This window comes from Sinohyriopsis cumingii, chromosome 5, assembly GCF_028554795.1.
Source record: "Sinohyriopsis cumingii isolate HCF-2022 chromosome 5, ASM2855479v2, whole genome shotgun sequence".
Classification (NCBI taxonomy): domain Eukaryota; kingdom Metazoa; phylum Mollusca; class Bivalvia; order Unionida; family Unionidae; genus Sinohyriopsis; species Sinohyriopsis cumingii.
This window is the reverse complement of record NC_142965.1, coordinates 73,849,615-73,980,306: the sequence shown is the minus strand read 5'-3', so window position 1 is coordinate 73,980,306 and position 130,692 is coordinate 73,849,615. Positions and strand designations below refer to the sequence as shown.

At 34.4% G+C, this 130,692-nt stretch overlaps 4 protein-coding genes across 10 annotated transcripts; 3 read left to right on the top strand and 1 right to left on the bottom strand.

Annotated features, from left to right (window-relative positions):
- The first annotated feature begins 14,995 nt into the window (after positions 1 to 14,995).
- Positions 14,996 to 22,530, top strand: LOC149799448 (uncharacterized). The gene has a single exon (XM_089958791.1). The coding sequence runs from the start codon at positions 17,900 to 17,902 to the stop codon at positions 18,989 to 18,991; it is 1,092 nt and encodes a 363-aa protein (XP_089814917.1). The 5' UTR covers positions 14,996 to 17,899; the 3' UTR covers positions 18,992 to 22,530.
- A 5,743-nt stretch (positions 22,531 to 28,273) lies between these two features.
- Positions 28,274 to 57,689, bottom strand: LOC149799447 (dynein regulatory complex protein 9-like). 2 transcript variants are annotated; one of them, XM_089958789.1, is made up of 10 exons: positions 57,547 to 57,620; positions 55,398 to 55,469; positions 51,233 to 51,353; positions 49,307 to 49,551; positions 47,789 to 47,917; positions 44,366 to 44,609; positions 42,176 to 42,250; positions 38,010 to 38,141; positions 29,876 to 29,977; positions 28,274 to 28,677 (listed from the first exon to the last, which is right to left on the bottom strand). In XM_089958789.1, the coding sequence occupies exons 2-10, from the start codon at positions 55,436 to 55,438 to the stop codon at positions 28,567 to 28,569; spliced, it is 1,200 nt and encodes a 399-aa protein (XP_089814915.1). In that variant the 5' UTR covers positions 55,439 to 55,469; positions 57,547 to 57,620; the 3' UTR covers positions 28,274 to 28,566. The 2 variants fall into 2 exon arrangements, with proteins under 2 accessions (XP_089814915.1, XP_089814916.1); XM_089958790.1 differs by lacking the exon at positions 55,398 to 55,469 and having other exon boundaries at positions 57,547 to 57,689.
- A 182-nt stretch (positions 57,690 to 57,871) lies between these two features.
- On the top strand, positions 57,872 to 71,236 carry LOC149799446 (large ribosomal subunit protein eL33-like). Of its 3 annotated transcripts, none has more exons than XM_089958792.1 (5): positions 57,872 to 57,933; positions 63,124 to 63,189; positions 64,374 to 64,526; positions 66,246 to 66,393; positions 71,181 to 71,236. In XM_089958792.1, exons 2-5 carry the CDS (start codon positions 63,137 to 63,139, stop codon positions 71,202 to 71,204), a joined length of 378 nt encoding a protein of 125 aa, XP_089814918.1. In that variant the 5' UTR covers positions 57,872 to 57,933; positions 63,124 to 63,136; the 3' UTR covers positions 71,205 to 71,236. The 3 variants fall into 3 exon arrangements, with proteins under 3 accessions (XP_089814918.1, XP_089814920.1, XP_089814919.1); XM_089958794.1 differs by lacking the exon at positions 57,872 to 57,933 and adding an exon at positions 58,116 to 58,134; XM_089958793.1 differs by lacking the exon at positions 57,872 to 57,933 and adding an exon at positions 58,159 to 58,177.
- Positions 71,237 to 83,750: 12,514 nt separating this feature from the next.
- Positions 83,751 to 104,071, top strand: LOC149799445 (uncharacterized). 4 transcript variants are annotated; one of them, XR_016421176.1, is made up of 3 exons: positions 85,380 to 85,539; positions 88,125 to 88,206; positions 103,523 to 104,071. XR_016421176.1 is itself a non-coding variant. In XM_089958787.1 (2 exons), exon 2 carries the CDS (start codon positions 88,141 to 88,143, stop codon positions 89,269 to 89,271), a length of 1,131 nt encoding a protein of 376 aa, XP_089814913.1. In that variant the 5' UTR covers positions 83,751 to 83,881; positions 88,125 to 88,140; the 3' UTR covers positions 89,272 to 89,521. The 4 variants fall into 4 exon arrangements, 2 of the variants coding, with proteins under 2 accessions (XP_089814913.1, XP_089814912.1); XR_016421175.1 differs by lacking the exon at positions 103,523 to 104,071 and adding an exon at positions 90,151 to 93,750; XM_089958787.1 differs by lacking the exons at positions 85,380 to 85,539; positions 103,523 to 104,071 and adding an exon at positions 83,751 to 83,881 and having other exon boundaries at positions 88,125 to 89,521.
- Positions 104,072 to 130,692: the final 26,621 nt, after the last annotated feature.

The window sequence follows — 130,692 nt, the reverse complement described above, 5'->3', positions numbered from 1 at the left end:
CTATGACAAAATCGTGCAATATCCAGTCATACAGAAAACACTTTACTTACACCCAAGATGATTTACAATCAGATGCAAACCGAACGCTATCGAGATACAAATAAAAAATGAACACTGAAGCACGCAGTTATAAAGAAGAACATGTAAATACTTAATTATGAAAATTGGATGAACCAAGAAGAAGAAAGTCTCGAGTAATACCTTTTTTTCTTCTTCTGGAGTCAACCATATAGACTGAAAGAACAAAAGATACTATGCAAATGCTGCTGTTTATTATTGTGCTTCTGAGACTGATGATTTGTGTTTGCAAACGGATTCATTTCTTTCAAGACATTGTTAATTAAAAAGGCGACTGGCCAGTATTATGATTTGCTCGTGACAAGCTATTGATGTTTAAAATACAGAATAATTTTCGTTATTGGGTTTCCCCGTAACATCAAACATAAATCCAAAATACCATGAAAGAACGAAAACAGCGACTGGAAAACAAAGCAAAAGATCTTATTACATGTAACTCATAACCTTATATAAGATGACTCCCTTTAATTTATTCGAAAACGATGATTGTCATTTAATGCTTGAAAAATGATGAAAAGCACTGAATTAAGTGAATATTGGCTTCAAGTAGCGAATAATTTGGTAATAATGCATAATAAATGTTTCTAGTTTAGAAACAAGTGATATGTTTTTCACTACGTTGGCTTAACACTACACAACAATCTGGCTAAATAATTTGATTTTCATAATAATATCGCTATTGCAATATTGTTGTCAATTTGTAAACAACAGTATGTATGTATGTATATGTATGTATGTATGTATGTATGCTTATATTATTTTGGATTGCTATGCAAGCATGCATGTATGTATGTATGTATGTATGTATGTATGTATGTATGTATGTATGTATGTAGTTCTGATCTTGGTTAATCTCATAATTCATATGTTGTTTCTTTTCATCATCATGAAAATGTATTAAATTATGCCTAATGTATCTCTCTGGCTCTCTCCGTTTTGATGTTGAAGTCAATGTCGTGTGAAACAAAAATATGAGATGGTGTTGATTTCACAGTTAAGATCCCATTAAAAATGTACGTGAAAGTCGCAAGGTCAAGATTGGTCGTGCGACACCGTCAAATTACGGATACTGTTTTGCCAAAGATTTAATAAATCATTTGGATTACACATCGTAACCATAATATTGGTACGAATAGAAATAACTCATTCGGATTTTAAATGAAATAATATCAATCGTGATGCAGTGAAGTGCATATACCTGATGTGGCTGAGTAATATTGGATTTATTAAATACATTGCGTTACTATAGCAATGAAATTATTTTCTCTAACGGCAACGTGTTGCTTACAAAATCAGCTTTTGCACTGCATTGGTGTATACGCATTTGTCTGTGAAATGCTGGAGAGAACATTTTAATTTGAGCTGTAAGGTCTAATATGGAGTGTCCACGTAGCTAGATTTCTAGGGATCCCCCCAAAACGCCATTTTTATGGTGTCTATTATTGAACAACGTTCCAGATTTAACGACAGTATAGAGTAAGCTGATGCCGTATTACCTTGCGCATGTCTGAATGGGTAAAATTTAAACGTCAATAAAATGGAACTGGAATTACAAGATATATAGAATATTAAATATCTGCGGCAGACAGTCCGATTTACAGCCTGTTTGAGCATTGGTTGACAAGCCTGTGTTTAGCATTCATCGTGTGAGCTAAACATTATACTGTCGTTTTTGGTGCTTATCCGCTATTCATCACAAGAAAATTACCAAAATAAGGTATGTATATAACTTTTGTTTTCATGCAATGTTGCAGTATTCATCATTTAAGTATATTTACTTCAGTAGAAAAAGAGAGACACTTGATTACAAACATCAGGCAGATATTTTCAACTGTCTATACATAATCCATTTTCAGGCGGAAACATGCTCTTTTAATAACATAATATACCAGTTCACATTAACTAATTGAAACTTATTGAAACTAATCAGAGAATCGTTCAGTTTTTATCATGTATTTCGTCTTTTAACTCTAAAATATTTGTTTCACCATAAATAACTTTAAGGTTATCAGGACTGCAGATTTTACTCTTCGTGTTGACATCTGAAGTCGCACAATTCCTTTCCCACATTGCCCTATCCACAGACATAGAGGGAATTGTGGTACATGTAGAAAATATAAACATATGCTTATATTAATATTATAATGTATGAAACAGGTACGAAGCAAATATTTTTTAAAGTTCACTTGTCATGGACATGCGACTTAAAAAACTTGGTATGCATCATAGGGTCAACACAGGAATCTTTTGTTTCATTTGACTTGAAATTTACTTTTATGTGCAGCTTTGCGATTTCCCAAAGTAGTGATATCATGACCTTGATTTCAGCTCCACACCACGTTGCACCATGTTCACTTTTATATAGAATGCAAAGACATTCGACACAACCAAAAATTATTATGTAATATCACTGCTAATACAAAATACCCAACAAATAACTGAGATGTAATCATGAGTCATTGGTGGTCAAGTTTTTGTTTGTCGGTGTTGTGACCAGACCGAACTTTATTCTGACCATTGTTCGGTCGTTTTGTTCATCGTGTTTGTGTTAATTTTTCTTCATTGGTCCGACCTTTTTGTAACTCAGACTTTTTCTCGGTTCACCAGTAATAAGATGGCGGACACTTATCGCCACAGTGTCTAACAGTATTTTTTACGGAAGCAAAATGGGAGACAGGACAACGCCATCTTTTCTTACACGGTTCCCGTTTTCGCATGTGTATAAGGCCATGCTTTTGGTTTACTGAATCTCGGTCGGAACAAACGTTCTGTTAAAGCCTGAGAACAAACAATAGCAGCGGCTAGAAGAGCCGAGGTCCTGTATACATTGAGCAAAACGTAAGCAGCAGTTTTTCGAGTGCAATCACGTTTATTGTGTTCTAGTAAACAACATGGTTGATAATTGCTATTGACAGCACATACACTGAATGCAAGAGGTACGATTTTCATGCCTTCCCCCCACTATCTCTCATTCAGACTGAAAGATAACGACACAAAACACGAGTATTACTGGTTGTACAGGAAAATTGTATTTTCAGATCAATGCCCCACCCCAATACGAAAAACAATTTTATAACCACCACGACCTCAAGGCAAAAAAACCCCCAAACACCCATACACGACAATGAGGAAATGAGGAAATTGTTTGCCCGTGTCTCCGCCAACCAATATATTAACCCAAACACGATGAAAGTAATTTAATAATCATAGTGATCATTACCATAAAACAGGGTCTCGAATAGCTTAACCTAGTCTTGAAATTAAACTAATGTTCATTGATAATTGTCTTACAAATTAATTGGAACTTGGTGAAAGCAAAACTGGAAAAAGTTCATAGGTAGAGAAATTAACAGAGAAGGTAAGCCCACGTAGAACATAACAAACGTCATAATTATGTAGAAAAGATAAAGCAGAAAGACTACATCAAAAGCAATATAAAACTAATTTTATGAAACTGAAAGAAACGATAGCAGCTAACACTTATTGTCTTTGCCCCTCCCCCCCAGCCCCCCCCCCCCAAGAAATCTGACTTAACAGAAATAACTAATAACACAAAGATAAACAGGAAAGACAACGAAGATGCACACATAAAATAAATGTATGTTTTGTATAATACTTAGGTATTAGAACAAAATGTAAAATTAAAACATAATTACAAAGACCCTCTTATCGATTTTGTCAGTTAATTCCCGATGACGATCGACCTAATGTTTGTGGTGCATCTGGCCAATATCAGGAAAAGATTTCGTGAAGTTGATATCTCTGAAGTTACACACTTGACCTTACCAAATTGGAGTTAGTTGGCTCGGGGTTCCGAAGTAAGTCGAGCTGCTGTGACTGCCAGCTGTTCCTTTATATTTTGTGGTGCTGCGGAATTTAGTAATACGTGTAATTTCAGGTCATACCCTGGAATAATTTAGTCTAATCTGGTGTCATCCTTGCGACGTGTTGTTCTGCTACTTCTTGATAGTTTCCTGGACTTTCTTTCTATTTGTAATTGATGCTATGGTTTCACAAAAAATGGAAGTTTCGTGTATATGGTGTTTGTTCGTGCATGGAAATAGGTTTGAAAAGAGTAAATATTAGAACACCGGCTTGCTTGTTCGCTAGATCCAGAGGATTAGGTGAGAAGGTCTGTTTTGCGATAAGTAACACTGATTGTCCATTGGTGAGCTGATCATTGCTCTGACAGTCATCTGTTCAAAATTTAATCCACAGCCCACACTGACAGTATTGTTCCTGCCGAGGATAGTCATCTGTTTAAAGATTTAATCCATAGACCACACTGACGATATTGTTCCTGCCAAGGATTCAATACGCTTTGTAAACTTTGTTTTCTACATTTACCCACAACAATTTGAGGATGTACAACTCCATCTGGACGGAAATCTTGCATGTCAGTTAAAGGCGACTGGAATGCAACAGATGTCACAGAAAATCCAATGGCACCAAGACCATGGTGTCGACGAAACATCACGGACGATTAAGTTTACAGGTTAATATTTGGTCACAGTGTTTAAGATAATGGATCAACCTTTAACCTGCTTCTTCTCAAGCAGTAAATATTTGAATCTCTTTGGCCAGATTAATAAACTACTAGAAAATAAAAAGTCTCAATTTCTTAAACAACTGGAAAAAATGAACGAAAAAAGCCAGAAGAAGCAAGAGAGGGAGGGACATTTAGTATGAGCTTTAACCATAGTGATTCAATTTCAAAACATTGACAAATCCTTGAAATAAAAGTTTAAAGATCAGGTTCTACCAAGTCTGAAAATGAGCAAATTGCTGAGAGACAACAATATAACTAAAATGCAGATTAAATGTTAATCGATGATTAGCTATACAATGTATGGTCGTAATATGTAGTTTTAAAGAACTGATTTGATCGAAACGTTTACAAGAATGAATGAGCCATACATAACTGAATCACATGAGACGATTTTTGTACTGTGTGAAAGAACTGATATTGTTAAGTCAGAAAAAGTGGAAATCATGGAGACATTCAATACTAATTAAACAATGAAATATGAATAAAGAGTAAAACATTTACTGTTATAAACGGTCGATAAAGAGAAAGAGGAGTTGGATGACAAACGAAACAAATGCAAATATATATAGTACTAGATCAATTAGACTTACAACCATGATGCTATTGTGAATATGTGTAGTCATTTACTAATATAAACCTTGATAATAATATAACAAAGACGGTTTTGTTGCATATAATACAATAAACATCAGATGCTAAATAACGTCCTTTGCGCTGTTACGGAATAAATTTGTTTAAACTTGAACAGAGAATCTATTAACAACGACTTAATTCTGTATTGGATAACAGGTAAACGATAATCGCCTTGCTTACTCAATAATGATTAGTTAACTAAAGACTTTAAAAAGATTTTAATTTTTTTATTTTTAAATTTTTTTTAATTTTTTATAATAATACATTATAAACGATCCCTTACCCATATTGTTTGGAACAGAACGATAATATATTATTTTGCACTTTAGCGAGAGTTTTAAAAATGTGCGTGATAAAAACAGGAAGCAGTATCAAAATTCATTACCATTAAGTAGCTTAAATACGAAATGGCAAAAGCAGCTTTAATCATTAGTGTTGCAATAACAGGCGATCTATCATGCACATGAAATAATTAATGGCTCAGATTATTTGATCCTAATGGAGCTGATGGAGACAGATTATGACAAGAATAAATAAGACTATGACACGAATCAGTAACAGTATGACACGAATCAGTAACATTATGACACGAATCAGTAAGATTATGACACGAATAAGTAAGACTATTACACGAATCAGTAAGATTATGGCACGAATCAGTAACATTCTGACACGAATCAGTAAGACTACGACACGAATCAGTAACATTATGACACGAATCAGTAATAGTATAAGTGAAGAGTCAAACCAATGTGTATACAAAAAGTGTAAATGGAACGAATGGGAGCGTCGGCTCGTATAGTTGAAGTTATTATGATGTTTTTATTATTCTTTTTCCTGTTGAATGTCGTATTTTGCTTTGTACTACTTGAAATATTCCTGTTGGTAATCAAATCACAACCTTCGCGGTACATATTCCAAAAGACTTACAAACTCTCTTGAGTCAATTTTTCATTTATTATTTCATGCACTGTTTAAATACATCTTAAATTGCAACGAAACAAAGTTTTGTAAGGCTGTTTGTAATTTGCTGTCAAGAAGAAAGGATTGTTCACCTTTCCCTCTCATTGTGCCACGATGAAAAAATTGTTATATTTTTCAGGTCATAGATTTCACTTAATCATACAAATTTTTTTCTGTCTTCTTTAAATCACATCACCGTCACACAAGAAAGGTAAAAATCTGAATGTAACATTGATCCATGTTGTAATGTTGTATAATTGAAAAATACTCTTGATTCTTTGATTCTACACATCCTGTTGTTATTTTAGAGAAAACCTAAACCACTAAACGTGATTAATTTCAATTCTTATAAGCAATATTTTAATTAGTATGTGTTTATAGTTCTTAGCTTTGCAAACAAATATATACCGCTAGATAATTGCTCATAAAAAGCGAAAAAACCAAATTATGCTAAGTATCTTTAACCACCAAATCCTTGTTTGCCTCACTCCAAATAGCAACAAGCCTAAACTAAAGCTGGTGGTTTTACTGAATAGGTTGGGATCAAATGTTATGACTGTACTTCGTTCACATTTCATATCGTTCGATTTATGTGATAAACGTGATGCTAAAAAGGTAGTGGTATATGGGAAGAATGCTTGTTAAGGACATAAGCATTTCAAATTGCATAGATGATATCTGTATGATGAGTGACCACTACATTTTCATTACGTTTAGAGATTTATATATTACTAACGTCTCATAAAACAAACACGATTTAAAACGATATCATACATAATAATTTTGAGCAAGGCATTATCAGGCACGCATAATGAACGTATTTAGGATACCAACTGACTTTCAGATAATAGCAGGTTATACTTCATTATATCATTTTGTTCTTCATTATGATCTGAGAGTAAATTTACACTGGGAAAAAGTCATGAGAAATAGAAAGTGCGAACCTGGAGTAATTTGCAAATTAGAAAATATACATCCCTAGTATCATACAATTTCTTCGGATTCAATGGTTCAACCCGTTAACAATATGTACAGAAATGAATTTTCTTTAGTTGACGATTGCATCAATATATAGAGAATTACCGATGTCCATCTAGTGCGACTTTAGCAAATGTTGCATGTGATTAACAACGAATGAGCTTCAATGAAGTTTTGATGCTTTATAAGAACGATACAGAGACTGATCTGTAAATGTTTAATCCGACGATAGACAACACAAACAAACAAACAACAACAACAACAAATGACCGAGATGATAAAGTATATGTATAGATAATATTATTTCTTTTGTGTCTACTGCGACGAGAAATATTCAGAATAACAAGGAAATGCCATATAGTTGTCACAAACACTAATTATAATTTTATAATTTTATATTTCAGATAATAACATGTTCGGTTAATGTGGTGTATTTAATCTAAAAGGCATAGTTAATCGGGGTCTAAAACTTGTGTCATATATGATTCTATAATAAGGATGAAACAAAAATGGATGACATCGGATGAAAACCAAAGCATCTCATGTCATCAAGAAATTTACTCATCTAAAATTATACTGATAAATTTCTTACATAACACAGTTAAGTGGCAATGAAATAAATAGATAGGATGTTTCCCTGCCTGTAGGGATATTGAATTATTTGCCGGGTTGGTGAAAATCAGATACGGCGATTAAACCATAAAACTATCTCTTTTCTCAAAACACCATTTTCCATTCATGATTTTGAGACATTTGTAGAATTCATCCAATAGAATATTCCTATATTAAAATACAAATAATTAATCTGCGATGGATTCTACATTACACTGTGGCTACATTCTGAACTTCCTTTACGACAGCGAGATACATCAATGCTTTTTTGTTCACCACATAGACATTTTCTCTGCCATTTAAATAACTAAGTTATTACACGTGTTAATACAAAACTATATCTTTAATTTTTTAAAATAACATGATTATATACGGTGTTGCTAGTTGCGGAAGATCAAAGTTTGCAGTGGACTTGATATCAATAGGATATAAGCAGTTGTTGACTGTGTTGTCATCGACTATCAAACATTAATGTAAAGCAAGACATAAAACTACTTACGCCTGCGTAAGTACATTTATGGGTGGTGTGATGAGGTTGGGTCTACTTTTTACCTTACTCTGTTATGACAATGAACAGAGCCCAGAAGGGCCAATTGAACTGCCCCGTAGTGGTCACATGGGTTTCACTGGCAAAAAAAGTCTTTCAGAGACGACAGTGTAATTACGAACATCCTTACGGCAGATTATGCAAATGAACAACTTAGGATGGTACAAGTAATCACTTTGTGTTTCACCTTTTGATTAACTAGATGTTCTTGTCGAAATTTAACTTTAAATTTTAATCCTAACTGTACAAACAACTTCAAATTGTGATGCTTAATAGCGTATCCTATTAGCATACTAACTAACGTACCTCCGTTTTTTTTACCACCTTTCTTGGCTTGCAACTTCTGTGACTGTGATACATCCCATTCTTGAGGATCGAAACATTTAGGTACATGTGTTAGTATCGCTAAATCAAGCTTCTAATATGTGTCGAAATTGCATCATTATATATATATATATATATATATATATATATATATATATATATATATATATATATATATATATATATATATCTATGGTAATTTTCTGTACATATTTGTCATCATCATCATAATCATCATCATCATTCTTTATTTCCTCTTTTCAGAGATAGTGATAGCAACATAGGATAATGGAAAATGGGTACAAACATAGAAAGAAGTAATGACAAATGCATTAGTGATATATAATATAATAAATGAAGATGACAAAAGCCTCTTCCAAACGCAGCTTCCCTTTGAGGATTCTCATTCGAGAGCATTATATGTTGTAAAATATGGCGTACTGCTGCGAAACCAAATACTTAATTAGCATACATATCATGACTAATTTTGGACAATAAGTAGTATTTTATATGTTATATCATAAATAGCGTCCATGAAGATAGTACTATCATGTTATATACAATCAGATGCTCTTCGAAGAATGATAACTTGAAAATCGATAATAGTATTAAGAAACGAAACCATGTATTACAGATGCAGAGAAAACTGAAGAAGACATCACATAATTTCTTACTTTTTCGGGCTTTTCTAGGCCTCTACCTTTTGGAAATTCCCTATCCACGAAATGTTGAATAAATTCCTCATCTGATGTATTATAAAGAACACACCAATACAAATGTCAAAATTATTTGTGTTTAAAATATTTCTCTGTCGCACAGGTCTTTGTCAGCAAATAAATGAATGTATTATTACATCTGTGTAAGAATGGCTGCAGTGCTCACAAATTTGTGTGCAATTAGTTGAAACAGTGATAAGAACGTTTGCATGGGATGTAATTAACTGCAATTCTCTTCTTGTTGGTGTGAAGTTTGCTATAAAATTTAGAGTTTTATTGAAGGACGAATAGTTTTTAATTTTAGTAGGACACGTCAGAGTGGCACAAGTTTGAAAAGCGCTCCTTGTCATACGTACAATTAGCATGTTACATAATTTATTTTTATTATATTTTTCCTGGAAATATTTTGTGTCCAACAAAAATTTAAATGTTTTCATAAATATTATATTTATGCAAAATGTTACATATATCGGAAAAAATCCTATTCCTACTGTAACATCTTTCTAAAAAATATAGTTATAATCTAAATAAAAATATTCTTTAAGCTGTTCTATTTTTATAGAAGATTGCACATTTTACCATAACGTTTAGTTTCCTTTTACTGATTTCCGATTGTTTGTTCTGTCAAGTTTTGTTCACATATCACGGCGATATCAGTCTGATAGGTCATGTAAATTACTGACACATTAACGCAGAGGACATAATACTTCTGACCTTCCAGGTAAGAATGTTGAGACTACTGTTAATGATCAGTAAGCGAATGGACCTTTACAGCATTAATATTGCGATATTAATTAGTGACATTTACACATAAATATTTTATATAAAGCAAATAATATGTGGACCTGTGCAATAATCACAGCTGGTTACTATTCTCTTTACTTTCTTCATGATTCTTAGGTGTCAGATTTGTTATGCCAATTATCGTAGTCAAAATCATCATGGTCGCATTCTTGGTAGTGATCGTAATAGTCATCATCATCATCGTCTTGATCGATGTATCTGCTCCTTCTACTGCGTTGCTGGGTTCACTATCGAATTATTTTCACTGCATTCATTGTCACCGCCTTTGTGATTTCATCCATATATTTTATATTTTGGTCGTATTTTGCATTCAGCTTGTTTCCACTGAGGCAGCACAGACAGGCTGCACCACTGGGCAAAACAACGATTTTACTTTCTATTAGTTTTGTTTCTTCCGCGAGAATATTTACACTCACTATTAAGTTTCGTCCATCCGTAAGTTTGGAAAATACACATCACACTCGGACGAAGTCCTCTTTTATGTCAAATACGAAGTTATCCCATATCTTTTAGTTCGATTATCGATATTTCCTAGGTAATACCTGTACGTTTTTTGCGCGATAGTCATATAAAGACTTCACCAGTATCATCAGTCCTTTCTTCGTGAAACACTGCTGCTTGTAATAGATGACTGTTCTGCTTGTGGTCATGACTGTACCTTACATGATTGGCTTTGAAATTCCTATTTGCGTATGACTAGTGTTGCTGATCGCGTTTTGGTTTCTATCATATGTATAGTTGAATTTCGATATGTCTCCAGCTGTAGCTTTTTATCTTGGGCGTATTGCTTCGTTGAAGTAAAAAAGACACTCGGTTTGATGCGGTATGTTGGAGTCTCTAGATCCGTCTGGTTCTGGCTGGGGGGCTTAAGTGTCTAGCAGTGGATTCTGCATAAGTAGCGGCAGCAGATACTTTTCCGTCAAATTGTTTATTTTGAAAGTTTATTTGTGAAGTTGTTTCAGTTATGGGCGAGAAGTTAACTAAATTAACTGGGCTTTGGGGAGGAGTATCAGGTTGAATACTTACTTTATCGCTATGTGGTCAATACGTTTGCATTTTAGTTGATATTCGTAGCACTTTGTTTGTCAATTTTGTGACATTGGCTTCAATGGCATCGAGTCGCGCCGTGTAGACCCGTCTAGTCTACGTTGGGGTCTTAAGTGCGAAGCAGTGGAATCTGCATAAGTAGTGGCAGCATGTGGCATTGGCTTCAATGGCATCGAATCGCGTTATACAGCTGGCTTCGTCAAAAAAGTCAATAGTATGAAGATGCTCGATGCACACTTTTTAACAGCTTCAAGCATAGTGCATTCAGCTTCAATATCAGAAATAGGTTTTTTTTTCCAGAGTAGATTGCAAGATAGCGTTTTTCTTTCTCGTTTATCAATTTCCTCCTCCTTCATTCTTTAATTCGCTGACTCTTTTAACTATGTTATGCAGATCAGCTTTACATTGTGCTAATGGAAGTTCGCTTGAAGTGGAATCACTACAATCTTTATTCGTCGAAGTCACTGGTGTTCTTGCGGCTGTTGATTTACCGAAAATGTATTCTATTTCAGAATCATCTCCATTGAAATATAAATATAAGGCATACCAGTCTTTGGAGTACGTTTGGGCAAATGTATCCTGTCTTGTAGATTTCTTTACCACTATTTGTTACTCTCATTTGGATAGGATGATAGATTGCTAAGTCCTGTTGGCTAAGACAGTTCCATACCATGGCACCGTGTCATTCTTTCCATTTGATAGATTAGTGAGTTTCTCGGTGTATAACAGTTTTGCAAGACCGTTAAGTTCACGGTCAACCCATGATATTGTCTATTGGCTTTGGATTTGTGAATACGGGCCTCTGTAATAATCGTCATCGGATTGGCAACACTTGTCTTCCACTTGACTTGTACTTGACCTTGATGGGATTAATATCTACTTATGTCGATGATAGGGTTAATCCATTCATACTGTGGGTTGTTTGGTGTGATTGCCCTGAGTTGTTGATACGTTCTCGTCTTAGGAATATTCATAGATGTACTCTTTGCGATCTCGTAAACAAGGAGATAATCATACAGGGTTGTGTCAGGGCATGTATTTTGAATAAACATTGAACAAACATAGATTCAATAGGTTCATTGTTATTTCATTTGCATATAAACAAATACTTGCCTTTAGAAGAAGTTGAGACTACATTTCGCCACAAAAAATAAAGAATCCTGAATAAATTTCCTATAATTTGTATCATCAACACGGTCTAGTTGAGTTCAGTATTTATATTTTTATTACAGCAAATAAAAACTTGTCCATAAAAAATCACACCGTTGAGCAGCCTGTCAACACACAAGCAATATGTTTTTGTAATATATGATTCTAAAAAAATGACAAAACTAAAAGGATGACAACCGGTAAAACATCCCATCTCATCTGCAAATTCACTCATTTAGAAACTGCAATGTTAAGTTTGTTTTTTAAAACACCTTAATTGGCAACGAAATAAATAGAAAGGATGTTTCTCTGTGTGTAGGGCTATTTAACTTTTTGTCATTTTGTTTCAAATCAGGTACAGTTATAAAATAATAAAGTATCTCTTTTCTCGAAACGCCATTTTCCATTCATGATTTTGGTACATCTATAGACCTTCCACACGAAGAATAGTCATATATTAAACCACAATCAATTAATTTGAGATGGATTTCTGCAATACATTGTGGCTAAATTCTGAACCTCCCTAACGACAGCGAGAGACATCAATACACTTTTTTTCCACCACATATACATTGACCCTGACATTCAAATAACCTAATTTGTTAACAGCGTTAATACAAAATTATGTATTTATAAAAATATAAAAAAAAAACATGATTATATGCGGTGTTACAAGTTGCAGAAAGGGGAAAATTGCACTGGATTTCATACAAACAGAATACAAGCCGTTTGTATCAGCCATCAAACCTTTATTTACAGCAGGAATTATAGCAGGAAATGACCTCTTAGAGACGACAATACAAATACGAAAATATTTATCGCAAATTATGCAAATGAATAACTCATGATGTCAGGTTATAGTACAATTAATCTCGAAGTAATTCACAGTTTGATTAACTGGATAGTCTTGTTGAACTTCAACATTTGTTTGATCACACAATTTATTTCCCTTTACAGAAGTTCTTTTCATGAAGGACATATCCAAAAAGCATAGTACGTAACTTCGAAGTCAAGAACATCCTTCTATTGGCCCATCACAAAAATAAACGTGAAAAGCCCCGGTATCCTCTTATTCATTTACGGAACATCGGTTATAATATACTTCTTGTAATCACTGGAGTCATAAAACAGAGTTATCCGTTATGTCATTGTAAAAGGTATCCGACTCTACACCACTACATATCTAATCTGTGTCTGTCATTAACATCTATCACCATGGAACTTATTAAAGTAAATATCGTAGACCAACCTCCAATAAGTTCTAGCAAAGGAAAATCATCAATTTCTTCTTTAAGCTTACGAACACGAAGTCTTTATTTGTCACTGGTCTCATTAGTAAGTACAAATCTTCCTCTGTTCCACTAAACTGCTTTTCATTTGGGTAGATTTTCCTTATGTTGAGAAATCGCAGAATTGCTCATGAGTTTGAAACAAAAACGTTTTTAACAAGAGTCTGTGTCTTTTGCTTTAATTTTAATCCTAACTGTAAAAACAACTTGAAATTACGATTATTGATAACATATCTTATTTACTGTTCAATGTGCATACTAACTTATCTATGGCTTTGTACCACCCTTCCCTGTCAAAAGTTTCTTCTGCAACGGAGACACATAACATCTTTGACGAATCGGGTTTATTGGCGCTAATGTGTATTCTTCGAAATAATCAGGTTAGTACCTCTAAATCAGCTTATATAGTGCTACTGAACCTTGTATCGACATTCTAACATGTTTACATACATACTGTGCAATTTTCTGTGCAAGGTACTGTATGTACTCGTCAAACTTGATTGCTTCTTCTGTATGCTATATGAATGATATGCTGTTTGTGGACTGATTTACTGTGATGACAAGATCCTAACGGCATATTTTGGACTGCTTCTACTGCCCACGATATATTAGTCTTGCTTGCAGGTATTCATTAGCTCCGTAATACTTTCAATGTCACGATTGAGACCATGATGAACTTTTAATTGCTTATGTTATTTCTTGGATTTCATAACAGAACCATCTTCAGATATTGTATATATTGAGCTAACTGCCTGGTTACGTACTCTTTTCATGTTCTTGTGATTTTATTTCGATTCATACTCATTCTCAGAAATGTTACATTCATATCTGAATTCATTAATGTTTTGAAATTTCATTAGGAATCTATGATATCAATGTATGTATCTATTGGTACGGCATTGTGTTAGCTGAAGTTTTGTTGACCATTCCATTTATGGCTATACTCTTTTCGGCTGATAATATCTCTTGAGAACAATGGCCAGGTCAAACTTAAAACTGTCCTCAGAGGTCGCTGTATTTCACTGGTGAGGTGGACAATCCGAGTTGTAACCATGGGACAAGGGCTGGAAGGTATATGAAAGCTTAAGTTTCAATTAATTTATTAACGATCATGAAAACACTAATGTCAGTTAATATTCCTGCGATTGAAAATTTTGATCTTAGTTGCTTTAATTTTATGTATAATCGCTATTAACTTAGTATTACAGTGACAGTGTGCATTTGTTCAAAACTGCTTCATTTAAATAACTGTTTATTATAATGGAATTTCAACGAAAAATATAAAAGAGTCATGCAAATACTTTGTATTGATTTATTATTTATTGATACACTGCGAACCTTGAACAAAATTGTAATTATATTCATATGGGTTAAAACTGCATAGATCCTTCATAAGGATGCAATGATGGCTAACAATAGTTGACAACTTATATACCAAGCTTTGAAAAACATTATCTCATTGATACAATAAAAAGAATAACCTATCAACAGAGTCTGAAAATAATTCAATAGCTTCTTCTTCTTCTTCTTCTAATAATAATAACAATAATAATAATAATAATAATAATAATAAACTATCATTATTATTATTATTAATTTCCCTTGATTTCCTATTTTTATTTAACTGTAATAATTTATTATTAATTTTACTATTCTAAGGTCGGCAAGAAAAATTTCAATTGTCCTGATAATGTCCGACTGTAATAGAGCTGTAGAGAAAATATTTTACACAAATATTATGATTTTTCAATGTCAAGCCGGGGTATGAAATATGACATTCTAGATTTCAGAACATACTGTTAGCCCTGGTCTAACATTACTATTAAAATAATTTTACTTGCAAAAGTTTGTAAAGTTTTCATACCCAGACTAAAATGGTTGATTCCTGTCAAAACAATGAGCAAGAGAGCTACTTTTCATTTTGTGCGCTGCCTTGTATGGCATTTGTGGAAGCTGGTTGGTCAATCTTTTCCACTGACTGTTTGGCTGCAGCCCTCAGAAACCTAAGTGCTTCTGGCACAAACATTAAAAAATTTATATTCAGAAGAAACATTGTGTGAATCACGTGGAAAACTTTGCGGTTCTCTGGGTAGCAATATAATGGGGAAAATTATGTCAGCCCACGCTCATATAGGCAACCATTCTGTCCCACTGATAACAACAAAACATCTTGCTTAATTTATGCCATTAAACATCTATATTAAAAATAATTAGGAAGTGTATGTGCATTGAATGCAGGCCAATATGATTAAAATCGAGATATATCGATGTTATGTTGTCGCACTTTAGCAGATGCTTTACCACTCCCACGACTTTTTATGGTAAACAATTCAGAGTATTTTTTATCATCAGTTTATATATTTTTATCATCAGCTTATATATTTTTATCATCAGCTTATATATTTGTATCATCAGTTTATATACAGAATGAAGTATAAATGGGAATCATACCATCCATTACTTGGATAATTTTAGGTATTAATGAAGAAATTAGCAAGAATTGTTACATGTTTTCAATACTCACCCATACTTGCTGAAAAGTATGCATCTGATGAACGTCATTTGCTGGAATGTCTAGTGTCTAGATATGCGAAGGAAAGAAACATAATTGTGAGGATGGTGGCAGGGAAAGTTTGCAGAACCTTTGATTCAATTTGCTTTAAGCGATTTTGAGGATAGTGTGGATGCAGGCCAGCAAGTTTTGTGAAATCCATAGAGGTTAGGAATCCGAGGCATGGCTGTTGTTTCTCAAGTTTTATTTTGAAAATGGTGTGGCTAATTCCCTTGAAAACATTTTAGCAGATACTCGGGTGCATTAAACATGTAGGTCAAATCAAGTATTTTTTATTCATACCAGTACAGTGATCTTATTTCTTTTTACTGCCAACATCTGATATCCTGATATATTTCTTGATGAAGATTTTAAAAACAGAAACATTTCTTTACTTGAAAGGTATATTTTGGATCCAATTATTATTAAATGAGAAATGTTTCATTTATGTGGAGATTATACTAAGCCAAAACAAATGAACATAAAGCTCCGAACAATTAATGCTAATTGCTTTATTTAATGTGTAGTAGGCAGTTGGAAAAGGGAATCTTGATTATGGACAGCAAAGAATGCTGCTGCAAGTGTGTGCATGCAAAAAACAGTACGTGATTATTATTTATTCAGGTCAATTAGCAAAGAATATACCAACTAGTTACAAAAGGAAACGTTTTGAAGAAGAAAACACTTGTTTTCAACCAGCACGTGCAATTCCAATGTTTAAGTACAGCCGATGAAGCAAAGTAGAGAATGATTAATGAAATAATTGATTATAAAGAGTTCTAGATGTTGATAAGAAATGTAACAGCGTCATGCACGTGGATTTGAATCTTTCCATGCGCTTCCTTCATGTTTTGAGTCGTAAAAGCCTAAACAAAATGGATCTCTATCAGCTTAGTGATAGAATTAAAAGACATTATTGAATAAAACTAAATTTTGATAATTTTAAGATTAAAAATTTGCATGCTTTTTGCCATACAGGTTGAATTATCTCCCCTGTCAAATAAATTATAACAATGAGGAAACCCAGATAACCCGAAAAGTCATTGATATCACCGACATAATTAGCTGTTTGGTTTTTATTGAAAGTCACACTGTGAACTAGCCCATTTCCCACAAAGAAGACGAAAGTGTTTCCATATTGCCACGCGTGTAAACCGCTTTCCAGGTGGAACTCTTGCTTCCTTTGAAACACCACTGCAATCACATGTCGATGTGTGAGAATCTTGCAAAAATATATATTCTTTTTTTTCTTCCTATTTATTGTTTAACTCTCAAAAAAGTAATTTAAAATATGAAATTTCCTGGCTTGAAACAGAAGATGTAGCAATATAACTTTTGACTCATCAACTTGATCAGTCAGAATCTAACGCAAAAACGACTTCACTGACAACTCCAAACGAGTTGCTTTGATACATTCGTCTGGGGACAGTGTGCCACACATACAATCATCACTATTGCTGATTCACACTTGAATGTTTGAAATCCTCACTAAGTTGTTATTATATGTAACCAGAGAATATCGTAAGACGTTGCATAATAAACGTGCAAAAAAAATATGAAGAAAAATCATAACTGACTTTCAATCTCTTTTCCTTGTACATTGGGTCAAACAGGTGCAAACAGTATTTATATCTCTCTTTATCTTCCTTTACAGTGACCATGGATTTTCAGAATGTCAGCTCAGTCTATGGAAAATCGACTTTTTGGAGTAGCAATAACATAAGTGGTAAAGATGAAGGCTCAGGGAGGGATCAAGAAAGACTCATTCCCACGGTTTGGTATGTGTACGTGGAAGCAGTGATTCTTGCTTTCGTCAGTTTAGTGGGCTTGGTAGGAAACATCATGGTAATGAAGACCTCAGTCCAAATCACCAACCTTGCAAAGCAAAACATTGTTTTATTTGTCAGTCTTGCCACATGTGATGCCGTCGTTTCTGGCGTACGTCTGCCTAGTCTTGCCTATATGCTGCTACGTCCTAGTTGGGATGATGGTCACTTGGTTTGTGGTATTTGGCTAACCTCACTGATCTTCGTTTTTATTGCCATAATCTCCAACATGTCCTTAGGCCTTCAGCGTCTTCTCATTATGCTCTCCTACCCAACGTACAGAAAATATTTCACCTTCAAGATCGTTTCCGTGTACATTGCAATTCTATGGTTTGGGCTTGCCGCTATCTTTTACAGTCTATATGCACTTTTAAGATACAATGTCACAATATCAGAAACGAATAAAATGTGCTATTTAGAGTCTTATCATGAAAATATTGGACCTCGTGAATCTCTGATTATCAGGGTTGTCATCTTCAGTTTAATCGGATTTGTGCCAATAATTACAACCACTGCCAGCTACATTATCATCGTTGTCAGGATTTTACAGGCAGGTTTGATCAAACTTGATAGGTTTGATGACCGCGCGAGCTACAAGCGCGTGACATTAATTGCCTTTTTCAGGGCCACCATTCTCGTTGGCTTTTGGGCGCCGTATTTATTTATTATAATAGTTAGTCCGGAGTTTCCAGATACCATCAATCCTTTCGTACGTTATTTTGATTATGTTTTCTGTTTGCATTCTGTATTCACACCGTACATAACACTACAAGACACCGACTTTAAAACAGCACTTCACAAGCGTCGACAGTGTATCTTCCAGCAAAATGACAGGATTCATCAGAATTCAACGAAGCTGAGCAGACGTCTTGGTTGTAGTAATATTACATCTGCAGAAATGAAATCTTTCAAACAAACAGAATAATTCATGATCTACACACACACACATGCACACACAAAAATCGGGCATTGTTAGCTGCCTCAGTGAAGTGATTTTTTATATATTTATTTAAGTTGGGAGTATGTATATTGGTTGAGGTGTAAACTTTTATTATCATGTATGTTGTTACTGTTGTAGAAATGCTTCATGTAGATGTAAATTGTTATTGTCACGTCTCTTGCTATTGTTGTAGAAATGCTTCATGTAGATGTAAATTGTTGCTGTCACGTCTGTTGTTACTGTTGTAGAAATGCTTCATGTAGATGTAAATTGTTGCTGTCACGTCTCTTGATATTGTTGTAGAAATGCTTCATGTAGATGTAAATTGTTATTGTCACGTCTCTTGCTATTGTTGTAGAAATGCTTCATGTACATGTAAATTGTTACTGTCACGTCTGTTGTTACTGTTGTAGAAATGCTTCATGTAGATGTAAATTGTTGCTGTCACGTCTCTTGATATTGTTGTAGAAATGCTTCATGTAGATGTAAATTGTTACTGTCACGTCTCTTGCTATTGTTGTAGAAATGCTTCATGTAGATGTAAATTGTTACTGTCACGTCTCTTGCTATTGTTGTAGAAATGCTTCATGTACATGTAAATTGTTACTGTCACGTCTCTTGCTATTGTTGTAGAAATGCTTCATGTAGATGTAAATTGTTACTGTCATGTCTGTTGTTACTGTTGTAGAAATGCTACATGTTGGTGTAAATTGTTACGTCAGGTCTGTTGCTATTGTTGTAGAAATGCTTCACATAGATTTTAACCTGAAAAACAATAAGTCTGATGTTTTAATTTCCAATATGACATTATGATCGATTCTTGTTGATTGTTTCTGCAACAAAAAGTGTACACTATAATTTTCAAAGTGAAACAATCTAAATCCTTTTGTTGCTCTCCCTTTCAACTTAAATATCAAAGTCAATAAATTTAAACAATTTGACAGTATATTAATATCATTATGATGACATGAGAAAGGAAGAATAAAAAATGGTTCACTTTGCTACCCGAATTAAGGGCCTAAACATTCTATTTTCAAACGATATGAGCTGAGTTTGTTTCAATGCCAAATGAGACATAATCTATTGGGATGACAAGGGTCAGTATCTTTATACATGCAAGCTGAAATTAATTTCAAGAAAAACAATCTGCTTATTGAATCTACCATTCCAAAATAGCAATAAAACGTGATCATTTCTTCATCTGAGTAAAGATCAAAGCAAAGTGGGAAAAGAACATTTTAAAGCTGAATGAGTCAGGAATATCTAAGTTCTGATTTACAGAAACTCCTCCTGCCAAAACAATGTGATTACAAATATCTAAACTGGAGAAATTTCTTTTCTAAGAAAAGAATGTGGAATATCATTATATTGCACTAAAATAGAGAAACAGTTTAAGGGTGGCAGAAACATGTTTCTTGCAGATTTCTTAGGAAACAGGAAAAGTGGGCAACTGTTGATCGTTTCACGAAGCTTTCACAGATTGCAATAAAGCACATTGATTTGTCAACAATTAGTAAGGTATAAAGTGAGCTATGATGACAGAGGTAGTGAATGCCAGTACTCATATATGTCTCCCTATTCAACAATCTAGGAACAAGTGTTGAAAAAGAATAAAATATTCCAGGCAGGGATATTTGGTTGGGACAGTGTTTTGAATGTTTTCTTGCAATACAGAAAAGCTACTGAAGCATTAATGAAGGTAAAATGCTTTAAGTCATTAGTAGTCTATTTCTTCCAAATCCAATCAATTAGGACAAAGTGTTGAAAAAGAAAAAAACAGAGTCAAAATACAGGTTAGCTAAATGCAAAAACAGCCTGGCCATTTCAATTTTATTTCGCCCGCTTCCAGTTAATGCACGAACAAATATTTATTTTCATTATTTTAAGACATTTATCAAAAGCTGGTGACATATTGTGCAATTGTGCTAAGGCTTTTTATTACTTAGGTGTCATTAGATTCCTATAGATACATTTTTGTGATTGCATATGTATGTATGCTTGTGGGTGGATGCATATATGTACATGTACACATGTACATATATTTATATATATATATATACTACCATACTGGTCTGCATGAATGTTTCTAATTTGTGCATGTACTCTATTAAGTCATGTACAAGCCAGTGTTATGTATAACCGTGTGTCATGTATAACCATGTGTCATGTACAAGCCAGTGTCTTGTATAACCATGTGTCATGTACAACTGTGTGTCATGTACAACCATGTGTCATGACAACCATGCGTCATGTATAACCATGTGTCATGTACAACCATGTGTCATGTACAAGCCAGTGTCTTGTATAACCATGTGTCATGTACAACTGTGTGTCATGTACAACCATGTGTCATGTACAAGCCAGTGCCTTGTATAAACAAGTTTCATGTACAACCATGTGTCATGAACAACCATGTGTCATGAACAACCATGTGCCATGTACAAATTATGTTACTGTTTTCATACAATGCAGGTTTGATCTATCTTGTGTATAAATAATACTGAATATAATCTGTTAGCAGACTACTAGTCATACTTGTTTATGAATGAAACTGAATGTCACTATAGTACTATTCATATTGTGTAAGAATAATACTGAATTTGTTCCTATACTGCTATTTATGCTTGTGTATGAATAATACTGAATGTTATTTGTTATTATACTGCTATTCATACTTGTGTATGAATAATACTGAATGTTATTTGTTATAATACTGCAATTTATACTTGTGTATGAATAATACTGAATGCTATTTGTTATTGTACTGCTATTATACTTGTGTATGAATAATACTGAATGTCATTTGTTACTATACTGCTATTATACTTGTGTATGAATAATACTGAATGTTATTTGTTATTATACTGCAATTTATACTTGTTTATGAATAATACTGAATGCTATTTGTTATTGTACTGCTATTATACTTGTGTATGAATAATACTGAATGTTATTTGATACTATACTACCATTCATACTTGTGTATGAATAATACTGAATGTTATTTGTTATTATACTGCAATGTATACTTGTGCATGAATAATACTGAATGTTATTTGTTACTATAATACTATTCATACTTGTATATGAATAATACTGAATGTTATTTTGTTTCTAGCATGACCTTTCAGGTTTATATAAACAGTACTGATCTACTCTAAAATATGGCCACATTACTAACAATAGAAAACCATTAAATGACTTTTTAAAAACTTTCTTACAAAATGATACTGAGCCACCATCAAATATGGCCAACATTATTAAAATAGAAAAAAACTTTAAAAGATTTCTTTAAAATAGTGCTGAATAGAATTGTATCAAACTCAAATAGAAACTTCCAGGTATAAGACTTTTCATTCAGGCACAAAGAACTTCAATGTTTTACAAAGAATGAGGATTCACCATTAAATATGACTTCCATTACTGAAAATGAAACATTTTTAAGCATCTCCAAAAATTTGCCAAATAGAATTTGACAAATCCTGATGGAATGCACTATAACATGAACACCATTTAAATATATACAAAATGTTATCTCATATACCTTAAAGTATGGCCACTGTTACAAGCAAATTGAACATAAAAAGATTTGAATGACTTTTTAAACAAATTTGATCAAATCTGACAGAAAGCATCACATTATAGTGGGGTGGTGGTTAATGTTTGTACAGCTGATGTTGATTTACCATCAAATATTGCAGCAGTTACTAAATACAGAAAAAACCCTTTAAATGAATTATACACAAACACCGCTCAACAGAATCTTATCAAATTTGGGCAGAAACCATCCCAGCACAGAAGGCTTTTAATTTTATACACATTCTGTCAATCAGCCAGCCACTTTTGCTAAAACTAAATCAGAAAAACATTTAAATGATTTCTTGTAGAAGAAAAAAAAAATGCTGAATGGAATTTATCCAACTTTGACATAAAAAGTCTTGACACTGGTGCCTTTCAATATTGGATAAATGATACTGATGTGTCAACTTACTAAATAATAATAATAATAATAATAATAATAATAATAATGATAATAATAATAATAATAATAATAATAATAATAATGTGGATTTGGTACAGAGCATAATCTTTAGAAGCTCTAAGCAGTTAGCAATATTGAAAAACACAACACAAACACCATGAAATTACAAAACCAAAACATGCTGGTACACAAAGAATGTTGTCCATATTACTTTATTTTAACAGTGGGAACAATGAGAATTACAAGTGTCAGAAGAGAAGCAGAAATTGTACATGGGTGAGGTCAGTTAGATGTGTTGGACTGGAGCCAGTCAACAAAATGTAGCATAGTGAACAGATTTTGTGTTTGATTCTACATCAAACAGGTAGACAGTGAAGGTTACAGTGCAGGGGGTAGGTGTGCTCAGTTTCTTGTACTCTTAGCATGATCCAAGCGGATATGTTTTGAACTTTTTGAAGTTTCTCAAGTAGATACTAAGATGAACCAGACAGAAGTGAATTAAAATAGTCCAGTCTTGAAAGTACTAAGGAACACACAAGTGTTTTAGTGGCATCAACCAACAGAAAATTGCAAATGGAGCTGACAGGTCTCAGTTCCAGATATGCAAGACATATTCATGACATGCTGGTGTAATGGGAGTGTACTGTCAACAGTAACACCTAGGTTTCATACTGACTGTGTGAATTTAGTGTTGGTGTTGCTAATATTTATTGTTTTTGAGGTAAAGAATGTGAATAAAAAAGTCTTTGTGTTGTGATCAGAATGGCCTCAGTTTTATCATCATTCATCTGCAGCTTGTTATATATCATCCATGACTTTACATCAGAAATGCACCTCTCTACGCCATGGATAGCAGCCTCGTCTTCAGTAGGGAAGCTAGATTTGTACATATAAGTGTTATCTGCATACAATTGGTGAGACACTGGATTTCAGTCTATGTCACTTGAGAGTGGTTGAGTGTACAGAATGAAGAGAACAGAGCAAAGAACACAGCTTTGTGGAAAACCAAAACATACATCAGCTTGACTGGATTGTTTTCCATTTACTGTCACAAATGTGTGTCCTTTTGACTAAGTAAGACTTGAACCATAGTAAGGCTGTATTGTGAATACCAAATACATGCTGGCAAAAGTGAAGTAATATATCATTGTCTATTGTGTCCAATGCTGCAGACAAGTCAAGGAGGGTGGCGACTGTAATCTTTTTACTATTCAAATCAGAGAGAGGTCTTTAACTACTCTCAGAAGGGCAGTTTCAGTCCTATGGTGAGGGTGATCTGCAGACCGTACATTGCTAAAAAAACTATTTGAATTCAGATTGGATACAAGTTGGGATAGAACATCTTTTTCTATGATTTTTGAAATGGATGAAAGGTTAGAACCAAGGTGGTGGTTCTTTAAATCAGTATGGTCAAGTGTTGGTTGCTTCAACAGAGGCTTTACAATGGCAGTTTTGTGAAATGATGAGACTTCCCTGGAAAGAGAAGTATTAATACAATAACACTGGTTAGTGAAGGTACTATTGAATCTAAGCACTCAAGCAGCAGTGATGTAGATATCAGATCGAGTTCATACGACTTTGGGGCATTCTTCATCGCAACTGTATGCACCAAATGCATAGGTTCAAATGCTGTTAATGCTGTCACCATGTATATTCTGTATCACAAATGTATGGCGATGATGAGTCAATTGAAATTTGTTGTCAAACTTATCACTAATAGATTGAAATTAGTTGCAGAAGAAATTTGCAAACAGGTCCAGAAGGTCAACTGGACAGAAGGCATTTAATGTGAGAAATGGTGTACAATATGCATTGGGCTGACAGAGAGAACATTTAACAGACACTCTTGCAAAACTGGTGCTGAATCTACAGCAACTGATACATGGATCTAAGACCATTTAACTGACCTAATATTGCTGTGTTTAGTACATTAACACTTATAAGAGAGCAATTCAGCATGCTCATCCAGCAAGGTTCACATTTATTCCATTAAACTACCACATATTTACAAGTGTTCCTTTCTTACAATGTTGCTAAGCATACTAATGGCAGATATATTTAGGAAAAGAATGTCTACTTTTATAAGGATATGTCTTATGCTAAAAATATGTACCAACAAGTTGCTCTCAACCAGTACAACATATTTGAGTACTTGCATGTATATAAGAGTCTTGGGACAGAATGGACTTGGGCTAGTTGATTCTTGATTAATACATGCCTCCTAGGAAAAGATCATCAGACATGACTGGCAGTTGAAATTTTCATAAGTTTTGTTAATTTTGGATACAATTGCTTGCGCAAATGGGTGTAAACTGAGTTTATATGAACTAGTGGAAATATTAATTAACGCTTAAGAAAAATGAACCCTGTTGATATATGGTGGCTTTGTCGGTAATTTTGAAATAAGCTTTTTATATTTGTTCAGTTCCATAACTTTTTATTCCAGTACTTTTGATGTTCAGTGTAGTGATATTACTATCTGCATATTCTACTTTGTCCTATAATTATTTTCATGTTTCATTGCTTGTGTTTCATATATTGTATTATCACCCATCTATGACCTTGTATAAAATTGTTCAAATGAATCCAAGTGTTGTGACCAATTTAGAACTGTAAGCCTTCTAATTTGGGTATTTACTTAAAAACTCTGTCGTTCACCATTATAATACTCCTGGCTTCAATGTCCTTACATATAAAATATATACATATGTAAAGCCTCATTGCATCTCAACCATTTTTGTCTTGCAAGGTTGTCAGTAACATTATGGAGTGGGATTCAACTTGGTTTTATTTGCACCCGGTATAAATAATTTACCGCCTGGAATCATCAAATTTGGTGATGTGATGTCTCTTGATGGCTACTTCAGTCTCATAATAAAAAGTCACTTTGAGTCACTTTGAGTCATATTTCCTGATTCACAGATTTGGATCTAAAATTTGTTATATATATATCTTTCAAGCTCTTTTCATACAAGGATCAACAACCTACATTATTTTATGTTTAACTCATGACCACACAAGTTCTTAGTACCCTATATATATATCACAAAAGTTGGACACTGTAACCCATATTTTATGCTGCATTTACATCAATTAGATTTTGTGTTTTAACTGTTGATCATTAATTCATCAGACTAGATGATTGTAAATGTCTCTATTGTAACCACACCAGTAATGAAGATCAGCATAATCTATATTTCATTGGCTTAGGTTAAGATAATGCATTTAACCCATGACCACACACATTTCTTGCAATCTGCAGAGGATATGCACACTATTATACCTATATTGCCATCACAAATCTATTTCATTATGCTCCATATTTCATGCTCCACTGACATTAATTATATTTTTTATTTTAACTGCTTATGGCTAATTTATTAAACTAGCTGATTTGTACCGCATTTGTAAAAATGATCACTGTGACCTACATTTTGCATTTGCCTTTTGCTTAGGTAAAGTTTTTTGTATATAGCACATGACCAATAACTTTCTTCATGCTTTGTACATAGTATCATGTCTATAATGATCAAAATTGGTGAGGGGATGCATATTAATGACCACTACATCCTCATTTCACTAGTAGGTCATTATGTCTCACATTTTATGTTTCAATGACTTGGGGTAAACTTTGTGATGTTTATTTCTTAGGCATTACTGATGCTGGAACATGAAATTGATGATGATATGCTTCCATTAGAACCACACCCTTACAACAAATGAAGCTCATCATGACCTATATTCATCTTTTACTGGCTATGATCAAGTATTTGCATTTAGCTCATAAATACATATTTGGTATGCTATATATACTACACATTGAAGTCGCTGTAACCTATATTTCATGTTTTATTGACTTTGAATATTTTGTGTTTAAAGGTCATTTCTTAGGTGTTTTTCTATGTTATAATAATGAAACTCAATAAATGGATGCAACTCTGTTAGTGCTATATCCTTAAAAAAAATGTCCCTGTGACCTACATTTTATGCTATACTGGCATAGGTTAAGTATTTGTGATTAGTTCGTTAACACATGGATTCTTCCATGCAATGCTCATCTCAGCTTACATAGAAGGCCATTTCTGACCAGTGCAGATGGAAGTAGGAATAAATGTGTATTCAGTGATAACGTTTCCATTGTTAACGACTATACTCTATACTATGGTAGGTCATCATCAACATGATAATGGTATGTATCAATGAGTATATTATTACATGAGTGGACTGCACACATTGATGTTGCTATATTGGCTGATCAAGATAATTTCTGATATAAGAACAATATTCCTAAAAGTGGTCACATACTGTCATTGAAAGATTACAAAGAAACCATGACTTTCACCTTGTAAAATCTGGCTTCGAAGAGTGGACAATGATAAAAGTTTCTGAAGATTATTTTAAGAGAACAATTTATATAAAACAGAAAATATTAATTTTGAGTTTTATCAACTCCCTATATTACAAGAACATTTGTACCATTGAAAGAATATTCTCTTTATATTGTTGATAGTCTATCATGACCTGCAAAAAAAGGCAGACATTTTGTTGTCAAGTTCATTTAAGTCCAACATTCATCTGCATGATTAAGTTTACATTAGCCACTGGAGACTACTAAGAACTTTGTAGAAGTAAGCTATGTAATCAGTGAATACTCTCTGGATAACTGTGTTGAACATATCTGACCAAGGCATCATGGAAATTATTTATAACATGGTTGATTGATAATCTTCTATTTGCCTTACTGCTTCACATGCTAAAAAGGTTGTATAACCTTCTTTGGAAAAATGTTCTCTATTTATCACTTGCTAATCATGTTATAAAACATTTTAATATTCATAGTACATTGACAATTTGGAATCTTACCTGTTTCAAGCCTTAAGTGAACAACAAATAACCACCGTCACAGTCTACAAAGTTCCCACTGCTCCAGGAGGACCATCAAAATAATGAATTATACCAGTGGCCTGTACTTCCACAGGAAAAGGGTAAATTAAATATTGGGACATTGAGCAGCAGTTACATCTACATTTATCGACTGAAATGTAATTTCGTTAACAAACTAATGTTATTTTTGTAAAATATGAGCACTTACGGTCATGTATTTCAAATGTAAATATTTTATGTTTGTGTGTGTTATTAACATGTGATATAATTTTGGACCTAAGACTATAACAAGCCCTGAAATATGACAGAAACAGAAGTGACAAGTGGTTCACACTTTGCATACAAATAGGGTCTTCTGTACCATTCTTTTAAGTTCAGAAATAAAGAACATTTCCAATGTGTGACTGAAAAAATAATTCTAAATAATTTATTTGAATATTTTAACCATAGTATTCATTTTGAACAATATTTTCTCATAATGGAATTTTTACAGGGTTCAGTTTTGCTGGTTTTTCTGCAATGTAAAACAAATGTTTGATTCAAAGCACTGCATACATCATATGAAACAAACTGACCAAACACATTTATTAAATTGCCAGAATCATTTTATATTTTGGATAATTCTCCATCATAGTCAAATCTATAAATAATGCATACACAAATGAAAATAAAAAAGCATAACTGTGATTTGTCTCTACTTCTTTTTCTTCTTTCCCTTTCCCTTCTTGCCTTTTTTGCCCTTTTTTTTCTTACTGTAAGGTCCAAATCCTTTTCTGACCATAACACCACGCCACCAAGATTGCAGCTGTAAAGAAAATTAAAATGTTTATTTCAATTTGGTGATAAGTTAATAATGATGATATAAAAAAAATCAAAACACCAAATTGCCCTTTGTTGAACCACCATTTTTCTTCAAATACATTGTTTGAAAAGTAAAAACAATCTATGCAAAATAACTTCTAGAGTATTGTTTGTAACATAAATGGCCAAAACTACACATAAAACGTTTTTTGATTATTTGAAGTAAAGAATAAGTAAATAAAAAGGATGAAAATTTTAAAATATTTAAAGTCCAAGCAGATTATCTTTGCAAACATTTTAAGAAGAAAATTGCAATACCAAAACACTGAAGCAAAACACACCAATTCACTTATTGCTCTGGCACATAATTCTTCAAATATGTTGTTTGAAAAGTAAACAAGAGCTATGTAAAATAACTCGACAATTATCCTTTGTAACACATATGGCCAAATTGCAGCCAAGTATTATCTGAGTCTAAGAATGAGAAGAAACAAATATAAAAAAATAAAGCTTGAGAATTTTAAATCTTGGCAGATTATCTTCATGTACTTTCCGAAAAGAAAACTACAATAACAAAACCAAAGCAAATAAGCGATACATTCAAATACTTTTTATACTTTTCTATTTTATAGGATGCAGGTAATCACTCACATTTCAAGCTTACTAGTACATAAATTTGGATAATCACACATAGAAAAATTTGTTTTGGTGCTTTATGGCAAAGTATCACAAGCAGTTAATTTAGTGCTCAGCCAATTGGAACAAAGTGCCTTGCTGAAAGATACATCAAGCTAGTTCACCCAGTATGTAAAAATTATTAATCATTGTAAGAAAATTATTCATAATATAAACTGATCACTTTTTTCTTCTGAACAACCTGAGCATGATTTTTAAAAATTTTTAAAAAATATTTTCTTTATTTTGGAGAAAATATCACCATTGGCAATTTAAAATCTGTCTTTTATGTATTGACCTAGATTGGATAGTGAAACACATTTGCTTTGCACCTAAGCAGTTTTAGGTTAGATCCTCAGTCCTGCATGTTTGGAGATAATTGGTTTGTCTACATTAGTTGGTGGTTTTCGTTAGGTTCTCTGGTATCCTCCACAACATCTGAGTCATCTTGAGTATTCAAGTTGAAAGGTTGGCATACAGTAATTACAATAATATACAATACATGGCATTTGACACAATTTACTAACCCTGATAGAAGCTTTGAGTTCAATAGCTTCTAGTTCTGCCTTTCTCCTGGCCTTCTCTTTCTCAATCCTGTCTTCAACAACTACCTGCTCATATTCCTTGTACTGAAATAAATAAAGAGGAACCACTAATTTTTTGAAATAATATTAGATAAGCAACAACCATGGAATGATACAGGAATGGCTTGAATGGAATGGTTAAGTGCTAAATGGAAGGGCTGACAGGTAGCATGCATAAAGAATACATTCATCACATTGGGTGGCTACAGCCCCCTTAGCAACCTTGGTAAATCTTAAACAGCAACGAGCATCAAATGCTGAACTGTCGGCCCTGTCTCTTAGCAAGCAGTAAGAGTTGTCTCCACTTATCTTTGAGCATGGTCATTTGGATTTTGAAGGTTGTTATTGTTTAATGCCATTTTTAAGCACTTGATGGGCTTTTTATGGCAGCCAGTATAACTGGTGGATAATAACCCGGAAAATCACTGATAAGAACCACCAACCCATGGGAAGCTACTGGCAAGCTTTCTCACATATACACATTAAATGGAGTAGCACAAAATATACATGAATCATGTCTAAGCTTTGAGATCATTTTATCTGCATATCTTTTTTAATTTTTTTATATTTAAAGTCACCTGCTTTGCAAAGACTACAGTTCACTGACTGGATCCCAAAGGTTAGAGTAGTTTACTTTGCAATATACATGTCAAGCCTACTAAGAAACATGTCCATGTAAAAAGCTACTCAGAAACCTGTCCATGTAAAAAGCTACTCAGAAACCTGTCCATGTAAAAGCCTACTCAGAAACCAGTCCATGTAAAATCCTCCTCAGAAACCAGTCCATGTAAAAGCCGACTCAGAAACCTGTCTATATAAAAGCCTACTCAGAGACCAGTCCAAGTAAAAGCCTACTTAGAAACCAGTCCATATAAAATCTGACTCAGAAATCAGTCCATTTAAAAGCATACTCAGAAACCAATTTATGTAAAAGCCTACTCAGAAATCTGTCTATATAAAAGCCTACTCAGAAACCAGTCCAAGTAAAAGCCTACTTAGAAACCAATCCATGTAAAAGCCTACTCAGAAACCAGTCCATGTAAAAGCCAACTAAGAAACTTGTCCATGTAAAAGCTACTCAGAAACCTATCCATGTAAAATTCTACTTAGAAATCAGTTTATGTAAAAGCCTACTCAGAAACCAGTCCATGTAAAAGCCGACTCAGAAACCTGTCCATGTAAAAGCCTACCCAGAAATCAGTTTATGTAAAAGCTTACTCAGAAACTTGACTATATAAAAGTCTACTCAGAAACCAGCCCATTTAAAAGCCTTCTCAGAAACCAGTTTATGTAAAAGCCAACTCAGAAACTTGTCCATATAAAAGCTAACTTAGAAACCAGTCCATGTAAAAGCTTACTCAGAAACCTGTCCATATAAAAGCTGACTCAGAAATCAGTTTATGTAAAAGTCTACTCAGAAACCAGTCCATGTAAAAGCCTACTCAGAAACCAGTCCATATAAAACCTACTCAGAAACCAGTCCATTTAAAAGCCTACTCAGAAACCAGTTTATGTAAAACCAACTCAGAAACTTGTCTATACAAAATCCTACTTAGAAACTAGTCCATGTAAAAGCCTACTCAGAAACCAGTCCATGTAAAAGCCTACTCAGAAACCATTCTATGTAAAAGCCTACTCAGAAACCTGTCCATATTAAAACCTACTCAGAAATCAGTTTATGTAAAAGCCTACTCAGAAACCTGTCTCTATAAAAGCCTACTCAGAAACCAGTCCACGTGAAATCCTACTTAGAAACCAGTCCACATAAAAGCCTACTCAGAAATCAGTTTATGTAAAAGCCTACTCAGAAACCTGTCTCTATAAAAGCCTACTCAGAAACCAGTCCATGTGAAATCCTACTTAGAAACTAGTCCACATAAAAGCCTACTCAGAAACCAGTCCATATAAAAGCCTACTCAGAAACTTATCCATGTAAAAGCCCACTAAGAAATCTGTCAATGTAAAAGTCTACTCAGAAATCAGTTTATGTAAAAGCCTATTCAGAAACCTATCTATATAAAAGTATACTCAGAAACCAGCCTAACTAAAACATCAATAGCTTTACTCAGGATGTGAAGTTTTAAGAATTATCAAGCATAAATCAAGGCAAAATTGTAAACAAACTTTAAACATTCACCAAAATTTAATTGCAAAGACTGAAATTGGAAAGTCAATTGCAATCAGTATGCAGATATCTATGATGAAACCAGCTGTAAAACTATGAATGCAAAAGCCAAATTTAATTAGAGAAAATTTTATAATAAGCTGTTTTTTGTGTAAACATGAAACTGTATTCATACAGAAATATTTTGTTTACTTGAACTGAGTTATATTCATATTACATTTAAAATGTAGGCAACAGAGTATCTGAAAGTATTGAGCTACACTGAGTTATACTGAGCTATATTGAGCTATATATCAGGCTATGCAATACTCATGGCTGCTTCCTTTCTTTAGCTTTTCACAACACTCTCAGTACTCTACTGACACATCATGCCAAGGATATAGGGTCTATGTGACATACATTCCAAAGGACACAACAAGGATATAGGGACTATGTGACATACATTCCAAAGGACACAACAAGAACATAGGGCCTAGGTGACATACATTGCAAAGGACACAAGAAGGTCATAGGGCCTATGTGACATTCCAAAGAACACACCAAGGACATAGTGCCTATGTAACATTCCAAAGAACACAACAAGGGCATATGGCCTGTGTGAAATTCCAAAGGACACAACAAGTACATAGGGCCTATGTGACATACATTCCAAAGGACACAACCAGGACATAGGGTCTATGTGACATACATTCCAAAGGACACAACAAGGACATAGGGTCTATGTGATATACATTCCAAAGGACACAAGAAGGTCATAGGGCCTATGTGACGTTCCAAAGAACACACCAAGGACATAGCACCTGTGTAACATTCTAAAGGACACAACAAGGACAGATGGCCTGTGTGATATTCCGAAGGACACAACAAGGGCATAAGACCTACATGACATTCCAAAGGACACAACAAGGGCATAGGGCCTATGTGACATTCCAAAGGACACAACAAGGGAATAGCGCCTATGTGACATTCCAAAAGACAGAAAAAGAGCATAGGGCCTATGTGACATTCCAAAGAACACACCAATGACATATGCTTTAATGTAATAAAGCCTTAATGAATTTGGACTGCTATGGTGGTCTAAGTGCTTAGAGTGTCCAGCTTGGATGCATGAGCTTTTAGGTTTGAACCTTGGCTGAGTCATACCAAAAACTTATAAAAATGGTACCTGCAGAGGCCTTGCATGGCACTCAGCATTAAGAGGTTAGCGATAGGACTGGTTGGTCTGGTGTCAGGATAATGTGACTGGGTGGAACATGATGCTGTGTGCCTGTGGCATGAGGCCCCAGTGCTAGACATCACTATAAACTGCCACACTACAGGCATTGTAGCGATATTACTTGAAAATTGTTAAAGCTATGTTAAAAATCCAAATCACACACATGCACATACACTAACTCACACCCACCCACCTGCCCACCCACACAAACATGCACACACACACACACACACACTTAATTTGGAATTAGCTGGTGAAGAATGATTTTATAGGGTACTCTGATGCTATCCCAAGGAAAAGTATGCCCTGATTCTTTGCAATGTTCAACAATATACTGCCAAGGATTCTCTGTTGGTGGATAAATGTTTTTTGACTCTTGTTTCAAGGCTTCTAAAATAATACTTTCAGGAGCAAAATATGGGAAACTATTGAAATCAATGAGGGGGAACCAGTGCTGAAGTATAATTCAAGGTTTGAACTTCCACCCTTGTACAGAAGGATTTTGTCATGTGATCAACATTTAGTTGACCATGTGATGCCAGTCCAAATATCATTCCTCTGAAAGCTCAGGAGTCAAAAACTTCTTTTGGTATAGAAAAGTATCTATGTTTGGTCTCATTAACTGCAAATGACTGTAACAGGTAATAATATTCATTCTAGAAAGACACTTCATAACCTTGGCTACTCCAGTCACCAAAGTCATTGGGTTTTTAGAAGAAGTGTTGAGGATTAATATACAATGGGTTGGTATCATGATTTTGGAATGATGATTAATATACAATGGACTGGTATCGTGATTATGGAATGAGGGATAATATACAATGGACTGATATCAAGATTATGGAATGATAATTAATATACAATGGACTGATATCATGGTTATGGAATGAGGGATAATATACAATGGACTGGTATCATGATTATGGAATGAGGATTAATATACAATGGACTGATATCATGGTTATGGAATGAGAGATAATATACAATGGACTGGTATCATGATTATGGAATGAGGGATAATATACAATGGTCTGATATCAAGATTATGGAATGATAATTAATATACAATGGACTGGTATCATGATTATGGAATGAGGGATAATGTACAATGGATTGGTATCATGATTATGGAATGAGGATCAATGTACAATGGACTGGTATCATGATTATGGAATGAGGATTAATATACAATGGACTGGTAACATGATTATGGAATGAGGATTAATATACAATGGACTGGTATCATGATTATAGAAAGTCAACCAAGGGAAACTGGGAAAGTTCTAACTTTATAATCCACTAGCTGGCTTGAGAAAACTTTCAACTTATATTTGAATACAAAGCGCTAAAGAATAGCTGGCATTGGCCTTGATGTTGTTTGCTTGCCAAACATAGCCATTTTCAGACCATAAAAGCCTATACTTTATATTAGTGTGTGTGTGTACATGTGTGTGTGTCTGTGTGTTTTGAATTTTTTACATAACTGTAACAATTTTTCAGTCATTGCTATGATGTCTGCAGTGAGACAGTTTATAGTGATGTCTAGCACTGGGGCATCATGTCGCAGACATGTGACTTCATGTCTCACCCACTCACATTATCCTCACACCAGGTAAACCAGTCCCAATTCTAACCTCTTAATGCTGACAGCCTAGCGAGGCAGCTGTTAATACCATTTTTATAAGTCTTTGGTATGATTTGGCTGGGGTTTGAACCCATCATCCCTGCATCCAAGGCAGACATTTTAACAACTAGGCCACCAGAGCAGTCTATATGTTATTATATAAGTCAAGTCGCATTGTAAACAACATGTGTGTGTGTTTTTTTCATTATTGCCAACCATTGCTTGCTTGGTGGAAGTTCCCTAACCCTGATCTATTAGCACATTAGGTGATGGCAGATCAGGGTCTGTGATGTTTGTTCTAATGATTATTAGTAACAAACTGGATGGACTCAGATCTGCTTGTACATTATGTGAAGGCAGATCTGGGTCTATGCAGTTTACAGTTGGACTCAACTTATAAGCAAGTATGTATAGTGATAAAAAATAGAATTCCATATTTTCTGGATATTGTAGCCAATTCTGATTTAATTTTGTTTCTAGGTAACAGTATTGGACATCACATTCATTATGATGCTTTCTATTTCTCCCAATACATTTTAAGAGCCTGCTGGACATAGACTAGAAAGCATTCAGGATTGTTTTCTATTCATGATCAACTTCAGTTATAGCTGACATACCGGCAACTTGTATATTATTACACAGAGAGTGCACATCTGACTATTGTATAGCATCAATGTGTATATTATTACACAGAGAGTGCACATCTGACTATCGTATAGCATCATGTTTCGGTGTATTAATATTGTCAAAGAAAAAAAAAAATAGGTTGTGCAACTGCAATTCACTTTTATAAGAGGAAAAAAACCTGCTACACTGTACTTCTGTCTGTTGCACATATTGCTAGCCAATAAGTCTAAGTGTAAAATAAAAAGAAAATTACTTGTTCTTAATGAATGATGGATATATTTCATCTTATAAGAGGTAAAAAGAGAAGAAACAAATCTTATTTGTAGCTGGGATTAAATGAGAGTATAAAACTTAATGCTGAGGGTAATCTAGGTGCAGGCGGATGTACATACAGACATGAACATGAATGTCGACATATCCCTTTGTTGAACTTCCAACAAGCAATGGTTGGCAATAATGAAACACACGCACACACACATATATATAATTATTAACTAAACTTCTAGGTCTTGAACTTGACTCTGAAAATAGGGACCTTCAGTACATTGGACAGAGCGAGGATACTGGTTTAAAATGAGCAAATAATGGACATATTTTACTGAGTGGGTGAAAATACTCAAGTTTTCCCCCATAAGATGAAATATATCCATCATTCATTAAGAACAAGTAATTTTCTTTTTATTTTACACTTAGACTTATTGGCTAGCAATATGTGCAACAGACAGAAGTACAGTGTAGCAGGTTTTTTTCTTCTGTATCCCACATCACAATGTCAGTGGTTTATCATTTATTTTGTGCTATGTATGTGTATATTCAGATAGAAAATATCTATATTAACATAAGTTTCATTTCTAGTCAGGGCAAAAGATTACCAACAAAAATGAAGAATAAGGTATATGTACATTATTGGATTTCAACTCGATTTGTCTGTAGGCAAGGCAGCCATACTTACCACTAGACCACACAAGCGTCTAACAATAGCTCAGAAGAGTAGTGTTTTAATGTTATCAACACAGCACTGAAAATATTTATTGTATTTCATTCCAGTGAGTTATAACAATTATTTCACATGGAAAATCCAGTAATTCATGACCTGGTATAAAATAAATGTACTGCTTTTACTCCATGTTAGTGAAAGAATATCAATAATACTTACAATGAAAGTCAATGATATCAATCAAATATACAGACTGACAGTCAGACAGACAGAATGCATTCCTTGAAGACTCATGATAAGACAGTAATGAGTGTGAGTCATTGTTGGCATGCCCTAAAGACAGAAACTTAACCTGGACTGCTTCACTCCACATTGTCTTAATCATATCGCTATGATGTCTGCAGTTTGACAGTTTATAGTGATGTCTAGCATTGAAGCATCACGCCGCAGACATGTAGCATCATGTCTCACCCAGTCACATTATCATGACACCAGGCCAACCAGTCCTAACACTAACCTCTTAATGCTGAGAGCCAAGCCAAGGCAGATGCTCTCACCACTAGGCTATCTGAGTGGTTGGAGGGACGTTGCCCTAAAGTGGACTAGCATTCCAGTGTCAGTCAATATAGCATTGCACTCTTACAATCAGAATATCCTCATCCCTTTCCAATTCTAGTAACCCTGACTAATTGAAACTCACTCCAAATTAATCATTGTGATATTTAAAAAATTGCTAAGTTTTTTGGGTAGACAAATATCCAGCTAGATCTGCAGAGAATAAATCTTCACAGTTAAAGACAGACATAGACAATACATTTGATAAAGTTTCAACTATCAATGAAATACCCACACTTTTAACCTTTACGTTATTCCTGTAACTTTTAAACTGAAAATGTATCTAAGTTCTAATAGCTTCTGACTGACGCTAAATTTGCTTTTGGTGGTGACAAATGTTATCCCATTATAAGGTCAATGAAGTTATTGTAACAAAATAACAACTGTAGGCATGACGGTAGTTCAAAGTAGTTTCAAATATGGTTTATCTACAGTATGTGGGGAAAAAGTTGGAGAATGCTCATACTGACATTCTTGGTCACTTCATGCCATAGAATTGATAAAAAAAATTAAGACTGTCTTGTCAACCTAACATAATCTGACTGAAAGGTCGTAGCCTAGAGACATAAAATTGCATACAACTTTGGAAAATTCCCACAGTCTTACATGATCCATCTAAGGTCTTCTACACATCTGGGTCCTAAAATTATAAATTATTCTCACACTCAATAAATTCCTCAAGTCAAAACAACAAGGTTTAATGGATTGACATTTGTTTGATTTTGGCAAATCAGATGTCACAGTTTTCATTTGACTGAGTGTCAGTTTGCTGGTAACCATTTTTTGTAATCCTGGGCTAGTTCATGTTGCTTTTCTTTCATGACAGAGCAAACAAATTCAATTATTATTTTCAATAATATCATGAAACTGACACAGAAAAACAAAAACTACTGAGAACATATCAATACTAGTGAACAATAATTCTAGCTGTACCAATTTGGACAGTTCCTGTAGCCTCTCTAGGTCCTTGGCTTTAGAGGCTTTCAGCACGTCCAGTTCATGCTGCTTAGCTTCTATGTCCTTCTCATATTTATCCATCCAGTAATCTACCTTCTTCATCAGCTCCTGCAAAGAAAATAAAAGATACCATCAAGTCACTATTATTTGTGGGGTCTCAGTTTTGGTGGATTTCCTGTTTGGTAAAAACCAATGATTTAAATATACAATGAAGAATGATCCTCTGTAGAAATAATAGAAACCCTTTGACATTCCATAAGCTTTTAATGTGTGATGTGATGTGATTTTGATTTTTAATGTATCAGTAGCTTTAACAATGTTTCAGTCATATCGCTATGATGTCTGCAATGTGCCACTTCTAAGTGATGTCTAGCGCTGTGGCATCATGCTGCAGACATGTAGCATGATCAAAAAGCTTTTAAACAAAATGAGCAATGATTCTTCCCAAGAAGCAATATAAACCCTTCCACTATCCACAAAATTTAAAGACAATATTGATACTTTTTTGAAAAAGCTGAAACCCTTCAACAATCCAAAAATTAATGACACAGTGATCTCTGATCTTTCTGTGGAATCAACATAACCACTTCCACTATCCACAAATTTAATAATACAAAAATATTTTGATCCTTCCATGGAAACATAAGACGTCATTCCAAAATCCAAAATCTAAGTTTTAACAACTAAATCAGATCAGAAATATGGCTTCCCGAGAGGTAACAAGATCTGCCAATCAGATGCAGGATCATCTCATTTATATGCACTAGTCTCATTCATTATCAAATTCACTTAAAATCTTGAAGATCAACCCCTAATTCCAAGTTTTATCAGAATTGGATCAGTTGTAATATAATTGGTAATTCAATCAGATTAATATACATGAATCTTATTCATTCTCAAAATATCCATGATCTTTACAAAATAAGCTTAAATTTCATTTTTTTCCAAATCTGAATCAGAAATATGGTATCTAGAGTGGTATCTAGGTCAGTCAACCAGATACAAGATGTCACCTCATTAGTACACCAATGCCTCAATAACCTGCACATAATCAAGTAACCGTAGACTGCAGCATTAGTGTGGGCATGAGTTACCAAGCTTACCACTGAAAAATTTAGTGAGTGGGTGAGGAGAGGTTAAATGGTTGTGTTGGGAATAATTATCAATAAACATCCCATTTCGAATAAATTAGTTTACTTTTTCTGCATTAATTACCTTTATTTGCAAAGTAACCAATCTTTGAGAGATCATACAATAGATTTCAAGACATATCACAAGTGTAACAGTGACAATACTGATAATAATGTCACTGCATGTTGCATGTGGATGTGGATACAGTCTAGTGTTATTTTTATTCAGAACAAAACAAAACAAGATTTTTTTTCTTTAAAGATGATCAATTTACATTAGAACAACAACATCAAAACTGGCTTTTCTATTGTTCTATTAATGCAATACTTTGGCAGTGATTTCATTGCAAGTAGTCATGAAATTCATCCCTCAGCATAATTCTGAATGCTAATTACAAACCTAGAATCTGATTGTTCCATAAAGAACCCTATCTATAAAACTCATGTACTGAGTACCAAGTACATATGCACCTTTTCACTAGGTTCCTTTGCTAACCTTGACCCATACCTACCACAACATGATATGTATTGCAAAAAACATGATATTTTTGCTCACAGATCCCCAACACTGAGAGAGATAAATCAATTGATCAATACTGTATATTTCCCAAGCATGTAGTCTCCATAAACAGTAAATAATCCTGATTTTATCCCATTTAAAGCTATCCTTGAGGCAGTTTATACTGTTGATTATCATAGAGGCAATTAAAAGGTAACAACCTAACTCTGTTGTAGTTACAGGTAAAACAAAGTGAAGGGTGTTGAAGAACAAAAGCTATTACACATCATTGCCTTTATTGTGAATGTTTAAGGCAAGATTATTAAAGGTTATTGGTAAATTCCTGATAAGTTCCAATGTTTCTTTGAACTCAGATTTCACTCCATATATAACATTACAATTGCAAAACAAAAATTATGTCTTTAGTCAGAATAGGTTACAAGTGTGATTCAGTTTTGAAGGCACAATTTTGAGATACAACCATGATTTAGGAAAGTATGAGCCATCTGCAAAATGAGCAAAGCCCAGCAAATCTAAGTTTGTTTTTTGCACACACTGCACATCTGTGAATTTGGAGTATATGGCATCCATTGACAAAGCAACACCATGCAGAATATTTGACACACTCCTCACAGCAATTCAGATGCAGAAAGATCATGTTAGGTGCTGAGAAAAATTCAACAAGCTCAATGGAGAAGCATGAAAAACAGTACCATCCAATCTCTAATGAGTGCATTACCTTTAACCCACCAGCCCCCCTCACCCCAAACTATTGACAGCAGCAAAAATATTCCATTGTCCAATGGATTTTAAAGACAGAAACTTGGTATTTTTCATTTATTCATTGTCTGTCTGTTTGTGATTGTGTGAGTATTGGTATATGTGTGTGAGTGTTGGTACATGTATGTGGTGAAAGTATTGGACAATGATTTTTAAGTTGCTTTAAAAAAAAACACAGATACATTATTTTCTTATCTTCATCAAATTTGAATTTCCAACAATTTTCTAAAATATATGAAAATATAACTTAATCTAAATAGGACAATGCTATTATTTTGTGGACATGCAACTGACCCCCAGTGAGACCTCAAAACACCCTCCCAAAACACTGACAGTGTAAACAGGGCGATTGCATGTTTGTCCTGGATGAAACAGCACCAGGTGAGCATCACCTTCAGTGGCAAATATGCGAACCCACACTACCAGCTTTTCATCCTGGCACTCACCTGTATCACCTGCCACTTATGTCTGCCCTGTCTGTGAATATGGCAAGTACGTTGATCACATTTGTGAATGATTAGGATAAGCTGCTGATTAATCTTATACTTTTTAATGATATTACTTACATAATAAGATTTATAACACTGTTACATGTAAATCAGCCAATTAAAATGAGTTGGCTGTGTTTCATGACTATGGCCACTACACCTATAGGATTGCAGGTGTTTTAATGGCTTTTATTCAGCACCTTGACTTGATTTGATACAAAGGACGTAATTATTGTGATAATACAAAGTTAGTATACTTTTAATTGATTGTAACAATGCAACAAACACCCCAGCAAATCGAACATCAGAACACAAGTGGCACAGATTAGGTTCACATGGAAATGTTTGCAGTCATCACTTTGATGGTCAATTACAACCTTTCACATTTGAATATAAAAAAGCATATCACATTTATAATGATTACAGTCACCAAATTAAAAGATAAAAATTGAAACATGAATTTCACTTTAAATGACTTAATTTATAGATATTTGTTGAACTGTTGGCACCAGTTGGCATTATGAACATTTTTGGTATTTCATCATATATTGTTATTAACAATGAATTGAGACTTGTTTTAAAAGGAAATGTAAAAAAATATGTTAGAATAATTTTTAAAAAGTGCATTTCATAGACTAACAATTGCTTTTGAGGAAAAAAAATAATCAATATATTAAGGTTTTGCTGACCAATTTTGCTTGTGATTTTATTCACGTTCAGCAAATAGAGTCCAATTTTTGTGGGTATTTTTTATAAGCAAAGAGTGGGATTTACATCTGCCTCTGCGTAAAAAGTGGGTTTGTGAGTTATCAAGGCACATTAAAAACAGGTAGTGGTGTATGTGAGTATCTTGATCCTTATCGAACAAGTCTAATTTCTTAATGACGAAAGTAAAAATTTCAAGTCAGATCAAAACTGGATCAGAAATAAGGTCTCTTGAGTGAAAATAAGCTTCGTCCATCAGATGCAAGATCACTTCGTTAATATGTGTGGATCTTTCTAATATTCAAACTCACTTGAGATCTTGATGATATTAACCTACACTATAACCACACTCGGTCTTATGACTAGATTGACTAAAATTGGCAATTCAGAAGGAATTGATCAATTAGCATAATCAATGAACATAAAGGGATAAACATCAACTAAATCAACTCTTCAGATGTGTAACGCAAATCCAAACTGTTGTCTTTCTAACTGTTTGAATCATACTGAGAATAAAATGGTAAATTTATGGATACTTACTGTTTTGTGTGTCTCAAGGTAGGACACGACCTCGTTGTTGACACGTATTTCCTCATCTATTTGTCGTCGCAAGGACTAAAATCAAATAAAAAACTTAACTGCTCTATATGTTAGATTCTGAAAGCAACACTCCCTCTCTATAGTGCCCCTCATTATAGCATGTTTACTGTTATATGTCAGATATGGTCATGGATTTTATTTTATCATTCAGTAGTAAAATTACATGTATCATATACTTCATTATGAGGTAGTCCCATTATAACATGGTATACTGAACAACTCCCATGGACAGTTATATAATGAAGGCAAACTGTATAAAGTACTTCATTATTAGGCAGTCTCACTATAAGGTGGTATACTGTATGACTCCCATGGACAGTTGTATAATGAGGGCAAACTGTACAAAGTACTTCATTATTAGGCAGTCTCACTATAAGGTGGTATACTGTATGATTCCCATGGGCAGTTTTATAATGAGGGAGTACTACTGAATGCACTTCATTATAAGGTAGTCTCACCATCAGGCAGTGTACTTAATGCTTCCCATGGGCTGCATGACAATGTGGGAATACTGTAATGCAAACTCCATTATAAAGCAGTCTCACAATAAGGTGGTATACTGTATGGTTCCCATCTACAGCATTATAATGATGGTATCATGTACTTCATTACTGAGTGGTCTCACTATAAGGTAGTATTCCCTATGACTCCCATAGACTGTATTATAATGAATAATATATCATCTACTTCATTATAAGCTCATTTCACTATAAGGTAGTATTCCTTATGACTCCCACAGACTGCATTATAATGAATAATGCATCTTCTACTTTATTATAAGTTTGTCATATAATAAGGTAGTATTCCCTATGTCTCCCATAGACTGCATTATAATGAAAAATGTATGATCTACTTCATTATAAGGTTGTCATGCTATAAGGTAATGATCCCTATGAGTCCCATAGACTGCATTTTAATGAATACTGTATGATCTACTTCATTATAAGGTCATCTCACTATAAGGTAGTAATCTTTATGACTCCTACAGGCTGTATTATAATGAATACTGTATCATCTACTTGATTATAAGGTTGTCTCACTATAAGGTAGTATTCCTTATGACTCCCACTGACTGCATTATAATGAATACTGTATCATCTACTTCCTTATAAGGTTGTCTCACTATAAGGTAGTATCCTCTTCGACATCCTCTATGACTCATATAGACTGCATGATACTGAGCGATTTAGTTCAATAAATTACATATAATAGACATATGAGCTTGGTTATAATAGGAGAGATAAGAAAGAAAACAAGAACAAAAAAAAAGCAAAAGGGGTTCTGACACACTTAACCAGTATTAGGATGAAATTAAATCACATGAATGTAATTCAAGAAAATGAAAATTGTCAGATATGCAAGGCAGATTCTACCAGTACATACAGTGTATGGTGCATTGTAATGTTTATCAGTGTGGTCTCCCTTTAGAAAAGGCAATAAAATGGACCCTACCCTCCTTACAATGCACCCTGTTGACCTAATAATGAAATTGAACCTTTCCAAAATTCAGCCACAAACTTTAAGTTGATTTTCTTTAAATCAAACCAACTTTTTACTGATATCAATTTCTTTCTTTCTACGTCAGACAGCATGGCTTTTAAAAATTGATCCCACTTATGCATTTGTAATAGTTCTAAGGGAAATGAGCAAGACATATTTAAGCAGATTGTTGCAATTACTTCCCAACCACTGAAAGTGCAATTATATCCCACTTCAAGCAGTTTATAGAGAAACTGTACCCTGTCTCGTTGGATGGTCAGGGCACAAAATAATGCCTATAAAACAGGCTTTAGCAAATTTGATCAAACCTGGTCAAACCACTTGACAAGAAAATTTTAAAGTGTTTGTAGACATATATCATATGAAGCATATTGCACAAGTGTGATATGCTTCTGAAATTTTCTTTTATTGTGGAGAAGAACTGTTTTAAGAATATTTTCAAAATGTAAATTCAAATAGTTATGTAGATCTAAACGATTTGAAAAAAATATCAGTGCTTTAAATGCCTGTTGATTCCTAAAATAAGAATGTAATAAAATAATAAAAATATATTTTTTGCACATACTCTTTCAAAACTGCTTATTATTGAAACTGTTGATGAACTGATAAAAAGAGATTTATGACACATACCTCAATCTCTTCCTTAAGCTCCTTCTCTGAAAGCGTGCATCTTTTTTGTGTCTGTGCAACAGCAACTTCTGCAGACTTCTTTATGTACTTGCCCTCCATGTTGGTTTTAGCTCTCATTTCTTGAAGTTCATCTTTGAAGTGAGCAATCATTTCATTTCGGTCCTGGATCTCTTTTTCCTTTTCTTTCTTAATGTCCTGTAACTGTTTCTGAAGCTGTTTAACCCTCTTGCGGCCATTTTCCTCCCTGTGCACACAAATAAAGAGTTTTAATTTTTTCATCATATATAGAACATGCACATTGTGTAAATCACTTGCCCCCTTTTTGCTGGCCCAGGGATGTGGCATATGCCTGATATGCCTCCTGTATGCCCAGGGGTAGAAAATACAGATTATATGGACCCTGTAGTCCCAGAGGTATATAATAGACCTTCTATGATCCCTGCAGGCCCAGGGGTATAGAATACACCTTTCATGAACCCTGCAGGCCCAGGGGTACATAATACACCTTTTATGAATCCTATAGGTCCAGGGGTGTAGAATACACCTTATATGAACCCTATAAACCCAGAGTTATAGAATACATCTTATATGACCACAGTAGGCCTTGGGGTGTAGAATACACATTATATGAACCCTGCAGGCCCAGGGGTGTAGAATACATGTTATATGAACCCTGCAGGCCCAGAGATATAGAATACATCTTACATGACCCCAGTAGGCCCAGGGGTATAGAATACAAATTATATGAACACTGTAGACCCAAGGTGTAGAATATATCTTCTATGAATCCTATAGGCCCAGAGGCATAGAATACATCTTATATGACCACAGTAGGCCCAGGGGGATAGAATACATCTTATATGTCCCCAGTAGACCCAGGGGTATAGAATACATCTTATATTACAAATAGTAGGCCCAGGGTATAAAATACATCTTATATGACACCAGTAGGCCCATGGGTATAGAATACATCTTATATGACCCCAGTAGGCCCAGGGGTATATAATAAATCATATATGACCCCAGTAGGCCCAAGGGTGTAGAATGCATCTTATATGACCCCAGTAGGCCCAGGGGTGTAGAATACATCTAATATGAACCCAGCAAGCCCAGGTGTGTAGAATACATCTTATATTAAATTGATCCTAATTAAACTTCTATTATAACAATGTCCTCCAATAGAAAATATGACAAAAATAACAGAAAGCACTGATACCTTGAGGTAACAGAGTTTCGTTTATTCCTTGTTCACTTAGTAAATGTGAAAAAATATAAATTAAATAACAAGCAACACCAACACTTCAAATCTGTGACCAATTTCACTTTATTGCTTCATTAGACTGAATTTAAATTAATGTTACAGCATTAAATATATTTGATTTATAAGAGATTCATGTTACCAAAAAAATGAAAAACAAGGTGACATCATGACTTGAATTATTGAAAGACATTCTAGCTAGTCTTAAATGCACAAATATCATGGAAAACGTACATATTAAAAGATACGACAACTGGACTATTATGATTCAGATATTTCTACTGAAAACTATAACAGTAGGCAACAGGATATATTTCATATATGTTTTACTCAGTTAGTAAACCTTACACTCGAACAGTATATTATCAGTAATTCAGTTATGTTATGATAAATGTATCATGTCTGAAAACTATATAAAAGGGTGTCGGATTTTAAAATTTCATACACTTTTATTCAAAAAGTGTGAAAATTCTTCTGACCATTTCTTGTAAAGTATACTGAAGAACTCTTTACATGAATGATTTTTATTTAGTCAATTTCAAGTGTGTTGTGTCAAAATGTACTAATCAGCATAGTGTCAATAATAAATATAAAAACAGGGGAAAAAAGGGACATTACTCCATCAGAATCTGGCTAAGATATAAACAAATGAAATAAAATCGCTGTTTGTCTGAACCTGGTTTTTTGCATAACCTTGTTAAATTGTTTATTGAATAATCAAAAATGGATGGATATATTCACATGTACAAATTGTAATTGTGTTGCAAAGCTGAATGTGCCTATATAGAGTTTCCCATTTACAATTAATATACATTATTAATTTCTTACCTTTAGTCATTTCCTTTCCATCATGTCCAAGGGACAAAGATCTTGACTCATTCCCAGCACTTTCACTCCCTATTCCTGATACTAGGGGACAAAAACCATTCTCAATCCCTAATACTATGGGACAAAACTGACATTCACTATTCCTGATAATAGGGAACAAATGCCATTCTCTGTCCCTAATGTTAGGGGACAAATGACATTCTCTATCTCTAATTTTAGGGGACAAATTCCATTCACTATCCTTAATGTTTGGGACAAATGCCATTCTCTATCCCTCACACTATGGTAAAAATGCCATTCTTTATCCCTGACACTAAGGGACAAATACCATTCTCTATCCCTGACACTAAGAGACAAATACCATTCTCTATCCCTGACACAAAGGGACAAATACCAGGGACAAATACCATTCTCTATCCCTGATACAAAGGGACAAATGTAATTCCCTATCACTAATGTGTGGGACAAATGCCATTCTCTATTCCTAATGTTAGGGGTCAAGTTCCCTTCCTAGCCCCGACACTAGGGAACAAATTCCATTCTCTATGCCTGACACTAGAGGGACAAATGCCATTCCCTATCCTTAATGTTTGGGACAAATGACATTCTCTATCACTGACACTAGGGGACAAATAACATCTCATATTGCTGATACTAGAGGACAAATGCCATTATCTATTTCTGATACAAGGGGACAAATGCCATTCAGTATCCCTAATGTTTGGGACAAATGCCATTCTTTATCCCTGACACTAGGGGAAAAAATAGCATTCCATATCCCTGATGCTAAGGGAAGAAATATTATTCTCTATTGCTGATACAAGGGGACAAATGTCATTCTGTATCCCTGATACTAGAGACAATTGCCATTCTCTATTCCTAATGTTGGGGACAAATGCCACTCTCTATCCCTGTTACTAGGAGACAACTACCGATTATTCCTGCCTTCCCATTTTCATGCCACGCCCATCCCCTATCCTTGGTACTGGTAGCAAAAATAAATTCTTCCAACCTTTCCCAATTCCTACCATATCCATCCCCCATCCATGATACTTGGAAATTTGGCAATATCTACAAACAAATTTTAATTGATATAAAAAAAAAGACGTAAGCATTTTTTAAAACTTTCTGCTTCTACAAAAGAGATTTATGAACATTACAATCTATTTTTATTCAATGTATGAATGCAAAAACACTTCGGCATTTAAATACAGCCCCTTCTATCTTTTTCTTTGAAAATGAGAGGAATTTTAGGTAAAGGCATGGATACAGCATTTTTAATTGGGTATACAAATTTATGCACAGAGAGAGAAAAATAAATGTTTAATGTTCCATACTTGAGTATTGTGTCCTGAAGTTGTGCCTTTCTTTCTTTCTCCCCTCTAACTGTCTCTGCTAGTACCTGGTATGTGCAGTTCTCAATCAACTCCGACAGGGTGCCAGCCATTACACTTTCAAGGAATAATCTGACAGATGGAAAAAAAATGTATGGCATGTAATTACTTTCAGATTTGGACTTAAATAATGAACACTGTATTATCTGCAACTTTCCATATATATATATATATATATATATATATATATATATATATATATATATATATATATATATATATATATATATATGCTGTTTTATCCGTCATTTGTCATACACTTGTATAATGGATACTGTACTGTCTGTCAAATTTTCATACATTTCTATAATGGAGACTATAGTGTCTGCCAGTTTTCATTTACTTTTATAATGTACACTGTATTATCTGTCATTTTCATTCATTTTTATAATGGATGCTGTATTGTTGGTCATTTTATATGCACTTACAGAATGGAGACTTCATATATATATATATATATATATATATATATATATATATATATATATATATATATATATATATATATATATATATATGCACATATATATATATATATATATATATATATATATATATATATATATATATATATATATATATATATATATATATACACAGTTTGTAATTTTTTCTATGTAAATGTGTTGCATGGGATATGATACTATCCACTGTTCACTTACTAGATATTTTCAAACATTTTCTCACTGCTGGTGAGCAGGACACAGAAAGTTTGATGATACATAACAAGACACCATAGCAGGTCAATTAGTATGTAAAAATCATAGCATGTCATATCTATGCGCAACCTAATCATTAAAATAACAGGATTTCTCTTAAAAAGATATCTGCATTCAATGATACTTCAAACTTGTGAAAAGCAACTTAAATACAATCATTTTAGCAAACGGGGGTACGTAATAAATACAACATATAACTTTGTTTTTGTTGGATATTCCGGCATATCACTAAGTTCATGGGGCTTGCAAGTGTAGCTGCTGGTACTACGGTTGCTCTAATAATATTGAACAGAACAAACAATATACTTTATCATTCTGGACAATTACAAGGGCAAAGGTATGTATCAGAACTAAAATGTACCAAGTTTTACATAAGATTTTAATAAACTTAGAATATATCTCCCTTGTCTGATAATTAGTCCATTGATTTTTTTTGACAAATTTATTAGGCTGTTATGACTGGTCTTAATCATGGGAGAATACTTTTAAACTGTTTATAATTAATCAGAGAGGAAAGGTTATTTGTATAAAGAAATAAGTGGTCTCTAAACGTTTAAAAGGGAAAATCAGGCAAATATTATCACCAGTTTTTATCTCATGTAATAATGATTATACCCATGAAAATAAGTCATTCACACTACATGTAAGAAATATTTCATGCATTAATTAAATACAAAAACTAAGGTTACCAAACAGACTAATATTGTACAGCGGTGCACAAATACTGTAATGCCGTAAATACCTGTCATCTTGTATCTTGGCCATGTTGTCACTTGCAAGAGGATTCTGCCTCAAACTTCTAGTAAAAACATGAGTGCTATTTTTTAGATCTCCACCCGCTTCTAGAACCTCCTTCTCCACATCTGTAAGTTTTGCTATGTTCTTGGTTGACTGCAGCATCTCCAGTTTATGAGAAAGTACTGACTGGTACCTGTTTTCCAGCTCTTTCTGTCCTTCTACCAGCCGGTTCAGCTCAGTGCTCACCATCTCAAAAATCACATTAATAAATACTTAAAAAAGTAAAGATAATTGCTCTATTTTTGTGGTCATCAATTTTTGTGATTTTGTGAAAAATAACATTTTTTTCTGTACTTAATTTGTGGAGTGAAGAAGGGGCCCTACTGCTTCAACAAAAAACATACTGTTTGTTCAGTCTTAAAATAAAATCATTAAGTCAAAGAAAACTAGCACACACACCCACAAAAAGAAACTGAATGAAATCGCTTTATATGACATTCATTTCAAATACATTATGTGCCATACAAAAAGAGTAATATATCCACTATAAGACAAACCAAGATAAACACATCAGCTTTGGCGGAAATTAGAAAGCCAAGATTTTTCTCAATAATAATAATAATAATAATGCTTTATTTATAGAGGCTGACTCATTAGTGAAGGACTATTCTCCCTTGAGGCCCTCTTAATGTGAGTATAACAATGCACATTATATGAAGATAGCAATAATTAGTGTTTATTTTAACATGTTTAGTATTAAAATACTAAATTCCATTATCTATTAGAAACACATGCATGCTCATGATATCTCTTCTTAAATACTCTAATATTTTCAGCAGATCTTACATTTTAAATAATGTTTTTATGTCTCAATTTTCACATTCAGAAAATTAAGGTTACTCATTTTTATGAAGGTCTTTTCTTGGTTTTTTTCCCTTGCAATATTATTCTCATCAGTGTTCTGATCTAAATATAACATAAATTTTTAATAAACTGATTTTACAGGCTCTAAAGCTCTGCTCAAATGAAGTGTTAGCTCTCTTCATTTACAAGCTGAATAGCAGCAATTATAGTTGAAAGACTAATGATTATATAAACATCAGTTTCAGGATTTACCACAGACAGGTTGAAGTTAGTGTCAACTTGAAATTAAGAACACACTGACAGCTGTACAGAGAGGAGGCAACCCTAATACAAACAAAATGGAGTCTGTGACACAATGTCTTTAGACAAGACAGGTCTTTTATGTGGTTCAGCAATGTTCTCATGGTCTTTCCTACTTTTATGTGAACATTGTTTGCAAATTTTGTTCTTGGGATGAAATCTCACATCATGTCTGAAGCAGGAGTGAGTGGCGAAACATGCAGGGACTGTGCACCATGTTTTTGTTCAAAGATTAACCGCAGCTGTAAGGGTGATTTTGAATAAAACATATCCAACAGCCTGCAAGAATATATGTTTGGTGTTTTGACAAAGTCCCCAAACAGGACACCATATATGTTTGGTGTTTTGACAAACAGGACACCACAAAGAATTCCATAGGCTCTACTCAGCTGACTGTATTAAGTGAATATAATACAGTTCATCTGTGCATAAAACTTGTGGACTTTTGTGACAGGTGCTCTTCCAAAACATTCAGTGGCTTTTACAGTCAGGCAGGCTTTACTGGGCTATCAAAATCAAAATGAAACTGGTGATTGGTATGCTAGAAAAAACAACAGCAATGAATACTTTAAATTCGAATTTGTGTGTAATGTGGATTATAGATACTGACATTGTTATTTAGTAATGAAGTAAAAACAACATGTAATTAAAAATATCTTTTAAAGATGCATGCATGCCAGCTACACGTTTTTTGAGAGAAAAGAAATATTGATGATGACAATTATGATGATCAGATGATGCTAGGGCAAACTAATAAAGAACTCACCTGCAAAGCATCAGACCTTCCTTCGTATGAAGTAGGCATGATTTTGCCCAGGATGGAGAGCTGATCGACACAGTCCTCAAGGACTGTAGCCATGTGGATGGCATCTGCGCCATTTAAACCCCTGAAATAATCAAAAATGTCCTGAATATTCTAAATTCTATAGTGGTTTATCTTGTTTTTTGGGGGGGGAATAACTATACCATTAAGTTGTAAACTGAATGCTGTTTGGACTGAATGCAATACAAAACTTTTCAAGATTTTATGCAGCTTATTTGCACATTTTGTTATTCAAACCTCCAAGTGGAAAATATTTGTTTCAATTCCAAATGCATTAGTGTTTCCAGTATTGTAAGTTATGAATATTAGTCTATTTGAGGACAGATTATTTTGACAAAATATTACGGTTATCTTAAAAGCTGAAACACACTGACTTTCTGACAGATATCTATCCCAATTTCTTATCATTACCTTCATGAATGATGGTGATTGTATTTATAAATAAGAGTCAAAGAATTTTTAAGCAATGAAATAAATAAATAAATAAATTAATTAATCTAATGACTGCAAATGATTTTGTACACTTAACACTAATTTCATCATCAGTTAGTTATTATCATCCAGATACAAATCCCTGCAGAATACATGTACCATGTTATATGATTTCATTGTTAAGAACAACAGACACTTTATATAAATAAATGAAATAATGATCTATAGTATTTACTTCAAAACTGATTTAAATGAATAAATCAGTTCTTTTTATAAAATGTTTCTGCATATTAGGAAAGGTTTTTCTGTTACAAAGTAGTTGAATAAAATTCATGGAATTGGATTCATTTTCAAAAATAGGCAAATGGTAATTTTAAAGGAATAAATTGCATTAATTACATTAAGTGTTGCAAAATTCATATTTACTAATAACTGTTCCCTATAATGAGAGGTCTGCAAATGGGTTATACTTTTCACAACAAGAAAAGCTGTCACATAACCTAAACTCAGTTGTTATGCTAAATTTTCCAACACTTAAAGAAGCTTCTGACTGTCATTTAAAATTATTGGGTTTTTTTCCCTCTTATATAATTCCTATATTGGAAGAAAAAATTACTGTGACCTTGATACATGAATAGCAAATGTCTGAAACACATAACTTGTTTCACATACATATATGTACAGGAAGGAAAAATGAAGATTATTTAATTGAGGTACATTTTATCTTTTATCCTTTCTACTGCACTTGAAAAACTTAGTTACTGAGTAAAAATATCAAGACAAATGACAGCAAATGACAGAAGCCCCAGTTCCCCAAACAATTCAATCTAACAATTGAAAAGAGGGCTAGATAATGGAAGAAGCTTGGACAAAGTTTGTATGCCTAAAGTTAGAATAAAAAACAGAAGAATAAGAAATAAAAGAAAAACAATACTTTAAAATATTTGCAGAATAATATTTATTGAGGTTGGAGATTCTAGGCTCAAACTGGGATTGTCTTGTAAGTGTTGGTATGGCATAAACTAAGATTACAAGAATTCAGCATTATGAGCCTCATGATGGTCTCTATGGTTACAAAGGATTTACTGATCATAGCTCCAAAGCGCATGCCCACAAAATATTTCCAGTTCTGGATAGTTCACCGTTCTACACTTGGTTAGCGAAACATAAAATAAACAAAGGAAGGTATCTTAGCTGTACTACAGATCATTATGGTTAAACCAATGAATAAATTATATATGTCAAACATCTATTGTTCATACTAGGAGAATAATTATAGACATTAAATCAGATAATTAGATTCAGTGTCCATACTTACATTATATCAGATAATAAAATGAGAGTTACTTTCCGTACTTAAATGATATCAAATAAATAAATTAAATACACTGTCCATACCTGATAATATAAATTCATTATCCATAATTTCAGATAAATTTGCAGGAACATTTTACTTTGCTCTCCGATTTTAAACATTTATTGCACATTTTTGGTTATATAACCTTAACGAAAACAGTCTCAACAATTTGTATTTTTCATATATTTTATATATCCTTCTTTCTCAGTTATTTTCACAAGGTTAATGGTTTGTTTATAATACGAGTTAAGAAAGTTATAACACAAGTTCGATAAGATAATCATAACATGAATTCGATACGTCAGCTGATTTGTAATGCTGAATATTTTAAACGAGAAATGTTTGTTTTTTAAAAAAATATGGAACACAGTATTTTAATGTATTCAGAAGAACTTAAAGCAATATATACATTAACTATCATAATGATAAATAAGTGTAATTAATGCAGACGGAATATGTATTCATATTTGGGTGTAAATATTTTACAATATTCAGATGAAATAACATGCATAATGCTTTTTTTTTCTTTGACTTTTGAAACATCAAATATCTGACAGTACCTGCAATAACTTTCAGCATGATTTTTCTTTGCATATGCTGACACGTATTAACTCTCAAATTTGCTGGGGTCTTTAGACAACATTTCTGACTGCCACCAGCAAATTCATCTAGAACAGCCTTCTTAAAATTAGTTTACTTCTGTTTAACTTTCCTTGCATCAAATATGTAAGTTTTAAAGATCCAATTATTTCACAGATTCCGTCATATTACTTTGGTTCATCTTTTAAATCAATATTGATCCACGTGACCGGATGTAAAATTGCAAACAGTATGATCTAAAAAAGAGACTTCTTATAAGAACATACTCTGCAAGTCAATATTAAATGGATACTCACAAATATTTGTTGTCTTTATCTATCAGTCACTCTTTCTAACTTAGCATCATTTTATACTTGTTTTTAACCAGAAGTATGCTTATGTAGTATATGTATGCGAATACAGCCATTCAAGGATATACATACCCATATACCAGATGAAAAAAGACAGACAGACAGATAGGTGAGAGCCTCAAATGTCCTATACATGCATAGTGTGTCTAACATTGATATTTCTCCAAAATGTATACTCTAACATTTCCAAACGTTCAAAGAAATAAATTTCAAATAATCATCAAGAAGACTTGTACGTGTGCCTGTCTGTTCAAGTGTGATTGACATTTGTGCATTTTGAAAATACTCAAGTTATTTCATGAAAAATATAATGAACATTAATAGAAAAGCAACAGTCTAAATCAATAATAAAAAAACCTTAAGAAGTTAGAATTTTATTTTCTCGTTGGCGTTCAACCTCCATTAACTGCTATGATTGAAGCTGTACAAAATAAACATATTTTCATTATTCTTCAAGCAAGATAAATTGCAAGAACTTTTTACGCAGCGATACACTTTCGCACAATCACATAACACAAACTAGAGCATAAGGTAGTAATGGAAAGATAATGAAGTTCTTAAATGGGCAGATAATATTTATTTTAAAGCTGGGAGCAGCGCAAGTTAGTGAAAAAAAAATAAAAGATGTAAAAATAATTGATCAAATATTGATAGAATTTCTTTTTAAGATAGTGAGATATCGATCCTGCTTGCATAATGTGAGCAGTCTGACACATTTTCTTGATCTACATTTGCCATCTTAATTGACTGAACTATCCGGAAGTGAGTTGCAACGATATGCCCTCTGGTGTTTTCAAGGAGAGATACTAACCGTGAAACTGATTATTGCCAGGTAAAGGGGTCAAGTATATGTCATTGCAATATGTCCATTAACTATTTTGCATGGAATTGCTGAGATTACCCTTTTATTTCTCATGTCTAAAGTCTCCCGAGTGTAGTTCAACCACGTTGGATCAGACTGGTTCTGTATTTTTTCTTTCCATATTTGAGCAGATTGTCTTGTACTATTTCTATCTTGCTTTTGTCAGTTTTTATATATGGTTCCTGAGCTGAACATGCATATTCTAGTTAGGTAATTATAATTTAATGTGCTGTTTCTTTAAATATGTTGGAGGAATTCTAAGATTTCTCAAAAGCAAGAATTCCAGACTATGTCTTGTCTTAGATGCTGCTTACTCAAATTGTGCCACCAAACTGGGATTAATTGTAAAATATTTCTATGTGGCTGAATTCACTTCTGCTAAAGTATACCTCAATGTGGTAATATAGGTATCTTTATTAAGTTTAAAAAAATGAATGCCTGTTACAATATGAAATGAAGTTTACCAATATATGTTGCTTGCTTTTTGTTGAGTGATTTGCAACTTACATCTCATTCAAAGTTTCTTGATGAAAATTTTTGGTTGTCATGGACCCTTTATTGTGGCGTCCAGGCAATAAACTGGGTAAAGAAAAGAAAGCCTTGAATCAAACAATTACTGTAGTACAAATATTTACCAATACACATCACTTTTAGTGTGACTGTCACATCAATGTGTGTGACATTCAGTCTAGTTGACAATGGATAATGTCTCTTGCCAGGCATCACCCCAAAATGTTTATGTACTTTAACACTGATTTTGTCAAATACATTTCTCATGGTGGTTATACAATGATTTTGCTAGGAACATCAACTAACAATGCATGAAATAAACTGAATAATCATCATTTGAAGATATGAGTAATTAAATTCTAAAAAATTACCTACAGCTGTTATAGTAATACATATGTGCATGAGCTGTATTGCTCATACATTTGCAGTCATATTTGAAGAGACAGTCTTGAGTGACAGATGAACCTGCAAGGTACCGACATGGTGCAGTCTAATCACTTTTTAAAAGTGCAGTCTAATCACTTTTTAAAATCTGGGATAAAATGTTGACCAGTAATAGAAACGTCCCTAGCAACAATCAAGACTGAATAAAAACAAGCTGGTGGGTCTTATTGCAGACACAGACCATGTAATATGGTCTTTGGACTTTACTGAAAATTAGGGCAGAAATTCATGATTACAACAGTAGAAATTAAAAATAAAAAAGTATAGAACTTCATCTGAAATTTAAGTGCAATGTGGGCAAAGACATCAATATATACAAATGAATCTATTAATAATATTACTAAAATGTTAGTGATTTTTAAAAAAGTCTTAACTACTATTGCTTTTCTATTTATGAAGGATAAATAGGATCATAAGCAATGTTCTGTCAATTTTGGTCCATATTGGCTATCATGGAATTAGTCTTACAATGTAAGATATAGCACATTTTGTTTTAGTGCTATGTCTTACTATCCAAATAAAGGCCTTGTATAACATGTTCCGATGTCTGTTGACATCGAAATGAGTAGTCAAAGTTTCAGGAATATCTCACACACTTGGCAGCCTAAATTGACACTCTTCCACTAATTTATGTGTAATTAATATACTTACTGTGCTGTCTTTATCCTGGTGGAATGAAAATATGACATTAGCAAATGGATGCATTTTCATGTTCTGTTGATATACATTTGAATTTGTTACATTGCGAAGGTAGTTGAGGTATGCTGGAGTATGTTTAAGTTAGCTCATGTGGGGCATATGAAAGGAAACATTGTTTACAGTTTCCATATGCATAACACATTTTTATTCATTTCATTAAAGAATAATATTTCAACTTAACCCAATTTCGGCATTCCTGGCTTTCTTTGCTTTCCAGCCAACTGAAATGTAGTCCAATGGAACTTGAAAACAGGTCCATTTTTTGTGAGAATTTGAATTTATTAGAGAAAAGACATCTGGGTAAGTCAAGTCTGACAAAAACATTATAACTTTACTTTGTAGAAAAGTGTCGTTATTGGTTGCCAGGTGTGTGTGATATTCCAGAAAATTTTACTTTTGTTACACTGTTAGTCGACATCAAAACACGCTACACAGCACCGTTAGTTAGGCAGTAAGACCCATCCACCACCCCCCCCCACCCCCAACAAAAATATCGGGTGATGTGTCTTATGTTGTATTACTAGCATGGAATTAAATTCCAAACATAACCTTGTAAGGACATGTATGTCGCCATTGGTATATGACCCATAATCATAAAACACTAGAAGGTTTACTGAGCGTATTACTTAATCAAGGCCAATGCAGATATAGTAAGTTTGACAAGATCTGTATATCTGATGATCAATGGAATTTCATGCACTTTAAATGGAAGTGATGTTCATTGTTTTAAAATAGCGACATTTTTGAAGTAATTGTGTTCTGAAAGATTAATGTCCTTCCTGGATACAGCTTTATTTTTGAGACCAACCGACTGACGGAGTGTGGTCAAAATTATTCGGGAAATCCTGCTTGCCGCGATAATACAGTGTTGGAGTGACCCGAGTATGGTTATGGTTGGTTACTGACATTTTAAAAAGAAATAAAAAATTTGATGGGGATAGACGCTTCTGTGAACATTTGGATAGAAGTTAAGGAATAAAAGAAATAGAGTTTGATGACTTACATAGTTCCCGATTTTTCCCCACACGTATTTTCTTTAACCACCTGAAAATAGTTTCACTAGCGCCACCATGATGTTTACGGTAACTATAGTAATGCGCAGTGATACAATGCGCACTTCCGTACAATACACACTACTTGTGGAAATTCATTTCCAGTTTCTTAAAATTGCTGGTGTTCTCATTAGGTAATTTGTACTGATTTACAACGACAAATTTTCTTGGGCTTTGAAACAATATTTTCTATGTGCGAAATATGTTAGTTTAATCAGAATTTTTTTAAACGTTATAGGATAAGCATAAGTTTTAAAGCATCCCAAATGAAAGAGAAAAACAGGAAATCAAAATGTTATAGCCGGATAGCCTTTCTTTTCGTCCTTGCTTGCAATTGTGTAGGTACAACGTGAAAAAAACTCTTATTTATAAACGATAAAATACAAAAAAAATATTTATTTCCATTATGTGTTAACTGGAATATAAAATAAGTAACTGAATTTTATTTTCTTGTATACATTTTAATTGGGCAGATGACAACAACCAAACTAGGATTGAATAAGATTGACGAGAAGGTGTACCAGCTGTACTAAGTGGAAGTGTGATGGTGGCAATTGTCTTCAACTTGATCATTTGTTTACAGTATGATATAATGTCTTCACACGTGGCTATTTGCCCCAGCATAATGTGTTTGCTGCAAAAAATATATATATATATATAAATGGAATCGAAAGATATGGTCGGAATATGCCTTCGCGAGTTGTGGTTTCGAGATTGAGGTGCCTTTTTAATTCCGAGAAATAACAATTATCAATTAAAACAATGTCCGAAAATCAAGATCATGTAAAGATCTAAGTCACGATAGCGTATATACCAGTATTGCTGACAAATTTGTCATGATGATATACTCTGCGTCTTTGGCTATTGGTAATGTGATTAGGCGTGGGGGTGTTGTGTAGTCAATCATTATAGTAGGTGGACAATTTTACATTTATTACGTTGAAAAATATCAGTTAAACGTGCTGGCACGATCTGCTTTGCAGAAAAGTTATTTATTTAATTTAAATTGCAATGGCCGAGTGGTCTAAAGCGCTCAACTTTACCGATCACTGACAACTCCTGTCTGCATGGTTAGATACTTTGGCTTTGACTTTTTACAATGGTTGCCTGGTACTCAGTGGGGTCAGAAAAAGAGGATATAATTTCTCCTAGCAAATAGCAGGGTTGTATAAATTGTTTCAACGTGTGCAGCTGATATGTATGTTTTGGGTATCGGGGTCTTATTGCCTAACTAACGGCGCTGTGTAGTGTGTTTTGATGTCGACTAACTTCGTAATGTAAGTAAAATTTTAAGGAATATCTCACACAACTGGCAGCTAAAATAATGGCACTTTTCTACAAGTAAGTAAGTCAATGTTTTAGTGAAACTTTATTTACTCTGATGTGTTTTCTCTAATAAATTCAAATTCTCACAAAAGAAATGGACCTGTTTTCAAGTTTCATTGGCCTACATTTCAGTTGACTGGAAATTGTTGAAAGCCGGGAATGCCAAAATCGGGTTAAATTGAAATATTATTGTTTAACAAAATGAATAAAAATATATTATGCCTATTAATATTTGAACTGTAAAGTAACATTTTGTTTTGTTCAAGAAACATATTGGCTACATGAACCTACTTAAACATACTTCGGCATACCTCGACTACCGTCCCATTGCAATAAATTCAAATGTATTTCAATGGAACATGAAAATGCATCCATTTGCTAGTGTCACATTTTCGTTCCACCAGGATAAAGACAGCACAGTAAGTGTATTAATTACACGTAATTTAGTGGAAGAGTGTCAATATAGGCTGCCAAGTGTGTGTGATATTCCTGAAACTTTGACTACTTATTCTGATGTCAGTGACATGGGAACACACTATAAGGCCATTATTTGGATAGTAAGACGTAGCACTAAAACAAAACCAACATGTGCTATGTCTTACATTGTAGGACTACACAGCATGCAACATTCAATCCAGTTTATACTGGATTGCACCTTTAGGTCGACCTGATCCAAGCACGAGCATGTACTTGAATGTTGATTTTGCCTTGTGTATTTCTTGGTGCTTGTATGATGACTGTCCCAAAATTATGGATGTATACAAATTGAAAAAAGTGAATAATAGCCATTCAGATGTATGTAATTTTAGCCATTCCTAAAAATGTCTGTATTGAATGTCTGTATCACCGGGCTGCAGTATTTGTATCCGGTCAGTACAATATGGTAGCCCAGTGGCTATCATACTTTTGATATCAAGAGTACATTTGGGGTCTGTACTGTAATGGCAAAGAATATTTCTAAACATGTGAAATGTATACAAACTTGCTAATTTCTTTGTTTACATTTAACTGCCCTTTCTGCTTTCACTGCATGTAGTTAAGTGAAATCATGTGAAATGTATATCTTTCAAGTACTGTCAGTCTTTGTTCTTATGTAAAGATAATGAGAAGTACTGAACATTTGGGGGTTCCAGTTGACTGAATGGGCTCATTTGCTAACATTCGCAGAGCTTGATCATGGGGAACATAGATATATGAGAAAGCTTCCTAGTAATTCCTGTGGGTCTGAGTTTCTTAATGAGGTTTTCATGGGTTCTTTCTGAACCTTATTTACTGGCTGTGAGGTATAACTTATTGTGTACTGAAAAGTGGCATTAAACCTAGATCAACAACAGCAGTCTTGGAAGGTCTTTGAGAGTTTGGGAAAAAAGAGTTAGCGTTTTCAAGGCCTTGAAAGTTAGGGAAAATTGAGCAGATTACCCTGAGGTCTTTAAAATCTTTGAAAATTGAGATAAACCCCAAACTTTTAATTTCTATCCATAATCAGAAATAAAATTGTCCAAGGTTTTTAGATTTGGATGTATAGTCTGACTATATCAACCCCTTTTTTTTGTACCCCCAATTTATTTCAATAATGGCAACCTTGAATGTGATATAAAGTGCAATGAACCTAGTCATTTTGTTCATTGATTTATAATTTTCTAACCTGACTGAGTAGAGTAGCTCTAACACCGTCATCATCTGCACGTTTCATGATTAATGAAAGTTGGCAATATAATAGACGGACATGCTCAAGCTCCATTTCCAGTTCATGGACAAGTACATTTTCACCAAAGGGGTTTGTGTACAACTACAAATGTACATATGTATGTTGTCTGCTTCTGATATTTAGAATGTCGACTCGGGGGTCCCGAGTGGTCTAATGTGCTCTCCGTTATGGATCACTGCCATCTCACCTCTGTCTGTGTGGGTTCTTGTCTCAGATTCGGCAAATTTGGGTATGTGAGAAAAAACTTGCCAGAAGCTTATCGTGGGTCAGTGGTTCTTTCCTGGTGTTTTCTCTGGTTCTTTCTCCACCATTAATACTGGCCGCCATGTATAGCCTATTGTGTGCTGAAAAATGCCATAATCGTTAAACCCTACAACAGTGTTGAATCAAGCAAAGGAAAAGACTGACAACAAATTTGCCTTGCATGTGGATTTAACAAGCGGTTTGATTTTTATGGTCATGTATGCAGAGGGATATAATTCCAAATTCTCTGCGTTATGGTAATTTACGGAATTATCCATCAGTTACCAAACAGGATGAACTACATGATTATGTTTTCGATGGAAATAAAGTAACCCATAGTGTATGCGATATGGTGCCATGTTAGTATGGTAAAGTCTGTTAAACATGAATGGTGCAGCGGATGCTACTATTGTTGCCATTCTGGTCACAGTCTGGTTATAAATTATAAATCAATGATTCAATTGACTTAGTTCAGTGCACTTTTTATTACGTTAAACGTTTTTGTTATTGAAATTGGTAAGGGGTACAAACTGGTATGTACAGTCAGACAATAGTCAAGTTTTCATGGTTTCTTTCTTTTGATGAACTGTTAAGTTTCATTGTTGCCGCAATAATAAACAAATTTTTTGCTTGGCCTTGGCGACGACTTCAATAACACATGCCAGCTACACCCATCATCAAAGGAAGCCAGCATTATAACTATTTTCAGCAAGTTTTTTTGTTTTCTAATTTCATGGTGTTCGTTTTTCGTAATTGTATCATTATACATGTTTTTAGGTTTTATCTAATGTTGTAAATCGCTTAGATCATCTAAACATTAGGCACTATACAAAGTCCTCATTATAATTTTTGTTATTACAAATAAAACTGCCTAAGGTCATTAGATTCGGATGTAGTCGGTTTTCCTGGCGTCTTGTTATTGATGAATCGTTCAATTTGATTGGATGAGTACATCAGCTTTGGCCAATCAAAATGTTCATTACACTAATTCACAATTCTTTTAACAAGACTTCAGCCAGTTGATTTTTGGGTTCCATTCTACAAGTGCTCACTCTATGTAGAAAGTACGCGAAAGTAACATTCAAGGATTCAAAATCTGATCAGTTGATTTACACCTTCAGTTTTGTTTCACCTCGTGTTTAAAAGTGCCAGGTATTTGCTCTTTCAACGATATCTGGCTTGAACAAGAGAAATACAAGGAATTGCTGAAAAAGGATTAAACATGTAAACAAAAAGCATTTTCTTGTTGTAGGGTATAATGCCATTTTTCAGGACACGATAGGTTATACATGGCGGCCAGTATTAATGGTGGTGGAAGAACCTGGAAAGAACAACCGACCCGTGAGAAGCTACTGGCATGCTTTCTCACATACCTACATTAGCCAAATCTGAGTCTCGAACCCACACAGACAGAGGTAGATGGCAGTGATCCATAACGGAGAATGCTTTAGACCACTTGGGGCCCCAAAAAGCATATTGTACATTGTCAGATAAGGAAATGAGAGAAACAAAACTCTGTAGGGTCCTCAGAATTATGTGTGAGGCAAGAAAAGTGGAGTCCTGATGCAATTTAATATTGACTCAGTATGGAATATTAGTAGATGAAGTTATCCAATCGGACAATCATCCCATGAAATGTTTCAATAGAACAGATGACAGTCTTGATGAAGTGTTTTATTCCGTCCTTTCCAAAAGAAAGGAATATGTTGAACTTTGGAATGTTCTCCAGAAAATGTTGTCACATGGGCAGGCAACAGTGGAGAGGGGCAGTCTCTCATAACAGGTTTTACTTGTATTGAATATCTGACATATTAACAAATGGGCTGATCAGTCATTTTAGGATCATGGGTACATACATACATAATACACATCTGAAGTGGTTTGATTTATTATTGTTCTTTGGGAGCATTTGTGTGACGTTAAGAAGAGAGTTCTTATATTACATTTTGTAGCATAAATTGAGTATTGAGTTTTTCTGAGAAAGTTGTTTAAGTCATAGCAATGACTGATCCTTGTGCTGCAGTGATATAGTTTGAATTGGTAAGTGTTGATATGCGCACAATGAACAACAGCGAGGGCTTTGTTTTTTTTGGCATCATTGTCAGAAGCTTCATTGTAAAGGTAATGCTATAAATGACACAGTTACAACTTTGATTACTTAGAGGTTCCTGTATAAATACAGCATGATTTTAGATTTGCCAAACATTTGTTTTGATTAGTTGCTTGGAAACTTTGTTTTTAAATCTTGCAGATAATCTTGGGCTATGGCTGAAGCAAAGGAAACAGCAAAACCAAATCCACCCAAGAAGACAGGAAGGTAATAGGAAATCTTGTCTACTTGTAATTTATAGAATTACAACCCCCTTAACGTTTGGAATTGAAAAAATGGGTTGTGTTTTAACATTGATAAAATTTCATCATTTGCTTCAGATCAACCATATTTTGTGTACTTTTATTGACAAATCACAGGCGCATCACATGCAGAAGTAAAGCTTGCATCACTGCTCCATGTACAGTTAGACTTCATAAAATTAGGAAAAGTAAATGACACAATTTGCAAATTCATTCCTGGCCTCATAACTATGGTACCAAAATTGAATATGTATTTTTCTGAAGCATTTTAGTCTCAGACATTCCCAAATTCATCTCTGTTTAATGTGAATTTTCTAGAAACGGGGGGGTGTTTTCTTTGGTTTTGTGGAGTCTTGCTTTAACCCTATACCACAGCAGTTACAAAGTGCAGTGTGCTATAAACAGAACAACTGTTACCTATTCAACTCCATACGCATAGGCCTGCCTGTTAACTGTTAAGCAATATAGTGTATGTTACGTTTAGCAGCAATTTTGACCATTTTACATTTTTGGTACACATATATTATGTGTGGAAAAATTTACGAGTAAAGTCCGATTGTTATAGCTGTGTAATTGTTTTTCATAAAAGAATTTTTTATATGCATCAAAATCTTGAGAGAACTCGTTCACCATCAAGTCAGTGAGACTGCGTGACCAACCGTAGCTGCCATTTCTCGTATTCAAAAGTTTTTTGTCTGCGTCTACATCACTAAGTCATTTGAATTTGATAATTTATAAAAACTAATTGCTGCCTACATCAATATCGGAGCCTTTACCAAAGTATTGAATCTTTCATAGTTGTGATTCTAATCGTGAAAACTTCGTACATACTGAATGAAATCTGACGTAATTGTCATTCGCAGAAATGAATGTAGTATCTAATAGTGGAATAGAGGTGTCCAACGACGCTTGCATGAGGTAAATGGTTAAACCATGAATTTCAAGATCCTGTGAATAGAGTAACCTTAAAGATAAGTTCTCAGTGCACAAAAGGTGGTACCATTAAAAATATGTTGCAGTAATAGATCATGAACCACTTAAGAACTGGAATAGGATTTTGAAAGCATGTGTGAAAGAAAATGGTTGGCATCAGTTCTACTTTATCATAAACTCAGTGTTTAATATTTTTTCTCATTCTGTAATACACAGACTGTACTGTAAGGCAGTCTTCACTGGCTACAAGAGAGGTCTTCGCAATCAGCATGAGAACACTTCTTTGCTCAGAATAGAGGGAGTGGTAAAGAAAGAGGATACTAAATTCTACCTTGGCAAGAGATGTGCCTATGTGTACAAGGCCAGAAGGTACATGTTTCTTTTCACTGTGTGATACAAATATAAAATTGCTGTCTTGCCACCAAGGTAGATGTTGAACGAGTCTCCATCCATCTGCCCATCCACCTTATGAACACCCTAGCATACACTGCAGACATCATAGCAGTATGACTAAATTATTGTTAAAGCTATGTTAAAAATCTAAATCACACACGTAAACAAAATGTTTAAACGATAAACATTTAAATTTAGATTTTCTTAGTTTTTTTATACAAGCAGTACTTCGGTTAAATTGATATTTTATAAACACAGACATACCATTTACACATTTCTGAATAGGAATATAAGCATGAAAACAAAAAAATATTTTGAATCGACTGTACTTATTGTACTGGAGTTTTCAACACCTCGATTTATAAAATATTTTGCACCAATTTTAAGACTATGCCCATTCTGCATAATCAGATTTTCAGTAAGAAGGTTGACTTGTGAATGAGTATATATGGTAAAAAAATAAAATGTACAGATATAGGATGGATGAAATGACACGTCATGGTTAGAACCTAGGGTATTGTCTGCTTTGTTTGTGTGCTAATTAATAAGTGTTCATATTGTCTGTTTTCTATTTTAATTTTTGCATCTCTTATGTGTTTAGGCTCAAATAAACAGTGACAAATGAAAGATTGAAAACAACAAGCTTTGAAAAATTTAACAATTTATTTCCCTGGAAAAATACTGTAAAAATGTAGAGAAAAAAACTTATGATTTTAAGAATCAAATCCAAAAGTAATCCAAGAATAATCCACAAATTAAATTTTAAAAGTCCTATTAATGAAATGTTCTAATGAATCCAAGTTCGATTCCCAACAAAGAATCAAAGATTGAAGGCGATGACATATACTGTATCCTTTGTGGTGTTGGAATGTCTAGTTCTGTGTTATTCACAAACAATAATTGGGTGTTTGAATTAATGAAATGTCATTGTCCAAGAATTCTGTATGAGCACTCAAATATTTCCAGGAAAAAGAATTATCCTTTAGAATCCAAATAATTCGAATAATCATTAAAATGTAATTCCCAAAATGACACATCAAAAGAAACACCTTTACATCCCAGTGTTTAGAAACCCAGCTGAGAGATATTTCTCTATAAACAACGATTATTCAGTAACTTGAAATGCAAAACAAATTCCTGGATGAGGGTCAACTTTCCAGAACCTTCGAGAAGTATGTACATATATAAAAAAAACATGTAGTCCCAGTATGACCTTGACAAGAACCAATCATTTTACTCTAAGAATAATATTAAAATAAGTTGTTTAATTTTCTTGCTGATTTCAGAATTAAGGTTGGGAACTAGGTCAGCTTTAAGTGTTCACAAATGAACAGTCATGGTCAAACTATTTTCTGGAAAAGTATTGATTTCCTAGTAAACAAAACTACCTTATTTTGACATGTAATGATATTAAAAATAAAAAAATTTTAAAGTTTACAAACAATTAAATCAGATATAAATTAAATCAAATATATGTAACAGTATCTATTTATACTCTGATAAAGAATGTAGCAATTGTAGAATGTTCAATTTTCCATAAGCAAAATGTTTCTTGACAAACATCTTGTGGATGTATGAAAATCTAGCTGTTTTTGAAAAGAGTAAGATCTTACACTGCAGAAGCAAAACGTTTTAGTACTTGCCTGACAAGGCCATTGTATGTTTCAAGATCTTTCAAGGTACCTTCTCTTTCAGGAAGACCGCCTGTCCTGGCCACGACAAAGCCAGCCGTCTACGTGTCATTTGGGGCAAGATAACACGACCACATGGTTGCAGTGGGGCTGTACGGGCTAAGTTTAGAAAGAACTTGCCTGCCATCGCCATGGGGAAAAGAATAAGAGTTGTAAGTTTAAAAATGTATACCTTGTCATTATGTAGGGTTTTTTTCTTGAGGATCATCATTTGTAACAAAATGATGGACAAACATGCGCATATGCCCACACAAGGAATTTGGCCTATACAAATCATGTCATAAACATGGACAAAATCGCGGGGGGGGGCTATATATCTATATATATATACACACACACACAGGGTTCGAAGCTAACTTTTATGTTAACTAGTCGAGCGAACTAATAGGACAAAAGACGCTAGTCTGCAGCAAAATCCATTAGGTCTAAATTCCGATGTACATAACACAACAATAGAGATTTATACACATTATAAATTATATTGATTTGCCATCATTTTGTCCCAGATCGTGATCTTCTCCATCAGATTCTGAATACTCCTCCATATACAGTGGTCTTCTTTGCCTTGGTCCACAAGAGTTCCATAAATATATAGCTGGCACTGGATCATAATCAACAATGTTTTCACTTAAAAAAGTGAATTGTTAACAAAAGTCATTCAATACACTGCTGCACAGTCTACATCTCCAATCAGATTTCGCCATTTTCAATTCACTGAATTCCCGCTCTGCATCTGCAGACAAGGCTGGCAGGGTCAACACAATATCCACCAGTGCAAGAATGTTATTGTGACCTTGAAATCTCTTGTTAACATCACACTGTTGTAAGTTCTATACCTGACACCCCCAAGCATAAATTAAACTTTTGAAGTTGACACTCCTCTTCAACCTTGTCTGGATAGAAGCCTGCCATTGTCATTACTGGGGGAAAATGTACCAGCAGAGTAGTAACATCCTTATCACCAAATCCAATATGATTTGAGTCTCTTGGCCATAAATTAAAAAAAAATGTATGGCTTTCAATACATCACATTGCCGTTTGTCAAATCGGGCATCAAACTGTTTTGCTAAACTGTTGATCATGTCCTCTCTAACATGAAGTGATAACTGCACTGTTGTTGGGGAACTTGGTTCTTTTAGTTCAAAACCATGAAATTCTTTTATAGGTCCATTACCAATATCCTGCAGAAACCTTTTTAACCTAGGACCATCTCTTAATTTCAACTGTTCCAAGACACCAATAGTTGCAAGAACTCTCAGGTTCACTTCAGACACCAAACAAGACTCATTTTCAAGTAACAATGACAACTTGGACAGTAAATGTATGACATCTGTCAAGAAGTGGGCATAATTAAAAGATGCAGACCTAGCAACATTTTCAGATAGCCAACTGCTTTCCTAGTAGCTTCAGGTCTTCTAGGTGAAGGCTGATCAGTTTTAGTCAACGTTTGGAGGTGGCTGACTTTTGCTGGATATGATTGCCAAAAATTGTCCAAAATCCTCTGCCAATGTGCCAACCATCTAGTTCCACCAACACGAGTAGGGACTATCTTGGTGATTCCCAGCACCTCACATGCACCTAACAAATCACTTCTATTTAAAGGGCTATTCTGATAAAAATAGTAAAGTCCTGTTAACAGCTCCTCAGCTTTTGCATGGATAAACTGTTTTACAATGGCAGCTTTGTAAGCCAGTTCCAAATGATGAGCATGGCAATGTATTCCTACAAGTCATTTCTGCAATTCTCTAAATTTACAATAACACCATTGTTATTTTTCCAGTATTGACACTAACGCCATTAGAACCTAATCCAACAGGTTTACTTTGTAATCAGGCATTGCAATTGATGCAACTGCATCATCAGTAGCTCCTAAAATCCCATCAACATTAGTTTGTGAAACCTCTGTCATACCCAAAAATGAAGTGCATACTTGCCCACCCATGGCAGTTCTCACATAAACAACTTATTGTTCATGGAACCCTTGTTAGTGGAACCATCAGTGATAATACTAATAAATGGTGCTGATGTAATCTTTTGTTCAAGTTTATTTCTTGCACACTATGCAATAAATTCTGAAAACACTTGTGCCTCCTTGTCATTGACCAATATCAATTCCCTTTTTGGCATCCAAATGGATGATCCACATATAATTCCTAAACAGCCTTCTCATTTTTATTAGGAAGTGTACATTCCTAAACAAAACTGACATTCTTCCAACAACTTTTTCGTTTAGCGTCATGACGATTTTACTTGCAGATGACTGTCCTTTTGGTTTTGATAATTCTCGACTTGTGATCATGCATTTCTGATGGATTTGTGATTTGGTTTCCTGGTATACTTTATCCTCCATTTTTGAATAATCTCTGCTGATGCTGCAAAACATGGTATTTACTTCGGGGTTAAAGTTGAGCCATGGCTGACCCATTTCCACTTCTCTAGAAATGTTCAGTTTCCTACTTTCTTTATCATACTGTTTGACTCGCTCCCTTTTGTCCTCGTTATTGTCAGTCTTCAACCTTTTGGCCAGATTTTCCACACCTTGTACAAATCGCCACATTGTTCTCTTTGCTTTCTTTGTTTATGATCCTGGTCAGTGTGACAATAACGCTTTGCACACCATTTGTAATGCTTAATATAAAGTGTGTAGGTGATCTGAATTTACATACGGGAGTTGGAACAAGTTCAGTAACTAAAAATAGTTATTTGTCTGCATCTGATTTCTTTTGCGGAATTCATTAAAAAATACCAGAAAAGCAAACTTTAAAATAATTACACGCATTCATTTTTTTATCAAGTCGGGCAGATTTGTAGTGGAACATATTTATAAATCCATGAGGAAAACTATCAGTCACAGACTAACGGACGTCTGTTAGTTTCGAACCCTATATATATATATATTGTAATTGGTCTTGTAATGATATCTGCATTCTAATCTTTTCAGTAACTTTAATTATTGACATGCAGTTTTAAGTTGCAAACAGAAATAAAGAGAACACAAAACAAAAGTTCTGTACTTGTTAAACAAATATAATGTGATATTTTTGTTCTCATATTTTGAGATAATTTCTGGTGCCTTTAAGGCAAGATCAATTTTCCATTCAATTTGCCCTGATCAAGCTGGCTTCTATAAAGTTGTAAAATCTGGGATTTCACTTCTCAAGATCATCATTAGCTTTGGAACTGAATATTGGGCTTTGGTAAACTCTGTGAAATTTACATGATGTGCACTTTGGGAGATGATTGACTTTAGTTCTTGCAGTACTTGACAAGTCTGCTTAGTGAAACTGTTAACAGCTTTGTAATCTGATTGAATGACTTCTTGCCAGCTTAGGCCTTTTGCTTATGGTCTGATATTCTGGGGTAGGAAACATGTAATCAGTACCTTAACTCATTCGGCCCCAGAGGTTTTTGTCGTTTTCACCTGAAATGTGCGTAGGAAAGACATTTGGGGGTCTATTTCTGAATACATCATAGGCTTTCAACAGAGACTAATTCCTAGTTGTATTAGAAACATCATTTTCCATTGGTTATTTTGCTTGCGCATGAGCAGGAGGGTAAAAGTTGGAGAGTTTTCTTTAAATAATGGACTCACCATTATCGTATGGAGACCGCTCTTTATTCCAAATGCCCACCTTATCCTAGTGTTCGCAAAGGTTCACCCGTCTGTGTGCAGTTTAGACCAGTGTGCCTTAGATCTGTGGCCAAAACGTCTAAAATCCAGACACAAAATCACATTCCGACAACAGGCTAATTTTTGGGTTAAAAAAACGGGGTCCAAAAAAAGGAGGTTTTTCCCTCTGTATTTTGTAGTGCAACTAGAACTTTCAGATTATTTGGTATCTTTTTAGAGCTACATCTGTTTGCTTTTTTTGTAATACCACCCATGTTGGTGTATCTTAAATGACTTTGAAGCTGAAGAGCTCAGAAATAGGGTACAGCCTCATCACGCCTACATGCGGGATTGGGGCTAAATGAGGTAATGGCATATGTAGTATCCTGATCAGGCAAATAAGGATAAACTTTCCAACAGAAAAATCTTCGTTGACACACCTGGACTTTTCTGGGTCAGGATCGAAATATATACATACATATAGTGTTGTTCCGATTATCGATTATAATCGATCATCAGTTGGTTGAGCGAACCAATAAGATAATCGATTGTGAAACTCCATAATCGATTATGTGTAAAGGGAGACTACTTTTTAGTTGTATGCAAAGCACAAAGGGTAGTAAAACTCCCAGCCACTAAAGTTGACCTGAAATTTATTAATTCCCTTCACAACTACAAATATAAAACCATATGATACTTCATAGGTGCAAAATTTCATAATTAGGAGCATATAGCCATTATTACATGATCAAGTTGTTAAATAGTTGAATTAATAACTTTAAACACATTTTGATGATTTGTTTCAGTTTTAAATGCAATATTATTTGAAGTATTTGTAAACAATGACAAACAAGAAAACTGTGTCCTTCTACACTTAAAATTATAGACACACATCACATATGAATGAAAGGATTTTGGGGGATTGTAGCAGTATTTCAGTTGCATATGACTTATCAGCCATAAAAAGTTGCGTCATTTAACAAGATGTAGAACAGAAATAACACACAACACAATAGACAAAAATGTAATATTATTATCAGGTTAAAATATACATGTCATTAAAAGAGATTACTCCTGTACATTTACTAACATCTTGAACTATTGATCAAAGATATAACTGAATAACAAACAAAAATTAAAATTTGCTCTTTGTAACCGATTATAATCGATTATCAGTTGGTTAAGTGGAACCGATTATCGATTATGAATTTCTGACCGATTCCCATCACTATATATATATATATATATATATAAACACACGTACATATATATTGTATGAAGTGAAAGAAGCCAAGTACTTAATTCTGTTTTGAATTTTTTCTGTTTCAGATGCTGTACCCATCAAATATTTGAAGGTGTCCATTATCAATAAATTGAGCAGAGAATTTTGTCTTGTGGTTGTTTATTTGCAGAAAATTATTTTGAACTCGTTATTAACATTGGTTTATAACAGCTTCTTACAGTTTAATCGAAATACACTTTCAGGCGAAGATCTTTGTTTACATCCATAAAGTTCACTGGGGTAAACGGAGAAAACCACAGATTATTGAAGGCTGAACACTAGAGAAATGCAAAGATACCATAGTCACCAAATATGGCATCAATTTCAGAAATGTCTGAGCCTGTTCATGAATCACGCCACCATATAAAAAAAAACGTTTTATAAAAAAAAAATTAAAATAAACAAACGGCGTAAGTTTTTTCTGATAAATTGTTACATTTGTTTCAGACATACAACTTAAGGCTGTTCCAGTAAAACATATACCTCCCCGGGGGGAAGGCACTTTCAAATTCAACCAACCCACAACAGAAGCAATTTTAAAAAATTATGATCCACCGTCGGATGTGTTTTAATCAAGAAACACTGCTCCCTTCAGAAGTATATTTTTCAACATAATTTCTGGCTATGGGTTAGTGGGTGGTAGAAGCGATTTTAATATTGGGTTGGGGACAGAAGCGATTTAAATCACAGCTGGCTGGAGGTAATCTACTAAATTCATATACATCATATAATCTACTGCATATTTTTATTTATATTCATTCATTATAATCAGTCTTTTGTCCTTTTGTTTGTTTTTCTGTCAGCCAAGTATGTCTCTGATACTGTGAAATCAGATTTTCATGGTGGCTTATTATTTGTAGATTGATCAGTCCCTTAATACCTACTAATTTAACATCCATGAATACAGATTTTATAATAGATATTTCCATCCTAATACAGAAATCATGAATTTATATCCTTACTTAACTGTTTCCTAAAGTGATAAATATGTCTTGCTATTTTTCTTTGTTCTCGGGCATGCTGCTTTTGATTAGAATAATGGTTAAATCTTGTATTGCTTAACCGATTTGGCCCCGATCCCGTCTGTAGGCGTGATGAGGCTGTACCCTACTTCAGAGCCCTGCAGCATCAAGGCCATTTAAGATAGACCAACATGGGTGGTATTAAAAAAACAAACATATATAGCTCTAAAATGATATCAAATAATCTGGAAGTTCTAGTTGCACTACAAAATACAGAGAGAAAAAACTCGTTTTTTGGACCTGTTTTATTTTTCAACCAAAATTCGCTTGAGATCGGAATGCGATTTTGTGTCCGGATTTTAGACCTTTTGGCTTCAAATCTAAGGCATACCGGTCTTAACTGCACGCAGACAGGTGAACTTTTGCAAAAACTAGGATAAGGTGGGCATTTGGAATAAATTCCGGTCTCCATACGAAACTGATGGGTCTATTAAGCAAAAAAAAAATAACTCCAACTTTTACCCTTCTGCTCATGCGCAAGCAAGATAACCAATGGAAATTGATGTTTCTAATACAACTAGGCATTATTCTCAGGGATAATCTGTTGAAAACCGCTGTATTACGATGTATTCAGAAATAGCACCCCAAATGTCGTTCCTATGCACATTTCAAGCAAAAACGACAAAAACCCCTGGGGCTGAATGAGTTAAATGTGTGGTCAGATTCTATGATTCATTATTATTTTTTCCAATAAATGTTTTGGTAAATTTTATGATTTGTCAGAGAGAGAAAAAACGATGCCTGTGGAAGTGATGTTGCATCATTTGTCTACTTTTACACTATATCATTTCTTGTAAGAACATCTTTTTCAGTTACTAGTCTTAATTTTACGCCTTGTTGCAAGACTAATATAAAGTTATGACAAAATATAGCAAGTCAAACATTTTTATGTCATAGATCTAAAAAAATGGATGAAAGTCAAGGAATCATTTTTTCCAGAGCACTCATAAAATCAATATCATTGCAGTTAACTGCATTGTCAACAGTATCATCATCACTGATGGCCTAGCAGTAACATTATGCACTTTCAATCCAGTTGTAACAGGTAGTCTTTCATATGAGACTTATACCTATGGCCTGAGGGGCTTTCATGGCAGAGTGGTATAAGATGCTTGTCTTGTGATACAGATCTGAGGGACTTCCATGGCAGTGGTACAAGATGCTTGTCATCTTGCCTCTAATGTGCTAATGAGAATGTTGCCAGTTGTGGAAGGTCAGTGGTTCTACATACGTGGTGTTTGGTGTCTCAAAAGGACTTGGATTTTCTTCAGCAGTAAAACTGGCTGCCATATATTGATTCTCTTCATCTGAAAATGGTGGAAAGGCCATACTGATCTACTGAAACGCTGAGAGCTCATGTCCAAATGACTTCAGCTGTTGGAGATAAACGCCAAATCAACAGAGGCTCCATGTGCCCAAGTGCACTAAGGTGCTTGCTTTTACATCACTTAAACATCTCACAGAGTGAGTTTGTGTCACAGATCAACCAATTTAGGTTGGTGGTCTTTCAGGGTCCTTCCTCCACCTAATATATTGTAAAAAAAATCGCCAAAAAACCCAAAATCAAACCACACTGAATCAACCAATTAATCAACTGTAGCAACAGCAGCAAAGGTACTAGTCAATCATTTTTGCCACAGCTGTACGAGTTTACAACTTTTGACGAGTAATTTTTGTAAACTATAGAATATCGTGAATTATACCTTTCTGACAGTTACCTAAAAGTCATCATCATTTGGTGCAAATGGATTTTTCATGATGAGCATATGAGATGGAAACGTCTTGAGCAATCCTGCATCACACACTGCTGAAAAGTTTACATTTTAGCTCCCTTAAATTTTCTCCTAACAATGTTCATTGTTCCAACTAGAACTGTTATAACTTATTCAAGCTATATTCACCAATATCTGATGATATGCATCTGTAATAAATATTTGTAACAAAGTATGAGAATGCATCAATGTTTTTCAATGATGCATTTGAATTGAGCAACAACCACAATCAACAAACCAAGAAATAAAATTATTCACATCTCTCAGGCAGAAGTAGGGTATAATCATAATCTGCCAAAAGATTTTTATTTTTTTGCATTTGCCAAATATTTTTTCCAACCATACTGATTCAGTGGACATATCACCAGAATGGACAGAAACAGACTAGAAGGGTAAAATCAATTTGATACAGCTTTGAAGTAGCTAAATTCATATTGGTTTAGTTAACTGTACACCCTTTATTGTCTTCCTTTTGATGAAGCTAAGAAAATAATGTTGCACACGTAAAAAAAGGAGGCACAGTTCTGCTCATTATTTTTATTCTCCATTCCAGCCTGTTCTAATGATCTTTACCACCACATAGTGTTTGTCTTGTTTATGATGTGTATCTAAATTTCTCACTCACTTTTCCTATTGGTAAACAAATGTTCTGTGAATATGCATATCAGTGTGAAACACAATGGGGAGACTAAATTCAAGATTAAAAACCTGTACATTTCTGGATATATTTTGCTTGGATTCCATATTTCTGCACAAAACTCAAGAGTTCAGGACTCTGCAGTAATTCAGTTCCCACTGTAAATTTGTGCAAACACCACGATATTAAAATTTAGTAACTTAAAATTTTGAGTGCTATGGTGAAAAATAAAAACCATAACATCCGCACCATTTTCTGGATCTATACAAATTTGAAATGTGTGCTTTCAATACTGCACCAAATAGTCAGCTGCTGATTTCAGTAATGAGTCGTCCAAACTCGGGTCTGTAAAGGGATGGAAATTATGTTAACAAAACAATGCCCCTCACTTTTTTCAGTTACAAGTAGGACAAGCTCTCAAAAGACTGTTTTTACTAAAATGTTACTTTCATTATCAACCAATCAGGGACAGTCAAATACATATATACTCTATTTTATCTTCACTGATTTATAGTATGGTTCTCGTTCTTTCACATCTGTAGTAATGGGAGTCCTTGAACAACTCAATCGACCATGCTGAATGGACACACTGTAAGATAATGTTCAAGTAACAGAAATACCATGGGATAACCAGAGACCAATAAAATTGAATAGTCAAGTTATCTCTGCAGGGATGCTGCCAGGATTTCAGGATGTACTCTTTAAGTTTTGTGTGTGTGTGATCTCCAGTGAGGAAGTGGTGGTGGTGGGAATAGCCATTGTTAAATATCTCCCTAACACTTAAATATCTCTCACTCTTTCGTACTGTTCCACTCTGTTACAGCTCTACTGAAATCAAAATTCTTGAAGAGATGTCATCTCCAGTTGCATAGCGATTATTACTGTGAGGTCATTGGGCATGGTCACGTGGTTGTGGTGGGGTCTTGGTTGGGATGGCATAAAGACTATAGGCTTACTCCATATTTGACAGCTAATTATGATGATGTCAAAAGAATTAAAAAATTTCTAGCAATTCAGTTGGACTCGGATACTTGATTCATAGTCAGTGAACAGGTTCTAATATTGATGTGTTTATTTTGGAGCTATGTTCCTCCATCACATTCAAGATTTGGATATACCAAAGGTGAAACTACTATCGTGGCTACTTCAAATGTTATTTAATGTGAGACTTTAATGCAAGAACTCGTAGCTTCAGTGATTTTGGGGTTAAAAAAATTAATTTCTTCTCAAACAACTCAATTTGGTGCAGATTACATTGTTTTTTAATGATACAGTGAGAATTCTTGATGTGTACAAATTGCACAAGAATAAACATCGGATCAGAAAATTACTACCACTGGGAAAATACTGATGGGAATATACAGAAATAATGATATAATTATTTAAGTACAATATGTGGTGACAATACGAGCGCTAGTTCTACAAGTTTGTGCAAAATATATCTCGTACAACTATTCTGTTGTTTCTAACAGCACTGTAATATGGCAATAATTTCTGCCGACTTTTTACTTTAGTCCCTTGCTAAATAATAGTTTTAGATTTTACAACACTAAGCACATTTTACCTTTTGACAATAACACATCATTTTAATATTTAGATTGCAAGAAAAAAGAAGTTACACTTTTATTAAAAGCACTGGTACCAGTAAGACTAAAGGATTAGGTAAAAAAAAAAAGAATTAGGATGAACAGATTAGTAGTGTAGTAAAGAATCCATATATCAGAATGACATCAAGTATTTTTTCATCAATTTCATCATCAGTTAATGATACTGCTTAAAAATGTATTGTACTAGATAATATACTTTTTTAGTTATCCATTTTCCAATACAAATACCAAATGATGCCTTGGAACTAAGTGCCAAAAGGTCTGCAGAAAATACCACTATGATCTATATATATGGAAGAACCGAACATAAACAGGTCAAATTTGATCCATCTTGCTTTGAGTTTACAGAGATCAGTCAGTCTTTTATGTTTAATGTCATTTAATTTTTGCACATAGAGAGCATGTACATCATTTGGTCATACATCTGCATATGATACAAAAGTTTGTCTTTTTCTTCTTTTGTTGCTCAGTGGTTCTGCCAACTTGAGTTCTACACACACTTATGTTGTATGGGGATTCTCTGATGTTCCTTATGAGCATTAATCTGTTAATTGTTTCTTAATTTAATATGATCCTCCTCCTCGATGTACAAATATTATTCTGTGCTGTGAACTCCTTTCATTGCCTGCTGTTTGAAACGCATATGCATAACTAGCTTGAACAAGTTACTGTTCTTTATTGTTGTGCAATTTTCAACACTTCACATGTATGGCCCCATGGGTATTCTCTCTTGGATATCTCTGTCCCAGAAAGAAAAGTTTTGAACCAGAGGTCTAGTTAGGATTTTAAAACTAAGAGTCCATGGCTCCCATTTTGGTAAAAATATGAGTCCCATCAGGAAAAGTTGCAGTCCCCTCTCAGAAAACTATGCCAATTATAGTAACTATTGGTTGCCATAGAGTTTAATTTCTCCATTCTTTATAACACTGACATAGCTCTTGCTTGTCCATCAGAGTGAGTCTGATTTTTTTCGATCCAAGGAAGGTCTTATTCAAAGTGCTAAGCTAGGCATCACACGCTTGCATACACTTGGCTAATGTCCCTTTAAAATTATCAGTTCTACCAACTTTAGCCCTCTCCTGAATCTCACAATCTAAGTCAGTTTGCCGTTGCACCACAAAATTCTCATTCAAGTCTATGTCTCAACATGTCATGATTCCGAGGTCACGCGCACTGCTTATTCCGTTACACTCGGATATGAACACAATAAAGAAAGCTAAAGTTGTTTATTTGATGTACTGTTATAAATGACCACATGTACATCTCTGGGTATTTCTGCCTCTAAATTCAAGCACTGTAAATATCAGTCGATTTTCCCACCCAGCTGCCAGTCAAAGCCTTTGATTTCGCCGCTTAGCTATTGCAGCATGTTCTTTTGATGTACTTATAATGGTGACTGACGGGGGGGGGGGGCTTTCAACCACTAAATTCTGTCATTGTAAATATCATCACAGCTAACTGATCAACACATTTTCCCACTATGCAGGTGACTGAAGCAGGACTGGCAAGTATTTGAATTTTACCGCCCGCCTAAATAAAAAAAATTGGCGTCCAAATACGCGTGATTATAAGCGTTTCCGAGACCTCTGTCAGTTTTCACTAACATGAACCCTGCCAAAGATTCACTTCCTTGAACCAGTGTTTTGCTGCCTCTTGTGCCAGATTTTTCTCTTCCATAATGCTGTATTAGGGTTTTAAGTCCAACATTCCCATAGTCTGCTTGTTTAGACGTGGGTATATTTAATAAATATAACCGGCATATTGTCCATCCAACACGTACATCGGACTCGCACTCAACATCAATTTTGGGCTCAAATTCACACTAGTATTTCCAGTGACATTTTTCCAATGTCGAACAGACCGATATACATGAAATTCATTGTCATCATAGCTATCACCAGCCAGTATTTGCCGACTGAAAAACGTCGTCTGAAGACAAACCGTGTGTGGCCCTTATTGGAAACACGCACTTGTAAAACTTCCGCGATGACAGTAAGGCTAAAACTCCATTAAAAGCCTGTTCCAGGGCCAATGAACGAATCAAATTTCGTTTAACAGCCATTCATGTCGAACCGAAGTATCCAGATAGCTGGATGTCGCATCAAGCGTTGTGAGACAGCTGCGGCAGAGCGAATTACGTCGCGAAATGCACTTTTAAAGTTAAAGTTAAAAGTTTAATAAAACTTTCATACTGCGCAAAGAACATTTTTTTATATCCGCGGCGTTGACGTAATTTGCCGAACGCGTATCACTGCTTTAAAAGAACGCGAATTAGTACAAAGTACGTGCACTCGCGTGTACTGACATCATTTTCTGACTCAATGTTTTTATTCACGTTAGACCGCTAGGAGGGGGGTAGATGCGATTTTAAATATATATTCGTTCTGACAAACCCGCCAGCGATTTCTCATTTTGTTAGCACAACCCACAACAGAAGTGATTTTCCTAGCCAACCTTCCACTGTCAGAATTAAAATAGTTTGAAACACAACCTCCTACAGAAGTGTTTTTGAAGTGCCGTCCCCGGGGGGGGGGGGGGGGGGGGGAATATATGTTTTACTGGAACAGCCCTTAGTGTTTTCTCTTCTTTCCTGTCTTGATGGTAATTCGCGACACAGACCAGTTTCTGGAACAGTTCATTTCATTCCTTCCAACTCTTTTTCTGGTAATTCGTAGAATATGGTCAGTTCTCACCATTTATTTGGAACACTTCATTTCGCTTGATTGTTTTCTTCATGACGGACTGTTGTTTTTATTTTTTTTAATTAGATTTGTACAACATTTTATTTACTTGTGAACTATAATAACCAGTATTTCTATAAACCTTCGTGTGTGCCTTAATATTAAATGCCGGACAGTCATTGTAAGTCCACCACGATTACCTTGAAAGGTTATTGGAAAAGGAGATTCTAGCAAAGCTGAAAAGAGCCAGAAATAGTTCGGAGGACAATTAAAAGAATGCACAGAACTGTATTTTGTAAATAGTGTACATAGGCAGGTTTGTAATGTTTTTAAATGATTTTATCATTCTTCTGGCATCCACGTGGAATTTTTCTTTGCTGCCGTGTCTTATATTTGTCAATAGAATCAAATTGTTTCTCTCTTGTCCCAAATTTCCCTGGTTGGCAATGGGCATCTCTGGAAATGAATAACCAAAAATTTGTTAAATACGTTGGCACAAGCTCTTGACTAGTTGCCTCGCTATTAAGTAACCTACATGTGTGAGTGCCATAAAACGAGAAGAAAATGAATACTTTTTTGTGTACCTAGTAACAGCACCTAAAAGCAGAATCTCCAGTCAACTGAGCTGTTCATGGATCACTGTAGTGCTGTTTGGAAGCATTTTGCAAAGCGTGCTGAACAGGTATATTTGACAACATTGAAGTAATTTTCAAGGGGAACAACTCTTGTAAAATCACCTGAATTCCAAATGCATTCACAAATTATAAATGTCACCATTCTGTATAGTTACATTGCTCATAATATTTGTATTCATTGTTATTCAGGTGCGTCTAAAAAATGTAACGTGGAGTTTAGAAGTTGATAAAAAAAAAGATATGGAATAGAACAGGAAATACTGGAGTTGTCAAAGTTATGCATTACTCCACCTGTCTAAATTTAATTTGTTTTTTTCTGCATAAATGCTTGGGTTGATGTGTATTAGAATTTACCTGGTTTTCAGTCCTTAGTATTATTATATAGATTATACCAATGCAGATGGTACCAGCTATGAATTTGGCACATTCTATATTGATTAAACTGGTCAAGTTGCATGAAAATTACATATATTGATCCTTGATATATTTAGTTGCTTGCTGACCTGAAGTAGGGGCAACCACTAAGTCCACAAATTTTTAGAATTAGCAAAGTGCATTTTAAGAAATGTATCTTAGCTTGTCACTACAGGACGCCATGGAAAAACAATGCTGCCCACTGCAGACACAGCGCAGGGGGAGGGGGGCTAGCTGGAACTTTATTCAAAAAATCTCATAGTGTTTAACATCATCATATTGTAAAGGGGCCAAATTCATGACAAATTTTATATTTAGGAGGGGAGAGGTGAAAGGTTGGAAACGGAAAGAATATTTCTCTGGCCGAGTAAGGGCATCACTAAAGAAAATTGACCCCAGGCATGCAGCACCACTGCAAAAAGACAATTGTCTACAGGTCCATCAATACTTCAAATCTTTTGTTAGAACATTGTATAGAGATGTAGCAACAATTTGGTGGTTAACTGTCTGCGTTTTCAGGTATATTTCAATGCCTCTGATATATATATATATATATATATATATATATATACACACACACACACGGGTTAGAGATTACTATTATCAAGCATTCTTCTATAGGAATCCAGGGATAGCAGATCTTGTTCTGTCTGGTGTATGTATATATATATATATATATATATATATATATATATATATATATATATATATATATATATATATATATATATAATTTATGACTAAATAGAGATGTAGTTTTATTAATATTTTTATTATGTATAATGCACATTTATTAAAGATATAACAAATAAATAATTTGAAAAATAAGAAAAATAAAAATATATCTTGATATATTATTGACAAAATAATATATCTTCATATATTATTGACAAATGTTCAATATTTCATCAGAAATATATTTATATAAAAAAAAAATTATGGTCTGCATAATACTATCGAGTAGTTTATAAATAATTAATCATATATAGAATTAATTTAAAAATACACTTTGATTTTTAAAGAATTAGTAAACTTATTTTTATGATATTAATTTATACTTTCACTAATTAAGTTATTCTGCAAATTAAAATAACATAAAAAATATTCGTAACTAATTGTAAACGGAACATAATGAACAAAAAGGTCAATGAATGTCGTATAGTGTTATTGAATTTGGACCTTTTGGATATACCATATTAAGACGGCGAATCCAATAGGTTTGGGTTAGGAGACGTTCCATCTCAGAATCGGCTTTAACAATAGGTTGGAAGAAGAAATCTTGCAAAGTATGGGAACTCTTGTGAAAATGTGCGCCAACATGAGATGAAAATGATTGATTGATATAATTTTTTTTATATCTGATCTATGTTGGTTCATACGCTGAGATATTTGTTGACTGGTTTCTCCAATATATTGGATGCCACATTCAGTTTGAATTCAGTCTGATGAAGCATTAAAGCGAAACCTGTCACACATTCTACGTGTTGGTGTTGTTTATTACATCATACATACATACATATATATATATATATATATATATATATATATATATATATATATATATATATATATATATATGTTACTGCATTTGTATGGGAAAATATGAACGTGTTTTTCGGATGTAATACTGTACGACCTTGGGAGTGCAGTATATCCATCCGACAAATCGAGTTCTTATTTTCCCATACAACTGCAGTAACCTTTTTATTATATGCTAATTTTTTAAAATTCTACCTATGGCTTAATTATAAAAACAAAATACACTACAAGAAACAAAGTAAATGAATGTATGCCGTATTCCAAACTAAATACACAAGCGCAGAATCATCATTACACAACAACATTATTACTGCGCACATAACTCCGCCCAGATAAATTTGAACTTAGTCGCGCGCTCGACATAACTTTCGAAAAAAATTGGCGCTTTTGGAGTCATTGTAAATGAATGCGCGTTGCAACACCTTTTCCGTTTGATCTGGAATGAATAGATTTTGGTATTTTGTTCGATTCTACGACATTTCGTGATTATGGACTGATTTATATGTGACAATTCCACATGAAATACATCGGATTGAAGAAACTAGGGAGAAGCGTGTTGCCATCTGCAAATGTGTTTTTTGTTTCTGTCATTGAATGTTTGAAATCATAATGTGGGAAAAATATGAAGTCTTTCAATTGCACATATCAAAAAGACGCTCTGGAATTTAATGTTTATTTCATTTTGAGTGCAGTAGGGAGGATGAAATTGCACTTATATTCGAAATTACAATACAATTTCGAAATGTGTGATCAAGATTGAGAACCCATGATTTGGCTCATGTAATTCGGATTTGCAGAACTAAGAAAGTACATTTTGAGGAAATTCAGGATGTAAAACTGTAAATATATTTTTTGCCATTCTTATTACCAGCTAAAGAAGCTAAAAATTAACGCGGAATGTGCCAAAGCAGGTGGTATGTGGCAGTCCACGAAACATCTGCTTTACTTCGTTTAGAAACATTTAATCAACCAAAACGTAAAGCTCCTACTACTCGAGTGTACATGATTTGTTTACAAATCAAAACTGCTGGCGTCTGCGTCCATTGTTTGTTTACAATAGAAAGTAGTTCTTTTATGCACGTGAATGCAATATGAAGGTGTGCAATATCATAAAATACTGAATGATTCTGACAATGTAAAGTTAACGGAGAAAAAAATGAGCATATAATAGTTATATATATATGCATGCATGCATGCATGCAAGTTTATTTTCTGTATACTACAATGTGGCAGCAGTTGTTTTTTTTGTTTTTGTTTGGTCAGTGGGGATGGAATTGAAATTTAGACTAGCCCCCTCTAAATTTGTTGATCTGAAAATTGTGTTGAATATTATTTTGCTTTGCACTAAAAGTTATGCATCAACTTTTGCTGCCAATATAACGCTTCCTTGTACGTTTTAACTAGTCGGACTCGCCGTAAACAACCCAATATTTTCGTTGTGGTATGTTTTTGTCATTTTGAACGTCTTTGAAAGGTCTTCACCACGTTTACCCCGAGTTGTTGTTAGTAACATTCCTGAATTTAGTCTTTAAGCTGTTTATTTCATGAAATAGCTGGCATTGTAACCAGCATGTTTAAAAGAAAAAAGATTTTGCATTGTCTGATTTTTTTTTATTTTAAAAAAAAGGGTTCAATTCGCTCTGGATCAGTACTTGTCAGTTCAGCTTATTTATAGGATAGCAAGATTAATAAATAAACGCATACTAGTGAATTCAATTTAAGGCAAATCAGTAATTACATCAGCTAGGACTCCTAACTGATTTTAATTTGCAAGAACTCGGTTTATCTTAAACTTATCCCTCCTAAGGGGTTCCATGACAATCCTATTACTCTCTCCTATTACTCTCAACTAGTTGAAGAAGTCGTTAGTTTTGTTTTTTTCTATATACTAGCTTTGAAACACTGGCCTTTTCCTCGACTCATATCATTGCTTCAATAGGACCCATAATGGAAGAGAAAAGTCGTGAAGATCATTATGAAAATTCTTAGAACAGTAAACTATTTCAGGAGATGTAGATCATGTATGGATATTGTAATTTCACATGAAGTGTGACACTGACATTTTGGTAGCCAAAATATGGTTGTTTTATCTTCAGACTTTTCAGTTGATACATACTGCACACTTTCCTCTCTGTTTGTATCTCTCAATGGACCGCTTCGGTGGCCTAAGTGATTAGAGTGTCCGCCTCAGATGCGGGAGGTCACGGGTTCAAATCACACACACACACACACACACACTCTGTCTCTCGTACAATTTTCGCGAGCTTAACAATATTTTTTAAAACGATTTTAATTATTTCATTCCAGAAAGTCCATTTACGTAATTTATGCCTATAACAATTATGAGGACTCTTGGTGGCCAAGCAAATTAAGGTGCTCGACATTACAGAACACTGACATCTCACCTCTGCGTGTTATAATATCGGATTCTCCCAACATTGGTAAGTAAGAATTCTTACCAGTACCTTCCCGTGGGTCGGTGGTTCTCCCTTCGCGTTAAACCCATTACAACCAACAAAACTATTAAATTTGTCTTCATTATAATTTGCTTTGTAAATAAACCTTGTAAACAAACTTAAGTTATTCAGTCGTTCCCCTAGCTGTATTTGTAAAATTCTCGCAGCTTGCCATTTATAGCATTCATATCATCATTTATATTCACTGAGATAATTCTCTTTTTTTCCCCAATACTAAACTAATTGTTTTAAAAATTGGTGCATTATTTCTGTGACGCTTGTAAACTTAGTATTTCCTTGGCAAATGTGCTTAATAGCATACGATGAAATGGTGTGTAAAGAGAAAACACTTATGATTTTGTTGTTGTTGTTGGGTTTAGCGCCATTTTTCAGCACAAGGTAGGTCATACGTTGGCGGCCAGTATAAATGGTGGAGGATGAACCCATGAAAAATCCAGAAAGAACTACCGCCCCACGGGAAGATACTGGCAAGCCTTCTGATTTACGCACATTGGTCGAGCCCAAGACTCGAACCCACGCAGACAGGTCAGATGGCAGTTATCCAAAACGGAGAGCGTTTAGATCACTCGGCCACTCCGAGTCCCTGAGACACTTTTTGGTAAATCTTTCCCGATCTTTAGAGCCGATTACTCGCGGAACTCGGAGAATAATTTCAGGTTTTGCAATAGGGAATACAATAGACAAATGATTACTTCCCTGAATTTGACTACATTTTTACTGAGGCTGTTTTATAATGGCTAATATAGTCTTTTAAGTGCACAAGCTATTAACCCCAGAAGTTGCAGCACGTGATCATCGAGCTGATGTTGCTGCACTTGATGATCGGGGTGTTGGTGCTGCACTTTATCAATAGGTTCGCAAGTCATTGTATTTATTTTTTCGGGGGGGGGGGGGAGAGGGGCATGTTTCTCCATGCCAAACAGATGTATAATACACATTATATCTTGTGCATATAAACTGATGTACTGATTGTAAATAATAATAATAATAATAATAATAATAATAATAATGATAATAATACAAATTGGCACATTTGCCGAGGAGAGATTCAATGAATTAATTGCAATGGTAACGTGGAACATTTTTGTGCCGTGCAGACGTGGATATAAATAATTGTGTATGGGTGGGGTTAACTCTAGGTTCCATTTTGTATTTTAAGGTATCTGTACTGTCTTTTCATGTAAACAATTCACAACTCGATAAACAACAAAAAAGTTATCCCCCCCACATTTTATTAAAAAGGTAGTTCGTGACATTGCCTTTTTGTTTACAACTATCATTGCTCAATAACCCATAAACTTCTTTAACGTACAAGCAAAGATGTATATCGAAAAAAAGAAAGAACAGACTATCACTAAGGTATCTGACCATTTAATCATCCATCAACTAATCGAGTTATACCAGTGTTTGTGGGATAAGGTATTTAGCAATATTGACTCATTACATAGATTTTACAACCGTCTACAATGTGCCCTCATCGATATAGCGCAGGTATTGACACGTTCGTTTCTATAAAGTATATTCTTGACTGGTTAACGCTCGAACGAACACCAAGCCTACTATTGAATGATCTGCTTAGAGAATTTTTTTTAATGTCATCATGGAGTGAAACAAAATAGCAGGTAGTAAATCTCTCTCTCTCTCTCTCTCTCTCACACACACACACACACACACACACAAATCCAAACGTGCCATTGCAACTGAACAGGCGTATATGCTAAGCGCAAATCTTCAGGAAATACCCTCTCACTCATCTCATCAAGCATGCACTATTTTCAACTCGAGTCGTCTAGGATATCGGTATAGTTTTTGTTCTGTGTGCAGCATAGGGTAGCATAATTTGTCTATACATATTTTTGTATGTTTGTATGGCTGGAAAGCAATAGAATAACCTCAATTCGGGTACCCCGCTCTGCGCGTTTTGCACGTATACACTCGTACATTTGTACAGACTTGTCGCAAACACGTTTATTATATACCCAGCTCGTGACTTAAACGAAAATTCATTGCGTGGGATGACTCAATTAAGTTTCCACTTACTGGACGTTGTCGGGGCCCCGAATGGTCTAAAGCGCTCACCGTTACGGATCACTGCCATCTCACCTCTGCGTCGATTTTAGTCTCGGGCTCGGCCAATGTTGGTACGTGAGAAAGCTTGCCAGTAGCTTCTCCTGGGTCGGTGGTTCTTTCCGGAGTTTTCCCGGGTTCTTCCTCCACCATTTATACTGGCCGCCACTTATAGCCTATCTTGTGCTGAAAAATGGCGTCACACCCATAACAACAACAACAACAATAAGACGTTGTCAAGCACTTATTGGGTGCTGTTAAGCAAACATAGGACCTAATAAATCCATCCTGATGTAATTGTGTATGAAATCGGGCTATGATATATGTATTTAATGTGGTTCATTCATAAACATAATCAGCACAATATTTCTTATTAAATTTATTTGCATTCACTTCAGATTCTGTGACAGACATTTAACATATAATTTATTATTCAATAAATGGAAATATATAATAAATAAATTATGGAGTTTGTACTGTTTGATATTGTGGTTACACCTAAAGCACACTAGAATTGGAAGGTTTCCCCCATTGAATTTTCCTGCAGTATCCAACAGTACTAACACTGTACTATGTAATTAAGACGTAACAGTACGTAAAGTCACATCACGGCATTCTATTTATTTATGTGCGCTTGTCATAAACTAATTTTAACAAGATTTTTAAAAATAAAAACAGATGCATATTCACTTTAATTTTGTGAAAAACAAAATTTAAATGCAATTTATTGTTGAATAAATGGGAGCATATTACAAATTACGGTGCCTGTGCAATTAGATAGTGTGGTCTCGCCTGAAGTACATAATGCTCGCAAGCTGGCCTCGTACCTAGACCGAAAAATTACCCCCCCCCCCCTTTCCAATCTGTGTTGATATTGATGGATGATTTGTGAATCTGATGTCACATGTTCATTAAAATGTGCAATTTTGCTGCCTGCAGGTCTTTCCGGAACACACCTGCATACACTATATACACTTAGTCTGGTTCCCTGCATCCAATGCTCTCTGCATTGCACTCCGCTATATTCATATAGTGGAGTGCAACGCAGAGATCATATAAAGCAGAGAACCATACTATTATACACTTACTTGTATATGGTAATAGCCATATCTAGCGCGAAATTCAAAATGTTAACAACACAGTGGGTTGTTGCTATTCCAAGTGGATTTACAGTCGTCAAACATAGGATTTGATCCGGAAATATTATGAAATACAGGTAAGTGTATAAAATGTACATCGATGTATACAAACTAGAGTCTTCAAATATTTGCACCTTTAAATTGAATAGGCGATATCAACATCCACAACTTAAGTCAATATTATTACAGGTGTGGGGCTGATTTATCAGCTTACGTTGTTCCCTGAAGTACGTTTGGCTCTCAAGTTTGCTCATTCAGGCTCAGGCTTTGGGATTGGGCAAACCTGGATACCAAAGTGGGAACAAATTGCATGATCTCTATAATCTATAAATGCTATCACAATTTATCCATCCAGTGATCAGCCCGCCTGTAACTCAGTCCTCCCCTCTTCCTAATTTTAACCAATCGATCAACTGGTAATCAAGCCATCAATCTATACCTATTTCGACATATCGCACATTACTCGATCTCGAAATAACCTTTAAACCAAGCATAGACCTTACTCTGTCACATGCTAAGATTAAAAGCAAGTTTGATAGCACTCTCTCTCTCTCTCTCTCTCTCGGCGTCCATTCCTCTGTCTTTTCAGATGTTACATGGTATGTTTACCCCTGAGTAATATGAAAGTTTATAAAAGACGTAATACATCTGCGTTCTATTTATGCCGGCATAAAGGATTTCTTCTTCTTTAGATGTCATGGGTAAGTTTCATTCCAATTCCTAAGGATCTTAGATCTTTCTTTTTCGAGTTAGTTATATAAAGGTAATTATGACAAATTAACAAATTGTGAATATCTAGCGATCATAAGATGCTAGTTGACGAGGTAAAGGAATACGTACTTATAAAAAGTACCACCCAGCTATCAGTTTACAGTTAACGTTGACCACTTGATCCCCGCCAAAAAAAATATTTTGCATGAATTTCTCGCGTGTATTTTTTTTTTTTTTTAACAACAAAACATATCCCATTTATAGTAACTGTTCTATGTATTCCACTTCAGGGAGCAAGGGAGTAAAATGGTATTTTTGACCGTATTGAAACGAAGAATGGGCTTCAAGGCCGGAGAAGATAACAATTTGAAGGTGAAGGCCCTCAACATATTTGCATGCCCTGTTTACTTGTATACAATATCCAGCGTGTGGTTCCATATGGTAACCGAAGTACTACCTTATCATTATACTGATACCAGTAGATATCACGTGACCTTCATTACAGTTGTGTGTCTGGAGATGATGCTAAATTGGTTTTGTGTACGTCGTGTAGAAAGTAGTTTTACATCAAATTCCGTAAATAAAAATGGTTTAAAAAACGAATCGAGCCTGTATAAAAGCGTTAGACCCGATTCCCCCTTCACCAGTGAGTCTAGTCAAGACAAAATAATATTTCCTTCTGAGGAATCCTACTGTTTAGAAAACATGTATCTGAAGGACTTTTGCAAGTCCGGTGAAAATGCTAGCGGTAATGTGTCATTGGATGATGTGTTTCAAAATCAGTGTTTATTCAAATTAAGTCCAACATCGCCTCCCAAGAGGAGTTATTGGTCTTGGAAGCACTGTGAAAAGTGTGGCATAATGAAACCACCTAGGTGCCACCATTGTTTCCTGTGCGGCGCATGCGTATTGAAACGAGATCATCATTGCTACTTTGTTGGAAAATGTGTCGGATTACGGAACCAGCGACATTTTATTGTCTTTTGTGCATGGGCATCTCTGGGAACAATTTATGCATCTGTGCATTTCATTAACTATTTCTACAATTTCCACTGGCCTGAATTAAGAATCTGGGACCTTTACGCACCAATGACAATGATACGGTGTCTGCTTGGGTTCACTTCATTTTTCCATACACACGTTATTCTTACTCTCACGTTTTTGATTTTGTTTGTCATCGTGAGTACTGGATTTTTCTTGTCTCAAGCCGAACTAATTTTTCTCGGGATCACCACATTTGAGAGAAAACCGATTGATGGTGGTAAAGTTAAAATTGTGGACACAAGATCTCTCAAGGAAAGAATTTCATCCGTTTTTGGGGCATACTGGACTCTTAATTTCCTTCTGCCAATACACTTTCTATTTCCTCCTATGGAGGATGGGGTGAACTGGGTTCACATCAAGATTGTTCCAGCTGAAAGAAAAATGCACGTTTAAAAGCAGTAACTATCAGGGGTTTTCTCATCTATAAGTTTAGTCTGTTTAAGTTTGTAAGATTGGATAAATGACAGGTAATACATTTGTCCATACCAAAGGATGCATTTCCTAACGAAATATATTATGCCCTTGATAAGGTGTCCGTATTAAAATTGTAGAAAGATGTGTGTATTGTATATCGCACTCGAACGCATGAAAAAACTAAGTATGACACATGAAGAATAGGAAATAAAATAAATGTTCTAACGTATCTTTCTATGACTTTCTTGACAAGAGTGCTGTAATGAGGTAGTGGTAGTGATATGTCCATCTGTAAAATCGAGATATATTTGTGATTATTTGTTTGATTTATTAAGCTTTTCGGGGCATTTTACTTCTAAAACATTAACATGAGTGAAGAATTTGGCCAAACGTACTTTTCTTCATTCATTATTGAATACTTTAAATATTAGAAACAATACAAAAATTCAGTAAATTTGGTCCTTACACATGCAATAATGATGTTGTTTTCATTAAATTTATTCTATCGTGTTCAGACAAATCTAGGAAGCCAAATATTTGCTGATTATGGCATTCTGGTCCTTGTATTTGGGCTTTATATTTGTCACCAATGGCATCATGTAACAGTCCATTTAGATGGCTCTGTCTTAAAATGAAATGTACACTGGATCAAATAACTTTGGGAACAGTGTAGCCAACGTTTCAGCTATGCTTCGCTGTTAAAATAGAAACAGACACAGCAGATTTATTTAAATAGGTGCAACGTTTGTTATCTTTTCTATGTATGGCAATGCTAAATAAGTCAACCAACTGTCATTGCATCTAATAGTGCACAATACAATCAGTATTATTTTTTCCTTTATATTTCATTGAGGTTAGCTGATCATCAGAGAAGGATACTTGCATTCGATAGAAACAGCATGGGATCATAAACAGAAAATAAATAATATTGCGTTCAGCCTATGGACATTTGCAAAAGATAACAAAGCAAACGAGTAATTCCACCGGCTCTAGAAGACACTGGGTCAAGTTTCCAGTCATTTGGTTTAGATGCAACTCTCTGCAGAATCTGCAACATAACGTTACGTTGCAGACGTTATTTCCTAGTACGAGTTAAATTGTCTTTGTTAATCTGTTTCTATAACTACTGCAATGGATTTCATCACAAACGTGGAAAAAAGAAAGAAATTACACAAGGAGTTTAATTAGCTTAATGACACCTTCATCGTGGTTATACATCATTAGCACGTGTCATTTTACAACTAGTTCTAATTTCTGTGATAACAACCAGTTTCGAAAAATGATAAACAATAGTTTAGATGCTGTCTGTTTTATCGTTTTAGTGTTGTCCAGTTGCTTTCCTTCGTGTCTTCACTTCACATGTTTGTACATAGTACCAGCATTACCTGTACAATTGTGGTATTTATGTATGAAGAGCTGATATTTCTCTGAACATGCGTAAGAGGGTCCCTTAATTGAAGCTATTAATTCTATCGCCGATTCAGATAGTGGATACGTTTTGTTTTGACAGTGTTCTCAGTCTTTTAATATAAGATGGATATGAATGTATATATATGGAAACGGGTAATTCTTCTCTCTGAAATGTTTCAGGCAAGTATTTTGCATGACGATAAAACATGTGATATATTGAATTTAAATGAATGCATTAAAGTATTTCGTAATATATAGAGGCAAAGGAATGTAGGAATCACACCATGTTGGCGTAGGATATGTCTCACAGGTTTGATATATTTACATGAAACGTGGTAGATATATAAATGGCCCATTTAGACAAAAATCTGCGTGATGTATGACCCGTTTGATTGATATAGATCTTGTCGAAGTAAAACCATAATTTGACTATTCACATTGGAAGTAATCACTTTGATCGCGCAATTTCTGTTAGTCATTGCATTTCTGCCCTGTTGATGAATGTAGTTTTCAGACAGAACATCGTCTTGCAATTAATTTATATATCGCCTGGAAATTAGGCACATAACTAGATGATGCCATTTTTCCTTTCGTGATTTCTGTAAGAGTGTTTGCCTTTTTGAATGAGGCGGTTTGCAGTATAGTCTATAATTTTGTGAATCCAGTTACTCTCGTTGTTCTTAGTGGATTGCTATGAAACTTAGTACATTTTATGGTCATCTTCATCAGCTATGCTGGTCAAACAGGCATTGCACTCACACTAATTTTGGAAGTGTTATTTACTTTTTAAACTATAGACTCAATCTGATTAAAATCAGATCTCCACTGTTATACATGAAGATCTGAAAGTGACCACTTAGGGGTCATGTTCTAGTAACCTATGTTATTACCATAATTGCTAATTGTATACACCAATCAGATGAAGTCTTACATCTTCACGTTTAGAGACTGAGCAGTGTGGATGATGAGCATAAATGTGTACCGAACGATTTGATTCACTTTCAGATTTTTGAAATCTACATATCTATTGGCTAATTCAAAGGTCACCAGAACATCATCATTAAGTGGTCGTCGTATGACAGCGGAGATCTGGTTTTAATCAGATTGACTATATACTCACTTCAGTGATGCAGCTAGGGGTGAGATAGAGGAGAGGGGGCGCTATATTTACGAGAGCAAATCGTTCACCATTCCCCTAGTTTTGTTAGGTACGAAATTTCTATCATTGATAATCTTAATTTCTTTATCTATCACACCTTGCAGAGGATAAATATATCCCATTGTATCATATCAAACTGACTGATAGATTGTTGAATTATATATAGTCGTCAAACGAGATAACATACCCTATGTTGATGTGCCTTTCAACAAGAAACTAAAATCGACTCGGGTTGCTAGAATACTGTAAGCCGCGGAGTTTGTCTAGACAATATATTACAGTATGTTTTGCCTTTAAGTCCCAAAGCCGCCGTTGGTTCAAAAGGTTGTATATGCCAAATAATCAGAATTATACTAAATCTTGGAAGATATAGGCCTTAAACATCGCTGGGTTCCAATAAAACAAGAAGATATGGACGTTTCTTCACATTATAAGTCTGGTAATTTCTCCCTCAAACTGAGAAACCCGGCCATTTTTCACATGTGTAGGAAATAATTCGATGTTGATCGGCGACATCCGTAGGTGTAAGGATTTTAGACAAAAGCTGCGACACAAGATTTAAAAACGCTACCATTGTAAACATGATAAGCTAACACCACGCTGTGTCGGATTGTCTTCAGCCGAAGTTTGCGCTTCGAGCGCCCCAGCATGTGCAGATAACGCCAAAGCAGCCTACTCCATCACTTACTTAAATAATTTCTGTGTGCACTGTTAGGCTTCTATTGACTTTCAACATCCCTCCTCCAGTTCACTGACTTAGTTACATCAAAAGAATTTTGCAAAATGATAAGTTATTTTTAGTTTATATATGTATATTATTGGTTTCATGAAATGTGTCTGATAACACCCTATACAATAGCCTAACGCATAAATATGCTAACATTCGGTACATATTGTAAATGTGCGTGTTTTCATAGTTCATTTATATGAATACACATTTGATCAATTTATGAATTAATGCTTGTATTGTATTCTAATGTATTATTAGCTTATTAAAATGCTATACAATATACAAGGGCTTAACTTTTATTAGGCGTGAACAATTGTAATCTGTCGTAGTATAATGTAATGCATTGATGAATACATGATTTAAAAACAAACTTCGTATGTTGTGGGAATTATAACATCGTTCGAAAATTAAAATTTCTACATCACTTAAAAGCTATGTATGACGCCTTGTAAAGCTCTCAGTGGAAGTTAATTATTTATACAAATCTCAAGAGACATGGATAGGGCGGCTAAATTCTTCTTAATCATATTCACAGACAAACACAGTGCGAGAGTTAAGTCCAATAATCCTCGCAAGTTACACAATTTTACGACAAGACTTTAGTTTATATTTAAAACTGACACCAAGGATAATGTCGCACCAACAATTCGGCTCACTCTTATTTGACTCAGGAGTAGGAAACCGATTAGAAATTTTGTACTCATACTGTACCAAAACATAGGAGTAAATAGCTATTATTGCCAATATTGTTTCTATTTTACAAAGGGTTTCTTTAAAAAAAATATAGTGTCTTAGGACGGTAGTAAAACTTAAAACTGAACAAGTTAGTAAATACATTATTTGCGTGAAAAGCTATGTTTTAATTCAACTTTGACTCTTTCGCTCCACTTACGCCTACACCTGCAATACAGTAAACTATCTAAATCGATAGCATAACATTACCTTTGTTCAGTATAACTAGGTATTCGAAACGTTCTGAACACTTGGTTATAATTGTTTGCTTCTTTCAACATATCAATACGTTTAATGCCAATAGATAGTCAAAATAACGTTCTATAATGTCATCTGAAGCGTACCACACGCTTGGCGCATTCAGATATATGCACATGATGGTACACTGTCTGTGAATTCCTACCCCTTTACTTGGTTAGCACGTGCGAGTGTTGTCACTCAAAATAGCGTGCTAATAATTCAATGTGTATGAATTCCAGCCCTTTCCGTAGGTTAGTAAGTTTGGGTGTTGGACACTAAGAAACGAAGTGAAATGTTTACTTTTTTTCCATTTATCTTTCGTAGAGTGTAAAAACATTTTGTCAAAATTTAAATTTTATTTTATCAATTAAAAATGTGGAATTTTAAAATGGTTTTTGCAATTTTTGAAATTTGTGAGGACTTTTTTCAGTGTTCGATAAGTACAGCATATTTACTGTTCCTCTCTACTAATTCTGTTTGATAATTTAAGTATTAAGTTTAGTCTCCGCCATGTTTACTTTCGGAACGTTAGTACTACCTTTAGTCTTAGCTATTATTTTGGCATTTAGAAAACATGCTTTTCGTCTCCGCTTTGTAATTTTAGCACTCCTTTTAATCACATCCATTTTAGTGCTATTATGAGTCAGTTCCCTTGATAGTAGCTATTTATAACTATAAATATATACAAACTTACCAATATCGGTAACAAAATATGTAGTGGAGGTAATGCTTTATATATAAATCTTGGATATGTGCATTTAGCCCATAGGCAGTATTAGATGCGAAGTACAGGGTATTGGTCATTGGACACATTGTGTTTGATAATATTATAGAGTGCTGGATAGTAGATCACTCGATACTGGATAAGTGATATTCTGGTCACTCAAAACTCCGTGTTGGATTGTATGTGTGGGAGTATTGGTCACTTCATACGGTGTCTTTGATAGTAAGTGATGGGTATTTGGTCACTACGCGTTGGATATTAAGTGTTGCTTATTGGTCACTTCAGACGTCCGAATAGTATGCGTGGGGTATTGGATATTAGATAATTAGGTACTGGACAGTAGATAAATGGATAGTGGGCACTCGATGCACCATGTAGGATAGTAAGTGTGGGTTATTTGTCATCACACATATTGTGTTGCATAGTATTTGTCGGGTATTGAATAATGGATAGCTAAGTGTTGGAATGTACATGACAAATTGTTGGATAGGAGATGAAGTATTAAAATTACATTTCTCGTTTAACCCATGTAGTTTCTATACAGTTCCTTAATGTTAAACATATGGGGAATTTTTGACATTACATTTATCGTTTGACCCGACCATTTTTCGAAATGCAGACGTAATATTCACTTCTCTTTTGATCTCACACTATCCCGAATTGTTAAAATCTCATTTGTTTTATCCGATCTAAATCTCACAATGTTAAATTACTGCTGGACCGTATACCATCCCCTGGCGGTTAAACTACTTTGTAATGGTAATTCCCGTTACAGCCTAAAGTGTCCCACAGTTCTACATTTCTTTACTTTGCGAAGCTTGCTTTATATTTTACTTTCACAAAATCGATCTTAGTGATACATTAAACATTTCCTAATTTTGTCGTGACGGGTTCTTATGCCGCCACTGTGGTAGGTGTGTCATGGTTTTGGTGGGGTGCTCCCAATATTCTATTTAAATTATTATGGAAGTCCCACCCAGGCTAGATTTTGGTTGGAAGTTAAATTAGCGAAAGATATATGTAAAGCTTCGAGCCCACGGTCAACAATGCCGACGGTTAAATGACTGAATCTACAAAAAAGTGAAATTCAAAGAATAAGAATTTAATGACAATTCAATAATCAAATGATTAAAATTTCCCAAGTACTCTCCTTCCGCTCGAACCTATGATAGCCTATTGCATTTGATTAGTAGTGTGAGATAGCTTTCCACTTGTTCTTGTATTCTACTCATCTGTGAATTCTTCTCTTCTATTCCTCCAATTCCTTCTCCACTTCCTCCCGACTACCTCCAGATTCCTTCTCCTCATCGACTTCTCTATACTCCTCCTCCTTCTTCACTTTCTCATCCTCTACTCCTTTTCCTCCTCCTTCTCGAGTCTCTCAACCGACTCAACTCCGACTCCACTGCTATACTTACTTCCGTCTCCCCGCTTAGAGACTCAACTGAACCAGGAGTTCTTTCGCCCAAAAAGCTTCCATTACAAGGCCTTGTCTTTCATTAGAATCTCCTCTCTAAGTTTTACCGCCAAATTACGAGTGGCTTTCTCAGAGTAACCCTATATTGCTCAGCAATCTTCCTAGGCGAGAGAAAATTTCCTCTTGCTAGTTAGAAGTTATAATTCGCATCGCAATTGTTATCACACCCTCCGTCTCAATTCCGATTTGATGTTGCTTTGACCCGATTCAATCAAATTTAGCGGACAATGTCCTTCTCGCTGTATGTCCACGTGGGGACGGATTTAGAACACGCCCCGTTTCCCTCTCGTGGGTTCCTCTGATCTCATGACAAAGCTGTAACACACAGGTGGTAAGCAGCTCGATCTCACGCCTGTGCCGATCCAAGATGTCGGACCTTCTCTCTGGTCACGTAACCTGCAGCAATGTTTAGACAGCAACCATGGATTTTAATAATATCTTAGTATATACACGACTTACGAACTGGGCTGTGCAAACGTTGCACTCTATTCTGTAACAATCTAGTTATGATATTAAATTTTTTGTTTCTTTGCATGAAAATAATTTTATTGTAATTTTTAACTTTTTGTAAAATTATGCGAGGTAACTGACGCTAGAAGAAAACAAAGGTTAATTTGGAAACAAACATTCTGGAGGACCTTAAATGTTTTCAACATTGAATTCGTGTCTCTCCTTATTGAGATTAATTATGAACTTCATCAAGTTTTAATGAAAATTAGACAAATTGCATTATCAAATACAGACGAAAATTGACGCAGTTAACCGCATGGAGGTAAAAATTTGATTCTTGTCAGTTAGTGTTAATTTGGTGTTATCAGTGCTTTTTCCTGATGTCGACTGTTTTTGTCACGGCGTTGAAAGTTTATTTGTAATTATATAATTCTATACTTGTTAAATTAATTTATATTTCAGAGATATGTATTTCAAAATCGCTGCGTTAGTTCTTAATGATCCGTTTAATTTGATTGATTTCTAGCAACTGTAGCATTTAGAGGACTCATGGTAATAATGGTATGGAAAAATGGGAATCAGCTTGGAAATACATACATACATAAAATAGAGTATATATGGGTTTGGCTGACCAGGATTGGTTAATAATGTAAGTTAAGTTTTAGGGAAAAAAATCATTTGAGAGCTTATCCTAGTTGTAAGTGATTTTTTTTTAGAGACATTGTTTTATTGATGGAATTTCAGTCCTTTAACAGTCTTGAGTTTGGAACACTCATTACTAAAATAAGCACCTTACTCTTTGGTGCGGAATTGAAAGCACATGTTTCAAACACATGCAGATCCAGAAAATGCCGCGGCTCATATCCTTTCCACTACACAGAAGCTGACATCCAGGTTTCATCTATACTGATAAATATAGGTTTGATCATGAGTACCCAGAAATTTTAAGTTATTGAATTTTTAATATCATGGTGTTTGCATAGGTTTACTATCTGAACTGAATTAGTACAGTGAGTCCTATATCGAACTTCGCTTCTTCCCCATTGGGTGTGACAAATTGCCAATAGTTCTTGTCCAAAATTTATTTCAAGTCCTGACTTTCCTATCTTGTTTATCCATAACTGTTCAAAATTTATTTTGTATTTGACATTAATATCACACAAGAAGCCTTAATTCTCCCCTAAGCATGTTTTGTTCTGGATTGTGTTGATTCATCTGCCTGCAAGGCGTGTAATGATCTAGAGAAATGTTTAATGAAAACGAAGACCTGTTAGAACATTTTGCAGTTGTAAATTTCAGTGCACAGTCAGGTCATCATCGGTCTTCTGTTTTTGTTCCTATTATCTTGCGGCATCCATCACAGTGCTATCCTGAGAAATACTGAAGGGCATGTCATAACCATCTTAAACGGTACCAAGGTTTTTTGTGTGAGGATCTACATTGTGATCCTGATCCGCCAAAAGATGTGGCATGATTGTGAAGAAATCCGTCTTGGAGAGCAGAACGCTTGCATATTTTATCTTTTATGATGCTCCAGCAGGTGTTGTGGAGCTCTACTTCAGCTTTTAGGTCAAAAGGTTGAGATTTCCAGATTTGTCGCAGCCTGAAATTGGCGTTTCGGGCTTTATAGACCCTTGATTTGATGCCCATACTGATGCCGCTTTGCTTGGTGACGATATTGCTGTGGTATGCGAAATTCTATGCATCCTCTACAGGTTTGTTGTTTATGGTTACGGAAGCGGGGGGAGTGGGAGTGGCGCTGAGGTGCGTGGTCTGTGTTTGAGTCTGAGGCCGAATTGATCAAACGATTCACATAAATTATATACTTTCTTATGCATGTCAAATCGTCGCAAGGTCGAGATGTATATATGTATTCAACGATTCTGCATGAGTCAAATGTTATGCGTCACTTGTGCAGTAGAGTCTATTTCAGGCACATGCATAGTATAACAAATTAACATATTTACTTACAACAAGTCGTTCAGTTATTTGAGTAGATATATAAATAGCTACCTTAAAACAAGATACATGCAGATGTAAATTTCATGCATTGCATTCCTACCTCCGCACATATGTTTACTTACATGTATGTATGTATGTATGTATGCATGTATGTATGTATGTATGTATGTATGTATGTATGTAAACTTATCTCAGAATTTTCCTATCCCTCCGAGAAGAAAGAAAAAAAAAACCAGAACACATAATAATAAAAGCACAGTAGTAGCAAAATGGGCCAGTATTGGAACCGACCGGCCATGATGGTGATATACGGACATTTAACTCTGGGGACTTAGGGAACTTAACATCAGTGATGATACTATAATAGCTATCTAAGGGAATTTGATAGTATGATCCACTAAGGATTTGCATATAAAGTTTTACATCTGGGGCCACCATTTGAACCCTACGGAAACTTAGTAGCATGTGTCTGTATGGGATCCTATAGGGTTTAAAAATATGTAGCACTATCGTGTCCTATGAAAGTTTATCATGGATTTACACACACATTTAGCATCACGGATATCACTATAAAATATAACATTAGGAATTTCACTACAAGAGGAAGAGGGCATGTAACATTAGGACGACAATATGTAGGGGTATATTGGAAGAATGAAATCTAGCAGATTTTTGGAGGAAAATGGGAGTTGAACACGATGCATGTCACTAAAGGAGACAAGTTCAATAAAGTAGGCAAACAAATTTGGATGGACAATCACATCATTAGATATATAAATAAGTGAGGATTGGCTGATTCACATACGCTTGGATATATAATCTAAGAGCCCACCACATATACAAACTAATAGGGATAACGCACATGCTTTGACTTACTACCCAGCACAGTATCACGCAGACAGTGGAAAGGGTATAAGCTCTCCCGACCTTTACTCCTTTTTAATTTAAATAAAATAGAATTTAATCTGGATATTCACAGGAAAAGTACAGTCTCTTTTGTGTGTTTGTGAATTTGTCCTACACTAGTTACTGGTAACTGATAATAAAACTTTCTCGTAATAATAAAGGATATCCATCGTCTTTTGTTAACGATATTTTGAAGTTCTAGGCAAGGAATCCACTATCGCCACATTTATTTGTTGGACATGCAGAGAACCTGATGATTACGATTAGAAAAAAATCGATATGCAAAGTATCTTTCTTCTATGATTGTACCGAAGAATCACTTAGACAAACTTTATTAACAGAAGATAAAGTTGCAGTCATCCCAGCCTCAGTGTAAAAACAGTTCTAAGCAAAATTAGATTGGAAAGGAATCATGACAAATAGCAATCGTAGGCTATGTGCCGATTTCAATCTTACCTGTCAAACAACATTCTTTGCAGTGTTAAGTTACATTTTCTAAAAGCTTTTTACGATATTATACATTAAAATACATCACTGAAATCAGATAATAATAATTTTACCAAAAGGTTGATTATTTCCTATCGATCAACATATCTGTTTTCAAACGTTCGGCAGCATAAAAGGTTAAACGCTTATGAAGATCACTTCCACTTGCACATTAGGTTCCTTGAATATTCTGAATATCAAGTAATATAATAAAGCTGTCGTTAGTTTTACAAAGCAATGTGATGTGATTGAAACATTCTGCACGTGCTTGAAAAAAGATTCTTTCTTTAATATATTCAATCAAAGCAATTTAACAGTTTCTGTGTTCCTTTCTGACAGATTTATAGAACTTTGATAACCAATATATTCTTATCTAAAAGTGGCAGTTCTTGAGAATCCAGAAGTTCATTTGTTTGTATAAATTCGACAGAACCAATCAGAGGATCTAGTAAAATTGTCTGTTGCTGAAATACTTTGCGGTGTTGCATTATACATAAATTAAAATCTAAAAAATTTCACTGCCGAAAATAAATCATAGTAAAAATAGATACTGATCTTTTAAAACATATTGTGTTGCATTGTAAACTGCGGTGTGATACTTGAAAAAATTAACTTCGTTTTCAAAACATAAATAAAAAGGCGTTCTTGAAGCATAAAACATAGGTCCTCGTTTCGTATATGTCACTTTTATCACTTATAAAATTCGTAAAATGATCCAACACACACACACACGCACACACACACACACACACGTGTCTGCCTGCCTGCCTACGTACGTACGTGCGTACATACACACATACATACATGCATGCATGCATACATACATACATACATACATACATACATACATACATACATACATATATACATACATGCATACATACAATATTTTTATGTTTATTGTAAGAAACAAAGTTAGTGTCCCAAAACTGGCACTGCCCTTGAACGACTGTTTCCTTTTCAAAAAAGCTATTTAACAGTTGGAATGACAGATTATGTAGTATGTATTGTTGAATTTAATTTTTAGGAGACATGTCCTCGGCGTGAATTCGAGTAGAACTGAGTTATAACGATAGCGCTTAAACGTAACAGTATATTGATACATATAGCTAAACACCATTATTATTAAGCATCCGATGATGGACGGTTTAAGCTCGTGGGCATGAAATTATAGAGGAATACGGAAAGCAATCATCAGCTGCATTGCTTGAATGGCATTACAGCACAGATGAACCCTAGACATCAACCACAGGACGCATTGCATAATATTTCATTGCTTCTTCGGCACGCCGGAAGATGCATCTCTTGAAATAGCTGCTTCTGTTCAATTTCATACTTCAGGGACGTTTCTTTTACACTCTAAGTTACAACTGTATTGTAATTATGATAGTATTGGGTCTCAGTGGCTGACTTGAAAAACATTAATTAGAAACCCTGTTTTTGTATTGTCATAGTGAAATAAAGACAGGAGCTGCTAAATATGGACGAATTCACATTTCTTAATTGTTTATGCCAGTAAAATCGAATTTATGATGAGAATGGCTTCAGGTTCAATAAGTCTAAACCTTCCTTTGAAGATTTAGATTCATCAGAGGCAAAGCGATATAATCGGTCTGAGCAACTTTCGGCAATATTTTTTCTTCTAAATTGACGAGAACGGTTGCAGTAGACAACCAGTCGTAGGCAGTCGCATCGTGTGGACTGAAAATGAAATGATTTTGTGATGAACGTATTCATTGTACTGATCCAGTAATTTTATTTGCCGAAGGTCGCTTTAACAAAGAATAAGTTCCTGAAACATATAATATTTCTCCGAAAAGTCTGAGATGGAAAAACTAGAAGCAGTCTATGATTGATGGTAAACAATGCATACCTTTAAGTCGTAAATGAGGTTCGCTTCTGTTATGTTTCACTCTGAATTCATTTCTAGCAAACATTATTACCCGTATAGCAAAAATATACATGCAAAGAAAACTAGCATTAATTATTATTTAATGGAATTTATGTTCAAAAGGATGAATATTGCTTGCCCGAAGAAGTTGAAGAGAAACGATTCGGTTATATAGTTAAAGAAATGACTCACTTTGTGTTGTCAAACGTGTATAAGTGCGCCGGATATCATGGTTCATATCATACCGTGATATACACCGACTAAGCCATCGCGGCAAATCTTTGTTTCCTATTTGCACGAACCAGTATACAAGTTTCACAATCGAGGTAATCAAGGGCATCGCTGGCTATAGCATTAGCTAGCTGATTGAAAGCGAGGCTGAAGGTGTGTACCTCATGCATGTGTGCTAAAGACAATAGTGGACTACTATAGTATAACAACCTAGTCAGGTTCCTTATTTGACATCAATTTTCCAAGCGTGTGAGAAAACCTTTTAAATTAATTGAAAAATCAAAATAATAAAGTGACTCAAGATAAAGATATCTTGATATTATACTTTCATCCCATCACTGAGCCCAACCAAGCAAGTGTTTCATACGTCATCAAACATGTAGGTTTTACAAAATTAAATTTCCTGTAATAAAGTTTCAGGGTTGATGTTTAATACATCATCAAACAGCTAGGTTTTACAAAATTAAATTTCCTGTAATAAAGTTTCAGGGTTGATGTTTAATACATCATCAAACATGTAGGTTTTACAAAATTAAATTACCTGTAATAAATTTTCAGGGTTGATGTTTAATACATCATCAAACAGCTAGGTTTTACAAAATTAAATTTCCTGTAATAACTTTTCAGGGTTGATGTTTAATACATCATCAAACAGCTAGGTTTTACAAAATTAAATTACCTGTAATAAATTTTCAGGGTTGATGTTTAATACATCATCAAACATGTAGGTTCTACAAAATTAAATTACCTGTAATAACTTTTCAAGGTTGATATTTACATTATCTAGTCGTCACATATTATTTTTCAGCGTAGCATTGAGGTGTTTGCTGCGAGAAATATTTTCTAATAAAGAACGCAGATGTTTTAACTTTCTTATTTGGTCTTCGAAGCGGTTTTAAACCAGCATTCCATTTATGATGTTGCTTTGCAAAATTCTTGTAATATTTGTGTTTTTTTTATAATAAAAAAAACTAGAAAGACAATTGACAATGATTTGAAACTTTTGTAAAATTTGGAACTCTGAAGTTCTTAATAACTGAGAAATTATTCTCAGTAATGAAGACATACTTAATTACACTTTCTGTATGTGTTGTATAACACGTTTACTGACCCTTGTCTGTATCGTCACGTAATCTTCCATTTGCAGAGCGTATACCAGCGCTCGTAGATAAGTCTAGCAGGTGATTTCCAAAAAATGATAGTGCTGGTCATAATTATCACGTGGAAATGGAAGGTCAATAGTGTTTACTTCATGCATTATAAAAGTTTAGTCATTTCCTATGTAATCCGCCTTTAGTCCGTTCCTACGATTTACACCACCGGTTACTATAACTGAACTCTTATGCGAGTAATGGTTAACTTTCATCTTGCAATTTAAGTTAAGGAATTGGTCGAAATTAAGACGTTTATATATAGGAGGATGTTCAGGTGAAATATAAACATAGGACATATAAATATCATTTCATCCAAAATAATCCCTTTCCAATTGTAACCAAACAATACAATTATCATGACTTTGTGCAACTTGCATATCTCTTACCAGACTCTGCCTTGGATACAATAAATTGTCTCGTCTGGCACGTTTTGCTTTCTTCTTAACACCTTATTTTATAGGAAAAGGATGAACTTGATAACCATGAAAATCTATACGAGCATTTTTTTTTTCGTGTTTAAAAAAGCATATCGCGTCGATTTTTAAAAGAAATAAATTAAATTGATTCGTTTCTTTTCCTTTTTCGTACGCCATTCGACATTCAATTTTTAGTTTTGTGTGTTCGCATAATTCCTGAACCTTTTCCATGCTGTTTTCCTCTTCATTTTTTCTTCTTCAGATATCTCAAATGGCAGCAAATTATCCAGCACCGACCAACACTGACCAGTACTGACCAACACTGAAGGTCAGTGACCTGCCGTATTAATTGACTGTTGAGGGATTTGATCTTATTCAAGTCTTCAGCTGCAGCAATATGAGGTTTTTTTTTGTATTGTCTTCCAATGTAACAGCGTAAAATTGACGACTTTCCTTAATAGCGCGAACTCAAGTGTATAAACTATTAATGTACAATTAATTAATTAATTAATTAAATAATTAATTACACAATATTAGAGATTTTCAGTGCTCTGTAAATATCCTTCTTGAATTTATTGATAAACTTGGAAGAGCAAAATATATTTATACCTTCAAAATTCACGTACATATCAACTTGCAAAGAGAAACTGAAATTGCATGCCAACAGAATTTAATGTGGTTATTAAAAGAAAACTTAAGCCATTATTATAGTTAGTATAATACCAGAAAATCTTATTTTGATATACATATATAGAAAACTTTGAGGTTAATTTATTCGATGGGTTAATTTAGCAACCTATGAGTATTGTTTTATTTCAGTTCTCTGTTGAAATTCCGTTCTTCTTTCACTCCCGCGGGGCTATAATATCGAGAGAGGTCATCCTCTAGATAACGCCAGCCAAATCCAATTAACCACCCTTCTTGCTAAGAGGGCGACGTTACAATGACCCATGTGACTTTTACTAGACGTGAACCAGCGAGCTCATCAATGATACTGTAACGATCCAGGGATTTTACTTGAACGAGCGATGTCCAACACTAGCGCGATGCCGCTGGAAGTCGTAAGTTGCCCCTTAATTCCAAAGACCTCTATACAACTCTTGTTGTAAACTAGAAGGTCCAACGTGCCCATTCTATAATAATATTACTCTGTTTAATACAAGATCACAGATCTCACAACTACCCAATTGTCTATCAACCACACATCTGCATGGCTTCTCTTCATTAACCTTCACGTACCGTCTGCATTTCGCGCCGTAAAATTATACAAATCCTCCTAATACAGGGAGCTATTTTTTTTTACTACGCCACCTTAGGCCAGTCAAATCATGGTTTTAAGCCAAATTGCGTAGGTAAAACTGCATCATATTTACTACCATGGCAACAATAAATGGTGCCTACCGAGGACGGAACAGTCCCTTCTTGTTTATTCCATTTTGTAATTTGCAATGTACCAGTCTCCAATCTTAAATACTGCACCTGGAGTCACACGATCAATGTACACAACTAGATTTACACAGGGACTATTGAACTCAAGGGACACTCATGCGACACTGACCTCAATTCACCAAAGGTAAACCATGGCATAATGGAAACTCACTAACATTTCACTCCGTGACGTTTTCTCCTAGTAACTGGCAAATTGTTTCGGTCTGAGGAATATTTCTCCAGGACCGACTTCCCATTATCAAGCAAGTAATCACAAAAATCTAAGAACTCCTTAAAGCGAAGCGCTATAAACAAATGCGCATACTCCACATTTATTACAATATGTTATGTTAAACGCTTGACAAAGCAGTATACATGATTGCTATATTTAGTATAATATCACATTCCCCCAAACACAATTATATTTTTTTAATGTTTTATTCGCAAAGTCAATTACATCGAAAAGGAAATTATTTTTGGGTAGAAACCATGTTAGTACCTTCCGGTTATTGCAATTAGCTTCTGTATTTATTTTTATGTTCCTAATTTTGCACAAATGTGCATGTATACTTTAATCGAGACCAAATTTACGAATGTAATAATTGTAAAACTTTGGATGATAGTAAACGAAAAATGAAACCGCTGTATGCACCTTTCTGCAACGTCAGCAAGTCGAGGACACTATTGATTGTCACAAGTCTCAGATCACACGATTCACAGTAGAAACGGGATGTCATTAAGAGAATAAATAAATTCACATCAAAATTGCATCCCACTGGAGGTAGAACAGTGCCTGCTATTTTATATATTTGAAGTGGTGTTGATGTCAGAAACTTAATTTCTGTGATGGCGATTACATGCCGATTTATTGGAATCACTGATATAACTGATATTAATAACTTTTGTTGTAACAAAAATATAAAGATCTCCATATACTCCATTTGCAATACGAAATAATAAATAAATAAATAAATAAATAAATAAAGAAAGAAAGAAAGAAAAAGGAAAGAAATAAAAGCAGTCCCGATGAAGGATATAATTTGATTTAAGTCAAGGTAAAACAATGCTCCAATATAAATCTTGTTTAACATTGCAGATACACTGATAGTCCACACGAACATCAATCGAAATTTTATGGTGAGATATAGTTCTACGTAAAAAGGGTCTGTGAAAAAATCCAGAACTATTACGCAGTTGCTACGTTATTACTGAGTACCTGAACCATAAAACTTAATCTGCAAGTATAAATTTCCATTTTAGATCATTATCCACTAGGTCTCTTCACATTAATTGTTGCATAACCTTTGCAATGTTAGAGAACGTTAAAGGTGATGAACTGCATTTCTTTTCAGTCAGCTTACATGATACAGGGGTGAACAGTACAGCATATTCACTGAACGCTGTCAAAAAAGAAGATGGACAGCGGACAGAGCAAGACAACAAGGTCTCGGGGGGGAGGGGGAGGAGGGCACAACAGTTAGAGAATTTTTCCTAGCATCCTAGCCAAACAGGATGCTATTGTAGGTGAGGTCATGTGGGAACTGAAAGAACATCATGCGCAAAGTGAGCTGTAACTGATTATATCATACTATGTGTGTCGCTCGTACGAAGATACCAATTTGAAAGTTATAATGTTTACTAGTTGTTTGTATTGCGCCAAATGCAGATGGTCAGCTGGTATTTTTGGTTTACACCGCGCATTTATACAAATACGTTTATGAAAGCAGAGGCGTAATTTGTCAATATAAAGTATGCAAATTCCTCTCGTAAACAAATGGGACTATAAAAACCACCACCTGCACAATCATTTTGATAGTGTAATGAGAAAACACATAGACAATATTTTTCGTTTCGTTAAAGCTAATTGTCGTTTCGATAAAGTTTATGTTTTGATTTTAAATGTTAGCGGGCTTTGTAGCACCATCTAGCGTCTTAGTTTTGGGTCACCTGGTTCCACCTGATGGGTATATATACGTGCCAGATGCTGCAATGATGGTGTGGTAGGATATTTAGTGTGAAGACATCCATTTCAAGTGGAGCAGTATAACCATGCAGTCGGAGCAAGCGCATTTGGTCGTAGTTAGCCAAACAGGAAATAGTGGACCTTGGAATCTCAAACGGATTGGGACCAGGTCTTTCGTCGACCAGAATTAAGGCGCTACTTTGCTCTTTCAAGAAGCACTGAAATCTTGTTATCACGACCATGCAATAATACTGATAGTAACCGAATATTTCTTTGCTCTCAACATTTCTCCATGCTATGGAAGCTATCTTCACACCGGTGTTCAGGTTTTACCTAAGACAAACAATAGTTGCAAAGAAAAAAAATGCAACTGCGTTTATATGTGTATGGTTTTGGCATACTGGTGGGCCATATACAGTCATATTAAATACATGCTAGCTTTATGTGAGTACTTGGTAAGGAATGTATAGAAAGAATCCGAAATAGTAACAGAAAACTTGCTGAGAACAATGAACAGTAATTAGGCGCTGTGCATATTTATTTCATGGCACGAATTCTTAAAGACCAGCTGTGTAAATAATTTTTTTTCTTCACATTTTTCATTATGCTTCTATGCACATTCTGTATAATAGCTTTTACGTATCTACCTATATGATAGACCAGTTTTGGCTTGGTGAAGGGGGTGGCTGCTGAAGTAGACGCATACTAAAAATAGACAACTATTTCTGTCTGGTTTTATGATATCAGTAGGAACTTCAGCATCAAAATGATGACAAAACCAGTAACTGTAACAAACAAATACGTATAACATATTTATTTCTACTCAATGTAGTTCCAAGTTCTGGACGTCACTTTACGATATGTCATAAAATAGATGATACAACATACCGTATGCTAGCCATACAATATCTTTGCTTTTAGATTAACCAAACAGAAAACTCCTAGGATGGACATGTAACTGCCGAAAATAAGCAATATTCTAATCTCGGTCTTGAAACATCAGTTCAGTATATTTTTATTCGTTATTCTTCATCAAAATAAAGTTGCTGCTTGTTAATGTTATATAACTTGACTGTCTTTCTTTTCTCGATAGCGTATATCGTTCGAAACCTCTTTGCAAAATATTTTAAGTATCTGGATGCGCGAAATATGTAAACATTTGATGGTTGGTCAGTTGTTTTTAAACAGCACTTTTGGCACCTCATTTGGTTGTAAACAATAGTCCAATAGTAAAAGCGCTTCCTCCAGGCTAAATTACCTTTGAATAGAGTTAGTTTTAGATATATTTTATTGAAAGAATATGATACAATGGGATTGGGCAAAAGTTCTACCATTTTAAATTAGCTCTCTCCCTACAGGATACAAGTAATGTACCATATTCAACATGACAACAAATAATGAAAAAGGGAGAGGAACAATGACAGTAATTACAATTTGAATAAGTTATTGAAATCTTCCAGAAGCGGTTATATATTTGTATATATGATGTAAAATGTTACATGTTTCATTTGCATCGCCCCAAAGCAATACATCTAAGCAAATAGTTGCATAAGACATTGAAAGTAAATTTGTCATCAACTCAGTTTGTTTTAATGTTGTAGAGTGTAAGCAATTTTTGTCTTTTTCTTCTAGACTGTAGACTTTCCCACCCTGTTTCAAAGTAGAGAGATTGCCTACTAGTGCATTTTGGAAGTCCTGTAATTATTCTTGCCGCTTCGAGCTGTAGTTTTTCCAATTTTTCTGAATCGATCAACGAGCATTTGTCCCAGAACACAGTGGTATACCCCAAGATAGACCTGATGTATGTTATGTACAGTTTTGGTAAAATTTGCATACTTAGTTTGTAGTTTGGTTTTCGTAAATTAGCTATTCGAGGTGATACTATCAATGTGACAAGTGTATTTGGTATTTTATGAAAGTATTAGTCATATATTGCACAAGGAATCCACATATTTAAGTTCAGTATTATCAAAAACCGGTTCAGGAATATTTTCTTACGTTTTGTTTTCTCGTGAAAAACATAGCCACTGCTTTTTCTGGATTAAATGTCAAGACTAATTTATTGGACCTATTATGCATGTTGATTAGATCATTATTCGTGACAAGCTCTATTTGGGTACAATAAGGGGATGAAAAATGTAGGGATGAGTCAGCTGCAAAAAGATGAGTGAGAGAGCTCATACCATCGGCAGTATCGTTTACATAGATTAAAAAACAAGATTGGCCAAAGCATGGATCCTTGCGGCACACCAGCATTGATAACATTTCCCGTGAATAAAAATCGAGCAAATGGAGCGCTTGCTTTCTATTACTTAAAGAACTTTCAAACCATTTTATCAGATTACCCGAAACACAACATTCCTTCAATTTAAGTAATAAGCCTCCCTGCAAGACCCGATATAAAGATTTTTATAGATCACAAAATACAATACATGAAGTTTGAGATTGTTCTAATGAATTGTAAATGCTATGATACATTTCAGTAAGTTGAAAAACATTAGAGTGACCAGGAAATAATCCTCATTTATACTTTAAAAAGGACGGTTTGTATGGAAGTAATTATGTATATGCTTAAAACGCATCTTTTAATGATTTTCGCGACATAGCTAAGTAGAGAGATTTGTCCATAATTGACAATCTCGTATGGATCATCTTTTTGGAATGGGAAGAAAATACTCAATTTTCCATTTGTCTGGAAAATTTGTTTCCCTTCAGTGATCGATTAAAAAGCGTTACTATTGGGTTTTACTATGGCTTCACTGACGCTTTAAGCATTCTATGATTACACCATCAGGCACAGCGGCTTTTTCAGAAATGGAATTAATAATGTCTTCAATTTTTTTCTTCAGTAATAGTCATTTCATTTAGGTTATCAGAGCATATCTTGTGAAAAGTAGAGAGAGGAACATTATTGTCATCAAAAGTCGAAATCGATGTAAAATAATCATTTAATAAGTTATCATTTTATTTTTCCTTGTAGATGGACATTTCTTGTATATACAAGTGGTGGAATAGAATTTTAAGGATTTATCTCATCTAAATGGGATTCTGTAATTTGTCAAAATGTTTTAGGAACATTTTTCTTCTTCAGATTCTCAAAGATGCGCATCAACATTATCCATGTATTTCTTTTTATCATACTTCTGCATGTTGTTTACCTTATTCCTCATTTGTTAGAATTTGTTCCAGTCGATTGGTCTATTACGATTGATGTGCAGATTTGCGTGTTCTATCTGCTCAGGTGGTCTTGTGGTTAGAGCGACCTTTTCGGATGCGAGAGGTCGCGGGTTCGAACCCCGACTGAGATATACCAAAGACTTATAAAAATGGTATTAGAAGCTGCCTCGCTAGGCACTCAGCATTAAGAGGTTAGTGTTAGAACTGGTCGGACTGGTGTCAGGATAATGTAACTGGGTGGGACATGATGTTACATGTCTGCAGCATGATGCCCCAGTGCTAGACATCACTATAAACTGTCACACTGCTGACATCGCGGAGATATGACTGAGAAATTGTTGACTCTACGTTAAAAATCTAAATCACCCCCCCCACTATCCCTTTTCCTTGTTAGTCAATGTTCAGTCAATCTACGGTTTATCGAATGGGCGAATTGTTACAGCGAATACACACAGTTGAGAACTGTAATAGTTTGGTTGTGAAAATATCATTTACCACATAAATATCACTTGGTGTTTTTGAGTTTAGTTACATTTTTGTCAGTTGAAAATGGAGCATCACTCTAATTGGGATAGCACGAGAGAGATGTAATACAGACTGTGTGAATTATGTTAAGAGCCTATCAAAATCAATGATACAAGTTAAACATAATTAGCCGCACGCTCAGATTCGGCAAAGCGAATGTAGAAATTGAGTAAGGAGTTCACAAAGTTTGCAAAGTGTACATAATTATTGAAAATATTTAACACGTGAGCACAAGTTATGAATCGGAGATCAAAGATTTAAATTAATTAATGTAAATTAGGAAGGTACTGGGATATCTGACTTTGATATTTCATTTAAATATCAAACTTCCTTCTGAAGTGAAATATTTACATATCTTGTCCAGAATGAATAGATGTCATTCTTCTCTTAAGTTCTTTGTTTTTATGTATTATTTGCTTATACCTAGTCTTGGTTAAATCTTCAATAACGAAGGTTCCATTTTTTATTTTGTTATACCTAGTCTTGGTTAAATCTTCAATAACGAACGTTCCATTTTTTATTTTTTATTTTGTTATACCTAGTATTGGTTACATCTTCAATAATGAAGGTTCCAGTTTTTATTTATTATTTGGTTTTACCTAGTATTGGTTAAATTTTCAATAATGAAGGCTCCATTTTTTATGTATTATTTGGTTATACCTTGTCTTGGTTGAATCTTCAATAATGAAGGTTCCATTTTCATTGTTTTTCATTTTCTTTTTCTCCTGCATAATGATATCTCGTGTACGATATGTCACAAACTTTACAATTAGTTGCGTCCTGGGCGACTTCTTTTCAACTGTTCCAAGAATATCAGACTGGTCGATTTTATCAAGTGGCACATCAACTCCATGTTTTTCATTGACAAAATTAGTGATTATACTATTTGTGTTAAACTCCACTTTGTTAGCAGAGAGGACTGGTCTATTTATGATACATAGGTTGTTCCGCCTAGTTTACTGTTCAAGCTTGTGTATTGTTCGACTACTGGTCTCAGGATATTTAGCTTGGGTAGATATTGTCTGTTTCAGTCTGTTAATCTCATGGTCCTTCTAAGCTAACTTAGGAATCATGGATTTTAGGTGATGTTGCATGGCTACCTCAACAGCTGATGAAACTGCATCACCCAAGACCATTGTTATCACTGGTTTCAGGGCCTCCACGATAGATGAAATAACAGAACTCAAGAAGTTTGTGGTGTTCAATGCGTCCATGATAGCCTTATTTAAATCCAGATAGTAGGTTACGCCTGTTCCCTCCATAATTCCCTCCGTAGTAAGGATGGATTGCTATATTGTAGAAACATTGTCTGGAGAATCTATATTTGATACAGCACAAACAGCCACAAAGAGATTTCTATTACGCTTAGGGTAGAATAGTGGTCAGGGGAGCCCGTGCTGCTTGTACACTGTTGTCGCTTACGATCTAGATCAAATTAAATGAACAGAGTGGAGCAGGAGATAAACAAACTACTCAAAAGATAGCAATCTTGATCAATATTGTGCCACAATTTTCACGTTCCCTACAGTCTTCCGCCCTTTTGTCCTACTTTTACCACGGCCATATATTCAATCTACTTCACTATCAATAGTTTCTGGATGCAAATAATTCTAGTTAAAGAGAAGACAATTATGCAGGAAAACTGACGAAATGGAAAACTAGAACCAGGATGAATGATAAAATGACTTTTCTAGAGAAGCGAACGTTCTGGACAGTTGAATTTTGTTTAATATATATTCAAAAATATTCGTAGCAAGCTTTATTTTCTTATCGACTAATAATTTGATAAGGCCAGTGATTTCATCTTCTTTTATATGGCTTTAAATTATGATTTTTTAAAATGGAGAATTTAATGTTTTTAATTTAGGTTGGTTAATTAAAACGTTTATTTTGTTGATGCATCGAGTACTGCTCTTTCACTTCTTTGATCAATCTGCGCCACTATCTATACTTGATGAATTAACTAGGTCTCATTATTAAGTGGAAAAGTAATATACAAATTACACATTTGGGACATACACTTTTTGTAAGCACATAATCAATACGTTAGGATAAAACGTTCAGAGGGATTTTGATGAAAAATGGAAAAACGTGCGTCGAGAAACATTTGGCAATTTGAAAAGTCCTTGAAGTTGTATTGCACTAGAATGTGTGATTTTAAACCTTATGCTTTATACTTCGTTGGCAAACTACTATAAACTGATACGAATTAGAAAGAGAGAGTCTTTAAAATATACTCTGTACGGAGAAATTGACTATAAGAGTGAGAAACTTACGGATGAACCCATAACGGAAACAAAGGGACATCTGCCCATTACTCGTTTTCACAAGGTGTCTTTATAGAACGATTGGATAATCAGTCACCGTTTGAAAAAGAACACCAAAAAGTTTGCTTCTTTATTCCAAGGATTTACCCTAACTAATTTCTTATACCATATGGATCTTTTTCAGTCAAGACGAAAAGCGAAACTCTTGCATTACATTAAATTTCAGATATGAAATATACGTTCTTTGAGAGTCGAATTCGTACCAATAATGTACGATGCCTGCAGTAATGAGTAAAATCTAGAACAGCTTATAATACAGTGCTATGTAATCAACAAAAATAATTTGTTTTGAAAGATAGAAAGATGAGAAAAATTCTTTTCTAGAACTGGTCAATTAAAGTTTGATAAAAGAAACTCATTGCCATGGAAGTTCAAGTACAAATCAATATGTTATAGACATTGATTCAATCTTATACTTAAATATATGACGCGCTTCATCCTTAGCACTTATCCGTCTCTGCCGCACAGAAGAAACTACTTATTTACAACAAAATGGCTACCAAATGAGCAGATAGAACTCATCAGTCATTATCCATTTTCACAAATGCTAGGTGTTTGAAGATGAGATCGTTGGTTTCCATGCCTACGTGACTTCAACTTGTGTCTTGATCTTCAGTAGATAATTCCACTTATCTAATTTGATAGGAGTTTGAAACGCTATATTGACATGCTTCGTGAACTGGAAAGAGACCCTCGTAGAAAATGCATAAAAATAATGAAACAATTCAGAGACTCTCCGACTAATGTATTGTGAATAATGAAAAATACTAAAAAGATTGACTGGTTATTTGATCCATGTTTGTTAAGTACGGGAACTAGAATGGTTTATTGTCGCACTAGTTCAACATTTGATGCCTCGTGTACATATCGATGTACTGAATACGAAATTACGCGCTTAAATTTAAAATGGATGTTTGACTGAAGAAACATGGGTACATCTGATCAAATTAAAACATATGAAAAATCTGTTTCATTTATTCCTACTCATATTTATAGCATTATTAGGAAAAACAGATTTCATTATTATGTACACTTAGTTTCATTTATAAGCCATCCATGTTACAGGGACTCGTGTGGACGATCACGTAGAGATTATCATATTTCGAAAAGAGACAGCATATTTGCATTCTCTCATTTTCATTTACAATTCTATAATCACAAATGTTTAGCCACTTAAGCTACAAGAAACAATATAATAAAAGACATTCTTGAGAATCTAGCATAGTTAGATAACAGACATGACGATTTTAAAATAGTAGCCCTTTCTATTGAACACATAACACAATGTTGTAGAGGTAGTGGTCGGGTTTCCTTATTTTTAGATCATCGCTTTACAAAGCAAGCACCTACCAAATTCATTTGCTAGATATTATGGCGGCAAAAGTCATAATGAGAATTGGAACCAATATATGTTTTATTTCAATTTACGTTTCCTCAACAACTAAACTAACGATGCATATTCCATATTTTGTAAAAATGTTTTTGATGTGTATAATATATATTCTGTTGAAACTATATGCATAAACATAGGAGACATAAATGCAGATCTTGTGTGAAAATTCATCAAGAAGAGATCTGGTTCTCACGAACAGAATATAACAGGGTAACATCATTGCTACCTCATTGCTAAAGTTTCATTAACATTACATCACGTATCGATCAAAAGACATGCCACGGACGTCTACCCTTGATTATATACTAACACCTGAAACAAATCAGGTGGTGTAAAAGACCAATAGTGAATGACGTAACTGATTTTTCAATATTGTATCACCTTCTAATTACAACAGCTATTGCAAGAAACGTGGATTTCCAAGAATTACACAGAGCTTGGCGAATCCACTAGAAGTGAGCATGCATAAAGCAGACGTTAATGCATTCTTAAATTTCAACTTTGAATGAACTGTTAACTAAAACTAATGAATTCAGATCGCATTTGAAACCATATTGGAAGAAAACTGGCATTGATAAGTAAAACGAAAGGAACGAGAAACGCGCGAGGAGAATGGACCAAAGCGGAAGTTAGAGGCCCACCCTGTAAAAGCAACAGTAAAAACAAAGACGCAAACAATTCAGGAGAAAACAAAGGATAGTGAAAAATGATACATAAAGTGAGCTTATTTGAAGGAACAGGAATAAATAAACACAGAACTGGGAATAGGATAATCATACACAGTCATGCGGGAAAGCAGGAAATATAAATGAGATTATAGTAATTTTTTTATTCCTTTAGTGTAGAATGAAATAATTTGGTTAAATGTGTCAAATAATGGAAAATATATTTTCTTACGTGATACAATAGATGAGGAATATATTGACTGAGAGAAAATGAAGATGTTCGAGCAAAGCAAATTATATATAACTCTTGCTCTCTCTCTCTCTCTCTCTCTCTCCAGATTTCTGCTGATTTTATCCTTTATACATTCTAGGATTTAAAATGCACATTTTATGCACCCTAGCATATAATGACTCAGGCAGAAAAATGGAGTTCGCGACCTTAATTTGTACTGGAGGAATGAAAGCATGATCTGGACTATGTCCCGTACGATGGAAGACAGCGATGACCATATTATGCACATTTCAATGAATTATCCCTTAAACTTGGACAACATAATCGATTTGATGGAGAATCTATTTTCATATATGCTTCCAGAGAATTACGGAGACTTCTGTGATCAGTTAGATGATAATATACTGATTACGCTACTTGGTGGTTTAAGCGATGTTTCAGAAGGATTGGAACTTGAATCACAGATTAATAGAATAAGACTGTCTACTATATATTTCAATAAGATCAAGAATATCATATCTTTGATTGATAAGAAAACTTACGTAAAATATATTAACTATTTTTGCTGTGTATATATATCTTCAGAAGTTGAAAAATATTGTATATTAGAGAGTTTAATACGAAATAAAATAAAAATATGGATATTACACGATTTAACCGAAAATATTACTCAGTTGATGAAAATTTAAACCAAGTGACTAAAAAATTCCTTGCACAATACTTACACTTCTTGAGCAATATTTGAAAGCATAACTAATTTCTAGTTATGGTATTAATTTATTCATATTTTTCTCACTCTTGATTTATAATTAATTTATAAGACTTCTTAAGTACTGAATTGCCCATTTTCGTACCATTATATATTGTTCTTCACTTTTAAAAATTATCTTAAAATCTTAAGAAAATGGAGGAATCTCTCTCTCTCTTGCTGATTCTTTATTTGGCTAAGGAAAAGGTACCTGTAAATTTTAGTGTGAAAAGTGGGCTTGCTGTAAACAAGTATTTGTGATAGACCTGGTTCTCATACAAAGGGGAGATGAAAAGAAAAATACCCACTCCTAGAATTCGGTATTGAGTTTGCACTATGTCGCCAAGAATAAAATGTATACAATTTGCATAATGCGTTTTTAAATATATGCAAATATATGCATGTATGAATGACTAAATTTGCAATGTTTTCGCACTGGTTACTATAACTGTCATTCCTTCCAAACACACTGGTAGAAGTCGTACACTAAAGGTGTCGCTCTACATTTCCGCATCTTGCATTGGGTTAGAATTTTAAAGAAAAACAATTTCCCCCGTTTCCTCACTGGTTATACTAGTTATTAAAAAATACCTTGTATATCTTAGATATTGTTTATGGAACAGTTCATTCCCTTTAATTTGGTGTATGATTGATGGGTGTAATTTAAGTTATGGAGTATACAGCTTGGCCTTACTCCACATGTGCACCTTTCAAAAACGGCTGGCTCAACTTATTCATCTTCCTGGACTTCAGAGGTAAATTGTAAAACAAAGCCGATAACTTTTTTATATTTTATACATTTAGTAATTTGTCCAACGCCATTTTAGAAGCTGGTATTCTCTTGTTGGGCAAAATTCACTTTCCCGGTTTTAATAGGCGACAAAGATAGTGTACTTTAGACTAATTCAGGGTGATTTTTTTAGCACATGATTTAATTTTGATTGTATGGCTGGAAAAATTTAGTATTAAGCATCAAAACAGTCCTGTCGAATAATTTTCCTGTATTCCCCCCACCAATATTAATTAGTGTCAGGGTCTCAAACAAGCCCAGACACCCCGTGATGAAAAGTGTGCTATTTTAAAAATGCACATTACATTTGTCAACACAGCAACCAATGTTATGCTGAAAGACAGGAACATGAAACTAGCCATAATTATTCCTGAGATGTTACCAGTACATTTTACAGTCTGAAAAGGCATGGAACATCTGCGGTTCATGAAGGACAAAGGTCAAAGTTTAAAATATTTGCTTGTTGTTTAATATAGAAGAAAGCGAATGCCATTGGTCATCATTTATTTTTTAATTTCATTGCAAAGAATGAAAAGAAACATTTTCACAACATATTTATTTTACTTAATGTAACAGTTTTAAATTTAAGTTGACTTCATTCCTATATTCTAAGGCTTCTAATTTCCCCATAATTAAGGTCATTACTTACACATTACTGCATCAAGGCATATTATGTAAGCAAGAGCAAAATAAGCATAATCAGCTTCTTTTCATGGATAAAATCAATGTTAGTGTACCACTGTGTTCAGAACATCATACGGAATATGAAAATAAGACGAATAATTACATAAATGTTCATATTTGTATTAAGGTGGCGCTCTACAGTTTGTTATTTTGCATAGGGTTAGACTTTTAAAGAAAAATAATTGTCCCTGGTTTCCTCACTGGTTATAATGGCTATTTAAAAAACCTTGCATATCTTAGGTGTAGTTCAACGAACGTTTAATTCCTTTAATTTTGGTGCATGATTGATGGGTGTAATATGGGTTATAGAGTATACAGCTTGGCCTTACTCCAGATGTGCACCTTTAAAAAACTGCTAGTTCAAGTTGGTCATTTTCACTACCTGGACTTCAGAGGTGACTTGTAAAAAGAAGCAGATAACTTTTTTGTACATTTTATATATCTGGTAATTCATTCATTGCACGTCCAGAAGCTGATATTGTCTAGCCTGCAAAAGTCATTTTATCAATTTTAATAGATGTTAAAGATAGTGTACTTTAGACTAATTCAGGATGATGTTTTCGCACAAGGGAGCAGTTATTTTAGATAACAATATGCTTAGATCATGTACAATTTCCATAGGTACAATATCTAAAGAAATATCTGCCATATTACATCAAAGTAACATAGACGTACGCCAACATTCTCTCCACTGTACATGTTTCAAATGCAAACAACCATAACTAACATACAACACTCGCTCGATGTACATAATATCTGTTGAGCGCCCACAAAAAGTAAGTATAAAATTTTCTCCATTTATCAGTTACAAACTAGATGCCCTTAGTAACCTCTAGTTGTTTTCCGATTCTTCTTGAATCAATATCCCTATTTTTCTCCAAATGAAAATACAAGTACAAATGCCGATCATTATCATTTACCGTAAAGGAAAGATACGCTGAGATAATCTATCACAAAAGAAAAGATAAGCTTCGATGAGAAAATATTTTCTATAATGCACTTTGCTTGTCTGCTCACATAAACTCTCTCTCTCTCTCTCTCTCTCTCTCTCTCTCTGTGTGATTTGGATTTTTAACGTAGCTTCAACAATATTTCAGTCATATCGCTAAGATATCTGCTGTGTGGCAGTTTCTAGCGGTGTTTAACACTGGGGCATCATGCCGCAGAAATGTAACATCCCACCTAGTCACATTATCCTGACACTAAGCCGATCAGTCCTAACACTAACCTCTTAATGCTGAGCGCCTATAGAGGCAGCTGCAAGTACCATTTTTATAAGTCTTTGGTATGACTCGGCCGGGGTTCGAACCTGCGACCTCCCGCACCCGAAGCGGACGCTTTAACCGCTAGGACACCGGATCGGTCCGTCACATAACCTAACACATGTATAATGTATTTTTAACTGATACATGTGCAAGGGATCAACCGTAGACCTGCTAAAAAGTATAACATGTTGTGGTATGAGACAGCAAAGCAAAATGTGTCCATATTACAACTATATGTTCAAATGCTCTCAATAAGCAATATACAGAAAAACAATAAGTAATTTATTTATCTAGAGGAAAATTTAAATGACGAATTAGCGAGTCAGATAAAGATAATTTGTTTTTATTCGAAACGAGGCTGAATAATTGTGTGTGCGATTTGGATTTGTAACGTAGCTTTAAGAATTTTCCAGTCATATTGCTACGATGTCTGCAGTGTGACAGTTTCAAGTGATGTCTAGCACTGGGGCATCACGCCGCAGACATGTAGCATGATGTTCCACCCAGTCACATTATCCTGACGCCAGGCTGACCAGTCCTAACCCTGACCTCACAATCCTGAGCGCTTAGCGAGGCAACTGTTAAAACCATTTTTGGAAGTTTTTGGTATGACTCAGCCTGGGTTCGAACCCACGACCTCTCGCATCCGGGGAGGACGCTCTAACCACTAGGCCACCGGAGCGGTCAAGTTGAATAATTGAACTGAGACCTCTGGTATGCACTTCGATCACCCTAGCAAATGAGCAGTGACCTATTTGATAACCATCACTTTTATAAGTAGGAAAATACCATTTTTTAAAAGATGCTAAAAATTGTATTTCTCACATAAACTTTTGTCAATTACCTTTATAGTTTAAGACTAAAATGACAGTATTTTGTTAGAAGATACTTATGATTAAAATTTACCGATATGCACCCTTATGCACCATAGTGAATATTAAACCTCGGCAATACTTCAAGGAAATTAAAGATGCAATTTCATTCTTCCAATGGTTGGATGGTATAATCCACACAGCAAATAACTATAGTGCAAGTCACATGGGTCATGTATGCTCATTTACTCGTTTTAAATTAAATATAAATTGTTCTTTTCAAATTTAACACTAAATTTCTTTAACCAAAGTATATCAAGTCTTGATTATTGAATGCTCTGCACCTTAACTGTCACCAGGAAACTTCCAGAAGAAAATTATCTATCACTGCGAATGGTGGCAATGTACCAAAACTGGGTCGAAATAAGAGCGCGTCGAATGGAATCGTCACGATCGAGGGTATTACGAATTTGTTAATCTTTATGCGTAGCTTTCATTGTGATGTCACAGCGCTGGACATTCAATCCGGATTGGACTGGATCACACCTTTATGTTTATTTCGTCCAAAAAATGTATACGACCATTAACATTGATCTTGCCGTATGCATCTGTCGGTTCGTCTAAATAATGACCTTCTAAAGGAATATGCATCTGCACGAATCCAAATGATGTGAATACTTGCAACTTAAAGGTGCGCATAATCAAATTCTAAAAACACCTATTACTAAAATAGTCGGTGTTGAATGCCTACATGATCCATGTGACTTGTTGTATAGCTAGTGCCTAGTCTATGGACTTTAAGCACTTCATGTGTATGTGCGTGCGGGACAACGTTTGGTTTGCGCATTTGCCACTCAGCCATGTATTTAAGATGTGATCTTTTATTTTGACAGAAAATAGTCCTGTTTTATGTCTATATTGCAGGTAAATAGTTCTTATGTATTTCCTGTTTTCAAATAGTGTTTAATTCATTACTTTTACTGTAAAGGGGATAAAAAGATATTCAAAGAATATTTGGTTTTAGTAGTATTTCTTGACATCGATGTCTATCGTCAAATGAATATCGTTCACCTGCTGAACATTTGTCAACGAGAACGTGCATGTATTTAAAGAACAGTGTCTATACCTGTAATTGCATTGCTTACAATGTAAGCGCTTAGTTCAATATCAAATTTTCTCCGTTGAATTATTAATTATACATATGTCTGCCTAAAATATGTTCCATGCATTTGCCCTTCAACCATGTTGTAGTGAATATATCATCAGTTGCTGAGATGAAAAGTTCTTTTGTTTTCAGTCATTTTTTTGCAGATCAAGTCGTGCAATAAAGACAGATGAAAAGTAGTTTCGTTTTCAGTTTATATTACAGATGAAGTCATACAATAAAAATTTCAGTCAGTCAAGTATAGTGTCTTTTCAGGAATTCATTCGGCACATAGATCCCATTTGAATGTAGGAGATAATTTTAGTTTTCTCTTTTCTTTCATAAGCCGTATGAAGAACCCACTCCACCGTATCCTGCACAACCCACTCCACCGTATCCTGCACAACCCACTCCACCGTATCCTGCACAACCCACTCCACCGTATCCTGCACAACCCACTCCACCATCAGAAAATGTCACGACTGAGTAGAATAAGAAATATTTGTCTCGATATCTGTTTGAATTAGGAATCCTACTTATAAAAGTAATGCCTGTCTGTGCTGTTCACGCATTTGGACAATCCATCTATAGGCTATTTAAAGAGGCGAAAGGGCATTTTTTGTCATTTCTTCATTTTCTTACTCTTTCTTATTTCAGACGTTAACATCCGGTTACATTCTATTGCGCCCAGTTATCTGTCGTTTTCATCAGAGACCATGCAACGGTTAGTTTACTTTTGATAAAAAGTGAGTTGATCGTTGAACAGAACTTATTAGCATTACAGGAAAGACTGGATCATGTTAAACCCCAAAAAGAAAAAGAAAATACTCTTATTCTATTTAAAACCTATTTTGTCTACATATAGTAACGCATACAAAATTGTGAGGCGAAATGTGCTCTGATCAATCAAAATGAAATAACGATCTAACGGTTCTTCAGCGGCAAACAAGAATGGCATCATGGATTTATATAATCACGGTAGTTAATGTTTGTCTTGTGCTCCTCTGGTACAATTTTCTAAATGAATTAGGATGCCACCAGACGGTCTCAGAAGCATTTTGTGAAAAAGGAATATTTAATGTCGACCCAATTAAGGTAATGTTCTTCTGCGTTCATATCTTGATCACAGATAAATGTGCCCGTGCTTTTATGATTGAATCGAAACGATATATATATATATATATATATATATATATATATATATATATATATATATATATATATATATATATATATATATATATATATATATATATATTTACATATATATACATATATAGATACATATACATATATATAGATACATAGATATATATACATACATATATATATATATATATATATATATATATATATATATATATATATATATATATATATATATATATATATATATATATATACAACGTGCCGCAGTACATACCAGGGTATACCGTAATCATATCAGGCACCAACGATACATTGTTCTTTGGCAGGAGCCGGCTCTTTTATGTTTAATTCCGTCGGTCAATAACTGGAAAAATTACTTTGTTTGCTCTTATTTATAGAGAAAAACCCGCCATATTATATACATGATATTATTAGGAGAAAATATTAATTATCTTGAGTGAAAAGATAAGAAAATATCACTCCCATTAAATGGCCAGTAGTTTACAGTATATTAATTTGCTATGTTTATTTTAATTGTTGCATAAGTTGCAATCTAACAATCTAACTAATGTGGTATTTGGCTTACACCCTAGATGGTAATGTGAAAGACAGTGCTGACTCTAGAGAGCCTGCTGATAAAAAATAGGATTTGTCGTTACTGTAAAATACAATTTCCTAGCTACACTACTGTTTTGTCGATACTGTAAAATACAATTTCCTAGCTACACTACTGTTTTGTCGATATTGTAAAATACAGTTTCCTAGCTACACTACTGGTTTGTCGATACTGTAAAATACAATTTCCTAGCTACACTACTGATTTGTCGATACTGTAAAATACAATTTCCTTGCTACACTACTGATTTGTCGATACTGTAAAATACAATTTTCTAGCTACACTACTGATTTGTCGATACTGTAAAATACAATTTTCTAGCTACACTACTGATTTGTCGATACTGTAAAATACAATTTCCTAGCTACACTACTGATGTAATAGGCGGAAAATTTTGAGTGGGATGCTAGAGAGGGCTAGTAAACAGTATGCACACGAACTCAACAAACGAGATAATATTTGTGGCATTTAGAAATTAATTTATTGTTTAGACAGAAAACAAGTGCACTCCTGAAAATCGAAGAACGATTCGCAGTCTTGCAAAAAAATACAAATACCTAACACCTACACATACACTAGGCAATAACTAAAACATAAAATGTGCTTTTGTTTGGTTGCTGATTTGTTTGTGCTTTTTATCAAAATTTTATTTCTGAAAGTTGGATTTTTCCCGAATCTTCTCCATAATTCTTGTGTCCACCGCGTTGGCATAGGTGACATGTGTGAAATTGCAATTAAAGCATCAGAAATATACTTATATTTTTCACCATTAATTTGTGAGAGATACAACCATTTTCTAAGAAAAGATAAATTGTTTGAAATATTTTGACACGACTAATGAAAACACACCGTTATTATCATTACAGTCGCAGCAAGACTCCTCAGGAATTTGCGTACATTCCTTACTGACGGAAACCACTGGAAAAAAATCCCGAGGTAAACCCTAGCCTGCAGTGTAAGTATTTTGCAAGTCAGTCATCAATTCTTAGTGTGGTTGCTAATACTGAATATGGGACAATATTAATTTTGCATTACGCCCGAATCTTTAGCAGTGATTAGAATTTGTTTTGAATTGAATTGATTCCAATTACTATACTACATATATAATTTCAGTCTATTTTTATAATAAATAAATACAAAATTATTGATTTATCCTGTTTTTATAACTATCCGTTAGCTTCTTATTGTGAGTTGGTAAATTTGTAATTACAACAATAGGGAGCTTTTTATTTGGTGGAGATATATATCTATGGACGCTTTGACTGTTGATAGCTGTCTGCCGACCATCAAATGTCTTTTTATACCCATCGGAAAATTGTCATGTGACGTACTGTTGACTAATAATTGATTGTCCGGGTGGCCGATTAGATAGAATTTTTCCCAACAGATACTCTTTAACTAGTGAAACAAACTGAGGGTTATAATGCGATTTAATTAGCTTCACTTGTTCATTTACACTCAGTCAGTAGCAAAAATATATAAACATTTGGTATTATGTCTTGTCGGTCAACAACAGCCATCATGGCTGCAGACGTATTTTGTAGCGTCAACTTACAAACTGACCAGTCTTAGTGCTATTCAAGTGCTGATTCAGACGGAATTCAGGTGCGATAAATATAGATTTTGGTGCAATAAAGTCATCTGATATAAGATTCTAGAAGGTTCTATGATTATTTAATGATGTGCAAGATCAAACTTGATGACAGTGCAGTTGCTAAAACATGACCGGTGATCACACTTGACACATAACATGAACATCTACATAGAGATTTGACACATAACATGAACATCTACATAGAGATTTCAGGAAAGGCAAAGTCTCTAAATTTCCAATCAAAATGCAATATTCCAGTTCACACTTTCAGCAGTATGTACTCATTTACAATAACAATGTGTTTAATTTATGACATGGGAGAACAACCCTCCATACCCATCATATTGATGATTTAGATCCGCAAGGTCTTTTGCAATATCAAGGCCTTCTTTTATTTCATCCCTGTATAAGTAGAGAACGTATCTTGAAATTCATTACAAATTCTCCAATTGCCATGTCATCATCAAAGCGCCTGTTAGTTTGATCTGCAAGTCCAACTTACAGATTTTACATCATTAATATTACCTTTAGATCAACAGTTTACATATGAATAAACAAGATTATCACCAATCTGAAACATTACTTGGGCTGTGTAAAAAAATGTAGCTGTTGTCTAGCACGGCTGCAAAAAGAACGATCACTTATCGAGACAGAATTAGTATTAACTCGAATGTTACTAAAACAGAAGAATATAAACTGGACTTGAAAATATATGTTGCAAATGTAGCGTACAATAAGATAATGTAAACTTTCCCTTTATCTTCACATCTATATATAAGCTTTCTTTCACCTCAACATAACACATTATCTGTTTTTACTTTTCCAATACCAATTTGCTTTACAAAAACCTTAAACGAATTTGGTATTTGGAACATATTTTTGTTTATGTTAAAGCAATTAAGTTTCATATTAGATTTCACTGCTCAAAGTAAAGATATAAATCAGTCTAAAACTACAATGTTTGATATGATCAAGTATGTTTCGCTAAATTTTAAAATTTACTTGCAAATAAAGGTAAGGTAAACAAAATTAGAAGGAATATGAACGTATAGCTAGTGAAGAATCTGCAAAAGTTGCTTCATAAACTCCAAAAGATCCACATAGAGTTGAACTTGGCAACAATTTAAAAACCGTTGACATCAATCCAATTAATTTAACTCTGAAAGTTTAAAGAAAGAAGAAAAAGTGTCGCAAACGTTAAAGTCTTTACAAAATGTGAAACACGGTAAATATTTTAAATTCTTTTTGAGTTGGCGGATTTGTTTTCTGAGGTATCTTTTTCATTGATTTGCTGAAAAATAACGTTGTTTTTTGCTTTGCTGTTTACAAAATGGCAAGAAAAGTACAAATTACCTCTTTTGAGACCAGCTCATAAGAATAGAATGGCAAGACCTAATATGATACCACAAATACTTTAATTATTTCTCACAGCTAATTAATAGCTTTTCAACAGAGCAAAGTCGAGTGAAACAACACATTGCATCAGCTCTGCTAACCATCAGCTCTGCCTCAGTTCAATCTATTGTTACAGTTGTATGCGTCATATTTTGGAAAAACCTTGTTTCAGCTGTCTGTAGGTCCGGCATGGATATTGCAGATATTGGCAATACAAATATTCCATATTTGCTTAGATTATTTATTACTCCCTAATATTGCTTGGAGTTTGTCTTGACAAAGTTGTTAAAAATTGAGTAGCTAAAGGAACTAATGTTCTAGCTTGTCTCAAAACCGCTGCAAATAGGGTGCTTTTCAGAAACATATTTGTGGTTTAAATGCATTAACCAGCATCGTTAGATATCAAAGCCAATTTTCAGTTTCGTTCAGCCAGTTGACAATCGATTACCAAATAGCACATGTTATTTTACCTGAACAATTGCTCCTGAATAAATATCATAACTTTACTATAAATTACTGATAGATGATTGCACCTTAGACGAAATCTTTACTGTGCCTATTTCTGGCACAGTAATTGAATATATCTGGACCAACGATGATCCCTGTTTACACGAACGTCACAATTGCATTTATTTTTTTTTTTTTTTTTTTTTTTTTACAGCAAGTCAAAGTAAAATTGCTCTCTGTGATGGAGAGCGTGTAAATAGGAGAGTACACTACTAATCGTTGAATCCTGCGCATAAAGTACAGAGAGACAGCACCACAATGACACAGGAGCAGATCATGTCACAAATTCTATAGTTTCAATAAACCTTTTTAATACTGCAACGTCTAATTAGTCTCTTGCATTAAATTTGGTTACAAGCTTAAACAGAAAATCGTTAGCCCCTGGCAGTGTACATTTTTACCTACTATGCTTATAAGGATGTACATTATTAGTCTTTTTCAGGATTAATAAATGGAAAGTTATATTATAACTGATTATTTTTGAGAAGGAAATCTTTTGAATAATCCAGTTGACAACACAAATGGCATACCTTCTGTGTCATTATTGAGAACAAATTTTGTTGCTTATTGGTACAATATTTGCCATAAACCCAAGAACAATATATTTGACCTTCAGTGACAAGTTTGAAACCCTTAATGTAAAAGTTATCTTAACCGAGTTAATAACGCCACAAATACTCTGTTGTTTGGTATTACAAGAGTCATTGATGTTTTCACAATGACAATCTTGCAAATAATGATAATGGCAAGAACAAACGGTTACAAACAAGTACAATGGTTACAATGGTTTACCAATTAAATTGAGAAAAGACTCCCGCCCCAAAAAAGATCAACACCCCCCCCAAAAAAAGAAACGTCTAGTTAACGATCAAAATACAAATGAAAACAGTTTTAAAATTTGCTTTGATTAAGTAGTAATTATTGAAAGAACAATAACTAACGGTCTAACACTTTACGAACTTGACTACATATTCTAAATAATTGATCCTAATGGATATAATGGCGATATAATCAGGCATGAAAACATAAATGAAATATTACAAAGAATGCACAACTGCAAATAATTACTTGAATTAAGAACTGAGAGAAATTGGTTCAGCGAGACAGACTTTAAACACTTAGATTATGGCTCTGCTCTTTATATTACTCATTACACTAATCGCTACAACAATTAAATGCAATACATGCTTTGTCTTTATCCTTTATGTCTCTCTAAATACATTGACTAACATTATCCGGCGTACACAGAATAATGAATTTAGTATTGAATCTGCTCACTGTGAATGCTGAAGCGCAATGAACCGGCTAATGCAGCGAATCGACATTTACTACTACTACTACTGCTACTAACTATAATCGTAACAATAATTTATTAATAATAATCTTTTATTGTAACATGGGCCGTCGGACCAAATTACATGCATGTATTGAAAATATGATACAACCGCAAAACAACAATTCTAGGATTAACACACTGTTTCTGTCACATTTAAAGATTTTGCTAGATAAACAGCAACATTATGAAGGATATTACTATTTTATTGATTCTCTGGATAAATTTATAAATCTTCTTGTGATTTGCATTACAGTGAATGTATGAAGATACATAGGCCTTTCTCAGATTATCATACATGGGACAGCAAAGTGAAACTCATCTTCTATATCTGCACAAAAAGGGCACAATCTTTCAATATAGTGAATATCTTTACACCTACCTATATTTGCCATGATGGGAAAGCATCCATTTCTAAACATGCATAGCAGGCTGACTCTGTTCGAAAAGCTCAAATAATCTATATAATATTGACAACTCTGATTGTTTCTTATTTTATTTTAAAATTCATTGAATTTAAATCTACATGTAATTCTTGTTGAAAAATATCTTTACAGCGTTGTTTCAATATAAAGAAAAAGGGTTTATCATCGTTCACCCCCTGATTAACCCAAACGTTTCCGATTCCATACGAAAACAATAGATTCTTGACTTTGTTCACCCTCAGTCACAGCATTCGCCCCATGTCAACTGTAGGTTATAGATTTGTTTTGCAAGTCTTTCAGCAGTCATTTGTAATAATTTGAACCAGCACTTAAGAATTTGTGTATATCTTACTACTTGCAGTGGCATTCTACACAATGCATTACATATAAAAGTGTTTTATATTTGTTTTGTAATACCAAGAATATATTTGTAAAATGACGCATATATAACTTCAATATCAACTGCTTTGTAGAAACCCCAGACTTAAGAGAATACACAACCAAGTTATATATATATATATATATATATATATATATATATATATATATATATATATATATATATATATAATAATAATAATAATAATAATAAGATACCGTCCCTGTTATGCACTCACCAAAATACTATCTTTCAAATCTTTTCAAATATTTCCCTTTTCTAAAGACCAAAATTTTAGCTTTATTTCAGGTCTGTCTTTAATTTTCATATGTGGCTGTAATTTGTTAGTTTACGCAAAATTCGTTGAAGGTGAGTAGCAGTTTCGGTTAAAGCAACCAAGTCATCTGCGTACAACAGTGCAAATAATTTGACAAGTACTACTTTTACATGGTTATTCTGGTACAAAATGTGTTTCGTCAAATTGTTGAGGAATAAATAAAATAGAATTGGTGATAAAACACGACCTTGCCTTACTCCAGCCGGACAGTTAAATATTTCTGTCAAGCTATTTTAACGTTTTCACACAAGCTTTATCATTTGCTTATATAGCCTTTGATATCGTAATCATTTTGTGCTTATTATATTTTCATTTACTAGTTAATGATAAAGCAAACTCCTCTCAATATGGTCAAATGCTTTTTCGTAATCAACACATGCACATTAAGATCTCGATGGCTACATTTTAACAAATTCTCTTTCTATTGGAAAGTGAGCAATATGACAACTTGCAGGCACGCTTTAGTGTATGTTTAGCATGACTTTCCTTAAATGTTTCTATTTTCAATTTTGAAAGGTTTGTTTTAACCTCGTACCTTAAACGCACAAGACACTTCGAAACCTTGCGCGTACATAAGCATTGGAGTGGACATGGTGCTTTGGAGGGTTAGAATAGGCTGCTTTTCACAGCTCATGAAGACACAATCGGTGAGCTCTATGCATATCATTGGTAATATGTCTCTATCGATTTCGTCTTTTGCTTTTTGTTTTGCTGGTTATTTTAAGGAATATAATCTAATCAAGGCCTTGAATTGGACAGTCCAGGGAGACCACCAAAACTTACAGCAAGTCTGAATGCCAGTCTTCAAGAATCTATCACCGATACACAGAGAGATTTGGAAATACCGACTAGAAATGTTTCTGTTATGAACGCGTGGCTCAATTTGGATCAAACAAGGCGTATCAGTGACATAACTCAACCGGTAGCAATGCCCACTTATTCAACGAGAGCAACATTCCCACATTTTACCCAGTCACAGTTTTCAAAGCAAGATAAATCAGGCCCAGCATTCGGTTCTGAAATTCCGCAAACATCAGATAACCTTATACAGATCAGAGTGATATCCATCCTAATGTGCGACGCCAGGACGATATATTTGATCGCTAAAATATACAACTGAAGAAATAAAAATCAAATGAAAAAATAAAAGCGTACAACAACAACGTAGAGAAAGTGAATGACCTCACAAGATCAGTGCTATGTCTACAAGTATAACTATTGGATAACAAAACTCAAGAAGCACAATCATGCAGAGACAACTTTATATTCTATGGTATTCCGGAAATCAAGTTTGAAAAGTGGAACGACACGGAAAAAACGATAAAAGAATATGTAAAACAAACATTGAACATGGATGGGTCGAACATTTAAATGGAAAGAGCGCACCGTTTACATTCAAAATGGAGTCCTAGGCCAGAAATTATTAAGTGTTCTCGCTTCAAAGATAAAGAATCGGTTTTAAAAAACAGTAATGAGAAATTAGTAAGACAGTCCGAAGCAAGGCTCTGGTTAAACAGAGAGAAAGACAAAGAGGAGAAAGAAGAACTAACAACGAATATCAAAATGTTTCATATGTAACTCAACCACGTATCCGAGTATCTCAAAACTTCCCAGAAAGGATACGTGGGGCACGAACAGCTCTCTACTATTCCTTCATCCATTCCCTCAGGGATAGTAAAGCAGTCTTCTTGAAATATAACAGACTGTTGATACAAATAGATGTTTAATGATACTCTGTACGTTAAAGTAAGTATATATGACATATTGGAGTCTGGCCGAGGCCATTTTACGTATGTGATGCATATTGTGCAGACGATTAGTGAAATTAAGTTCTGAATGAAATATTTCAGGTTTAACAAGAAAATTAAATAGTAAAGATTCTAATTTGGACTGTAGTGATTTGATTAATATTATGCATGATTTTGATATTTTTGCTGTAGTCGAGAATTTGGCTCATGATAAAATAGACATACGTGATTTCACGTGTTACCTAAATGTCAGGGATAAAGATCTTAATGGAAAATGTTAAGGGCCCCGAGTGGCCGAGTGGTCTAAAGCGCTCTCTGTTACGGATCGCTGCCATCTCAGCTCTGTCTGCGTGGGTTTGAGTCTCAGGTTCAGCTTATGTGGGTATGTGAGAAAGCTTGTCAGTAGCTTCTCGTGGGTCGGTGGTTCTTTCCGGGGATTTCCCGGGTTCTTCCTCCACCATTAATACTGGCCGCCATGTATAGCCTATCGTGTGCTGAAAATGGCGTTAAACCCTACAACAACAAAGCAAAATGTTATTTGGTGGTATTGCTATATACGTAAAAGATCATATAAGATAAAACTTCAATATTAATCAGCTTGAAAGTAAATAAAAAGATATTGTTTTGTCCCCCCCCTCCTTTCTACACAAACCATACATGATGGCTTATTTTTTAATTATCCATGATAGTATTAGAATATTGCTTACGTCGAGGATATAAATTAGGGCAAGATCAAATACAGACAGAAAGCACTTAAATCACTATGACGAGAATTTACTGAAATGTTGTCAGTTTT

Excerpts from the sequence above, each read along its gene's own strand:
- LOC149799448 (XM_089958791.1), top strand. The coding sequence starts at position 17,900 with ATGGATTTTCAGAATGTCAGCTCAGTCTATGGAAAATCGACTTTTTGG.
- LOC149799447 (XM_089958789.1), bottom strand. The coding sequence starts at position 55,438 with ATGACAACCAAAAATTTTCATCAAGAAACTTTGAATGAGAT. Across the intron at positions 44,610-47,788 it reads CTTCAGGACACAATACTCAA|GGAGGAAAATGGCCGCAAGA; the intron begins GTATGGAACATT and ends TTGTGTGCACAG. Across the intron at positions 38,142-42,175 it reads ACCTTGAGACACACAAAACA|GAGCTGATGAAGAAGGTAGA; the intron begins GTAAGTATCCAT and ends TTTTCTTTGCAG.
- LOC149799446 (XM_089958792.1), top strand. The coding sequence starts at position 63,137 with ATGGCTGAAGCAAAGGAAACAGCAAAACCAAATCCACCCAAGAAGACA. Across the intron at positions 63,190-64,373 it reads CCACCCAAGAAGACAGGAAG|ACTGTACTGTAAGGCAGTCT; the intron begins GTAATAGGAAAT and ends TGTAATACACAG. Across the intron at positions 66,394-71,180 it reads TGGGGAAAAGAATAAGAGTT|ATGCTGTACCCATCAAATAT; the intron begins GTAAGTTTAAAA and ends TTTCTGTTTCAG.
- LOC149799445 (XM_089958787.1), top strand. The coding sequence starts at position 88,141 with ATGGTATTTTTGACCGTATTGAAACGAAGAATGGGCTTCAAGGCCGGA.